The sequence below is a fragment of the Hylobates moloch genome, unplaced genomic scaffold (assembly GCF_009828535.3).
Source record: "Hylobates moloch isolate HMO894 unplaced genomic scaffold, HMol_V3 SCAFFOLD_10, whole genome shotgun sequence".
NCBI lineage: Eukaryota > Metazoa > Chordata > Mammalia > Primates > Hylobatidae > Hylobates > Hylobates moloch.
In genome coordinates this window covers 18,303,045-18,444,264 of record NW_026652285.1, presented here as the reverse complement: position 1 = coordinate 18,444,264, position 141,220 = coordinate 18,303,045, and the positions used below count along the sequence as shown (strand labels likewise).

At 49.7% G+C, this 141,220-nt stretch overlaps 2 protein-coding genes and 1 pseudogene across 8 annotated transcripts in view; 2 read left to right on the top strand and 1 right to left on the bottom strand.

Moving 5' to 3' along the window:
- Window positions 1–33,394: 33,394 nt before the first annotated feature.
- Window positions 33,395–34,242, bottom strand: LOC116474638 (myb/SANT-like DNA-binding domain-containing protein 3; annotated as a pseudogene).
- Window positions 34,243–57,565: 23,323 nt separating this feature from the next.
- Window positions 57,566–134,399, top strand: KSR1 (kinase suppressor of ras 1). 5 transcript variants are annotated; one of them, XM_058446176.1, is made up of 20 exons: window positions 57,566–57,706; window positions 84,769–84,916; window positions 90,183–90,642; window positions 90,823–90,827; window positions 96,077–96,137; window positions 98,419–98,502; window positions 99,955–100,016; window positions 100,118–100,224; window positions 104,877–105,045; window positions 108,989–109,030; window positions 111,439–111,493; window positions 112,286–112,334; window positions 113,041–113,420; window positions 115,536–115,632; window positions 116,822–116,955; window positions 117,698–117,829; window positions 119,123–119,258; window positions 125,235–125,368; window positions 129,134–129,214; window positions 131,243–134,399. In XM_058446176.1, the coding sequence occupies exons 2-20, from the start codon at window positions 84,808–84,810 to the stop codon at window positions 131,319–131,321; spliced, it is 2,376 nt and encodes a 791-aa protein (XP_058302159.1). In that variant the 5' UTR covers window positions 57,566–57,706; window positions 84,769–84,807; the 3' UTR covers window positions 131,322–134,399. The 5 variants fall into 5 exon arrangements, with proteins under 5 accessions (XP_058302159.1, XP_058302160.1, XP_058302161.1 ...); XM_058446177.1 differs by lacking the exon at window positions 129,134–129,214; XM_058446178.1 differs by lacking the exons at window positions 108,989–109,030; window positions 129,134–129,214.
- Window positions 134,400–139,120: 4,721 nt separating this feature from the next.
- LGALS9 (galectin 9) overlaps window positions 139,121–141,220 on the top strand; it is an 18,529-nt gene continuing 16,429 nt past the window's right edge. For 2 of the 3 annotated variants that reach the window (XM_032163245.2, XM_032163248.2), the window contains exon 1: window positions 139,121–139,237. In XM_032163245.2, the coding sequence (XP_032019136.1) occupies window positions 139,199–139,237 (39 nt within the window). In that variant the 5' untranslated portion in view covers window positions 139,121–139,198. The remainder of the gene's footprint in view (window positions 139,238–141,220) is intronic. The other variant, XM_032163247.2, reaches the window with a different exon arrangement.

Below are 141,220 nucleotides of genomic sequence, written 5' to 3'. Positions count from 1 at the left end.
ATATGGTTGAATTCCTGGCACATCGTAGGTGCTCATTAAATAGTGTTATACACTTAGTACTTGGCATTCCCAGCCTTGCTTTTTGTCTTTGCTGGAAATATATTCCATGCGGGGAGGGAAATGGGAATGATCTTACTTTATAGATGCCACTTCATAGAAAGCATTGGCACTGGGATTGCCAGCCTTTCCCAAAGCAGTGTGTGTTCCTTCATCATTCTGCTGATGATGATCATTTATGGAGCAATTTACTATGTGAGGTACATGATAACCCCAGTCTCCTTTAATCCTCGTGAAACCCTATGAAGCAATAAGGGACTATTATTATCCCCACTTTATACATATAAATGAAGAAAGTGAGGCTTTGTGAAGTTGAATGATGTGCCCAAGGTCACCCAGTTAGTAAATGCTAAAGCTGGAGTCCTCAGTCTTAGTTATTAATGTAAGCTTGCTTTTCAGGACCGAGAGGGCTTTGGACGACCAGGAAGGGCTCCAATTCTGAGGCAAAGGCTGTGAAACACCGGGGTCAGACAGGAAATCATGCCCTTGAATTCTTTAACGGGGCCGATTTTTAAAGTCAGAGACATTAACGATCAGCTCCGTGTAGTGTTTATGGCCTGTGTGACCCTGCCCCGTGGTTGGTGCTCGGTAGACCCCACTGCCCACGTGTGCCTGATGATTCCATTTCTGTCTTGCTTATTGCAAGTGACCTTGAATTACCTAAAACCCAGGGAAATGTGTTCTTAATCTGCCCTTTTAACAATGCTGATTTTACCCTTCTAACTCAGATTTAAATAACCTTTCCTTCTGTGTTGTCACGAGTGTAAAGAAGCAGCATCATGAAAAAGCCCAGCCCTAAAGTCTCTGTAATTATGGGGTACGGTGGAGAGGGAGGGGCACTGAATAGGAAATGATGGGGTCGTGAGACCATTGGAAATTGCACTGGTTATATTCAGTAGCAGAGCTGGAGATTTTTGCCTGCTGCTGGGAAAAACTTAAAAAGCAAAACAACCTCTGCCTCAGCCTTAGAGGTTTAGCTGTTGAATTTACTCCCTTTAATTTGAGGCATCTGAGGCTCCCATTTTGTGGTGTGATTGGCTGGGCTTTCCACCACTTCTTCCTCTCTCTGGCCAGAGAGAAACCTGGGGACGCTGAGGTGGTTTGTAGCAGCTGTCATCAATGTCCGCCTTTCATGTCCGCAGTGGTTTGGAGCAGAGGCCCAGAAATGCTTGGGGAGTTTCTGTGAATTCAGAAGAAGGCTCCTTCTCCCACTCCACTGTCTGACAGCAGGTTAAAAAAAAAATTACAAAGAGCTTCCAGGAACAAAAAGTGGAGATGATTTTTTTTTACGGCCCTTAAAGACTTGAAATTTGCAGGAGAAATGCTGTGTGGTTGCATAATTCTATACGTGGAGTATCTGGAATTATTCCTGGAGAGGCGGGCATGCACCCGGATTAGAGATGTGTAAAGTGCAGTTTTGTCTTGCAGTCCAAGCAGGTGAGCATTCAGGTCTGTGGGAAGGAAGGAAGGGAACAGCAGGTGGCAGTAACTGAGAAGCTTGCCTCTGAGTGAGATTAACTAGAATGCGTCTTTTCCGCTGCATTCAAAGAGCCAGTGAAAGGGGCAGATTTACCCAGGGTCACGTGCCTGGTCAGTGCCTTAAATGGACTCAGGGTGTGAGCCCCTGAGTCGTCATCAGCCCCCTCTGCCTCGACTTCAACAGAGTTAGTGTTTCCCCAGAGACTAATAGAGGGACCGATATTAGGGATTCCGGGGACAAGTACGAACAGGTCTTTCGATTTACATTTAAAAGCAGTAGAGAGCAGGAAGGAGATTTCTGGCATTTGTGCAGTTTAAAAACCAACTAGACAAAAAATCTTGATGGAGCTGTTTCCCAGTCAGCCTGGCAGTCCTCTCAGCATTGACGTCCTGAGAATGAAAGCTGCTCTGAGAGTGCCACTGGGCGGTGTCCCTTCCAAGTTCTCCAGGAAGCAAATTTTGGACCCTGGCCGCTGACTCCGTGTGGCCTGCTGGGTGGCTCCCTGCGCCTGGGAGGCAGCCCTGTCAGTGTCCCTGGGCTCAGCCCATAAGCAAGTGCCCCAGGTGATCCTGCTCACATTCAGTGACTGGAGAGGCAGAGGGAAGGGGCTCCCGGGCAGTGCGGGTTCCAGGTGGGCACAGCTGGTAAGCCGGGCGGCTGGGCAGGGGAGGGCGGGCGGAGGCTTCAGGTGTGCAGAGTGGGTGTGAGTTCTGCACAGCGCAGGAGGTGGTTTCTGCCCTTACCCATTGGGCAGGGAAGGAAGCTTGAGAAATCAGACTTGATTTGAGCAGGACAGGAGCTTGTGGGCTTCTGAAAGAATGTGTGCCTCAGCGGCACAGGGGTCGGGGGGTGTTTGCAGGGTGGGGAAGGAATCTTGAGAAGCCAAGCTTGATTTTAGCAGGACAGGAGCTTGTCGGCTTCTGAAAGAATGCACGCCTCAGTGGCACAGGGTTCTGGGGGTATATGCAGGGGCTGCTCCTTTCCTCCTCCCCTGAGCCCTCTAATACTGATCTCGCACTTTCCTGGCCTTGTCCAACATCTTGGGAGGCAGAAAAGCATAGTTTATATGTGTGCTTGTCTTTGTACAAGGCTCTGTGTGTGACTGTGACTGTGGGTGCTTATTTAACTCAAGAAAAGTCCAAGGGACCCCTCACACAGAGGAGGTGAGGTGCACTGGACAACCTGGGCCAGGACTTGGAGGACATGTCTGCCCCGATGATGACTTAGGCCCAGTCCCTTGGTCTCCCTGGGATATAGCCCCCTGATCTGCCCCAAAGGTGGAGTTGGGCGGCAGGAGGGAGGCTTGGAGATCATTTCTCATGTCCCTTCCAGCTCTGAAATCTGTGAGCAATGTTGTCCAGTGAGGCTGTCTCTACCAGGTAACACATGACTGCGAAGTGGGTATTTTAATCACTGTGATTTCAGAATAACAGGGCGAGCTCTCACAGAGCATTCATTGCTTCATCGATCATGCAGTCCCTGTGGAACCTGAGTTGATGGCGGGTCTACAGTCAGTTCAGTTTACTTGTAGCTGTCATTGATCAGGTGCAGACATTCTTTTCAAAGCCTGGAATCATTTTTTTTAAGTTGGATCATATTTGCTTATTATAATTAGTAAAATTTGAGTGTTGCCCCTGGGCTCTCAGAGGGAACAGTTTGGAAAGTGCTTCCTTCCAAGAAGAGACAAGATGGTACTGCGCATAAGCCTCCTTTAGGGTTGGGTCTTTATGCAGGCAGATAGTAAATGCTTCTGGAACGTTTTGAGTTCTGCCCCTACTCCATGAGCCGCCCCAGGATCTGGCTTGTTGGGACCTCATGGGCCAGTGGTCAGGCCCAGCATTATTAATCTCTTTTGGCCAAGTTCCTGGGATAGGCCTGTTTCTCCTTTAATAACTGCAGTGTGAACAAGTCTTATTTTGAGTAAGAGAGTGAGGCCCCGGGTGGCGTTTTTGTGTTTGCCTAAGGGAGATGCCTCATCTCCAGCCACCCAGTTGTGACTGGAGAGAGCCATGATGCTGCTTTTGTCTCCAATTACATTTAATAAGATGGGGGCAGGGGAGGAAGGCATAAGAGTACCATAGAAACCCCAATTTCCCCTAAAATTAGAAACCCTGAAACTCATGAGTTGAATAGAAAAACCTAGATAATTTGCCACCCCCTTTCTCTATTTTGTTCAGCCTGGTGGCTGATTCTGCCTGATTTTAAGTATTTGAAATATGTCTCAGCCAGATTTTCTGGCCCTCTTTCCTCACCTCTCCCCTCCCTTCCAACAGAGGGGAGGCCCCCATGTGGTCTTCTTGCCTAGCTGGGCCTCCTGTGCCCCAGAGCGAGAATCTGAGAATGCAGGAATTGGGTTGGGACTGTGGGGAATTTGCATGTGCCATGGTAACCAGCAAGGGGATCCTGGGGGATCTCAGGTTAATGATTAAGCCCTGAGCCTTCATTCAAGCCAGGCAGTGGCAGTGGCCCTCAGGATTTGCAGCCACCTGCCAAATGCAGGGCCTCTTCTGTTAGCTTCTCAGGCCGAGTGAAGATGGAAACTGTCTTGGAGGGGTACCGAGAGGCTGGCCGTGTGCTAGTGAATTTGCTAGTAGCCACAGCCGCCCTGCCGTGTGCTCCTCTGAGATGAGAGTGTGGGCCAGCAGGTTAGAACTCTGAGGTTCAGCTTTCATCAATTGCACACAGTTTTAAAAGCTCACATTTGTCTTTCTTTGCGTAAGCAGAAAGCATCCGACCCTACCTGCTCTGGTGTTTTCTAGGGGCAGCAGTAAGTGGGCTTTTCCTCCCTCCCTGTTGGGCAGGAGAATGCGGAGCTGCTCATTAAAGTCAGCAGATGAGTAGATATTTGGTCTTCAGCTCTTTCGTTTGCACCTCTTTGCGATACGAGACAGCAGACATTCCCAAAAAGGGCTTGCAGTTTATGTTATCGGCAACCCATTTCATTCTTCCAGATGGTGAAGGACCTTAAACTCCATACAGAGAAACAGAGGCTGAAGCTGGGGAAGATTGAATAACCAGTGCCAGGGTGGGCTTCATCCTCTTACCGTGGGACCAGCTGTCCCAGTGACTTTCACTTGTCAGTACTGCCGTCCTTTCTGGAAAATGTCCTGGGACAAGAATGGTGCCCAGATGTGGCTGCATTAATTACTGTAAACCCCATAATGAAGAAGACGTCTCCTTACAGCCCCCTTTCAGTCCTTGAATGGCCTCTAGGAGAAAGTCTGAATGTGACCTCCCTTTCTAAAAAGCAAGGAGTGGGACCAGGAGGAAACCGGCCTCAGGATCCTAGCCTTCTGCAGGCAGTGGGGCCCCAAATATATAATAATGTTGTTTTGTTTCAGTAATGCTTGTTTTTATGGAAATCTTCTGTATGGCACAGATACTAGTGTCTCCTTTATGGTAATGAGATAGTTTCTTTTTTAAAAAGTGAGTAGATTTAAGAGAAAATATTAAATAATAGTACTGGTGGCATATGCCAGACTTGATGAACAGCCCACGTTTGAGAAGCCCTGTTTGGCTGCAGCAACACATGTGCAGCAAGGAGGGCTGGCAGTATTGGTGAGGACGCTCCAGGAGTGACTGAGAAAGAGATCTTACCAGAAAGTCTGGCAGAGTCAGTGCATGCACAGCAAGACCGTCACGGTGGCAGTTTCTTTCTGGGATGGGCAGGCAGGTTTGTACAGGTTTTGCTGCAAAAATGAGGAGTGTGTGTGCGTGTACATACTGTTTTTTCCTTCAGTAGCAGCAATATTTTGCCCTTAAAAATGCCTCTTGAGGCTGGGAGCGGTGGCTCATTCCTGTAATTCCAGCACTTTGGGAGGCTGAGGCAGACGGATCACTTGAGGTCAGGAGTTCGAGACCAGCCTGGCCAACATGGTGAAACCCTGTCTCTACTAAAAATACAAAAATTAGCCGAGTGTGGTGGCGGGTGCCTGTAGTCCCAGCTACTCGGGAGGCTGAGGCAGGAGAATGGCGTGAACCCGGGAGGCAGAGGGTGCAGTGAGCCGAGATTGCACCACTGCACTCCAGCCTGGGCAATAGAGTGAGACTCAGTCTCAAAAAAAAAAAAAAGCCTCTTGACCAACCAACTCTACTTACACACAACTTGGTGTGACAATTCTATTTAGATAATTTCAACCACAGGGAAACAGCCCAGGAGTTTCCAAGTAAAAAGCCCAATGGGCAAAATCTCCTTTTCAAACTCTCCCACTTTCCAGACAGTCCAGTGGTTCTCAAACTTTTGTCATTGTCAGCATTGCTTGGGGAAGCTGATAGAAGATGGAGGACGCACCCTGCCGCACCCAGCCAGGCCTCTGTGCACTGTTTCTCCCAGGGTGATCCCGATAACACTAGTGTTTGAGATCGTGGCCCAGGTCGTGGGTCCCAGCCCTGGCTGCCATTAGAATCTCCTGGAGACTGTTAAAGCTGTTGAGGCCTGGATCCCACCCTAGCGAAGCCCCACTGGAATCTTGGGGTGGGGCCTGGGCATTGGAATTTTTAAAATGCTCCTCAGGTGATGCGGTTGTGTGGGCAGGTGGAGACTCAACTGTCCTTGATGGAGACTCTTAGGGAAACTTTAACGAACATGTGGGAATGCTTTGAGGAAGAAGCAAAGGGCGGCATGAGGCACTGAAAGAAGTGAGTGCGGCTGCAGAGGAACCCTCAGATCTGAGTTAGGTTTTAGAGGACTTCTATGAAAAAATGGAGTTAGAAGGCAAGTAAGCCAGGGTGAGTGGGAGAGCAGCACCAGCCTGTTGATATTAGAGCAGGGCCAGGAGGGTTAACAGCTTCAGGATATGCCAAGGGCATCAGAAGGGCTCTTGAAGATTTGTTCAGAGCAAGAGGAGCAAGGGTGTGATCAGCCTGAGGCAGAAGCCAAGCAATACACCATTAACTCAGGGAGGTGGAGGGAAGCAGTGCCTCTCTGTTTTCTGTTGGGCCCCTGGGCAACAAGTGTAACCCAACCAGGAGCAAGAGGGAACTGAGGCAGAGACCACAGTCTGCTTTAAATGAAGTCCACCCCTAGGACTTATTTTCCTGGGCACTTGGGAACCTGGTTATTACTATCACAGGATGGTTTATCAGTCAATTGAAGTAGCTAAGAAGGGAGATCAAGGCACTGGACAACCAGAGGGGGGCAAAAATTATCCCAGCTTCTGGGAAATTAGGAAAACGTGAATTCCAGAAACTATAGTCTGCTAAGGCTGGGCTTCATTTCTAAGAAATTTCCAGAAAGCATTATTAAAGCAGTTGCTTTATGAGCACATGTTGAGCCCAGTCTCGGTCAAAGTAATGGCCCCTTCCTACTTTCAGAGCAAGGCGTGCCAGGCTAGCCAGGCCTGTTCTGGTAGGTGGCAGACAGCCGGCCCTTGGCAAAGCTATTGGCAAGGCACTCATGATGTCATCTTCATGTGCTCCCCACAGTGAAGATGGGTCTGGCTCTCAGGTAAGCCTTCAATCATGTGTTAGGGAAAATCCTGTGGAGAGACGGGGACTGAATGAACTATTGCATGTCAGAGTTTAAAATTCATCAGCCACCACCAAAGCAGAGGGGGTGTACGAGGCCTTCTGTTTGGAAGGGTGTCAAAGGGAGTTTGTTGCAAAGTACTGACTGTGGCAAGCACACGGTTCATTTGAGTGCCTGTTATCTGAGGCTGGCCTGGGAGAACTGGCAGCGATTGTAGGGCGGAGTCACCTGCCACATCTGCACCAGTGCTGCTGTCATCTTGAGAGTAGACGCATCAGATGGGAGAAGGCACCTTCGGCCTCTGCCGTTCTGCATTATGGCATCACCTTGGATACAGGCACATTTGCTGGAGACCCAGGTCTGGGGGAGCTGAGCCAGGATGGATGACCAGCAAGCTTATAAAGAGTGCAGGGGTCAGTGGGACAAGGGAGGGTCCGTGCAATGCAATGAGTGTAAAGCTTTGCACCTGGTCAGAAGGCTCCTAGGAATGAAACCCTTGAAGCCTTCCCTTGAGCATTAGGGTCCAGCGTGGCCCTAGTGATCTTTAAGATGATGAAAGCTGATGTTAGAAGTGACGTTCCCAAGGCCACCCAGCTGCTAAGGGGTAGCTGTGCAAGTACTCATGGGATAGTGTAGGTTTGATGATGTGAAAAGACAGGTTTCAACTGCTGTCATGCTCCAGAAGGCTCTGTGGAAGTGTGGCAGCCAGCAAGGACAAGGACACCTTGGGCCATAGCAATAGAGGTTTGATGCATAGCCATGCACCTGGACCAACCAGGCCTCATTGAGATGTTCATGTTCTGTTCTGGGTACCATATTTTATTTTTAGCTTATTTGGTTAAATTAGAAACTAAAGTTGTTTTGGAAGAATATTTTAAAGTTCTAAAAGTAGTGTTACGACAACTGAAAATTTGGGAGAAAATTGAGGGGTACACATTGGAAGAGATGTTGACAAACTTGTGGGTCACTGGGGCGCAGAGGTATGAGAAATGGGAGGAGGTTTGTGGAGGAAGGATTGCGCTCACCACCTTCAGGGATTGGGGCCCTCTGCGAGTAGGGGGGGCAAAGGGTGCTGCCGGGTCCAGACCCTGACTCTGCCAGGCCTTGCACCAGCCTCTTTACAGGGTTTGACTCCAAATCCTTGGCTTTATCAGGAGATCAAGCTTATATGAAACTCCAGGATGCAGGATTCATGCCAAACAGTATGCAAGTTATGTGATAATGACAATGGCGGATGTTTTTCAAGCCCTCCCTATGTGCCAGGCATTATGCTAGATTGCATGAGCTCCAGGATACAGAATTCAGACCAAAGGCTGTGGGAGTCTGTAACAGTAATTGCTGATGTCTATCAAGCCCTGAGCCCTTCACTTTGTGCTAAACTCCTTTCATACATTGTTTCATTTAATCCTCATTGCAGCCCTATGATGCAGTATTTAGGCTTGTGGTTGCTTTAGAGTCAGAACCTTGACCAAGGTTATACATTAGGTCATCAGGAGTTGTCCTAATTTTCTTTTTTTTTTTTTTTTGAGCTGAAGTACAGTGGCCGTGATCTTGGCCGACTGCAATCTCTGCCTCTCTGGTTCAAGTGATTCTTCTGCGTTAGCCTCGCAAGTAGCTGGGATTACAGGCATGCGCCACCACGCCTGGCTAATTTTTGCATTTTTAGTAGAGATGGGGTTTCACCATGTTGGCCAGGTTGGTCTTGAGCTCCTGACCTCAAAAGATCCGCCCGCCTCGGCCTCCCAAAGTGCTGGGATTGCAGGCGTGAGCCGCCGCACCCAGCTTGTCATAATTTTCATCACAATGATTGCTGTTCCAGACACTGCTAAATACTTTCCATACGTTGTCATTAGTCCTCATAATAACTTGATGGAGATTTAGGAAACATTTTGAGGTGAAGGAATTGAGGGTCAGGTGGGCTGCTGTAGCAGAGCATGCAGACTTTGCACAAATTACTGAAAGTTGTCCCTCAGGTGGCCTGTACCAGCTGGGCTTAGTGGAGATTGTGTAGGCTGGATTGTGCTTCCACGCCTGCCTCCTTGACTGGTACCTTAGCCAAGGGCTCAGACTGCATGACAGCTGATGGCTCTGAAGGATGAGCAAGGGGCTGAGACCTGGGCAGAGCCTTTCAGCTAGGAAATGGCATAGCTGGAATTCCAAGCCAGGTCTGCTGATTCTGGAGCCGGTTGTCGTAAACCACTGTGGAGGGGAGAAAGCTGTATGCCTGTCAGAAGCGTCCGGTGTAGCCTCAACCATCCTGAGGCTTGTCTTTGGAAGTGGTCCTGCGACGACAAGGTGGCTGTCCGTCAACACCACAAGAGGAATCCCCCGATGGGTGGAGGGAGAGTGGGCTTGATGCCTCTGAAGTATCCCCTGCCTGATTCCGAGACCCTGTCTTACATCTGAGGCCATCTGTCAAAACTTAATGTCTTAAAATGTGACATTTTCCCTGTACAATCTTTTCCTTTTGCTAATTTAAAATCAACTCCATCCTCTCCTTCCACTCTCTAGCCTTTGGTGAAAAGGCAGAGGCCGGCCTCGAGCCACGTGCAGCCTCACAAGCGGTCATTGTAGGCTTGTGGGTGACCTAGTCTGTTGTCGGGAGCCCTCCTCGGGGGCAGGCTCTGGTTTTTCATCTTTCTGTGCTTGCCCACACTTGAGCGTCAGCACATTCCAGAACCTACCTCAACCGTAATCACGGCACAGATCTTGTTTGACTTCAGTTGGGGGCTGGGGTGCAAATGGCAAGAATTCTGCAGCAGCCTTCCAGCCTTGGATTCCTATCTGGGGCCGGGATGACCTTGGGCCAAGCGAGTGGCTCCCCTGGCTCTCTCAAAAAGAAATCTCTGCCTGGCTGTTCCCATCACTTCTCACGGACAGTAATGCTAGCAGCTGTGCTGATGGTAACAGTAACACAGTGAGCCCCAGTTACTGACAGGCAATGCCACTGCTGCCTCACCCTTACCATTTACCATGTGCCTGGGCTGAATGCTCTAAAGGCATTTGCCTGTTGAATCCTCACAACGACCCTTTGAGGTGGGTACCAGCATTCTTATATTGCAGATGAGAAAACTGTCTCTTAAGGGAGTTCTGAGTAAGATATTTTGAGGGAGGAGGATGATGTCATTATTTTCTTTGCTCTTTAATAAAGAGTATACTTCTTGTAAGTCTAAAGCAGAGGTTCTCAACTAGAGGTAATTTTTGTCCTCCAGGGACATTTGGCAATGTCTGGAGACATTTTTGGTTGTCACAGTTTGGAGAGAGAGTTTGTCACCAGCATCTCGTGGGTAGAGGCCAGGAATGCTGTTCAACACCTTGTGATGCACAGGACCTCCTGCAACAAAGAATTATCTGTCCCCAAATGTTAATAGTGCAAGGTTGAGATTCTCTGATCTAGGCCGGGTGGCTCCTGCCTCTAATCCCAGCACTTTGGGAGGCCGAGGTGGGCAAATCACTTGAGATCAGAAGTTCGAGATTCTCTGATCTAAAGAGAAGACAAAATCATATTCAGCCTTTTGTCCAGTTTGTTATCATTAACTCCTGCTCAAATCCTGCTTGTGGTCATTGGTGCAGTTCCCATCTATTTCTGGTTGTCTTTCTACTGAGCACGTGGGAGCATTGCACTCTCCTACCTTCTTCAGTTAGGTGTGGATGTGTGACTTGTTTTGACCAGTGAACTATGAGCAGGAAGAAACATGACATTAAAGTGGGGAAACCTTTAGTGCTCATGTGATTTGCCACACTCCTTCCTCCTACCCTCTCGTGCTCCTAGATGGTGGAGGTGCCATCAGCCTAGTCCTGGTGGAAGGAGGTGCGGGTCGGAGCTCCTAGTCAACTCACGATGAACATGTAGTATGAATGAGATGCAACCTCTGTTGCTTATATTACTGGGATTTGGGAGTTGTTTGTTACTATGGCATAGCCTATGCAATCCTGACAGATGTACTCTAAGAAGAACAAAATAAGAAGTTGACATTTGGATTAGGCAGGTGGATATCTGGCTACTGTGGATAAAAGCCCAAGCATCCAGTATTTTATGGGTTGTTTCCTATAGTGAAGATGTTGTGCTTGGCCCCTTGGGAAGTATAGAGACACTGGCAGGTTGCTTCATAGAAGAAATGGAAGGGAGTTTAAAAGATGAGTCTCTGAGGTCTGGAGAGGTTTAATGACTTACCCAAACATCTGTGAAGGCACCTGCTGGGATCCAGCAGCTGTGCCCAACCTGGCCCTGTGAGGCTGGGCCACAGTCAGCCGGCCATTCTTACCCACCTCAGTCAGTGGTTTCAACTCAGTTGCAGGTCTGTGAATATTTCCAGGGCAAAGTCTGTCTTTACCTTCCCAGGGCCTCTCGCAGGCTGTGGCACAGTCACGTTTGTTGAGTGAGTTGGGATATGGGGGAGAGAAGGCAGACAGTGAGCAGTGCCATGATGGGGTGCAGCTGTGGGGTTTGAGGGTTCCGGGGAAAGAGATGACCTGAGGAGGCCGGCAGAGACCCTGGAGCCTGCTTGAAGGGTGGGTACAGACGGGGATGGGGCCTGGGCAGGGAGAAGGGCTGGACATTTCTCACTTCTCTCTGAGTTTACATGGGCAGGAAGCACCGCAGTCCTGAGGGACTCCATGAGGGAGGAGCACTGGGGGGGGATGTCTTCCCTGAGAGGACATTCTCGCCGCCATCTGCCTGTGCAGATGCTGCCTTACCTGAGTAGCACGTGCCCTTGGAAAGGCTGCTGCTTTGCAGGAAGTGCACTGAAGGCTCATGAATTATGCTCATCTCCCTCAGTGGCTTGGAGAATAATCATTTAGTGCCAGGAGCCGGCTTATCCTGGCCCAGAGCCAGAGCTGTTCCCAGCAGCACAGAACAAAGTCAGCTTGACTTACACTCCCAGGCACCTCAGTGTTCCTGTCTTTGAAACGGGCATAATCTGGAAAGCTCTGCCTGTCTTCCACTAAGGTGAGCATGTGGGAGGGCTCTGTCCCACAAAGCCAGGGAAAGATGCTCTTATGGGTCAGAAAGGGATGGTTCAGATCTTCAGGGAACTCTTACCTAGAGAGGGATTTGGACGGGAGCCCTGGGACAGCTCTGATAGCACCTGTGGAATCAGTACTTGCTGGCTGTGGCCACGGGCTATGACACTTCAGGAGGATAGTCCGTTTGAATCCTCTGGGAGCTGGCCAGTGAGAGGGATCTGTTCTCTCACCTCCGGGTTCTGGGTGCTCCCAGAATGAGGGGTTGACCTGAACTCATTGTGGGTTCTACAGTGCAACCCGTTTGCCCCTGAGATAGCCATCCCCCAGTGTCCACAGGCCTGCACGTGCATGCTTCCTGTGACTCTGCCCCTTCTCTGTCCTCATTAACCCAGGAGGGATTAGTTCTCCATCCAAGAAGGTGCCTGCCTGCAGTCTCCACCTGAGCTGGGTGATTTGCTCAGATGCAGGCAGCAGAGGTTTGTTACTAGTGCTCTGAGAGAGGCAATACGGCAACCAGCCCTGCTCTGGAGCCAGACTGCTTGGGTTTGAATCCCAGCTTTGCCACTCCCTGGCTGTGTGGTCTTGAGCAAGCTGCTGGTCTCCCGGTTATTCAGTTGCTTTATCAGTAAAAGTATCTCCCTCAGGAGAGTTATCATGCATCTTAAATAAGTTCGTGTAATTACCATAGGCAGAATGCTTATACCAGTGCTGGCATATCATAAACATGTTTGCTGTTCATATTTTTTGTTGATGTTTCTTCCATTTTGTACCAGGTATTGGTGTCACCAAGGGGTTGCCATCAACCATGCTTCCAGTCGGTTCTTTGATAGAAACAGTGGATGTGTTTTCAATCTTACTTGAAGCACCGTGGTTCTAGTCTCAGCCCACCCACTATGGGGGAGCATGGGGCATCAGACCTCAGGGGTGACCAGGATGGCTTGTGCATAGTTGATGTTCTCGGTACTTTTCTCATTTTTTTCTTTTCCTAGAAGATAGCCTTTAAAAAATGATGCATTGCATACACAGCATAAGAATGTAAAAACAATTGGTTCAGGGCCACCACCTAACCAAACTTTTCATATTTCTATGCTCCCTCCTTGTCCTTGTCTGCAAGCGGATGTGTATCTAGTTCACCTCCTCTGCCCCAAAAACACCACGGGAAGGCAATAGTATAGTAATAAGGTCAGATTTGGGTTTTGGAGTCTGAGGGGCTTTGGCTCAGTATGGCCTTGGCCCCTTGCTGGCTGGGCCATCTTGCTAAGTGAACTTTACTTTGAGGAACCTCACTCTCACTTTTTCTCATAGCATGGGAATAATACTACCCTAACTCATGACTCCACTGCAATAATTACAAGAGGTAGTTTAGGTAAACATTCTAGCTCGATGTGGTTGTTTAACAAAGCATAGTTTTTATTATTAGTTGCAGATGTTCACTGTAGAGTTTTTAAGCACTGCCTGATACTCGATTATGTGGATATAGTTGGATTTGTCCAACCTGTGTCTGGGGTTGCAAGTTTCGATGATTTCCACCTCCCCTTCTTGGTCATCTCTGGAGAGAGCAGACTTGGGGGCCGGCAGCTGGGAGTCCCCTGGAATCTTCCCTTTGCAGTTGGTAACTTGGTGTTCTTGGGGGTTTGTCCAGCCTTTATGTCCCATCTCCCACTCCCACCCCCCTCCCCCCACCCCCAAGCTGCATTTTTCTGTGGCGTGAGTGTTGGTTGAGCTCCCTAGGGGATGCTTTGGGCTCCGCAGGTGTCATGGGTCATGGAAACCCCCAGCCCTGCCCAAGCCTGAGGAAGACGGAGGGGAAAGCTTTTTCATAGCCTGACAAACAGGTATTTCCTGTCAGCCCCCAGCTGTCAGAGAAGTTGGTCCCTCTGGTAATTCAGAGAGAAGAGCCGCACACATGCCAGCCTCCCACCCCTCAAGTCTCAGGATCTGATGAAAAAGGACAGCTGCACTGTCTAGAACTTTCTGCAATAATTGAAATGTTAATTCTGCTTTTTCCAATGCGGTAGCCGTCAGCCATGTGTGGCTCCTCAGCACTGAGGCTGTGGCTAGTCTGAGTCGGGGTGTGCAGTGTAAAAATACTTGGTGGATTCAGAAGACAATATGAAAAAAAGAATGTAAAAGATCTCTTTAGGCTGGGCAAGGTGGCTCATGCCTATAATTCCAGCACTTTGGGAGGCCAAGGCGGGCAGATTACGAGGTCAGGAGTTCGAGACCAGCCTGGCCAACACGGTGAAACCCTGTCTCTACTAAAAATACAAAAATTAGCCAGGCACAGTGGCAGGGGCCTGTAATCCCAGCTACTAAGGAGGCTGAGGCAGAAGAATTGCTTGAACCCAGGAGGTGGAGGTTGCAGTGAGCCAAGATCATGCCACTGCACTCTAGCCTGGGTGTCAGAGCAAGACTTTGTCTCGAAGGAAAAAAATATATATATTTTTAATGTTTTATATTTATTTTTGTATGTTTTGTGTGATTATGTGTTGAAGTGATATTTTGGGTATGTTTGGTTAAATAAAATAGATCATTAAAATCTTTTTTGTTTGGCTTTTTTTTTTTTTTTTTTTTTTTGGAGACAGAATTTCACTCCTGTTGCCCAGGCTAGAGTGCAATGGTGCGATCTCAGCTCACCATAACCTCCACCTCCCGGGTTCAAGTGATTCTCCTGCCTTAGCCTCCCCAGTAGCTGGGATTACAGGCATGAGCCACCACGCCTGGCTAATTTGTATTTTTAGTAGAGAAAGGGTTTCTCCATGCTGGTCAGGCTGATCTTGAACTCCCAACCTCAGGTGATTCACCTGCCTCAGCGTCCCAAAGTGCTGGGATTACAGGTGTAAGTTATCGTGCCTGGCCTTTGTTTGGCTTTGAATATGGCTACTAGAACATACCAAATACATCTCTTGGATAGTCTTGTTCTAGAGTGTGTAGCCTGGCAGCTGCTGTCCTGCCCTAGAAGGGGCTATCTTGGCTTCAGAGGGGAGAAGTGAAACCCATCTGAGTACCTCCCTAATCTCCCACGTGCCCCCAGTCTCCTGCTCCCCAACCTGCCACCTTGATTACAAAGGAGCAAGTGCCCTGGGCAGCGTTCACTGTGGCAGCCACCCTGTTAATACATTACTCTGGGGTCTTGGGTCAGCAAGTTAGGTTACTGAGGGAGCTTCTGTTGCGGGGGAGTGGCTGGTTAGGGTGGACTTTGGAGGCATGGACATGGGTTTGAATATATCTAACTGGACAGAGGAAGCCATGAGCCCTGTATGGAATTCTGGCTCTGAGCAGTTAGCATAATGGTTACCATTGACTGGGTGCCTATGGCCTGCCAAGCCCTATGCTGGGAACTTTTATCATCCCTCTGAGTTCTCCCACTGAGCTGGAAGGTGCTGTGATGTCCATTTTGCAGATGAGGATCATCAAGGGCCTAAGTTGTAACATACTAGCCTGGAGTCCTGCTATTTGTAAGTGGCAGGAGCTTGTAGTGAAGCCCCTCTCTGACTCAAGGTCATGCTCTTTGCCCCACATCACTCCTCTCTGGGCTTAGCCTCTTCTCTCCAACCCTCAGTTTCCTGATGAAAACAAAGGGGACTGGACACTTGCTCACAGGAGGTGCAGGAAGGGCAGGGACAAACATAGTCTTGAGATTCAGCCTGTCTTCACTGGGCCCTCTTTCCTAGGTTTGGGCCTGAATTTCATTTATTTATTTATTTATTTATTATTTATTTATTTATTTATTTATTTATTTATTTATTTATTGAGGTAGAGTCTTGCTCTGTTGCCCAGGCTGGAGTGCAGTGGCGTGATCTCGGCTCATTGTAACCTCCACCTCCTGGGTTCAAGTGATGCTCCTGCCTCAGCCACCCAAGTAGCTGGGATTACAGATGCCTGCCACCACGCCTGGCTAACTTTTTGTATTTTTAGTAGAGATAGGGTTTCACCATGTTGGCCAGGCTGGTTTCAAACTCTTGACCTCAGGTGATCCACCCACCTTGGCCTCCCAAAGTGCTGGGATTACAGGCATGAACCACCGTGCCCAGCCTGGGCCTGAATTTTGAACAGACCCAGGAGAGAAGCCAGGTGCAGAGGGGTTGGGCAGCCAGGCCTGATGCTCCAGTGGATCCTCTGCAGAGTGAGCAAGGAAAGAATGGTCTCCTACATTCCAAGCATTTTTCTGCAACCCTGCTTCCTAGGCCAAGTGGCTTTTAAATACCAAATAAATATTAAAGAAGCCAGAGCAGGCTGAGTGCAGTGGCTCATGCCTGTAATCCTAGCACTTTGGGAGGTTGAGTCAGGAGGATCTTTTTTTTGTTTTTGTTTTTTGGGACGGAGTTTCGCTTTGTTGCCCAGGCTGGGGTGCAGTGGTGCCATCTTGGCTCACTGCAAACTCCGCCTCCCGGGTTCACGCCATTCTCCTGCCTCAGCCTCCCGGGTAGCTGAGACTACAGGTGCCCGCCACCATGCCCGGCTATTTTTTGTATTTTTAGGAAAGACGGGGTTTCACCGTGTTACCCAGGATGGTCTCGATCTCCTGACCTCGTGATCTGCCCGCCTTGGCCTCCCAAAATGCTGGGATTACAGGCGTGAGCCACCGCGCCTGGCGAGTCAGGAGGATCTTTTGAACCCAGGAGTTTAAGGCCAGCCTGGGCAACATAGGGAGAGTTTGTCTCTATTTTAAAACAAACAACAACAAAAAACAAACAAAGTAGCTGGATGTGGTTGTGCATGCTTATAGTCCCAGCTACTCAGGAGGCTGAGGTTGGAGGATTGCCTGAGCCCAGGAACTTGAGGCTGCAGTGAGTTGTGTTTGTGGCATTGCACTCCAGCCTGGGCAACAGAACAAGACCCTGTCTCAATAAATAAAATAAAATAAAATAAAATAAAATAAAATAAAATAAAATAAAATAAAATAAAAGCCAGAGCCCTTCATTGTGCATGAAAGGCCATGTGGGGGTGCAGGGGCAATACCCAGCCTTGGCTTTAATCTCCTTACCTAGAGGTGGGCAGACTTGGCTCAAGAGGTAGTGGAGTTCATCATATAATCCTAGTTTTGGGGGCCTGAGGAGGGTAGTTACCCTCAGTGCCAGCACTTCACCTTGTCCCTCCTCTTGGCACTTGGAAACTGGGGAATCTCTCTCTTCACACAAGTTCACCTGGGCCACTGCCTCGAAGCTTGCTGCACCTTGCCTGGAGAGAACCTTTCTGGTTTTCCTTTTTTCCATGGACTTCTGATCCTTTCTTCTGAGGGCTGTGAGTTGTGGCAGAACCAAGACTCTGGAAAAACCATCCCTGATGAGCCTGGGAAGGTGGCAGGGCTGCCCCACCAGGGCTCTTCCGGACCATGGTTGTCCCAGTGACCTCTGGCACATCACTTCACCTCAACGAGCCTCAGTTTTCCTCATCTCTAAAAGGGGAGTGTTGGTGGTGATAAAACTTATTCGCTGAAGAGTTATAAGGACCGAGTGAGTAGATGTCAAAAGGCTTGGTTGCCAATAAAGCATGCGGTACCAGCATGAGTGGTCATTTTGTGTAGTTTAATGGATGGTTTTTAGACATGATGAAATTGGAAAGAGTGTGGGAGCTAGAGAGAAATCCAAGTCCTAACACCGAAGAGCTGAGTGGCCTTAGCGTAAGGTAATTTAGGTAACTTAACCTCCCCAAGCCTCAGTGCCGTCGTCTGTAAAACAGGGCATTTGAGAGGATTTGAGTGAGGCTGCAGTGCCATCCGTTCAGAGCAGATGCTCGCTTGCTGGTTCATTTTTCCAAATGCATAGGTTGGGGGTATGATGTGCTTGGCAGAAGGCTACCAAGAATGCTTATCTAATGTCTTTTAAAAGTGTACAGATAACCATTTCCTGGCTCAGTTCTCTGCAGCAAATGCACTTTGATCCTCCTGTGAGCATCCCGCATTGCCTGCCAGGCACACTTCGGAGCCAGAGTTACGTCGGTATGGAGCGCTGTACCACCCAGGAGCCATGTAGCATGTTTCCCATTCCTTGATTCTCACGACTGTCTTGAGAGCAGGGAGAAAGCTATTATCCCCATCTGAGAAGACAGAGTCTCAGAAGGTGGGGTTGAGCCTGCCTGTGCACACTGCACACAGCTCTTGGAAAAACAATCTAGAAGCTCTAAAAACACCTTTTCTGTCCACTTCCTCCGCTGTTTACTTCTTCCTTAGGAAAAAAGTGAGAAGGAGTTTCCTGGCTAGAGATTCTAGTGCATCTTGCTCCTGTTTGGCTGTGAAGAGGTAGGCCAAGAAACGTGGGGATGGCTGGCTGGGGCCGGAACACTGGCAGGCAGCTGACTGGACTGTCATGACATCTCAGAGCCAGAAGCCTCTTACCTTTCTTCCAGTTTGAGTGCTCTGGAGGTGCACTTGCTCACCGGTGTGGGGAGGTAGAAGGCTGGGAGAGTGTGGAGGGTGCATGCTGGGCATCGAGGGGAAGGCCAGGAGGGTGTGGAGGGTGCGGAGGGTGCATGCTGCTGCGCATTGAGGGCTGTCTGCACTTGGCTGGGAAGAAACTGAACAGTGCCAGAAGGTAGGGAGGGGGAGCATCGTTGGTCACTTGGAGTCTGGAACTGAGAAAGACAGGAAAACAGCCTGCTCTCTGGAGCAGTTAGACCCCACTCAGGAGGGGCCTGTGGAGCATTGGGCCAAGTTTCCTGCAGGACCTGGGGCGAGGTGGGAGTGGGATGCTTCTGGGCTGGCAGGGCTGGGCTGTGGCTCCTCAGTTGAGGTATCTCCATAGGGGGAATGTGTGATTTAGAGGCAGCTTGGTCAGCTTGGGAAATGGAGATTCCTGAGGCAAACCTTTTCAGTGCCCAAGCAGGGTTGCCCAGGTGAGAGGGCTCTCAGAGTCAGGCTCCTCTGCATCCCGTCTCACCGGCGAGACCGTTGCTGTGATGAGCTGCAAGCATCCAGGTTTGTTTGCTGCCTGCCACACATGTGGCAATTCTTAAAACTAGTTTTTGGTGTTAGGATAAGCACACCCGACAAACATCTGCTTAAGTGTAAGCTTGCTCACCAGGGAGAATACGCTGACTGATGTGGACTTTCTAGGATAGCAGAACCCAAGTGGCTTTGTGCAATTGATAGTAGTCATGTGTATGTTAAGTTAGCTTGAGCTGACTCTTCAGGGCTGCAGTAGACCAGATCCTGAACCCCTTATCCCCTCATCAAGGTCCTAATGTGTCTCTAGCCTTTGCTTTGATGACCCCAGCAAAATTCCCTGCTCTTTCTCCCTGTAGTGACTTCTTTGTTGCTTTCCGAGCTAGGTTAGGTTTCCATCACTAATCTGTGGAGAAAATGTGTATATCCCAAGCCATTTCCTTCTTCAGAGGAGCTTATGATTTTGGCTTGGAAAATAGAGATGAATATACTCGAAGCATCCAGGGAAGGATGAATTGCTGTACCCTTGCCAGTTTCCAGTGGAACATAAATGTGAGCATTTCTTCTCTGAAGAGGAGGATGCCAGGCATCCTGGAGAGGTGATAAAGTGGCATAGGATTCAGGTTCAATCAAGATGCATTGAGAATGGCCAGGTGCAGTGGCTTACGCCTATAATCCCAGCACTTTGGGAGGCCGAGGCAGGTGGATTACCTGAGGTCATAGGAGTTTGAGACCAGCCTGGCCAACATTGCGAAACCCCGTCTCTACTAAAAATACAAAAATTGGCTGGATGTGGTGGCGTATGCTTGTAATGCCAGCTACTCGGGAGGCTGAGGCAAGAGAATCGCTTGAACCTGGGAGGCGGAGGTTGCAGTGAGCTGAGATCATGCCACTGCACTCCAGCCTGGGCAACAGAGCGAGACTCCGTCTCCAAACAAACAAAAAGATGTATTGAGAACCTACGGTAGGCTGGGTTTGTTTGGATCTAGACATCATTCCTTTTCGTTTTTACTTTCTGTTTATATTGTAAAATATTATAGACTCAGAAAAGTACACAAAACATAAATGCACAGCTTGGTGAATTATCACAAAGTGAGCACCCTTGTAACCACCGCCCAAGAAAAGGAACCCTGCCAGCGCCCCCGGAGGCTCCCTGATCATAACCTCTTCTCTTACTGCCACACACAACATTAGCTTGACTTTAGTAGTAGTTGCCTCCCTGCTTCTTAAAATAATTATTTACCCAAAATATGAATCCCTAAACACTGTAATTTAGTTGTGCCTGTTTTTTGAACTTCCTACAAGGATAATCATGCTGTATATATTCTTTAGTATCTGGTTTCTTTCATGCAACATTGTTGTGAAATCCGTGCATTTTCGTTGCATGTAGCTGTCATTTGTGCATTTTCATTGCTGTGTGTTATTCGATTGACTGATTAGCACAATTTTTCTATCCATTCTCCTGTTGAACATTTTATTTGTTTACATTTTGAGGATATTCCTAAAAACTGCTGCAGGCTAGATGCGGTGGCTCATGTCTGTAATCCTGACACTTTGGGAGTCTGAGGCAGGAGGATCACCTGAGCCCAGGAGTTCAAGACCAGCCTGGGCAACATAGCAAGACTCCCTCTCTATAAAAAAAAAAATACTGCTGTGAGCATTGTTGGGCATGACTCTTGGTCAGCCTGTATTGTGTATGTGCAGGCACACACTTGTGTTGGGTGTACCTGGAGGTGGCATCACTGCATCTCATCCCATCTTCGTATTAACCTTGTAAGTCAATGGGGAGAGTGGCTAACCTTAGCAAGTGTGTGTCTGCTGGGACCCCAGGGAAGCTTTGCTTACTGTCCTATGTCTATACCCCTTGGGTTGTCTCTGAGCTTCTCTTGGGGACACATCGTTTTCCAGATGTTGTGAGGAATTAGAGCAGTAAAGCTTGCTTGCTGCTTACGTGTAACCCCTGCAATGCAGAAAATGGGAGTTGGATGTAGCCAGTGTCGGGGGCTGGTGAAGAAGGGTGTAGGGCTGTGTTGGGGCACAGCCTGCTCATCACACAGGTCCTCCAGAGTGGACCTGAACGCCCAACCCCTTTAATCTTTGGTGTCTGCCTGCAGTGTTTCCTCCCAAGTGGGTTTGGTGCCCTTCCAGCATATTGAGTGGAGAATGGTCAGAAAGGCTGAGGCTTCAGCCGAGTCTCCGGGCCACTGCTTGCGGTGCAGCAAAGCTCTTAATGTGTTTTCATAATCAAAGCAGAAAGGTCCCATTGTGGTGCTAACGCCTTTGCCATAAAGCACTTTTTGTTTCCTAACAAAATTCCAAGTCGCAAAAGCAAGTCAGCTTAGCAAAAACACAATACCAATGAATGGCCATTTGCCACTTGCAACAGCTAGGCAAGCTCCCAGTAAATAACACTCGGTCAGCCTGTGTTTTATTGGGGCACCCCAAAGACACGAAAATACTTTGCAGGCTACTTGGAGGAAAACAGTAAGATATTAGGAGTCATATTTATCACTGGGGAATTATAACCTGATATTAAGGTGCCAGTTAGGGTTTGTTTGGCTACATATTTCAGAAAATTAAGTAAGGCTGGGGACAGTAGCTCACGCCTGTAATCCCAGCACTTTGAGAGGCTGAGATAGGTGGGTCACCTGAGGTCAGGAGTTCAAGACCAGCCTGGCCAACATGGTGAAACCCTGTCTCTATTAAAAATACAAAAAACTAGCTGGGCGTGGTGGCGTATGCCTGTAATCCCAGCTACTCAGGAGGCTGAGGCAGGAGAATCCCTTGAACTCAGGAGGCAGAGGTTGCAGTGAGGCGAGATTGCGCCATTGCACTCCAACCTGGGCGACAGGAGCAAAACTCCATCTCAAAAAAAAAAAGAAAAGTAACACTGGAAGTAAGGGACTATTTTTCTTATGAAACAAAAAGCCCAGAGGCTGACAGTCTTACGGCTCCACATTGCTGCCTCCTCTCTTTTTGTTTTATCATCTTCAGCACAAAGCCTCATGCTCCCAAGATGGCTGCTATATCTCCAGGCTTCACATTTGCATTTCAGGTAGGAAGGTGGCTTTTGTCAACTGCCTCTTATCCATTTTAATGAGGAAAACTAACTTTCTGGAAGTACCAAGCAATAGGCTTTCGCTTACATTTCACTGGCTAGAACTGGATCACATGGCAACCACTGGTTGTCAGGGTGGCTGGGAGCTGAACACATTGTTATTTGAACAAAATCAGGGATTCCCGAGGTTAAGGAAGGAAAAGGAGGATGGACGTGGGAAGGCAGCTAACAGCAACTACCATGATTCACTGGATAAAATAGATAGGAAACAAGTTGTTTCATAGAAAGCTAATTTATATTCAGTAACTGAAACATTCCTGTAAGCACTAAAATTATTTTAATCATTTTAATTGCATTCGTGTGCCGCATTGTCAACAACAGACCACGTGTATGACAGTAATCCCATAAGATTATAGTACTGCATTTTTGCTGTACCTTTTCTGTGTTCTGATATGTTTAGATTTGTCTTACAAATGTATTACAGTCACCTACCATACTCATTACTGTGATGTTCACACAAAGCCAAAATCACCTAAGGACATGTTTCTCAGAATGTATTTCTGTCGTTACACTCCGCATGACTGTAGTTTGAGAAGACACATTTTCTTCTAAACAACTTAATGACTTTTTCGGTGTGGCTGGGAGTCTCAGTAGGCTCTACTGAGGTGTGGTTTGAACGTCCACTTTGCCTCTCATATAATGGTCCTAGAAAATTATGCTTTTTAAATCTTGGGTCTGTTTTGTAGTTTTTGTTTTGTTTTGTTTTTGTTTTTCACTTCTTCCATTATTGCTGTCAGGTCTTGTGGCCTCTGTGCATTTACCTCTGGAAACCTGGTTCTTTTCACCTTAAAATGTGCTGCTTTACTAGAATCTATGGATGGCAGAAAGCAGAGAACCCAGCATGGTAGAAATGCGGATTGAGGAAGGAGGCTCTGGGGAAACCGTGGACTCTCCTCTAGGTTAGGTAGGGCTTTCGTGAGCGGGCTTAGTCTGTTTTATCAGCTCTGATCTCTCCTGGCCTATCAGATAAAAGAACTTGCCTTTTTTGTTGTTGTTGTTAAGGGAAGGAGTTTGAAATCTCCAGTCAAGGCAATATTTAACAATTGGCTCTCCGTGGCTGACTTAATGCTAATTTTCTCATCACCATTCAACATAGCTTCCTCCTTACCTCATCTGTCTTTGTGAATGTAGCTCCCAATTTTATAAGCACAACCTCTAGAAAACCTGGTTTTATCTAATTAAGAGATCTGTCACGTCCAGGAAGTTGCCAAAGGAGAATATCGAGAAAAGGTAGTTGTGTGACGTGGGGCTAGTTACCTGATCTCTGTCTGTTTTCTCATCTGTGCAAGAGCAGTCGCAATGATTGCCTTATGGTCATCGTAAGAAATGAGGATGAGTTAAATGGAATAGTGCCTAGCATGTAGTAAATGCTCAAAAAAGCTATTATCATTAATATTATCATCATTATCACAGATGGGGTGTGTTCATTGTGGGATTGGGCCACCCTGGGAGGGTGTTTGGACGGAGGCCACTGTGAGCCATATTTACCTGATGAGAGAGATCGATCCATTGTTGGAACAGATGTCTTCATGTGCCTTTGTCCTCGCTCCCTTTCTGTGGTAGTGCAGAGTACAGTCTCCCTCCCCCTCCTCCTCCTCCCCCTTTCATCCTTTCTTCCATCATTTTCATATCTGATTACAAGAGTAATATATGTTCCTTGTGGAAAATTTGAAAAGCATAAAAGAAAATTGAAATACTCTTAAAAATGTATACATAGAGAGAACTTTTCAAAGCTGGGATCATCCTGTACTTTTTGCTCTATAGCCTGCTTTCATTTTTTATTTTCTTTCTTTCTTTTTTAATATTTAAAGAGATACATTCTGAGCCAAATGTGAAGACCATGACCCATGATAGCTTCAGGAGGTCCTGAGAGCATGTGCCCAAGGTGGTTGGGTTACAGCTTGGTTTTATACATTTTCATGAGACAGAATGACCAGTCTAAACATTAAAACAGAGATCTTAATACAAAAGAGACTCTTTGTGGGAATGAGATACCAAATTCCAACCTGACTCTAGTATAACATCACATGACAGATAGCAGGCCCTGAAAGAAAGAAACAAAAACAAAAGTGTTTTATTCTAAAATAGATTTCTTTGATATATTTTGAAATGGCCCTGCAAAGCTGTCTCTTGTGGGGGAAATTTACATTCTGTAGAGAATCCCCTGCCCTTTCTAGGTAATTTTCTGATCCCGAAAAGATAAACTGAGATCCTAGCACCTTTTAAAGGTCTGAATGGGAAACATTTGCCATCTATTGCCTTTAAGGGTGGCTACCTATGAGACTTCATCTACATAATAGGAACCTTGGGCTCCACAACCCCTTATCTTAACCCAGACACTCGTTTCTATTGATTCCAGGTCTTTAATAACTCTTTTTCTTTCTTTTTTTTTTTTTTTTTTTTTTTTTTTTTGAGCCAGAGTCTCACTCACTCTATGGCCCAGGCTGGAGTGCAATGGCGTGATCTCAGCTCACTGCAACATCCACCCCCTGGGCTGAAGTGCACACCATCATGCCTGGCTAATTTTATACTTTTAGTAGAGATGGGGTTTTGCTATGTTGCCCAGGCTGGTCTCGAACTCCTGATGCTGAGCTCAAGCAATCCGCCCACCTTGCCCTCCCAAAATGCTGGGATTACAGGCTTGGGCCACTGCGCCTAGCCAGTAATAATTCTGTCATTTTCATTGGACAATAAACTACGAGTGTTAGTGAATACCGCTCCTGTGTAGCATTTCATCAAATGGATTTCAACCTGGAGTTGGAAGAGACCACTGAGGATTAAAGATAGATTGGTTTTCCTGGGTGAGCTCAGAGAATCCACCCTTGGCCCACTTCTGTATTGTAAGACTTGCTTTTTTCTAACTGAGGGATGGAGTGCATTGCAGTTGGGTCCCTATGTTATGTAATCGTGGGAGTTTGTAAGCTTGGATTGTAAGTGGAAGATTTGGGGACCTGGGATGATTTCAGATACAGGCAAGAATGGAAGAAGAATGATTGTAAGCTAAAGCAGTAACACGATTCAAGCTATTTATTCATGTGGTCATTATTGAGGACCTGCTGTATGCCACCACAGGAGGCCAGATGCTCTTGATACAGAAATAAATAAGAAGACCTTCTAGTTTCAGACAGCATCTGTCTCAGTGAGTGAAGACTTAAAAAACCAATTCATGTGGTAGGCTGTTAGAGATGCTCTCATTGAAATCTATCCTGTCCCCAAAAGGAGTCTGAAGGAGGGGATTGGCAAGGGGGATGCTGGCAAAGGCTTTGCAGGGAGCAGGGCATTCTAGGTGGAGACAGCCTGTAAACAAGGCCCCAGAGGTGTGAAACAGCTCGGATGGATTAGCTTAGCAGCAATGAAGCAATAGCTACACCTTTTCATTTCTCAATCCATTTAATACTGGGTGGAGTAGCTGCACTTGTGAAATTTGGCGTGAACTTTAATATTCTTAAAGTGAAAGAAAAAGGCAGAAGGTATGTATTTCGAAAGCATCCTATAGTTTTCTTTCCGTCCTTTCTCTTGGAAAGTGTAGCTCTCCCCCGGAAAAGCATAGAAGTGGTTTCTGTTAACTCTGGTGTTTGCTGTCTGCCTGCCCACCCAGTGCCCATCCATCATCTGAGTGCCCCCTCTCTACAAGGCACTGTGCAGGGAAGCTCAGAGCCTGACCTTGCCAGGCTCCTGCAATCTGGGGCGGTGGACATCTATGTTGATAATTGATGTTCTGTGCTGACAAGTTCTGTGGGAAAGTGGAGGTAGGGGCAAGAACTGTGTTGGCAGGAGTCGGGAAAGCTTAAGGCTGCGATGCTCAAAGGAGAGGATAAGTGATGGACACTCCCTAGACCCTCCTCCCTCTCCACCAAAGGCATAGCCTTCATAGTGCTGGAAATGTTCCATATGCCTCCATTGCACTGTGGTGGGAAAAAGACAGGGAAGGAGCCCTCCAGGGAACTGGCATTTGTTGTGGCCTGCACTGGCTGGGTCCTGGAGTAGGATGTGTGCATCATTAGCCCTGCATAGCACAGTAGCTGTGAGAAAGTGACCGCTCAGGTGTTGGGTGATGTGTCTAGGGTCACATTGCCTAGAAGAGTGGCAGGGCTGCGCTTGCTGCAGGCTTGCTTGATCCTGACGCCCTGGTTCCTCTCACCATACCCTGGGCTGCAGAACTCACTTCTGGGCCTTCTAAGGCTGCTGGTGGGTAGTGGTGACAGTGGGAGGAGTAATACCTGAACAGAGGCTGCCCTAAATAATGGCTTGTGGTGGTCAGCGCCTGGAAGCCGTGGCTGTGGTTCCCTGCAGAAAGGAATTCTGAGGCCTCAGAAATGAGGTTTTTGTTTTGTTAAAATTGTCTTGGGCACCCACTCGCCAGTTGCAGGTCAGGGCCTGCCCTGTGGCTCAAGTGTGGGGCCACATGGAGGTTGAATCAACTGCTCCCTTAGGGCTCCCAGGGGTGGGAGGACAGGAAATCCCTCCAGGATTGTTTAGTTCAGCAATACTCCTCCCCACACCCGTGTTACAGCTGAGGAAAGGAGGCCCCTTCAACCCCAGGCATTTGGTGATTCTATCATGTCGGCATAGCTTCTTCTCTGACCTGGCCATGGTGCGTTTGATGCCAAGAATGGGCAGCCTGAGTGATGTTGGTCAGTCAGTGCCAATCTGTCAGTCCCAGGACCCCAGCTGTCCCTGTTCTCTGCATAGCCCAGCCTTGGATGCTTGCTTGTGGGGCCTGCAATGTGAGTGTTTAGAGCTGCCAGATTTGTGGGGGATTTCTGCCACTGTTAAAACCAAACAAAAAGCAAGGAGCTCTACTGAGCTGTGTGATTATTTAAGCTCCAAACTGGGACAGGTTGTGGTGAGGGACCTAGAGTCTAAGAGCACAGGAAAGTCCATGGCACAGGCTTTGAGTGTGGGCCCCACCACCTGAGAGCTGTGAGATTCGGGAGGAGCTCTTCATCCAGCCAGCCGGGAGTGGGGATAGTAAAACTGTTTCCCCAGCCGGGAGTGGGGATAGTAAAACTGTTTCCCCAGCCGGGAGTGGGGATAGTAAAACTGTTTCCCCAGTCGGGAGTGGGGATAGTAACACTGAACCTGGCAGGGCTGCTGTTAGACCATGGGTACTCGGTGGAGCAGAGTCTCTGTAAATGGCAGAGGTGGTGCTTTGCAGATGGGAGAAAGGAATAAACCTGTAGCTGATGTCAGGCCCTTTGCTGCACCCTTTATACCGAATTATTTCATTTCACTCCATAACACCTCTGAAATAGGCTACACTGTTCCCATTTGACAGACACCAAAATGAGTTTCGGAGAGTTTCTGAAACTTGTCCAAGTTCATGTAGCAAATGGAGTTTAACTTCCAAATTCTTTCCACCTTGCCATGAGAAAATTTCCATTCCTGCAGAAGATGGCCTTCTATAAACGGCACCAAAGGGATTTAAGTCACACCCTGGGACACATTCCTAGATCCAAGTGGTTTCTGTATGTTATAGGCCAGACAGTAGCAAATGCAATAGGTAAATTTATGTGCCTGTGGAGGGAGAGAATTAGTTTTTTCCCCTCCCTGGACTTTAACTCTGGAAAGCTTAATCTTCTAAAGCTTAATCTTTAGAAAGGGCTCAGAAACTCTGCTTGGTGCGCATAATAAGTGCTGTGTCCCCTAAGGCATTTGTTAGATAAAACGAAAATTAAATAAATAAATAAAATGCTAATCGTGCCACCAGCCCTGAAGTCTCCTTCTCTCTGCTGGCTTTTCCGTGCAGAACGGGCACAGTGGAGCTTTGTTCTTCTGCCCCTTTGTCCGGACGAGGCCTCTCAGTGGTGACTCACAGGCAGGGAGGCCAGGCTGTGCCCGCCCAGGTTTCCCAGGCCCCGCTGCCTCTAACTCTCACTGGCCTCCTTTTCCCGAGGGTGGGGCGGCCCCCTGCCAGTGGATGGGAGGGGTGCTGCCTTCCCCCTTACCCATTTCTCCCCGTGGCCAAAAGGGGCTGAGAGCAGGTAGCTGGAGGGGGCGGGAGACGTGTGAGTCCCTGTTTGCCAGTTGGCCTAACTGGAATCTTCCTGAAATCATTGTATCCCTGTGAGCAGACAGCAGGCACTATGGGCTGTTTGGCCTTCGGTTCGCTTCCTGCCTTGGGCAGTCTGTGGAATGGGAGCCCAGTCCTCAAGCACTGGTGGCTGTCGCCGGCAGGAAGTTTGTTCAGCACTGTGGTTCTGAATCCCATCCTCCTGTTTGAATCATGGGTGCTTTTAAAACACATCCATATCGGGAGCACAGCCCTGGGCCAGCTGACTTAGTACCTCTGGGGTGGGAATTGGCCCAGGCATCTCTGTATGTATACCCGCTCCAAGTGATGCTGATACACAGGGAGGGTGGGAAGCCCCTGGTTAGGATACCCGAGCTGAAAGGACTGCTCAGGAGTTGCTTGTTCCACCCGTCAGTCTACCCATGAGGGCAGTGAGTTGACAAAGGCCATTCCTTTTCTTTTTTTTTTTTTTTTGAAACAGGGTCTAGCTCCATTGCCCAAGTTGCAGTTCAGTAGCTCACTGGAGCCCCGACTTCCTGGGCTCAGGCAAGCCTCTTGCCTCAGCCTCTTGAGTAGCTAGGATCATAGACATGAGCCACCACACCTGGCTAGTTTTTGAATTTTTTTGTAGAGATGGGGTCTCACTGTGTTGCCCAGGCTGGTCTCAAACTCCCTAGGCTCAAGTGATCCACCTGCCTCAGGCTCTCAAAGTGTGGGGATTGCAGGTGTGAGCCACCACGCCTGCAAAGGCCTGCAAAGGCTACTCTGATGGAGGCAGGTGGGTTAGAACCAGGTCTCCTGACATCTGAGCTCCCAAAGCACTGCCTGTTGCCCTGTTAATCTACACTCTCATGGCTATGGGAAAGGCAGGCAGTTGGAATTATGATGTTGATGATAAAAATGTCTGCTCATCACCCCTGCTACTAGGGAGACCAGGCTTAGGTTTACTTTCTTTGTTCTTTCCTTTCTCTTGCACATATTTACCATCACATCTTTTCACATGACATCACAAGTATTTGTTTTCTAGGCCATGAGTTCTCAGAGGGTCGGTTCTGGGTAATGGCTGGGTTTTTGTTACAGCCATTCTTATACACTGGTGCCTGGCCAGAGCAAGCTTTCAATAAATGTTGTGGAGTGGAAAGGTGGATACCAGACCCCGAGCCTTGAGCTTGGTGGAGCGTCTCTCTGAGCCCCTGGGTTAAGTGGGTCAAGGCAACTACCCTTTGCACTTGGGGCAAGTTCACATGAAAAATCCATAGGCAGGCAGAGTCAGGAAAAACAGGACTGAGAAGGGGCTATGAACTCGATCCTAGGAATACTGGCTTACCTAAAACTAAACAACCACGTGATCCTCCACACAGCTTCGGCCCCGCTCCCCGTGGCCCTCCCGCCCAGCTCGCTTTTGCAGTGAGCAGATCCAGTATACATGTCACAGCTGGAATCTGGCTTGTGTTTAGAAATAAACAACTTGGCCCCTCTCTCTGCCTGGGATTTTCTTTTATCAGGAGATGCCCATGAGCCACCACCAGAGATGAGGTGTTCTTTCCAGCAGAGATGAGGTGTTCTTTCCACCAGAGATGAGGTGTTTCTTTCCACCAGAGATGAGGTGCAGAGATGAGGTGTTTCTTTCCACCAGAGATGAGGTGTTTCTTTCCAGCAGAGATGAGGTGTTTCTTTCCACCAGAGATGAGATGTTCTTTTCAGCAGAGATGAGGTGTTCTTTTCAGCAGCCTGCCTGAGAGCTCCAGGGTAAAGTGAGAGGGCTTTGTGGTGGGACAAACACCTTCACATTGTCCTTTTCTGGTTGGTATTGGAGAGGGCTTGAGTGAGTAGGCTGGATATGAAATAATTTGAGGGGTGGTGAATGCAGAGGACTAATCCACCAACCCCCCAGCAAGTTTGCAGTGAGGGAAAGTCTCTGTCTTGGAAGAGGAGACACCATAGTTAGTGAGCAATGGGTGCACCGCTCTGAATGCTGGCTGCCCAGCTAGGTTGCTTTTTGCAGGGTGGCCTGTCCTCAGGCAGCAGCCAGGCAACATTCTGGGGAGAGTAGCTCAGGGGATTCCTGTGTTTCTGCTGTAGCTAGTTCGGGGTACTAAGAAAGAAAAAAAGGATCCTGCTACCATCATGTTAGGTAGAAACTGGCAGTTTAGAAATACAGCATGGGGAGGGGCCTCCTCTCTCACACAGGGCCCTGGGGAGTGTAAATTGGTACAACTACTCTCAAGAGAACTGGACTAGATGTGGTGAAGTTAGGGATACACATACCCTATAGCCAAAAATTTTACTTCTAGTGTCTGTACTGGAAAAACCAACATGCAAGTGCTCAAGGAGAAATAGATGTATATTGTAGCATTTTTGGTGATGATGAAAAACTAGAAGGAAACCAAAAGCCTATTAGCCAGGAAATATATCAATAAATGATGGTTTACACAGTGTAGTAGTTTTCACCAGTTCCATCTGACACATGTTGCTGCCATCAAGTTGCTCGCAGTCTAATGGGGAAAGTTGGCAGATAAACAGCTGGGGCTTCCAGATAGTGAACGTTGATGTTATTGACCAAGTTCCTTGTCTTGCAAGACATGACCAATTTGGAGGGGATATTAGATAAAATGGAGTTCAAATAACAGTAACTCAAGCAAGTTAATTTTTCTCACACATAAAAGAAGTCTGGATATAGGTAACCCAATGTCGGTGTGGTGGGTCCACAAAGTCATTAGGAACTCAGGAACCTTCCAGCTCATCCTTCTGCCATTCCTTGTCCTTATGTTCCTAGATGGCTGCTGGAGCTCCAGCTTTCACATCCAGCTTTCCAGGGAGCAGGATGAATGAACTGAAGAAGGATGTGTCATGTATATATTCCTTTTGAAATTACCATGTGGCACTTCCATTTATGTGTCATTGGCCAGGTATTAGTCACACAGCTACACCTGCCTGCAAGGGAGGATGGAAATGAGCCAGCTAAAACCTCAGCATTCTGTTAGGAAGAAAGGAGAGTAGAAAGTGGGAGGCCACCACTAGATGATGAAAGATGAGATAATGAGTTTGGGTACCTCTGGCCCATGCAGGCTGGCCATCCATTTGGGGGTTAGATTGGGGCTGGAGCTTATGAGAGGAGTGGGGTTCAGAGTTTTCTAAATTGGGAGGCATCAGCATGTAGGTGATTGTCGGAGTCCTGGGAAGGAGGCTCCTGAGTTGTCAGAAAAGTAGGAGAACTGGGAAGCTAGAGGTGGGCATGTCTGGGAGGAGAGACCACCTGGCCAGATGCCCCAGTGAGGTCAAGCAGGATGAGGGTGGGAGTGAGAACACGGACTCTGGGGGCTTCTGCAAGAGCAGGTTTGGTGGAGTCAAGAGACTAAGATCAATGGAGGAGTAATATTGAACAGCTGAGGAAATGTGTCAAGATCTTTGAACTTGAAGGGAATGAGAGAGAAAAGGGGGAGCTGAAGAGAAAGTATTTATTAAGGCCAGAAAGATTTGAATGCAGGTTTGGAGGCTGAAGGACAGCCATCCCCTTCCCAAGGAGGGAGGTAATGATGGGAGGTGAGGATAGGCAAGTCCAGCAAGTACAGGCCAGTGGCCTCCAGTATCTCTGCAAAGGGGCTTGTAGAGCATGAAACTGGTGAGATGCTGCCCCAGGAATTGGGGAAGAGCAAGGAATTAGATAGGATCAAGTCAAAGAGCTGCCAAGCCAGAGGAAGTAGGTCAAAACCTAAAACTTTGGGTGTCCCCAACCCACCTGCACATTGAGTTTTCTCCAGTAGCAATTACAGGAGCAGAGAAAAAGAGATTACCCAGGATTAGAAGGCTGCAGGCAGAGCGGCAGGAAAAGGCAGGGAGGGGGCTCTGGGTTCCTGGAGTGGCAGTGGTAGTGTGGAGTTCAAGCAGGGTTATATTACATTATGCTGTAAGGTGGAAAAGGGTGGGGCACATTTTAGAAATATTCCCATTAGAAATGGTAAGAAAGAAAAAATCTTATGCCCATGAGGTTGTAAATGTCAGAGCATTGTCTCATCGTTACTGAAAATGTGATCATTCTAGACACACAAAATTGTGCTCTCAGTCACCCACATCAGTGCTTCTGTGTATTTTGAGTTGCATTAATTTGCAGGCCACTTATTTAATATGAAACTGTGCCTGCTTGTTACTTGGTAGCAGACCTGGGAGCCAGGTGGCCTGGGTTCAGATTCTAGCTCCACCCCTTACTTACTGTGTGAACTTGGACAGGGCTGTGTACAGTCAAGCAGGTTGTGCACTGCACAAGGGGATGAAGGGTTCCTGAAATCCAGACTGCCCCTATTGCCAGGAATATGCCTTTTGTGGGTCTGTGCTGTGTCTGTGCGGAGGATGGGATGCACTGTTTCACCTTGCACAAAGGCACTGCATGGGTTGGTTCTGGCTCTGGCTTTGGGCAAGTTGCCTCTGCGCATCAGTTTCGTTGGAGAGGATAAATGAGTTACCGCATGTAATGTGCTTGGAACAGGGCCTGACACATGGCAAAGAACCGTGGTAAGGATTAGATGCTGATTATATGTAGTACTGGAATGAGCTGAGCCTTCTGGGTCTCCTCTGAAGGCTTATCTTGAGTTTCCCAAAGCCTGGCATTTAGGAGAGGATACAGCTCTCCACCCCTTACAGTTTGGTCACTGAGTTTGCATTTTTTCCCAAAGGTTCCAAAGGTTTCCAAAGGTTCTCTCTAAACCTTAAGCTTTTCCAGGTTGCAGCTGCTTAATCTTAAGGCAGCTGACCTTGGTGTTCCTGGTGCCTTCTTCATCCGAAAGAGGATGAGGTAGTTGGGGCCAAGGACACCCCGGGTAGTCTAGCAAGATTTGCCCTTGCTAGATATTTGCGTAAATCTTCTCCCTAACATCAAACTGGAGAAATATAGGTGTGCTACAGGGAGAATGAAAACAGCCCTTTCCAATTTGGAACAGCTTGCATGGAAGGTGGGGCCTTGCCCCTATGGCATCCAGATCTGTTCAGTAACTGCAACTTTCTTTCTTTTTTTTCTTTTTCTCTTTCTTTCTTTCTTTCTTTCTTTCTTTCTTTCTTTCTTTCTTTCTTTCTTTCTTTCTTTCTTTCTTTCTTTCTTCTTTCTTTCTTCCTTTCCCTTTCTTTCTTTCTCTCTCTCTCTCTTTCTCATGGTTCTTGTATGAATTCTAATTAAGAGACATTACATTCAGAATTATAGCAGTCATAGTGATAATTTTCAGAAGACTGTAACAGCTTCTTTGCCACTTGAGGGGTACAAAGGGTGCAGCTGTTTCACTGAAGGAATTCTTAAATAAGTGACTACTACCACTGGAATTTTCCTCGTTGTCGCTCTGTTACAGGTTACTGACCGCAAGTCCATGTTCCAGACATTTTTTGCCAACACAATTAATTACAAGAGAGCCACCCCCAAAGTCTTAGGGTGAATTGGGAAAGGGCCAGTTAAATGAGGAAACAGGCCATTCCTTGGTAAAAGTTTGTAGTTTTCTTTCCCGGTACATCTTCTCTTTATTGAGAACTTCGTTTTTATCCTGTGTTCCCCTTCTGCCATCTCACACTCTCGCTCTGTCTGCTGGATTTTGGCCACAATGCACCTCATTCATTTGTATCAGTTGCAGTTGTAAGATGGACATTCGTTGATCGTGTTCAGTCCTCATGCATCTTTTTTAAAGCACCTTCCTGAGAGATTTTGCTCCTGTAGTTTTTATTGGCTGTTATTCTGACAGCTGAACACGAGGGTTCAGGTTGAGAGGTCCTCTCACGTGTTGGAAAACGTATGAACTCTTTCTCATCATCGCACAGTTCTCTATTTGAAACAGCAAATGATTCTTGGGCCGTGGCCTCGGAGTGGTATTTGGGCTTCTCCTCCAGGGGGAGGGGTGGAGGGAGTGCTCTGCAGGAAGTAGAGCTGCTCCAGCAGCATGCTGGTGGTCTCCTTCCCTAGGACGTGGCTACTCAGGAGGGGGCTGACGCTCCCTTTCACCTTCTCTCTCCTTTCATGGGCCATAATTGTTTTAGTCTGAGCTTTGATGTTCTCCCAGCACTTCTTCCGCTGTTTGAAATCCGGCAGGGACAGCTCGGCTGAGAGTTGCATTCGTGGGTCGGCGCCTGCAGGTACATTGATTGCTTAAGGGCAATAGTTCACTAGCACATCACTTTTCTTACATTCCAGCACGTATTTATACTTTTCTACTAAAATCAGCAGGATGCTCTTTTCTAGTTCTGAGAAGTATTTGGCAGGTTTTATAATTTCATTGTTTTGCATTTTCCACTATATTTCTCCTGGCCGCTAGCTATCCTGTAATCCCAGCTACTTGGGAGGCTGAGGTAGGAGGACTGCTTGAGCCCAAGAGGTCAAGGCTACAGTGAGCCATGTTTGCACCACCGCACTCCAGCCTGAATGACAAAAGGAGACACTGCAGTGGCGTACCCCCCCCCCCTTTTTTTTTTCTTTTTTGAGACAGAGTCTTGCTCTGTCACCTAGGCTAGAGTGCAATGGCGTGATCTTGGCTCACTGCAACCTCCACCTCCTGGGTTAAAGCGATTCTCCTGCCTCAGCCTCCCGAGTAGCTGGGACTACAGGCGCCAGCCACCACGCCTGGCTAATTTTTGTATTTTTAGTAGAGATGGGGTTTCACCATGTTGGCCAGGCTGGCCTTGAACTCCCGACCTCAAGTGATCCACCCACCTTGGCCTCGCAAAGTGCTGGGATTACAGGCGTGAGCCATGCCCGGCCTGACTTCTTGTTTGGGGCACAAATCAGACTGTATAAGAATCATGAGAAAAACAGTAATATCTTGGGCTTTCACCAGATGTTTTATCCTGGTCAGCAGTATCTTTAGAAGACATAAATTTTCATAGTTTCTTGATTTTAGGATATATTTCATAGTTTAATATTTCTGAAATTGGGAGGCTTTGTACGATGTCTTTAATGTAGTACTTCTCTGCTCTCCCCAAATGCTGTTATTACATTGATTATGTGTCTCATAAATGAACATCCCTACCTCTTGTGGGTCATCCAGGATGGAATTTGTTTTATTGGTCAGCAGAAAGGGCTGTGACCTAATTAATGTATTGAGTAGGTATTCTGTGTAAGTTAATGCATTTATTTTGTTTTTTATTATTTTTGAGATGGAGTCTCACTCCGTTGCCGAGGCTGGAGTGCAGTGGCGCCATCACGGCTCACTGCGACCTCTGCCTACTGGGGTTCAAGCGATTCTTGTTCCTTAGAGCCTCCTGAGTAGCTGAGATTACAGGTGCGTGCCACCATGCCCGGCTAATTTTTGTATTTTTAGTAGAGAGAGGGTGTCACCATGTTGGCCAGGCTGGTCTCAAAGTCCTGAGCTCAGGTGATCTGCCCACCTCAACCTCCCAAAGTGCTGGGATTATGGGCATGAACCACTGTGCCTGGCCAAGTTAACACATTTAGTCTTTAACAGATTTAGTCTTTGGAAGAAACTGAAGCTCAGGAATGGGTCAGTAATTTGTTAAAGGTCACACCGCTAGAAAAGAGTGGATCCAGTATGTGAGCCCAGCTCTGTCTAACCATGATGTTCAGTTCTTTCTCCTTCCCAGGAGAGACCTGTACTTCTTCACTTCTGGCTCCTGCTGTTTTTTTAAGCCGAGGATGCCCTCTTATCTTCCTATTGAAACTCTATTTATGGGCCAGGCACAGTGGTTCACGTCTGTAATCCCAGTGCTTTGGGAGGCTGAGAAAGGAGGATCTCTTGAGCCCAGGAGTTTGAGACCAGCCTGGGCAAGATGGTGAGACTCTGCCTCTACAAAAATTAAAAAATAAATAAAGTTAGCTGGGTGTAGTGGTGTTCACCTGTAACCCCAGCTACTCAGGAGGCTGAGGTGGGAGGATTGCTTGAGCCTGGGAGTGCGAGGCTGCAGTGAGCTATGGTCACGCCACTGCATTTCACCCTGGGTGACAAGAGACCCTGTCTCTACTGGAAAAAAAAACCACAAAAATCCCAAAACAAAACTTATACCACCTGTTCCCCAAAAACCTATTGGAAAAAAAAACTCCATTTATTATTCTTTCAGTTTGGATAACATTTTATGATTATAAAAATGACACCTGTTCTTTGAAGATACAAAAAAGTAAAAAATAAAACTTTCTAGTGTTTACATTTTGAGATGTTAATTTTGCTATAAAAATAGAAATTGACCTCAAAGTTGAAAAAAGAAAATTAATGCCTTAAATTAAAATAAAAAAGATATGTGAAGATCATACTGCAAATATAGTTTTCTTATCTTGAGCTGTTAACTTTCTAGAAGATTATGGACATTGCCTCATATCATTAAGTACACTGTTAAAAGGGACTTAAAAAAAAATGTTGCCTCATAGTTTTCTGTGATTGACACACCAGAATGTAGTTACCTACTTCCCCATGTTTGGCTATTTTAAGTTACACTTCCGTGAATAGGCTTATGCTTACACTTAATTGTTCGTTTAGGATAAATTCCTAGAAGTGGAGTCTGGCTCAAGGGGTGAGGGCCGCCTGGTGAGGCTTCTGTTGCATCATCCTGTTTCTCTGCTGCCCTCCCGGGGGGCGATGCCGCTCCACGCTTCTGCCATGCTCCTGCCACAGCCACACTGGGGAGTCCCTCTGCCAGTGTTGCCAAACATCTGCCCATATGTTTCCATCTTGTATTTCCTTGCGTATTATTAAGGTGGGAGGTTTGTTATGGTTGCCAGCAGAGGTAACTTTCCTTTGAGATAAACATGTATATTTCCTTGGCCTGTTTAACTGACTTCTTTGTGCAACCCCAGTCATTCTTCAAGACCCAATTCAAAGCTCATCTTTTCCATGAACTCTTTCCTGACACCCATCTTTTCTCAGAAGCTGGAAGCTTTAATTTTCGTATCTGAATTCTCACAGCCTATGTGTATCTGAAAACCCTTGTCAAAGACACTTTTGCATTGTAACTTGATATCTTTGGCCCCCACTTGAATCTGAGGTCTTTAGGGTAGGAGATGGGTCATTCATTTCTGTATGGTTTGCAGGGCCTTGGCACCATACTGGGTAACTAGTGGGTACTCGATACTCTTGAATGGATGGATAGATGGACACACACTGTTCTTAACAAACCAACCAACCCACCCCACACCCGTCAGTAAAATGAGTTTAATGCCACCTTGTGAAACTGCTCTCTTCCTTTCCGCATCTTTCCCTTTGGAATCAATGAGGTTTTGCTCCATCTAAAGACCCAGCAGGGGCTGAGTGCAGTCCTAGCACTTTGGGTGGCTGATGTGAGTGGATCGCTGGAGCCCAGGAGTTTGAGACCAACCTGGGCAACATGGTGAAACCCCGTCTGTACCAAAAATACAAAAATTATTTGGGTGTAGTTGTGTGTGGCGGTGGTCCTGGGTACTCAGGAGGCTGAGGTGGGAGGATCGTTTGAGCCTGGGAGGTCGAGGCTACTCTGAGCTGTGATTACACCACCACACTCCAGCCTAAGTAGCAGAGTGAGACGCTGTCTCAAAAGAAAAGAAAAGACCCAGCAGGGCAGATGGAGTAACCAGGAAAGCCACCTTAGTGGTGAGGCTGGGCATGGCGGCCTGAGCAGGGATCTGCTCCAAATAGCACGTCTACCATGGGTTCCTGGGCCTTTCTCCCTTTGCTAGAAGAGAAGCACCAGCACCCTCCCTTTTCCTCTTGTGACATTTTAAAATGTATTATTACCATTCATAGCCTTATAAAATCAGTACACAGTAATTAGAGAACATTTGGAAAACAGAAAAGTAGAAGGAAGAAAATGATTACCTATAGCCTTCCCACTCAGATCAGCCCATTCATAGATGACATTTCTGCTGTGTTTTCTCTCGGTTGTGTTTTCCAGGCAAAGACTTTGTGTGCGAGGTTTTGCTTACGTAGTTCTTGCCATCCATCATGTAGGTTTTTTTGTCCTGCCTGTCGCTCAGTAAAATAACACAAAAAGCTTCCTATGTTTTTGTAAGCCTGCTCAGTGGCTCTGTCATAGTTTAGTAAGTGGTTTTACCGTCACCTCCTTAGCTGTGCTTCTATTGTTGGGTCTGTGGGTTGTTTGCACTGTGTCCCTCTTGTAAACAATGTCGGGATGGACAAGTTTGTGCTGGGCGTTCCCTTGTCCCTTTGGCTGGTTACCTCAGGCAGACTGGCCCATACCAGCCCTTCCCCGCTTCATTCTCCTCCCTTGGGGCCAGTGCCCTATTTGCCTCTCGGTTTGTGTTTCTCAGTCTCCGTGTGTAGCAATATGTTGAGAAACGGCTTCCTTTTTCAGGAAGAAAGCTCAAGATGTTGAGCCTCGAGGAGGCTGTGCACAAAGGTGCAGAGTCCTGCCTGCTGGGTCATGGCCTTGGCACTGCGGGGCGGCCCCCTTCTGCCTCACAGGCCCAGGGTTACAGAAGGTGCAGGTGACGGGGAGGCCACGCCTTTGGAGGGGCTGCCTGGCAAACCTTTTCCCCTGACAGTAAGTGGAGGGGGTGGCCCTGGTCACATGTTGCAGGTCTCTGGAGGGGGTGTAGTGAATACCTGAGTCCATTTTCTGCCTGGTCCCAGACTCAGATCCGTCATGGCCTATCTGGCCCCTGTGTTCTGTGGGCGAGTGTTGGAGGAGAACCCTTCCTGTGGGGCTGCTGAGATGTGTGCTGTGCTGGAGGTGGCTTCAGCCCTGTTCCTCTGAGCAGCTGCTTGGGGCATGCTGTTGAGCTCCAGAGAGCACTTCGGCGCCTTGAGGAGCTGCAGTGACAAAGGCCACTGTGGCACTCAAGGCTCAGGTTTGGACAGTGGAGTAACGTTGCCTGGGTTCACCTCCCACCGTGGACAGTTACTTTATCTCTCTGTGTTTCATCTCCACGTGGGGATAGTAATAACACCCACCTCCCCAGATGAAATGAGTTAGCATTTTATACACTTCTTAAAACAGTCCCTGTTTGTTAAATAAAAATAGGGAACCAGCGTTACCAGCTAGACCACTCGCTCACAGCAGGTTGAACCCAGGACTTCTGCCATCCAGTATGGGAGAAAGAGTGCTGGACCAGAACCAGGAGACCTGGAGACCGTCTTGGCACTGCCTTCTACTTTGTGTGACATTGACTAAGTCGTTGTCCCTCTCTGGGCCTCAGTTTCCTCATCAGTTTTTCATCTATTTCTGTGAGATGACCTTAGGCCCTTCTTATCTTAGAACATCCAAGGATTTTGTAATTTAAAGGCATTTCAGACATCTCAAGACGGGTCTGGTCCTGCTAATAATCCCCACTGGTTGACGTGGTCCTTAGATGGGGCTGATTGCAAAGGCCAGAGGGCAGGAGATGCACAGCCCTGTGGGGTTTGCTCGGTTTTTCTCGGTGCGGGTGAGCTCTCCTCCACCTGGAGGGTTATGGTAGCTGGGTCACCTGGGAACAGGCTGTGGGAGAACTGGCCTCCTTGGGAATGTGCTGTCCTGTGCGGCAGAGCACTTTCAGGTACGGGCTGCTCTGTGAGGCCACCCTGTGCTCCAGCCCACAGCACTTGAGACTGACTTGCCCTGAGGTTTGGGTGAGCGAAATCGGGTCTTATGCAAGAGTGTGTGCGTGCATCTCCACTTTGAGCTGTTACATCAGAAGCTAAACACAGAGAGCCCTTGCGACTGGAGAACTAGCAGGAGGCCCTCGCTCTGGTTCTTTGTCAGCGGGTGGGACGGGGTAGGATGTGGCGTATAGGCCACTGTGGAGGAGAGGACTGTGCTAGGAAAGAGGTTGGTGCTGGTAGACTCTCTTCCAGGCGCTGCTTTTCCCACAGGCTTTCTGGAAGGTTCTGGCCTCCTCCTGATCAGGTGGCAGAGCATCCCTGGGGCTCCTCACCAGGATTCGTGTGCTCTGCGTCAGTGATGTCTCCATCTGCATCACTGCTGGTGAAGCATAGTAGGAAAGGTCAGCCTTCAAACTGTGGAAGGTCAGACCCAGCGCCTCAAGCCTGGAGGGGCAGCATGGGGCATCAGCCTCTTATGAGTTTAAGTTGGCTCTGACACATACCAGCTGGGTGATGTTGGGTTGGCTTCCTGACCCTCTGAGTCCTTTTTTATAAATGAGAACATTTGTACCAAGATGCCCAGCATTGGCCTGATGGACAGTAGGCACCCCAAAAGTCTCAGTCATTCAAGGAAGTAGTGTAGCCCATGGTTAAGAGCATGAGCTGAGCAGCTGAACTTCCTGGGTTCAGTTTCTTGCTCTGCCACTTACTAGCCGCATGACGTGGGACTGTTGCTCATCCTCAGTTTACACCTCTGTACAGTGGGAATAGTTATGTTAGGGCGTCTCTCACAGGTTTGTTGCAAAGATTAAGTGAGTTAATTCAGTTGTCCCTTGGTATCCACAGGGGACTGGTCCCAGGAACCCCTGAGGATACCAAAATCCACAGATTCTCAAGTCACCTTAGTACAGATGCAACCATTTTTTTTTTTTTAGACGGAGTATCACTCTGTCACCAGGCTGGAGTGCAGTGGCATAATCTTGGCTCACTGCAATCTCTGCCTCCCGGGTTCATGCGATTCTCCTGCCTCAGCCTCCCGAGTAGCTGGGACTACAGATGCACACCACCATGCCCAGCTAATTGTTGTATTTTTAGTAGAGACGGGGTTTCACCATGTTGGCCAGGATGGTCTCGATCTCTTGACCTCGTGGTCTGCCCGCCTCGGCCTCCCAAGGTGTCCGGATTACAGGTGTGAGCCACCGTGCCCAGCCGCAACCACTCTTTTTAAAAAAAGATTTCTGATCTGCCATTGACTCTATGGATGCAGAACCCACAGATCCTAAGGGCTGACTGTACGCATAAAGCACTTAAGGCAGTGTCTAGCGCATGATAGTCACCCTTGTTGGAGTTAGCGGTCATTGTCTAATTTCTTCAATAAGGGTGGTCAGTTGATTTCTTGGGAGCTTGGCAGCATACCGCCTCTCTTTATTTTGAGGTACATCCCCACTCTGTTCAGCTACAGCTTGTCCAGGGTGACAGGTGCATGTGCGCACACGTGTGTGTGTGTGTGTGTATCTTTTTCAGCCATGTCACCGCTATCCAGGTCTGGAGAGTAGCTCCCCTTGCAGCCTGGGGGCCAGACCTCTCCTCGGCTTGCTTCTTCAGGCTGTGTGCATCTTGTTACCCATCCTGGTTTGCCTTCCTCTTCTGCACAGACTGTGCTCAGAGGTTCATGTTGCACAGTTTGGCTCGGGTGTGCCCAGCTCTTGACCTCCTGAGAATAAAATAAGGGCCAGGAAAGCCATCCTTTCAGTGTGAGTGTGTTCCAGCCACACCTGGCCTTGTCTGCGTTTGCCCATTTTCAAGAAATACACCAGGGTAGCTTGGGACATGCCATGTAGATGGAGTCATCCAGGAATGTGTTTAAGAATCTTAAAGCAATAAACAAGTCAGACTAACTGCTTTCAAAGAGTACAAGAGACTGGAATTTTCATGATAGAGATGGCTGACAATGAGTGTTAATCTATTATAGAAGGCCTCATGTGAAGCAGTAGACATCCCCCTCTTCCGCCATTTTACAGATAAGGAAACTGAGGCAGAGAGTGGTTAAATAATCTGAGTTAAAGCAGCTAGTCAGTGGCCGAGCTGGGATTTGAACCCTGGTCTGTTGGCCTCTAGGCCCCAGCACCTGACTATCCATCACTATACTGCCCCTGGCCGGCATTCCTGGGATTATATAGCAGCAGCATCCTGTCCCCTGAGCCCTTTCTCATCCCCCACTAATGATAGTGCTGGTGATGTGAGTCCAGTTACAGCTGTGTTGCCTGAGGTACACAGGGCCTAGGGGGATAACTGCGTTGTCTTTAGCCATTGCTTGTTAGAGAGGGTGGTCTTGCCTTCTTTCTCCCTCCCAGAGCTGATGTCACCTAAACCCTGCTGCAATTTTATTCCTGGGTTTCAGGTCTGATTTTTATGTCCCCTACATCCCATATATCCTTCCTCTGACCAGATATGGTCCCTCAGGAAAAGAGCTTTGAAGATTATATAGTGGAGATGGCTGTGGCTAATCAGTGACCTTCTCAGATCGCTTAGGAAAAGCGTATGGATATCCTTGTCAGGCCTTTCTTCCCTGAGAGGCATCTGAGAGGTCCCTGGGGTCACAGCTGGGAGTGACCCTGGGTAGGACTCAGTGTTTCAGGGGTGCTTGGTTTTAATCTATGAATTTAAAATCATGCTTTCCTGGGTGGGAGTTGGGGTGGGCAGTGGTTGTGAAGCTGGCGCCACAACATAGGATGGTGTGTAGCCTTGGCCATGTGCCTTTACCTCTGAGCCTTGGTTTGCAGTGAGGATCAGATGAGGTGCTGTCTTGCCAGAGCGCTCTGTAAACTCTGCAATGCTGTGACTGAGTGTGAGGTGCTGCGACCAAGTATCCATAAGGTACACAATCATCACATTGGTGTGCACCACAGAAAGAATGCACAGTCATGTCACTAGGAGTAATTCTGGTCTCATCTGAAACTCAGCATGGTGGTTTGGTGCCAGAGGTGTTCCTTGGGCCTCTGGTACAAGTGAATTGTTAAAAGGGTGTGGGTGCTGATCTGCCCTCATGCATAGAGCTTCCTTTCACAGCCAGTTGCTCTCCTTGTTCCATGGGAAGCTTGCAGATTCATTAACAGATCAACAATCGTGATCCTTCATCTGGACGCTTGCCTTCTGCACTCTTCCTCAGTCATCCGTCCTGGTTTTCCTATCAGCTGCCAAAGGCACAGCTTTGATGTTAAGATTAAGATTGCAGCGAAGGAAGATGGGAAGGAATCTTTGCTGGGAGCTCGCAGTCAGCCAGCTGCTGTGTCATATTGTTTTGTCTTCACAGTGATCTTCTGAGGCTGATCTTTGCCCCTCATTTATAGCAGAGGAAGTGAAGGCTCAGACATTCAATTGCCCATGGGCCCTTAGCTGGTAGGAGTCAGGGCTGAGTTTCAAATGAGACCAGAATTACCCCTAGTGACATGACTGTCCATTCTTTCTGTGGCGCACACCAATGTGAGAGGGCCCTGTGGGGTCTGGCCACGATGGCAGACACTGCCCCTCTCCCATTGCTTTCTGTCTGACCCACCTCCACGGGTGTGGGGAAGAGTTGGAGATGGTACTGTTGGAGCAGTGGCTTGTGCTGTTGGCAAGCATAGGTTTCCCCTCTGTCTGGGAGACAGGGCAGGCACAGCGCTGAAGTGAGAGACAGCTGGGCTTGGGCTGCCCGTGGGCTGAGTGCCCTTTGAGGGTGGAATCTCCAGCCGAAGCGCCCCTCCCCGAGAAGCACCAAGTCCTAGTAAATCAAACAACAAACAGGGCTCTGCTTGGGCGGCTCATTTGCTGGGGAAACTCAGTGCTTCAGCTTCCTGCTAAAGTATGCTGGTATGCCAGAAATTCCCTGGACAAGCAAGAAGGGAAGTCATGTCTTTATAGTAAAAACACTAATAAAACAGCTCTAGAATCTTCTCCTTCCTTTATACCCACACTGCCACTAACTAAATTACCTTTTGTTCTCATCATTTGCTGAATTGCAGTGCTTCTCAATTGATTTTCCTGTCTTCGGTTTCTCCACACCCACTTCAATCTGTCCCCCTTATGGTTTCCAGAATGAGGATCATTCAGAAATGCAAATCTGATCACGTTTTTTCCTTTGCTTCCCGCCCCATGCCTGCAAGATTGAGTGCAGATGCCTGAGTGTGGCATTCCAGGACCTTCTGGAACTTTGTAGGACCTGCATGAACTGGTGCTGGTCCCTGACTGAAACAAAAAAAAAGTGGCACCAGCCATTGATCTGGAGGGTCTAAGAAGGCCCTGCTCATGCACCTGGCCCTGGGTGGGGACCATTCCATCAGGGGCAGGTCCAGGGCCACTCATTGTGGTCTCTTCATCACAGTAGTCAGGACTCTAGGAGACTCTGTACTCTGTTGGACAAAGTAGCCACAGACCAACCCAGGTTCAAGGGGAGAGGAAATAGACCTCTAGATTGGAGGAGTGTCATATACTTTGTGGCCATCTTCAATCTGCTGTGGTCGTCTACACTCATATGGTAGACTCAGATGATCCTGTGACTACCCAATGGGGAAGAAGAACCCTCACCACTCACTGCCAGGAGCGGGGGCTCCCCCACCTATTCTTTTTCTCTAGCAAATGCAAGATCCTACATAGCCTGCTTCACCTCCACCCTTACCTTGTGCACTCTGGGAAACTGAGTCATCATGTGTCTTCCTAAGTGCAGGGGTGCAGCTGGGGGTTGTATTCCCAAACACTCAGCATCAACTGAATCAGGGTAGAACAACAAGGATTCCATATCTCTAGCTCGTGGCAAATGTTTGTCTGTACTCCAGGTCTTACATAATAGACTTGAAGGTACTCTAAGGTACTGCATGTGGTTTACAGTATGCTAGGGTCCTTTTTCAAGGATATATAACTCTCAGCCTCAGTTTCCTCAGCTGTAAAATGAGATTAATAATAGTACCTGGCTGGGCGCAGTGGCTCACACCTGTAATCCCAGCACTTTGGAAGGCCGAGGCAGCAGATCGCCTGAGGTCAGGAGTTCGAGACCAGCCTGGCCAACATGGTGAAACACCGTCTCTACTAAAAATATAAAAAATTAGCTGAGCATGGTGGTGGGCACCTGTAATCGCAGCTACTTGGGAGGCTGAGGCGGGAGAATCGCTTGAACCTGGGAGGCGGAGGTTGCAATGAGCCGAGATCAGGCTGCTGCACCCCAGCCTGGGCAACAAGAACGAAACTCCATCTCAAATAAATAAATAAACAAACAATAAAATAAAAATACCTATCGGGATTCATGTAGGTATTAGGTGAGATAATATAGAATGTATAGCATGATGCCTAGTACATAGGAATGCCCAGTTAAAAAGAATATATCCAGTTGTGGTTAAAACAGTCCTGGAATACAAAAAATAACTCAACGTGGATCAAAAACCTAAATAAAAAAGATACAACAATAAAACTTCTAGAACCCAGGAGAACATGTTTGTGAATGTGGGCTTGACAAATATCTCCTAGATAGGAAATAAAAAGCACAAACAAACAAAAAAAAAGATTAAGTTGGACTTTATAAAAATTAGCTGCTCTTCGAGATTTAAGGACTTTTGGAAGAATGCTTTTGGATGGCATGTGGTTCGAAGAAGAATGAGGGATACCTTCTTTTTACTGTTGTAGGTTTTCTGGAAGCCAGCAGGAAGCCTCAGCCTTAGAAACATTAGCGGTAGAAGGAGGTTTGGAATAGTGCGGACTTAATAGAACTACTTTTGGTTGCAAGTAACAGAAAATATGACTGGAATAGGCCATTATGTTTCTCCTACAATGAGTCTGGAGTTAGGTGGCACACATGTGCTGGTTTTGCAGCTGAACAGCGATACTGTCTCTGGTTTTCCAGGCAGCCTTGCCATCCTTGTGGTTGTGAGATGGCCACTGCAGCCTGTCCATCTTCAAAATGGGCAGGAGGTGTTGGGCAGCCCCAAGATCTGTCCCATGCTTTCCCAGCAGGTCCCCTAGCAAGCAAGTCCTCATGCCTCATTAGCCAAAACTGTCACAGGTAACCAGCTTCGAGGGAAGCTGAAAGTGGGGACTTTCATGATGGCCGTGCAGGGACCCCATTCCGGATCAATTATGTCACACTCACTGAATTTGAGGCTCGTGGGCTGTGATGTGAAGACTGGGCTGCGAACCACTGACTGAGACCAGTTCATCACTGGGCACAGTGCTACCCTGAACACAGTGCTACCCTGAACAAAACTGGGTCCTGCGGGCAAGGGAGAAGCTGGGAGCTGATATTAGGTGGAGATGAGCAGTCTGAGCATGGTGCTCCACAGGGCGTGGCGGTTCGGGCGCCCCTCATCCTTCTGGGGGAGTTCACACTGCATTCATTGATCCCTGGTGTCCGGGGCACTCATCTGTCATTACCCCTTGCCCCTGTCCAGCCCTTTGTCCTTTTCTGTGATGGCCTGAGTTGCTAAGCCAACAGTCACGTCCCTGGAAAGAAAGCCCTCTATCTTTCCAGCGTCGGGCACAGTCTCCTCATAGTTGGTGCATATAGGTCAGAGTTTAAGGTGCCTTGCCTTCCCCATCCCTCCCTTCTGGTGGCTCCCCAGGGAACAGGCCTTAAGGATAGGTAAGGGGTTTGGCCCATTGGCAGAAATCTACCTTTGCCATTAGGTGCAGCCTCTGCCTTTTTCCCTAGGCCCCTGCTTGGTAATTCACACCCAGGTCCCTTTCAGTTTGCAATGTCAGGAATACTCCAGGATTACCTGTTGTGATTGAGGGGTTGAGCTGAGGGGATAAACTAGTTCGTGGCTGTGCCCTGTGGGCCTGGTGACCTTCAGACAAACACATGGAGTGTGTGTTTGAACTGGGACACAGGCCGTGTTGATGAAGTGTCTGGTCTGTGAGCAACACCACATCTGTGGCTCCTGACACCTGGGCCAGCACTCCCCTCAGCCTCCAGCAGAAGCACCAAGCAGCGGGGTTGCTGTGTCACGGACGCTCAGACCTGCTATCTGTTGCTTTGCCTTTCCTAGCCCTTGGTCAGGTGTCTGTGCGGACACATCTGTTCCCCCAACTTGTGTGGGTTCCTGAAAATTATGGACCCCTGCCGCTTACAACCGTTGTCCTTAGAGTCCAACAGTGCCTGGCATCGGGAAGAGGTTTGGTTGTTGAATGACTGGATGATGGGCAGAAGTTCTTTGTTGCCCTTATTCAATTACTTCAGGCACACGGGAGTTAAGGGGTAAAGTGGGTGTCTTTCTTTCTCATGATTTAGTCCTGTTGGTCCCCACAGCCCCTAAGGACTACTGGTACTAACAGCACTTGAGATACCGGGGGGTTGTATCAATTGAGGCAGGAAGGAAAACTTGAAAGGCAGATCAAGACAGATCGTTTACTGACTTTTCAAATAATTGCTTTCTGAAGAGCAGTGTTTTGACTCACCTTGGCTTTATAGGTGGAAGCTGTATTAGGCTGTTAGGTCAGGGAAATGCCTTCCTCTTCGGTTCTGCTGCATCTCACAACCTCCGTGGCGCATGAAATGGCCTAGCAGTTGTTGCTGAGAAAACTCGGGCCCTTGGCCATCATTCACCTTGGCCCAGCTCAAGCTCTGCATTTCCCAGGAAGCATCATGGGTGCTTTTAACCCATATTTGACCACATAGTCTTCTTTCCCTGACTGCTCGTGCTTAGTACTGGAGCAGTGGGAACAGGTGATTTATGTGATTTATCTAAGGTGGGTGCTTAGTTGCACAGAGGAGCTAACTCATCAGTGTTTCCATACGGGGGGTCTCCTGCGCCCACTGCTGCACCAGCCAAAGGCAGTCAGTCATACTCTTAGACAAGTGAGCTCGTTTTGTCTCAGCCTGGGGTTGAATCTCCCATCTACAGTCTGTTGTCAGGTCCTCAGACTGCATTCCCAGTGGAGCTTAGGGAAGGGCAGGAGGCTCTGAGTTCCCAGCCGTGGCCGTTCTCACCCCTGGCCTCCTTGGGAACGTCTCCACTTGTGGTCTGGGTTAGACTTGTTTGTTTGTGTTTGAAGTTCCCCGACTCCGAGTTTGACGTCAAGGCAGGATTGCTGGTGGGAGGCTTGGCGGGGAGGTTGTCTCTACACAAATGTAAAATCCTGGCAGCTTGCCCAGGAGAGTGCGGGTACGGGCCGGGCCGGGAGAGGGCTGCTGTTGCGAAATGCCCAGCTCAAGGATTCAGGTCACTTGTACCTTCTCCTCTCCTTGCCCCACTTTCCCTGTGTGCCTCTCCTGCTCTGCCCTGTGCCCATGAATGTCAGCGCCCGTGGGTGCCCTTGAGGGCTGGGCAGTGCCGGGAGCCAAGGGCTGCCTCTGGTGCCCTCGGAGCTGGGTGCTATGGTCACTGCGTGCCTGTGCGTGGAACTGTCAGCTGCATCACAATCTCCAGAGGCCTCCTTACATTCTCAGAAATCATTTTGCAACAAGTTGGCCATGGCAGCCAGGCTAGACTACTTAGCTGGCTGGGTTGGCAGGAAGGCCCCAGAAATGCGCTCTAGCTTTGGGAAGGAAGTGGAAGATGTAAGGGGAGCTTCCCTGAGGCATGGACAGAACAGGTCAATAGTGGAGGAGGAGCAGCAGCTTCAGGGACCACTGGAGTGAAGGCTGGAGTAAGTTGCCAGGGCTTTGGTGGCATCGTGAAGTTTGGGATGGTGTAGTCAGGGACTTGGCAGGAGCAAAGACTGCTGTGGGCACCATGTAAGAGTCTGGTGCTGCCTACTGAGGAGGAAGGAGTCAGGGTCTTGTGGGTGCTGGTGAGCTGGAAGCTGATCCACAACTGCACCTGCCACAGGAGGACTAAATAAAACAAGAGGCAAGTGATGGATGAGTGGAGTGGCTGTCCAGTTGCTTCCTGTCACTCTGTAAAGCATGCTAGGATCTTCTTAAAAGGGGTGGCCTCAGGTTATAGGCAGGATGATGGCTAGTTTTAATGAATTTAATGCTGGCTTAGAGCCAGGGGTGGGGTACAGCCCAGAGGGTAGGTTATTGCAAGTCAGGACCAGAGGTGGTGGCCCAGTTGGGTGGCTGGATACATTTAGAGGGTGTGGGCAAGCCTGTGGCTCTTATTCACAGGATTCACTGCCTGGAACAGTCTAGGCGTGGCTGGATTTTGGGCTTTGGATCGCAAAAGAGGTAGACCCTGCCCACTGCCATCCTGCTTGTACCAGTCAAGACAGCTCAGGGTGTGGGTTGCAGGAGTCATTATTTTGAGAGGTGCATAGAGAGCATTAGATTGAGGTTGGAATCCCTTCTTTATACAAAGGCTGGTGCCTTGGTTTCTTCATTGTAAGATGGGAATGATGAAGTATACCTTTAAGTCTTGTGGGTTTCACATGCGTGGTTTCATGATTTGTGAGTGACGGTAAAGGATGAGCAGTGACTTGTCATTTGGCTGAGGCTGGACTCGATGGCAGGCATGCAGGTGAGCATCCCTGAGCCAGTGAGTGAGCCCAGTGTGCTGCCCAGCACCCACATCCCAATGTAGCTTTGTTTTTCTTTACTAAATGTTGAATACACAGTACATCCCATCCGAAGTCTGGAAGGGTCTGTAGTGTTTTCAGTTGCACATGACTGTATTTTGTGGAGGGAATGATGTGCTTTAGGGGTATTGCCAGCTTTGGGGTTGTGTGTGAAGATTGGGACATCAGTCACCCTTGTGCTATCAAGGATCTACTCTAATTCCTAGCCTCTGGAATTTTCATTGGCAATCCAGGTAGAGGAAGTGATATGGCACCATACATAAGGAAAAGATTGTTAACACTACTAGGTTGACAAATGAGTATTGACATGATTCTGTAACTGAGGGAGCCTGCTACTATACATGGGAAACTGGTGTCCGTGTTAGCCTGTGCCTCGGATTCATTTGCTCATTTATATGTTAACATCTGTGACATCTGTCACAACAGATTTAACCCCCTGCCCTGCTTCTGAGACATGAAGACCTGGGCCACTGAGAGGGTCCTGTGGCAGCCAACGACCAAAGTCAGGGTTAGGGTGACAACCTGTAATAGGCCTTGGCATCTGGCTGCTAACATAGCCAAGATCATGGGTTTGAGAGTTGCCCACAGAAGAGCCCTCCCCATCTCAGGCCCTGCAATTTTAGGGTGGAGCTGACTTTGTTTGCAAAGTCAGTTGTCTGGAAAGAGGTGTTTTTTGCAAAGGTGCAAAAAAGCCTGGGTGGGGTATAATCCAAACGGCACCTGCCAAAAGTCTTCATGTTCCTCCTTTTCGAGGTCATTCTGCAGGCTGCGCAGGAGTAACACTAACAGAGTTCTATTTAGTGAGCACTTTATATATTCCGGACATTGGACTAAACACTTTGCATACATGAGTCTGCAGCAAATTCTCAGCAGTGCTATGGGACATGTATTATATTTTCTCTGCTTTACAGAGAAGGAGACTAAGATGATGTGATCTAGATCCTGCCACACAGCTGATGTGTGATGGTGCGAGGGGTAGAGCCTCCTGGCTGCTAAACCCAAGCTTCTCGCAGGGGCGATGGGACCACTAACTAATGGTAGGCATGGCCTCTGACCAGTCAGAACAGTTGCTGGTGGTAAACAGGAGACATGGGTCATCTGCCTGTCACTGCTGCACTTCCAGCCAGTCCAGCACAATGGCTGGCCCGTCCCTGTCCACACACCCTGTGGAAGCCCGTGGGAGCTTTCTGTCTAGACTACCATTTTAGCTGGTGCTAAATGGTCTCGCTTTTAGAGTCAAGGCAGCTATTGCTCCAGCTCCACTGTGGCAGCCTCCAAGGGATGGTTGGTTCTGTGGCCACAGAGGAACCCAGCCTCCCAAATCAGACTGGCCCACGGGTGGGTTGCCTGGGACAGCCATGACACACCATGGAGGATGGGTCCAGGACCCGTGCTATGGGGCACCAGCTATGGAGAGGCAGGTTGGGGCGCAGTGTAAAGGAAGGATGACAAGGAAAGGACCTGCAGGGTAGGGGTGTGATGCCTCCATGTTTCTGGGGGTCCCTGCAGTTCTGGGGGCTGTGTCCTTTACCTGAAGAAGTCTCTTTCCTCAGTGGCACGTGCTTCTCCTTGGCACAGTATCTGCTCAACCAGGCCCACTCTCTCCAGGGATGTCTGACGAGCCTCACCACCATCCAAGTGATACTCGTGGAGCCTCCATTTGGGAGGCCTGTGCCAGAGTCATACCAGAGCAGCTGGGGTGGCAGATGACACTGAGGCTGATCAGGATGCCAGGTTACGGGTGCAGATGTTCCTTTGGGCAAGTGGAGCCGATGTCATTTCATTCCCGTCACATCCTCTGGTGCTGAGGTTGGAGGTGAGCACTCAAAGGAGGATAGGATTGGGTTCCCTGGAGTCAGCTGGGTGGGTACAGGTCTTGGCCCTCTAGCCTTTAGAAGAAATATATCTGATTCTCAGGTTCCTCCAGCATTGTCCTGAAGTCAAGACCAGATTTCAGGGTCTTCCTTAGTCCCATCTCTGACAGGGGCAGATTCCCACCCATATCTTCTGTATTGCCTAGGGAGGCAATAAGAGAGAACCTGAGGGCTTCGCCTGAGAGGAACACCACCCATGTCCGCCGCCGCCGCAAGAGTGTTCTCTGTGTTCCACACGTTTTGCTGAGCATTTTGCATTCATCTTTTTCTCATGTAAGCCTTCACAACAGCCTTTTGAGGTAGATCAACCCCATTTTACAGGTAGGGAAAGTGAGGCCCACAGGTTAGATCCCATGGCTATGTTCACCCAAGGGAGTGGTGTCAAGGGACTTTAGGGCTAGAGATGTCCTTCATGGAGCCGCACCGACTCCTAGGTATGGCTGGAATAACCAGTGGTAGAATAATAGGACCCGTGGTTTGTTTTTTGCTTGTTCCAAGCACTTTGTATACAGCAACTCACTTGGCCTCAACCTCCATAAAATGATACTCTTTTTATAGGTGGTAAGACTGAAGCTGAGCCAAGGGGGATTTCCCCAATCTTTGATTTTTAGATGTTAGAGCTGGGGTTAGAGCTGAGCTCCTTCAGCCCCAGATACTTAGTGAGCGCCTGCTGTAGTATCGGTAGCACCCACCAACTGTTTGTGGCTGACCTGATACTGTTCTCTTTCTGTAAGTCAGACTCTGGTCTGGGCTGGGGTGGGCCCATAGTACATTCTTGAAGCAAAAGAATATTGGAGCGCGAGAGATGTTGGTTCCAGCCCAGGGCCTCGCCTGTGGCCAGAGACCTAATGACTCTTTCCTTCTTGCTGCTGGTCCCATCCCTGAAACCCCAGGTGCTTGTCTATTCCGGCAAATTTATATCTTGCGGTTTTGTGGTTAAGAGAAAATGACGCTACCAATGAAAGGTCCCCTTTTAGGCCCCCAGGGCTGGGCTGGCAGGCCCCACTGTGGTTTGTCTGGGAAAGTAGCCCCTTGGCGCTTCTGTGACTGCAACCAACTTTCCAAGAAGTGAGAGCAGCTTCATTTCACTCTGACGAGAGTGGCTGCCTGCAGGCCACCTCCATCCTTTGTCAACCAGAGAAGTTTTGCTCCATCAGCAGAACCCAAATCTGCAGAGGTTGTTTCTTGACAAGTTCTGGGAGATAGCAGCTGCAGGACACCAGACCTGCCAGTAGCTGGGTCGTGTTGCACTGCATGTCTTCCCTTTTCCTTGTCTCAGGCACAGCTAGCCAGGTTTATGGGTTATCTGGGTGCAGGGAAGAATCACTTCAAGTTCTGCGCAGTCCTACCCATGGGCCTGCTTTGGGCTGTCTAGCGGGGATCTCTACCGGCCTTTAAAAAAAGAAACCACTTGCTCCTCTTCTAGGGAAGCTGCCCTGGCTTTTGAGATGTTCAGACCCCTGTCTCATCACTTGCCCAGTTGGTGTTTGTTTTTCGCTGCCATTTGATAAACTTTGTGTGCAATGTGTTGTGTGTTTGTGTGTTCATCCTTTCAACAAAGGTTTTAAAATAGCAAACCAGGCCAGGTGTGGTGGCTCATGCCTTTAATCCCAGCACTTTGGGGAGCTAACACAAGAGGATCACTTGAGCCTAGGAGTTAGAGACCAGCCTGGGCAGCATGACAAGACCCCATCTCTATTATGAAAAAAGAAAAAAAGCAGCCCATGTGCTGGATGCTGTGCTGGCTCCTGAGGTCTGTTGGTGACCAAGAATACCAGCTGGACCCCACCTCCCAGAGTTTCCAGCCTGAAGAGGGAAGCGGACAAGCGTGAAAAATCAGAACTGCGATATGTGATCTGGGCAGGGGGCTGGAGGGCTTGAAGAAGGCTTCCCGGAGGAAGTGGTGTCTGAGCTGATCCTTGTAGGCGGAGAGTCACTGGGAAGAGCTTGCTTAGCAGGGGACCCAGTGCCTCAAAGCTGAAAAGGGCAGGTAGGTTGTGGGGAGGCTGGACTGGGGAAGGCCCAAACGCTGGCTCAGGCTAAGGCCAGGTGTGCTCATCTTGATGTTGGCCTGTGGTGGCCAAAGTCTTGTGCAAATGGCATATGTTATGAATCACTCCCAGACGCGGGACCCTTGAAGGCCATGTGCCAATGACAGAAGGGCTCTAGTGCTGCTGCCTTTAGCGCCAGCAGCCCGACCTCTCCAGTTAATGTGGAAAAGAGTGGTTTTGAGTTTGCACAGCTGTTTGATTTATAGTCCTGTCTCTGGTTAGCCCTTTGAACTGGTGGTTTCAGAGCCGCGTGGAATGGAGGGAAGGGCTGGCTGTGAGAAACATAGAGATAAGAACCCCACATTTTCTTCCTCTGGCACTCCTGAGCACATGTTATATGCCAGGTGCTGTAGTAGGAACTGGGGATATGAGGGAAATACGGTCCCTGCCCTGATGTGTAATTATAGGGGGATCTAACCTAGTCTTTTGGAGGTCTCCATGCTGTAGTTGAATATGAGCTAGGTATCATCATTCCTGTTTACAGGTGGGTGAACTGAGACTCAGAAAAATTAATTATCTTCCTTGGGGCAGTGCAGCCTAGTATATGGTGGATTTGAACCCAGATGTATTCAACTCAGAAGCCTGGGAGCTCATGTCTATTGGGGGAGACCAAGGCAGAAGCTGTTAACTGTAATATGATAGTAACTCCATGATCGGGGCTCTGAAAGAGTCACACACGACACACCAGGAAGGGGAGAGGCGGACTCTGACTTGGCCTGGGTAGGAAACTCCAACAGGTATTGGAGGAATAGCTGCTGGGTGAGTGTGTGCCTGGTGGGCAGGGCCAGGGGCTATGGAATGGAGCTGGGGAGCTGGGGGAAGTTGGGGCCCCGGTTTTGGAATTTGCCTCTGGTCTCACTGGGCGGGATGGATCAGAGTGGGGTAAGCCAGGAGAGGGCACATGAGTGCCTCCACTTAGACCTGTAGGATCAAAGCTCACTTGTGTGTCTACGGTTGTGAGCTTCATGCTCTGTAAGTGCTCCCCAGGGCTTAGGTTCCATAATAGGACAGCAAGTAGACTCAGAGTCCTGAGCCTCAGCAGTGTGTTTGATTAGCAGGGTCTGCTCTGGGTGCCTGAGGGGCATGGGGTGCAGGAATGTCAGGGGATCAGCCTCTGGGTCTGTGGTTTCACCAGACATCAAAACTGTGCAGTTGAGAGTGTGGAATTATTTTGATTCTGACTCAGTGCTCCCTCTCCAGCAGTTGTCTGCACTTGCCACTGAGCCCCTAGCACCCTGAAGGGAGCAGGGGCCATGGGAGAGGGGTAAGTAACCCCAAGGGGGTTGAATCTGGCTCTGTCAGATTGTTGGTGAGCCTGAGGCCAAACTAGTTTTCTGGGGGAAATTTCAAAAACGCTGATGTGGCAGCAGTGGTTTCATTATTATGGGTCTCATTTTCATGCTCACATCTCTCTAGCCACAGGAGTTCTTGACCTGGGGTCTGTGGATAGAATTCAGGGTGTCCACCCATAAATGTAGATGGGGAAGAAAATTGCACTTTTATTTTTATTAACCTTAACTGGAATTTAGCGTGTCGTTCCACTTGGTTGTAGGCAATGAGGCACAGTTATCTTAGCAAACACCTGTGACTCGGTCACCAGTAGGAATCACAGTTGTGGAGCGATCTGAAAAAGCAGTTTACACTTGTCACAACTTTAAAGTTATGGCAGTTATTAGATGCACTGTTGGATGTTTAATACTTTAATAAAGAAGCTTTTATGATTCTATCACAGGTTTGTTTTTTTTTTGAGACAGAGTCTTGCTCTGTCACCCAGGCTGAAGTGCAATCAGACAAGGGATACTCAGCCTGTATCTCAATATATTTTTCTTTTTTTTCTTTTTATTTGAGGCGATCACCAAGGCTGGCAGGCTGGAGTGCAGTGGCACGATCTTCACTTACTGCAACCTCTGCCTCCTGGGTTCAAGTGATTCTCCTGCCTCAGCCTCCCAAGTAGCTGGGATTACAGGCGTGTGCCACCATGCCTGGCTAATTTTTGTATTTTTAGTAGAGACAGCATTTCACCATATTGGCCGGGCTGGTCTCGAACCTCTGACTTTAGGTGATCCACCTGCCTTGGCGTCCCAAAGTGCTGGGATTACAGGCGTGAGCCACCATGACTGGCCGTCTATCACAGTTTTCAGTAATTTGATAAATGTGTTTAAATAGAATTGATTTCCTTTGTAATTCTAAGTGTGTCGTTTTATACATTTCAAAGCATTGTTCTGTCCAGGTGCGATGGCTCACGCCTGTAATCCCAGGACTTTGGGAAGCTGAGATGGGAGGATTGCTTGAGCCCAGGAGTTCAAGACCAGCCTAGGCAACACAGCGAGACCCCATCTCAAAAAAAAAAAAAAAAAAAAAAGATAAAAAAAGAAATAAATGAAAGTATTGTTCTTTGAAAGAGATCATGGGCCTCCCTAGACTTCCAAAAGGGTCTATGGCCCCAAACTGGTTATAAGCTTTTATTCTAATTGGAAATTTGGAGCCTTTCTAGATATATGAAATTAAAAATTATTAATTCATCATTTTTTTTTCTTTGTAAAATATTGTGACTGTTAACAAGAGTCCTTGCTCTTTAGAAAAATGTACTAAGGTCCTGGTGCAGTGATCCTAAGTGTTTTGTTTTATACTCAGATCAAGTGATCTGCCCACCTTAGCATCCCAAAGTGCTGGCTCACGCCTGTAATCTCAACACTTTGGGAGGCGGAAGTGGGCAGATCATCTGAGGTCAGAAGTTGGAGACCAGCCTGGCCAACATGGCGAAAACTCGTCTCTACTAAAAATACTAAAATTAGCCCTTTATGGTGGCATGCGCCTATAGTTCCAACTACTTGGGAGGCTGAGGCACAAGAATCACTTGAACCCAGGAGGCGGAGGTTGCAGTGAGCCAAGATCATGCCACTGCACTGCAGCCTGCCAGCCTTGGTGACCATCTCAAAAAAAAGAAAAAAAAGAAAAATATACTGAGATACAGGCTGAGTATCCCTTGTTTGAAATGCTTGAGGTCCAAAGTGTTTTGGATTTTTGATTTTTTAGAATTCTAGAATATTCGAATTATACTTAATGGCTAAGCATCCCAAACCCAAAAGTTCAAAATCCAAAATGCTCCAGTGAGCATTTCTTTGGAGCATCATGTCAGTGCTCAAATTGTTTTAGATTTTGGAGAGGTTCAGATTCTGGGTCTTTGGAAGTGTTTCGGATTTTGGGTTTTTGGATTCAAAATGCACAACCTATATTTACAGATGAAAGGAAAAGGAATGAATTAACACCAAAACCATGAGGGACAGCAGGGTTGAGAAGTGTCTCCGGAAGGCAGGTTCCTGTAAGAGACTCTGAAGGTGGTACTTATTTTGGGGGGACACTTGGAAGTCACCATCAGGAGGACACCAGAGTCTTAGCAACATTTCAGGAGCTCTCCCTGGGACCCTGGGTCACTTTGCCTTAGCCAAGCCAGGCAGCTCCCTGGTCTTCTGGCGGTGAGCTCGTTTCCATCTGTCGAGCCTAACTGGCCTCTGTTTGGAATGCGAGTCCCTTATTTTTCATCAGACCTGGGCCATGCCCTCCTTGTGCTTCTCTGCATCCCATGTTCCCCAGTCCAGTGCTGGGCACCCAGTCAGAGCCGAGTGTTTGTCAGGTTGACCCAAGTCAGGCTGTCCTTGTGTAAGCTTATCTTATTTGAAGTTTTAGCCATTTTCGAGTCTTTTGAAAGCTTTGGACAATAACTCTAGAAAATACACAGACTTGCATATCTGAAATTTGCATACATTTCAGGGTGTGGATCCCTGAAAGCTTATGGGAATCTGAGTCCAGGACCCTGGCCAATATTGCTGCTGCTCAGTGGTCATGGCTACACTTGCGGTACTCACCGTGTGCCAAACGCGTCATTTCTTCTGTCTCTCTGAGAGTCAGCATCTATTATCCCCATTTTTCTGGAGGACAAGATGGAGGCCTTTGACAAGATGGAGACTTTTATAGGGGGTTAAGTAACTTGTCCAAGGTCACAGAGCTAGGGTGTGACTGAGCCCTTGGATCCCAACCCAGGCAGTTGGATTCTTCCCTGGAAGCATCCTAGGCGGGAGGTTACCCATTCTCCTCAAACCAGCAGGTCTTCCATATTAGCAATTACCAACTCCCTGACCCCACCCTGGCAGGAAAGCCTTCTTTTTTTCCCGAGACAGGGTCTTGTTCTGTCACCCAGGCTGGGGTTCGCCGGTGTGATGATGGCTCACTGCAGCCTTGACCTCCTGGGCTCAAGCAATCCTCCCACCTTAGCCTCCCAAGTAGCTAGGACTACAGGCATGTGCCACCATACTCGGCTAATTATTGTATTTCTGGTAGAGACAGGGTTTTGCCATGTTAGCCTGGCTGGTAGGAAGGCTGCCTTATATTTAACCCAGCTGTCTGTTCTGACCAGTGTTGCCCATGATGCTCATGTCCTGAGGTGGGCAGTGTCAGCCGCCTTGGGTAGGGCAGGGGCCTCATGGGTGGCCACCAGCCTCTGCCTGTTCTCCTAGACCCTTCTCCACCCTTTCCCCTCCCCTGCAAACAGCAGAGAGGAGAGCCAGCCCCTTCCCTCATCACATTGCTTGTGTCTGCCTGAGCTCCTCTGTAGTGTGCTTGGGCCTGCCATATGGTTGGGCCACAGATGAACACAGGCTTTTCTTTTTCGGACTTTTCTGCAGGCGAAGCTGGTCCGTTACATTTGTAAGCAGAGGCAGTGCAAGCTGAGCGTGGCTCCCGGTGAGAGGACCCCAGAGCTCAACAGCTACCCCCGCTTCAGCGACTGGCTGTACACTTTCAACGTGAGGCCGGAGGTGGTGCAGGTATGCAAGCTGGGGCTCAGCACAGGGATAGGCATGAGGGGCCAAGCAGAGGGAACACACACAAACCCGAGGGCTAGCTTCCCCGTGGCTAAGACTAAGGGTTGATGCTCTCTACTCTTGAGAAGGAGGATGGGGAGGGACAGCAGCAGCCAGGAGGGATCCAGGGTACATATGGCTCCAACGAGTGCCCTGGATGCTATTGCCTGATGAACTATTGCAGCCCCACGCTGGGCATTGATTTGTTCATCATACTTACAACAGCCAACATATCTGGAAGCATTGGCTGTGTGGCAGACACTGTGTTAAACGTTTCTGTGTTTTGTAAGACAGATAATCTCACTTCTCATGATCTCCTATAAGGAAATTACTATCATTGTTGCCATTTTATACTTGAAATTAAAGCACAGAATGGTTAAGTTGTTTAAAATCACACAGCTAGTAAATGATAGCTTGGAATTTGGAAATAAGAGTCTGAATTTAGTTTAGTCTTCTGACTGCTACAATATGCTGTCTTCCTTCCATTGTTCTCTCTTCCTGCCTGTGCAACCTACCCACCTGCCAGCCAGCCAACTAACCAACCAGCATACCCGGAGTGTGTACTGTGCCAGGTGCCAGGGGTGCAGGTCAGCTCTCATGGAGTGCAGATTAGTCCTACTTGGCAGGCATGGTTCACCCAGTCAGATCTCATAAATCCCCTACTTCTATCCTAAAATTAAAAATATTGGCTTTTGCTGCTGTGTAGAAAGTAGCATGAATTCATTATATATAGATACTTTGGAAACAGAGAAGGAAAGAAATCACATACATACTCCTAACACTCAGAAAATCTAGGATCATTAAGGTCTTTTTTTTTTTCCTTCCTCTCCCCAATATGGAGATCTTTTAAAAATTTCTATCTGGACTGTCCTGTAAGGTAGTCACAAGCCTCATGATTATCAAGCACTTAGAACATGGCTAGTCCAAATTAAAATGTGCTGTAACTTCTTTCCTTGCTCTTACCTGTGTGGGCAAGGCCCTGTAGCTCTCCCCCAAGGCACACTGCAGACCCGCCTGCCTCTCTCCCTCCCTACCTCCAGCACCATGGTCCAGGCCGCTGTCACCTCCTGCAGAATCTCTGCAGCGGCACCTCGCCCCTTGCATTCCATTTTCCACCCAGCAGCCAGAGTGCTCACCTAGAAAGGTGACTTAGATCCCATCCTTTTTCAGTGCTTCCTGTTTCCTTCAGGATAAACGCCAGATGCCTTCCTTGATCTGGCCTCTCTTGCCTCTGCTTGCTCACCTTCTCCTTTGCTCAGTAGACTCTAACCTTTGCACTCGCTCCCCCCTTCCCTGGAGTGCTCTGCCCATGACTCATCCCGTGAATATTTTTCTGGTGTTGAGTGTTGTCACCACCTCCAGGCAGTCGTCCCTGGTGATGTGATCTAAAGATCACCCCCTGCCCATCATTCTCGCCTGCGCACCTGAGTTTATTTTCTCAATGACACCGACCACTTTCTGGAGTGACCTAACTGATTTGTTGTCTGTGGTCTGTCTGCTCCCCCTGGGATGCGAGCACCATGAGACACGGCCTTGCTGTTTGGGTTTGTTTGCCACAAAATCCCCATTGAGTATTGGGCCCAATATGGCAGTTGCTTGGTTGCAACAGATATAAAAATAAATACCTATTTATTTACTGAATAAGTAGATTTCATCATGACATGGTAGATGTCTCCAATAGCCCAGGGTTTGGCCCCAAGTGGGTGGTGACACAGGTTACTCTTAGCTCTGGCTTTCAGTTAAGCCCTGCAAGAGAGGCCAGTGTAGGGATCATAGCCCCAAAGAACCCCCTTCCCAGCTATGCCTGCTGCCATGAGTCACCTCCGTGAGTCACCTGCCATGAGCCCTGGGAGAGTTGGTGCCCCCAGGGGAGATGGCCCTCTCCAGGAAGGCTAAGGCAAGTGCCCCAAAGATTTCTTGGATGCAGTAGCACTCACCTCTTCCCATGCCAACGTCCTTTTCATTCATGAAGGGCTTGTGCTGCCAGGAGCCCAAGCAGCCCTTTCCTGGGAGGCCTCTGCTGTCTGGTTATTGAGCTGCACTGGTGGCCACAGTGGGGTCCTGGGGCCCCTGAGAGCCTCTGGGTTCTTTTGCCTCAAAGTTGACACAGAGCACATCTGGCGTGTCATGGTGGGTACACTGATGTGTTACTTAATTAACCCAACACCCTACTTAATAGAGACCATTTTCCCCATCTCACAGTTGAGGAAGCTGGCACTCAATGGGTATAGAAACTCACCAGGGTCCTAGAGCCACAGAGGAGCAGAGCCGGGTGCCCCTCCACACCTGACTGTGAGTCCTCGGTCTCAACCACTTCTCTCTCCTTCTTCTTGGAATGCCTGGATTCAGGCACCTGGCCAAGCCCTTTCACCTTCCAAAGCTTCAGTCTCCTCCTTTTGTGAAATGGGAATAACCCATGTGCTGCTTGCTGGCACAGGCAGTTGTGAAAGTCAAGTGTGGAGGTGGAGGAGGAAAAATTAACAATTTCCCACCTCTCTCTTACCCTCAGCTGCTGTTAATCCCAGGTGAGAGCCAGACCCAGCAGAGGCAGCTAGAGAGGCCTGCACACAGGGCAGCTCTCAACAGCCTCCTGGGGAGTGAAGGAAGGCTGGGAACGGCTGACTAGAGGCAGTTTTCTGAATCAAGAGAGACAGCGGGAGTCAGCCCAGAGCTTAGGACAGAGAGGGCGGCACACCAGCCTTACAGAGCTGGGCCAAGTGTCCTCCTTCCGTCCCCCCAATTGGTACCAAGGGTGTCCTCACCAGCAGGGCCGAGAGGAAGTGAGGCTGGAGTGGATGGGGAGCAGAAGGAGGGCGGACTGGGCTGCAGGAGCTTGCTGGAGGTACCTGGGCCTGGCAGCTTTCTTCCTGGGATTTAAGAACCACAAGGAACCATTAGCTGCTGTCATTCCATCTTCCCTAGACTCTCCAGAAATCCCTTCTCAGGATTTCTCTTTTTCTTCCTCCCAAATCTCATGTCAGTTCCTGGGCTGTAGCCAGAGTATTCTAAAGCCTAGAAAGAAAAGGCTATTTCCTTTAGTAAACCCAGCTTCAGCTCCTACAGACTGGGGAGAGGGCTACCTTGGTTCAGTTCTACCTCTGGGAGTTTCTCCTTGTACATGTGTGGAAGCCTAGTGATGGGGGAACCCTGAGTTAGAGCAGCTTTCCAGGGCTTTGGCTGCAAGGGCTGGCCCCAGGGGTGTGGGTCTATTTTATTCTGTTTCTTAACCCAGACAGTTCTTTGGACTCTGACTGGATACCCATTGCTGCCCCTGACCCCTGCCCTGGCCCTGATGGATTCTGTGTGCTTTCAGTGGGAATTGGCTCTATAAGTTCTGCCCGTCAAAAATAGGTGCAGTATTCAGAAGCCAAAGTTCCAAACAGCATTAAAAACCCATGTCTGTCAGAGAATCTTTTGACTTCTTAACCCATTTATGCTGGAGGTTGCAGTTTCTGGAATTTTTGCAGTCAGACCTTGGCAATGACCTTGAGCAGTAGGATATAAATAACTCCCATGTGCTTAGCATTCCAACAATGGAACGCTAGGCATAAGTGGGTTGTCATCTAAAACAGGGGACCCATCCTCCAGGCCACTGACAGGTACCGGTCCACTTGGCCTCTTAGGAACTGGGCCACCCAGCAGGAGGATCGTGTTTACAGCTGCTCCCCATTGCTCCCATTACCGCCTGAGCTCCGCCAGCTGTCAGATCAGCAGCGGCATTCGATTCTCACAGGAGCACAAACCCTGTTGTGAACTGCACACGTGAGGGATCTAGGTTATGTGCTCCTTGTGAGAATCTAATGCCTGAAGATCTGTCACTGTCTCCCATCATCCCCAGATTGGACTGTCTAGTTGTAGGAAAACAAGCTGAGGGCTCTCACTGATTCTACATTATGGTGAGTTGTATAATTATTTCATTATATATTATAATGTTATAGAAATAAAGTACATGATAAATGTAATGCACTTTAATCCTCTGGAAACCATCCCCCGCTCCCTGTCCCTGGAAAAATTATCTTCCATGAAACCAGTTCCTGGTGCCAAAAAGTTTGGGACCACTGTTCTAAACCATTGTTTATTTTCTTAAATAAACTTTTTACTTCGGAATAATTTTAGATTTACAGAAAAGTTCCAGGGATGTACAGAGAGTTCTCGTATGTACCCCTCACCCAGTTTCCCCATCATTAACGTTGTTGTGACCACGGTGCCTTTGTCAAAACTGAGGAAAGACACTGGTATATTACTATGAACGCAACTGCAGACTATTTAGGTTTCACCAGTTTTTCCTTTACTGTCCTCTCTCTTCTCTAGGATCAATCCAGGGCATCACATGGTTTACATTATTTTGATTTATCATGTCTCCCCAGTTTCCTCTGCTCTGTGACAGTTTCTCAGTCTTTCCTTATTTTTCATGACCTTGACACTACTTTGTTTTTTGGAAGTGAGCCCTCCCTTAGGATTGGGGGTATAGGGGGTAGGTGGGTTAAGTTCCATTTCCTCTGGCAGTATATCTACACAGATTATTTGGAACTTTTCTGTAGGAAAGAATTGTCTTTTCTCCTCCCTTTATTTATTTATTCAGTCATTTATATCAGTGTAGGCTCATGTCTTTTTCTTTTACACTTTGGGTTCTAATCCAATACTACATGATTTATTTTGTTTCTCAAGTTCTTCCAGCTTTGGCCATTGGGAGTTCTTGCAGGTTTGTTCCTGCATCCTGTGACATGCCCCATCCTTCAGTTTTGTTTGGGGTGTGTGTGTGTGTGTGTGTGTGTGTGTGTGTAGCACTTCCTTTGCTTTCTGACACTACAGTATGCTTCAGCTCCCTCTGTTTTTTACTAACCCCACTTCTAAGAAGAATCAGTTATTTCCCCAGGGAGCCTGGTGAGTCATTCGCTCTGCTTTGTTTTGATTTTATTATTTTTATTTTTTAAAACTGCGGTGAAATACATATAACATAATTTACCATTTTAATCATTTCTAAGTTTACAGTTCAGTGACATTAAACACATTCACATTGTTTTGTGACTGTCACCACTGGAACGTTTTCATCTTCTCAAAGGAACCATTGGTTTTATTAGGAGAGAGATGTTTATTGTAGGGGGTAAAATGAAACAAAGGAGATAAAGTGAAAGAAAATTGCTGCATCCCATTTCCCTGAAGCCTGCTCATCTTTCTGGACATTTTCTAGCCCTCGCATTCCTTTGCGTGTTGTCTCTTTTGTACACATGAGATCAGGCCAGACATTTGGTTCAGGAACCTGCTCTTTCCCCTTAATGACCTATATTTCCATGGTTACAAACACTGCTACCAAGAACATCTTTGTGCACCTGTGTATTTCTACAGGGAAAAAACCCTAGAAGTGAACTTGCTAGGCTGAATTTTAATGAATGTTGCCAAAGTGTCTTTTAAAATACAATAAAAGCAGTCTTTTTCTTCAACGGTTATTTATTTATTTATATATTTTGAGACAGGGTCTCGCTCTGTTGCCCAGGCTGGAGTGCAGTGGTGCAATCCTGGCTCATTGCAGCCTCAATGTCCTGGGCTCAAGCGATCCTCCCGCCTTACCTCCCAAGTAGCTGGGACTGCAGATGTGTGCACCACCACACCTGGAGATATATATATATATATATAAATTTATATATATAAATTTATAATATATATAAATTATATATATAATTTATATATTTTATAATATATATAAATATATATATAATTTATATATATTATAATATATATAAATTATATATATAATTAAATTATATATATAATTTATATATATTATAATATATATAAATTATATATATAATTTATATATTTTATAATATATATAAATTTTATATATTTAAATTAAACATATATATTTAATTTTTTTGTAGACACAGGATCTCTCTGTGTAGCCCCAGGCTGATCTTGAACTCCTGGGCTCAAGTGATGCTCCTGCCTCAGCCTCCCAAAGTCTTGGGATTAGAGACGTGAGCCACCGTGCCTGGCCTGCTCAACTTTTTAATGAGACTGTGTACCTGGACCAGACAGTAAACTGCACATATACCTTTTCTAAACTTGTACTTGGCTGGGCGGTAGTTAAGACCCCCAGCTCATCCCTGTTCCTCTCCCTGTATGTTTCCTAAGAAATTGCGTAGGGCCATGCCCACAGAAGAAGACTCAGAGTCAGAGGAGGGAGCAGGGTCCCTGGGTGTGTTGAATGGTCAGTGTGGTGCAGGGCCCAGATTCCAGCCTGCCCTAGTCCTGCCTCAGGAATCCCTCTGGGGTGCCCAGGTCTTTGTGGGTCGGTGTGGCCTCTGCTTTGTCCAGATTGGCCTGGTGCCTTGCAGGCTAGAAGCAAAGTTGTATTTTCTCCCTGGCTGTCCTGACTTAGTGCCTTAGCCCTCCTGTTGTTTAGGAAGCTAGAGAGCCCCCAAAGGGCCAACAGGACAACTTGGCTCACACGAAGGGGGAGGAGTGCCAAGGTCCTGCCAGTGCCCCCATGGGACAGCCCGATCCAGGTCTGCAGGGAAAGGGACTTCCCTTTGTCAAGCTTCAGGAGGGACCTAAAACCCAGCAAGATCTCCAGAAACCTGGCCCAGGGGGTGGGGATAGGTCCTTGGGGGTTTCTTTGGGGCAGCTGGTCTGGCTTGGAGGATATTAGAGCTGGACCCCTCTCTGCCTGACCCTGAAGTTTGGCCTGGAGAGAAGTCTCCTCCAGGTAGCTCAGACTGCAGAGATTGGCACCCTGAAGGAATAGTTCCCCATACGTGTGAGAGAGGTTGGACCAAAAGACACCACCAGCATCAGGAGGGGTCCTGAGGGGGATAGAGGAGGCCAGGAAGTCATGGCATCTGTCCCCTCTTTCCAGGCAGGAATTAGACATAGCACGCTCACTTGGCTGCAGGTGTCCACTGTGGTGGGCACTGCAGGGAGGTAACCCTGCCTCCCAGAACCACTATCCAGTGGAAGCAGGATGGACCTGCATCGCCGTGGCCATGGTTGACCCAGGCAGGACCTGAGATCCTATGGGTGTCTAGAATGGGCCTATCTGCCTTTTACACAATGTGAGATCTTGGGCAAGTGACTTCATCTCTCTGGGCCTCAGTTTATCCATACGAGAAATGACAGATTAAGTGACCTTTTAAGTCCTTTCCTCAGATGGCTGCTGCTTCTGGACAGTAAAGGAGCCTAGAGTAGGAGGAGTTCTGTCAGGTGAGGTTGTTCGGAGAGACCATGTGGAGCGGCACCTTCCCCTGAACCCTCCAGATGGTGGCTTTGCTTTGCCTCTCAGACGTGTCTGCTCTCCCGTAAGTTGTATACCATGCTCTTTCCGAGGTATTTCATCATGTGCTTTTCCTACTGGCTGCTATGTAATGTTTGTGTGCAGCAGTCAGAGCTCTGCCGCACAGATCTTGGGGCGATGTTTTTACTCCTGTACTCTGTGCCCCCGAGTCAGGCTTTTCTCCCATGGATTTTGGGCAAAGCTTCCTTGTGTGTCTTCACCCATTTTTTTTTCCTTTAGCCCACACAAGATGTGATCAGCTATCCATTGTTACTGAGAGATGGGAGTTTTAAATTTTTCAACACCAAACAAGTACAGAAGTGTTAGAAAGCAAGCAAAGGCCCTCCTCCTCTTCCACTTTGCGAGGGTAACACCTTGTTAACAGGTTGGTGGGTGCACCTGCCAGACCTCTTCATGCATTTTACAGTCACTTAAAATGATGTGCAAATGTACTCCCTTCTCTCTTTTTTTTTGTTTGCTGAAATGGGATCATATGATAGATATCATTTTGCAGGTTTTCAGTCTTAACGTCATCTGTGTTATCCATAAAAATTCATGTTATCCTTCTTTAACAGTAGAGTAGTAAGAGATACAGTTTCTTCAAGGTATGATATGAATGCCTGTGTCTGAGGGATACCCACGTGCTCACATACACGTGCACACAGTGACATCAGGCAACTTGGTGGTTCAGGTGACTCAGCACCTGAACGAAGATGAGAGCCCGTGCCCAGAAGAGGCCGGGTGTCCAGCTGTAACGCCTGGCACATGGGAGGCCCTGGCAAATACTTATTGGGTGAAGGAATGTACCAAAGCCACTGCAGGATAGAGGTCAGGGATGCCAGACTTGAAAACAGGACTCTTTCAATATTTGTCTGTCTGTCTGTCTTTCTGTCTTTTTTTTTTTGCTTTGGAAGGGAACAAAATCCGTGAAGCCTGTCTGTTTCCTTTTGCTAACCTGGTAGTGCTGAAGGACCCCAGCATCTGTGCAGTCAGTGCCTGAAGATGATCTGCCCAGGGCTGCCCCCGAGGCCTCCTGGGGGAACTTTGTGTGGTGGGATTTGTCCCTTCAGTCGCCTCGAATTCTCTGCTGACCTTGACTCTTCATGGCTTCATGACTAGGACTTTGATTTTTCCCTTAGGAAAACACATACATGGATCGTTTATGTGTGCAGCCGTGTGTGTGTGTAATCTCCTCCTTCCTTTCCATATTACTTTCCTAGGGGCCATCCCTGCAGGGTTATCTAAATACCATTTCAGCTTTTGTCTTTTGGTTGGATAGTGTTTGTGGTCTTAAAGTTTCCAGCAAATAATGCCTTTTCTACTAGAGGAAGAGAGGGAATAGACGTGGATGTGGTCACACAGCATGGCAGCTGCATTTCCAGGTTCCTGGTGTGGCTGAGGTGGCCCTGTGTGGGTTTCTTTCTGTTCCCACCTGAGTCAGATGCTAGCCCTCTGTGGCTCCGAGCCTGCTGCGGCGCTGCATGCCTCACCTTTGGTTCCTCGTCTCTTCCCTGTCTGTAGATGTTGGAGACAGAACTTGGGCAATGCCTCCATATGTTTGCCCAACCATTAGACCTTCATCTAGAGCAGTGCTGTTCAAAACGTTCTGTATTGTCCATTCAGTGTGGCAGCCCTTAGCCATATGTGGCTCGGGGACACTTGAAATGTGTGTAGTGCAACTGAGAAACTGAAATTCACGTTTTATTTTATTGTAATGAATTTTAATTTGAATAGACATCTGGCTATGACTGCATTGACCAGGGCCCTGTGGTGAGAGCTGGGCTGCTGAAGACACCTTCCTCTGCCCAGGAGTGCACAGACTGGGGTGAAACAGGAAGTAAGAGCCCCAGATGCCCTGATGGCTCCGGGATGGGATCTGTTGGAACCAGTGGGCCGACTCGTCCTGGGTAGTCAGGGAAAGATGGTGTCCGGGAAGACAAGAGCACACCAGGTGAAGGGAAGAATATCTGCAGAGACCCTGAGGATGAGGAAATCAGAGCGCTCATGAAGTGCGTGAGGAGGAGTCTGTGAGGAGGCTGGCGGGAGCCAGGGTGGATTCCTGCAGCTCTCGCTGTGTGCAGTGTAGGGGTTGGGGCTCCTCTTGGGGGATATTGGAAGCGTGTGTGAGAGAGGGGGAGCGATTCCAAATGAACATTAGAATTGTTTAAAGGAAAATAAAACTCCTAGCGAGAAGGCTGCATTCACATGGGGATGGGCTGAGAGTGACGGGGTGAGGAGCACTGCCTCCCACGTGGCTGGAGGGTGGAAGGGCGGGGATAGGAAATGAGATGGGAGGGAGCTGAGAGGCAGGGCCCCGCCCCGCTCCCGGTCGTTTGGATTTGCACACTAGGGCTGTTTCCAGCTGCCCCCTGTCCCGCAGGTTACATCTAAAAGTCACAGCTTCATGTTCTGGCTGCAGCTGGGGAAATGATTTCAGAGCCTGCTGGCATGGAGCCATTTTTTTTTTTCTTTAGCAATTTCCCGGTTGGAAGTTGTTGAAAGGAAGTGGCAAGCGCTGCCTGAGCAGTTCTAGCTGGGAGCGGTGGGTGCTGCAGAGTCTGGGATTCCAGGGTGAAAGCCACAGGTTCCCCTGAATAAGCTCTTACTGCTGGTGGTTCCTGAACTGAAGATGCAGGCGGATCTGGTAAGGGGATTTTTGTTGTGATCCTAACTGGACATGTTTCTCTTTCCCCTCTCCTCTATCCTTGCGTTCCTGTGTTTAAGATGAGGCCTTCTCCCAGAGATGGGGGAGAAAGCTACCTGATTCCTGCTACCATTTTGGTTTCCCAGTGGCTGGAGGTGGCCGGAGCTCTGTGTGGACACCAGGAATGTAGGCTGTATGAGGCAGTAGGATGTGTGAGACCTAACCAGGAAAGCGAACCCGTGTTTGGCTCCTGGGGTGCAGCTCGAGTCGGCATGACTGTGGCCCTCATTCCTACCCTCTGCTTCCCACCCCTCCTCCTGTCGGCCCCGTACTGTCTTTGAGAGCCAGAGGCCCAGCTGTTCTTACAACCTTGCTCTTTGGCAACTGGGAGCCTCCCCAGGAAGCAGCACACACCCTAACCCAGCCTCCTGGAGGGATCTGTGCCGATGTGTCAGCCCAGCAGCACGGGGCTGCCTTGGTACCAGCCCAGTGGGGGCTGGGCCACACAGCTCTCCACTTAGGATGGGGAAATGGCGGCAAGTGGTGGACTGGCATGCCTGTATCACCCAGCCAGTCAGGAGAGGAGCTGAAGTTGGAGCATGGAAGGAAGGGGCAAGCTACAAGGCCAGCATTGTATAGATGTCATCCTGTTTCATCCTTATCCCTGGGACAGGAGAGAGGGAGATCTGATGATCCCTTGCAAGCTGATGGCAGGATGAAGATTCAAACCCAGGTCCTTGTACTTCCTTCTCATACCCAATTTTGTCATCTAATATCTTACCAGAATAGCACAGTCTGGGGCTACTGTATGATATGTAGTTGTGTAAATGAATTGACTGCCTGCCTTTGTGTGTGTGCGTATGTGTGCATGTGTGTCTCTCTCTTCCCCCCTCATTTCTTCTTTCCTTCACATTCACTCGTTACTCATATGCACCCATTGATCACTTACCTTTTGCCTGGTACCTTGATTAATTATCACAGAGGATTAATTGATGAGCAAAATAGTCTGTCCTGGATACTTACAGCTAGTGTGATGCACACGTCTGCAAATAACTAGGGTGCATAGCTGACTGGTGGCCCCAAGGAGGGGGGAAGGGATGAAGCGTGGTCAGGTACAGAGCTGAGGTCCTGCTTCCATTCAGTTATTTATTCACTCACTGAGTGTGCATTTAGCACTTGTTGCGTGCTTGGCACTGTTCTAGCCACTGAACGTGAGTTCCTGTCCTTCTGGAACTGGCAGACATTACTTTCTCCAACAGATGAAGTCATTAATTTTTCTGATCTTGAGCCAAAGGTACCCACTTTTCAGGGTGGGGGTTCCCCTGGTTTCATGAAATCTGAAAAATCATAGCATGAATGTCCTGCTTAGTCCTGTACTGCTTGGTGTGTGTTTGTTTGTCTGTTGTTTGTTTGGCAGGGTCTCGCTCTGTCACCCAGGCTGGGGTACAGTGATGCAATCTTGGCTCACTGTAACCTCCACTTCCCAGGTTCAAGTGATTCTCGTGCCTCAGCCTCCTGAGTAGCTGAGATCACAGGCACATGCCACCACACCCGGCTAGTTTTTGTATTTTTAGTAGAGAAGGGTTTTTTCCATGTTGGCCAGGCTAGTCTTGAACTCCAGTCCTCAACTGATCTGCCCGCCATGGCCTCCCAAAGTGCTGGGATTACAGGCATGAGCCACCAGGCCCGGCCTTGCTTGGTGTTTTTGATCAATCCTTTGGATTTCTGGGCTGCCCAGTCCAGTGAAAACTGACTAGACTAGAAGCACCCTGTTGGCAGGGACCTGGCTATTTCGTTCACAGCTCTATCCCCAGTGCCTGGCATGTGGTGGGTGTTCTTGTTGAATGATTGGATTCAAATAACATTATCCAAAGAATTTTGGTCTCTTGGGCCAAGGCATCTCAGGAGCTCTCACCTGGGCCAGTGAAGCTTGCATTACAAGGATCTCTGGGGAGGATGAGGACGAGGTGGCTGCTGGTGGCCTGCTGAATCCCAGAGCTCCCAAGCTGCCTTGGGCTTCTGTTGGCCACAGAACTTGAGCAGGACTGTGTGTTTGTAGCCCTGCCATGAGATGGCTTTGGTGTAGTGTGTGCCTGAGCCCCCTCTGGGGACTACCTGGCTCCTGAGTGGTCAGCTTGTGTGTTCCCTCCTCCTCCTAGGACCACCTCAAAGGCCAGATTGCTCTAGAACGGATCTGACTATGGCCAGATATCATTGGGAAACATTTATGTCAACACTGCACTGTTTTAAATATTATAAAGCAGCAATCTCGTATTACCCTTCTTTAAAAAAAAATAGCACATAAATTTCAGTGGCCCCTGCTCCTAGCTATGTACCTTTGGGGGAGGCCACAGGATTGGGAAACAAAATTGTTTGAATGTCACCTCTGGAAGTAAATGGCCTTGGAGGCAGACAACATTTTGACAAAATCCTTCCTTTGCCACTTGCCAGCATTGTGACCTTGGACAGGTCCCTCGACTTCTCTGAGCTTGCTTACTGTCTTAGCTGCTCTTGCTGGAAACCCGGGAGTCATTTCCGACTCATTCTGCTCCCTCAATGCCCACGTGGAATCAGCTAGCAAATCCTACTGGCTCTGTGTCCAAGTATGGGTCTCAAGTCCTTCTGCATCTCTTTTCATCACTGCCACCTCCCTGGTCCTGACTAGTCCTCGGACTGTTGCAGTTTCCCCTGTCGCTCCCTATATCCACTCTTTACCCTCTTGATTTCATTCTTCATGAGCTAAGAGTGGTTTTAGCAAATCTGGTTATCTCACTTTCTTACTTTTTCTTTTTCCTTTCTCCTTTCTTGTTTCCTTTCCTTTCCATTTTCCTTTTCTTTCCTTTTCTTTTTCTTGCTGCCTGGGCTGGAGTGCAGTGGTGCAATCATGGCCGCAGCCTTCAACTCCTGGACTCAAGCTATTCTCCTGCTCCCCAGTAGCTAGGACTACAGGTGTGCACCACTGTGCCCAGCTATGTTTTTATTTTTTAGTTGAGATAGGGTCTCGCTCTGTTGCCCCAAGCTGGTCTCAAACTCCTGGCTTCAAGTGATCCTCCCACTTGGCCTCCCAAAGTGTGGGGATTACAGGCACGAGCCACCGAGCCTGGCTAGATAGTTCTGAGTTAAATATTCTGTCAGTGTCTTGTTACGCTTAGCACAAAATCCAAACCCTTCACCTACCTTTGAGGCCCCTTAAGTATTCAGTATCTGCCACCTTCTTCCACGTCATCTCCTGCCTTTCCTTACTCTGCCATCAGCAGGAGAATGCATCATATGGTTTCCTGTCTTAGCCCAGGGCCTTTTTATGTTCTGTTTCCTCTGCCTGGAAGTTGCTGTACCCCCTTGTGGCTAGTGCCATCTCATCCTCTGACCGGGACTTAGAGGTCAGCTCTTCAGAGAGGCCACCTTGTCTAAGCTTAGAGGCCTCCTATACCTGCTGCTTTATCTCAGCATGCTCTTTCCTTTTAGCACTTATTCACAAGCTTCAATTACGTATTTTAGCTATTTTTTTATTTGTACAGTTGGTATTTGGTAGCCTTTTTTTTTTTTTTTTTTTTTTTTGAAAAGGAGTTTTACCTTGTTGCCCAGGCTGGAGTGCAATGGCGCAATCTCGGCTCACTGCAACCTCTGCCTCCCAGGTGCAAGCTATTCTCCTGCCTCAGTCTCCCAAGTAGCTGAGATTACAGACACCCGCCACCACACCTGGCTAATTTTTTTGTATTTTTTAATAAAGACAGGGTTTCACCATGTTGGCCAGGCTGGTCTTGAACCCCTGACCTCAGGTGATCTGCCTGCCTCGGCCTCCCAAAGCGTTGGGATTATAGGCGTGAGACCCCGCACCCGGCCTTCAGTAGCTATTTGTTGACTGGATGGGATGGATAGATGGACAAATGGAAGAATGACATGGCACCAGGCCTCATAGTAAGTACTTACTTAATCGAAGTTATATTCCTCTATTCCTAGTTAGAACTTTTTTCAAAGCAAGTTCAGATACCTGTTGGCTTAAAACAGAGACTTACCAGTTTAGGCAATACAAATCCAAGGAAGTCTGGATGCAGAGGCTCAGTTGATGCCATTAGGATGTGCCTGTGGGACAGGCTTGTTCCATGTGGCAGGTATGAAGAGCACAGGCAGCTAAGCCTCACTACCTTCTACTGTAGTCATGCTTGTCCATGAAGGGCTGTTTCCCTTGGCTGAAAAATAGCTGAAAAATCCCAGAGAAGGCTCTGATTGGCTTGGCTTTGACCACATGTTCATACTATAACCAATCACTGGGCTAAGAAGATGGAAGACCCCCCAACCCCCCAATACCCAATAGGCTCAGGAAATGGGTTCTTGGAGGAAAGACAGCCCTGATAACAGAAGGCAGGGACCTGCAGAAACTTTTCCTCCCTCAGAGATGATTTGTCAAGAGGTTTTGCAGCTCCGCAGGAAGGCTCTGCAGAGATCATGTTTCTAGAAAACAATAGGTGAGCCCACCCTCCAGTTTTTGTTTTTAGTAACATTTCTTATTTCTCTCACTATGAAATCAATGTTTATTTTAGAAAATAATAGAAAGGCAGAGAAAACCCTACTCAGAGACAACCATTGGCTCTTAGCTTTTTAGATGTTTTCTTAATATCCAGTAATTTACATACATGTTTATTTTCAAAGTGTGTAAAGTATAGAAATTATAGAAAACAGTAACAGCTACCATTTATTTTGGTTTGCACTGTAATCTTACCACTCAAAGGAAACACTGTAAACCATTTGATGCCTTTCCTTCCAGTCAACCACCTTTGCTAGGCTTCTCTTTTTCTTTTTCTATTTCTTTGTAGTATATTTATGAATTTATGCTGTAATTCTTTAGCAGGCACTCCCATTGTGCCTGGGACTGAGCTGTGAGCTTTCTGTGGAATCTCATTCACTCCTCCCAGTAACTGTATGAGGAGGCAATGCTTTTATCCTCAGTATAAAATAGAGATGGAGAAACTACGTGAAATTATATTTATTTAGTCTTGAGAATGGCATCTCACCCTGTCACCCAGGCTGGAGTGCATTGGCACAATCTTGGCTCACTGCATCCTCCATCTTTTGGCCTCAAGCAATCCCCCTACCTTAGTCTCCCGAGTAGCTGGGACTACACGCGCGCCACCACAGCAGGCTAATTTTTTTGTATTTTTGGTAGAGATAGGCTTTTGCCATGTTGCCCAGACTGGTCTCAAACTCCTGAACTCAAGCAGTCCGCCTGCCTCAGCCTCTCGAAGTGTTGGAATTACAGCTGTGAGCCACCGCACCTGGCCACTAATTATTATTTTAAAACAGCATTCTGTAAATCTAATTATGAACATCCATTGTAGGAAAATTTAAAAATACAGAAAAGTTTAAAAATAAAATAAAACCCCCACATAACTCTGCCAGCCACTGACAGCCAGCACTTAACTGTTTTCTACATTTATTTTTTTCATTTGCATGGAGTCAAGTTCACGGTCTCTGGTGTAGACCTCTAGGAGTTTTGACAGCCGAGCATCCTTTTGAAGGTTGTCCCATGAGCCATCCCAGGCATCTGCTGCAGTTCATAGGATTCTTCCTGTTGGTCTCTACACCACCTACCTGAAGCATGCGAGAAGCTGCAGGGGCTTGGGGGCAGCTGGAGTTCATGTGGGGGTGGGGGTTCCCCAGATGATTCACTGGAAGGAGGAAGATGACAGTGTTCTTATTGACTCAGGTCCTACCTTTTGGAGGGAGGTGGCAAGGCAGGGAAAACCTCTTGGTGGCCTCGCATCCTGGACATCCTGGGTCCCGGTCCCCAGCCCCTGCTGCAGGGCCTGCTGGAGCCTGCACATCTCCCACCCAGCACCTGCCCCGGGAAGTATGTGCTGACTCCCCAGCTCCCAGGCACAAACTATTTTTGGCTGCAGTGACTGTTCACTACAGTCATGAAAACAGAAACCCCTCTCCCTGCCTCCTTCTTCCCTGGGACACTGCACTGGGGGCCAGGGCTGCTGGGGAACCTGGGCTCGGGCCCCCTCGTCATGAATCGCCTGTGGAGCTGGGTGACAGCCAAGGTGTCCAGGGGCACAGGGCCCCCACCTCTGGGGATGCCAAGAGAAGCCCGAGGCGTGAGCCCACCTGGGCTGGAGGATTATGAGGTAGGCACGGGGGTCTGGGCGCAGGAGGCCATTCCACAGCTCCCTGGAGTTGAGTCTGTTTGCTAGACTCTGAGTCCCTGCTTTGCGAACTGGCTGTAGAACACGTGTGGAGAAATCGCATGTTGGGGCAGAAGGTGCTTCTGTTTCATGACTTCATTAGCTGTCTTCTGTGTGATAAAGTCACTAGGGATCAGTTAGAATCTTCCTGAAATAGATCCTCCCCATCCTTTTAGTGAATAGTGTTTGGTCATTTCCTGCTTTTGAGTAGGAAACACGCTTGTTCTGAGCATGCTGCTTTTTTACAGGGAGCTTAAGAACGTGGAGCTGTATGGCCTGATCCAGCCCTACCTCTCCATGCTTCTGGTTGACCAGGCCAGGGAGGCTGATGGTTATAGAGACTATAAGTGCTGACTTTGGGGTTACACAGACCAAGGTCCAAATCCAGGCCCTGTTACTCAGGGCTTGCTGTGTCTTAAGGTGTATAACTTAATCTCTATGAAGCTCAGTTCCTTAGCTACCAAGCAGTTGTGCCCAGGCTACTTACAGAGTGGTGATAATACCAATGATTGTTATTTGTATGATTAGACTGATTGTGAAAAGGGGAAATATGTCAAGAAGCTTTGTAAGAATCCATGTGCCATGGCCCTGAGTGGGTCTCAGGACCTGGGCATTAGGGTGTCGCTGGTGATGTGGAATCTGTTTCTTCTTTCAAGAAGAAGAAAAGTGCATTGTCACCAACGTGGGAGTGGGGCTCACATCTGTAATCCCAGCACTTTGGGAGGCCGAGGCAGGAGGATTGCTTGAAGCCAGGAGTTCGAGACCAGCCAGACTGACAGTGAAACCTCATCTCTTTTTTAAAAAAAAGTGGTAGTGGGTAGGAGTGGGCAAGAACATGGACTTGAGGAGTTCCGCCCATCTGCCACCTTCTAAGCCACTGAGGCCTAGGACCTGGCTAGGCTTCAGGTGAGGCCACGAGCCCAGAGCCGCATTGCTTCTGGATTGCACAGGGCTCTGGGCCCATGAGGCACTCATGTGGCTTGGCGTCCCTTAGGCAGAGGGAGGTGATTTTCAGGGCAGACCTCAGGGAGATCTTGACCTTGGCTCCCTTCTTGGACTAGCGCAGAAAACCTGGAAGGAATGAAACCTTTGCACTTGGGCAGGGAATGCATGCTGGAAACTGGCGCGCCCTCCTGGGGGCAGGGTATATCTTGGCGTTGGTTACTGGCAAGTGTGTCTGGACACCTGGATCCTGGTCCTGGCACCATCGTTTGGGGTGACCCAGGCAGGTTTTCTCCTCTGCAAAATGAGTGCTGACTAGATTGTCCCTAAGTTCCCTTTGGAGCCTGCCTTTGATCTCGGCAGCGAAGGGGTTTCTTCCTGACCCCTTGAAGATCCGTTGGCCCCTTTCGTGCCCCTAGAGCCTGGTAGCTGTGGCATTGGTCTCCCCAGCTTCTCCTCGGCCATCTGGTCAGGGTCTCTGTTGAGCTCCCATAGCTTTGATGCCTGTTGCTGCTGTGGGGCAGAAGTTGTTTTCAAGGTTTTTGGAAAACCACAGAGGGGCTGCCTGAGGGGAGCAGGAGCTCCTGAGACACCTGTCTCCTAGTTGTTCCGAAGCGCCGAACCCGATGGGAGATGCCCCACGGGGGCAGCTCCGAAACCTGACAGCTCTTGTTCCTAGGCGGAGGAGCCTGATTCTTCTGTCTCCGGCTCTGGGCTCACTTGCTGTGGCCTGGCTCATCACTCATCTGAACGGACAGACCACCCCGAAGGACACACCTCACGTGCTAAACACTGGGGCATGTCCCTCTGGTGGAGGGCATCTGTGATTTGGCTCCTGGCCCCACAAGGGACCCACCAGACTCCAAGGCTGGCGCCCGAGGCCTATTTGACAGTCTGGACGCCCTCTGGCGCCAGGGCCCTCACTGGCTGAATTCTGAGCTCTCGCCCTGTGCATGTGGAGGAGGAGGGGACTCATCTGACCATTCTCTTTTTCAATGGTGTGTCCTGGCAGGGGAGAATGGGGAGGGGGAGCAGTAAAGATGCCGGGGACATGGCATCCACACCCAGGAACCCCTGTTTAGTTCTGTCAGTGCCTTGACCCCCAGGAGAGCTGGGGTCCCCCATGGGGAGTTAACATCTCTAGCCACACCTAGCACCCTGCACCCTCCTCATAGGATTACCACATCCCAGTTTGCCAGCAACAGTCCCAGCCGAGGCCTGCTGTCAGGGCTCTGCCTTCTGTAGAGGAAAAGTGTCCCTGTTGGGGGCACGTCCTGTGCCTACCCTCTTCTGTAGCACCATCCTCAGCCAGCTGCCATCCCAGAAGGGGCCTCTGATCCCAGGCCCTCAGCTTTAGACCCTGCACATAGCCCTATTTTGTGCAGGGAGGGACTTTCTCATTTGCCAGTCCCCTAGAAGTCAAGTGTCACCCAAGGTTAACGCAGCTCTTTGGCTGTGGCTCACCCTCCCACGTTCCATCCTGACCCCACTTTTCCTTTTGAATGTTCTTTAAACATTTAAAAAAATTAATGTATTCATTTTGACTCAAGTTCTAGAGTGGGATCTTGTGGATAATACTGTTTCTTTTTTTAAAAAAATTAAAATTTTACAATCACGCATTTTTTAAAATGTTACAAAACATCCTGGGTGTAGGGAAACCCACTCTGTAGAAGCCTTCCCATCTCCTCTCTACATTTTGGGAGTAATTGGGGGACACACCAGTGCCCAAAGCTGGAGTAGCTGTGTGTGTTTCTCTAATGCAGGACACATCTGGCGTGTGAGCCTGGTTTTAGAAATGTGTGTTGATGATGCAGAGAAAGGTGACAAGATGTGGGTGTGCCGGCAAGCCTGTCCTGCTGACTGTGTGCTGGGGGTTAGGTGGGGAGGTGGGAAAGGAGGAGGAGCCAGGCCCAGGGCCACCAGGAGGTGGAGCCCAACAGCATTGCTATGTGTTTGGGGGTTGCCAAACTGGCCCACGGGCCAAATCTAGCCCAGCACTATTTTTTGTAGAGCCTTGTAAACTAAGAATGGTTTTTTTACATTTTGAACTGGCAGGAGGAATTAAAAACAACAGAATGTTTCGTGACCCGTAAAAGTTACATGAAATTTGTTTCAGTATCCATAGTTAAATTTTATGGGAACACAGCCACACCCATTTGTGTACGTGTTGTCTGTGGCTTTGGTGGTGCCACAGCGGCAGAGTGGGGCAGTTTCGACAGAGACCATGTGGCCCACAAAGCTGAAGAGACTTTGTGTGGCTTTCAGAAAAAGTTTGCCTTTTCTCACACTATGTATTATACCTCTGGATTTATAGAAGGAGGAATGGGGCCTTCCCAACGCTGATAGGGAGAGCAAGGAGGCAGCCACAGGACAAGCTTTCCAGGAAGGTGGGCTGGCCTGGAGAGAAAGTGGTGGCTGTGGTGACAGCGGGTGCAGCTGGAAGCTAGATATCTGGTCCCAGGCAGAGTTGAATAGTGTCAGCCTCCTCCAAAGGACTGGAGTGGAGGCTAAGTGGGATTAAAAGGGAACATGGAGAGACCTCCTTGGAGGAGCCTCCTGCAGCTGCTTTAAACCCCACTGCCAGAGCTCACCCTAGCTGGGCCCAGGGATAGAGCAGTGTGGGGTCTGGAAAGTCAGATGTGACCTGTGATGCCAGTGGTGGCAAATAAACGCTGCCCTGGGAAAAAGGGCTCACTTCATAATGCAAGGCAGTGGACACAAGGGCTGGCTGGTGGTGGGTTGAGATGGCCTCGTTCTGTGTGGCCTTGAGCAAGCTACCCGCCCTCTCTTCGCCTTATCTCCCATCTCAGGCTGTTAGGAGGATTGCATGTGCTGACCTCTGTGGTTCATCTCACAGAGTGCCTGGCATGCAGGACATGTGTAATAAATGCTTATCGCCCTTTCTTGAACCCCTCTCATCTCCTTCTCCCCTTTGACCTGTATTCTTCCACACCCACCACCGTACCTTCTTTCTAAACAAGCTTTCAATCCCAGGCTTACCAATGCATACGTGAGAAAAAGCCAATCCTGAAGGTTCCAGTTCAAGCCCACCTCCCCACTGTGAGCCCCTACTTGCTTTGTGGAGAGGGAGGCAGGGACCTGGGCACAGGAGAGGACGTCTCCTGGGACAGCTGTGAGCTTGGGCTGGGCTCGAGTTCAGTGGAATGAATGTGGCCTCCTGAGCACAGCCGTGCTATGGCCGCATCTGCCCTCCGGTCTGGACGTCCCCAGACCTGTTCTGTCCTGGGCTGCTTTGGCCAGACTTTGGGCCCCAAGGCCTGTCTGCCCTCATGGTCCCCACCTCCAGAAATTCTGATTTGGCTGGTCTGAAGTGGGGCCCAAGCATTGCTATTCATTTTTAAAGACCCTGGAAAATTCCAGGGCACAACCCGGATTGAGAGCCATTGATTTGTTCTAGGCAGAGCCACTCATTTTATAAATGGGAAATCCGAAGCGCAAAGAGGGGCGAGGACTTGTCCGAGGTCAGGGGCATTGCAGGGACCCAGTCTGGCTCTTTGCTTCCCTGTGCTGGCCTCCAGGGAATGGTGTTGAGAGGGGGGTTTGCCCTCGAGGAACCAACTGACTCTCCCGGGAGGGGGCTTTGTTCACCTTGCTTCCCAGGGGTGGGCTAGTGAGGAGGCTGGGCCCAGAACTGGCCACAAGCAAAGCCAGCATCCCCAGGCTTTCTGCTGATTTCTGTGGAAGCCCCTGGAGGCTGCCTGACCTGGGCTCTTGCCTCAGCCCTTCCTGTGCCTCCCAGAATATCTGACTGTTGCTATCCAAGTCTCACTCCTCCCTCTCCATGATCCCCAATGGTGGGTGCAGGTAGGAGGAACACCTGTCAGGTGCCCCCTTGCCAATTTGAGACATGTGGCTCCCAGCCTGGGCTGCCACAGAAACCTTCTCCACTTGCTCCTCTCTCTCTCTCTCCTTCCAGCCCCGCTGGGCTCTGGCCTCAGAGGGATGTGCAGGGTCCTATGTCACCACCCACAAGGCTTTAGGAGCCCACCTTTGGCCTCTCTGGTCTGACCAGTTCCTGGGGAAAGGTCTGGGGTTAAGGATCTCTTTCATCACAGCCAGGGAGGCTGGGGGATGCACCTTCCCGTACACACCAGTGATGCAGGTTCCACAGATGGACCTATGTTCCAGCAGCACTGCCTGAGGCATGTTCTAGGGGTGCAAAGCTGAACAGAAACACAGAGCCTGGGTTTGCTTCTTGATCTTCCTTCAACCCAGCTTTCACCTGTGTTCTTGCATGAAGTGCAATGTGTTTGTATGCACGGCCGGCACAGCAGCGGTGCCGCCCCTGGCATTTTCCTGGTCCACCTGACTGACCACAGGGAGTGTGGCACCTCTCAGTGTCAGCAGGCCCAGGTTTCTAAGTATAGACCCCAGGCAGCCCCGTGGCTGCTAGTAAATCCCTGGATACCATTTGATACCTAACTGGCCCTGAGCTGCCGGCTTACCCAGCATGGCCTGTGACGCCAGCCTCTGCCAGCTGCTGGGGGAGGGGGCAGCACATTGCCCAAACCCATCCTCACCCTCTACTGGAGAGAATGGAGACCAGCAGTCTCCTGCTAATGACATGACTGGATTGTCACAGACTGGGAGTGACCTCAGTGCTCAACTGGCCCTGTTCTCCAATTAATATCAGAAAGAATAACTTAATCCCACCTACTGGAAAACATATCTCCTGGTTTGAGGGAGACAGGCAGAGGCGGGGAGCCAGTGATCTCTGACGCTGTCACTCTGCTCCTCATTCCTGCCTCCCCACCTGTGTGCACCCATGCTAACCCTGAGACTCGTCAGAGCTGGGACTGGGCATCTCCTATGATGGTCTGGGCATTCATGTCTTCCGTTCTTGGTTTGTAGTTCCATATTTTCTTCTTTAGACAGAAGCTGGGGTGGGCAGTAATTCTCCTGGAAGCAGTATGGACTCCCAGCCGGGTTCTCCAGAACTTTGGGGTATGGGCAGAGAGAGGGGCCTTTTGCCCTTGGCTTTGAGACAACTTAGCATCTTCTGGGCACCTCCTGGCAGATGGGATGCCCTCCTGGGGTGCTGGAGCCTCTCAGACCTGAGAAGGTTTCAGAGTGGCTTCACCTGCGAGTTCACCTTCAGCAGGTGGCAAAACTGATTCTGTAATTTGTTTTTGGTTTAGAGATGATCCAGGAAAGTTGTGAGTTACTCTGCTTTGAAACATCTTCCTAAATCAGACTTGGCTGTGCCTGTCACTGTGCGTGGGCGAGTCACATCCATGTGTGAGGTTTTCGGAGTGCTGAGTTGCTTTGGGGCACTGTTGAGTCATGATACTGGGAGATATCAGGGCCCCTCGCACGGGCCTTCACAGCCACGAGACCTTCCTGGTGGCTTTCCTTTCTTGATTAAGTTAACTTTGCGTCTCAGAGTCAGTTGTAGAGTTGGGAGGCGGGGCACTTTGTTTCCAGGGTGGGTCCCTCACTGAGAAAGCCTGGTCCTCTGGAGCACTTGCTACTGGGCCTGCATCCTTCCCCATTTGCCTACAGAAATAAAGTTTTAGACGTCACTCACTGATCAGATTAACCTTGGAAGGCATCGGATTCTTCCCATGGGGTCTCCGCACGCAGGCCTGGAAGCCCCATGTTCTTCATGGACATAATTTGTTTTGTTTGCACAGATTTGAATTAGTTATCACCATGTAAAAGCCAACCATTTAAAAATAAAAATTCAGATTTCTTTAAAACCAGAAGGTCTGGTGCCCCTCCATTGCCTGCCCCTTTCCCCAACACCAAGGGAGGAAGGGCGGGGGGGGAGGTTCTCTTTAGCATTGCCATTGCTACCATTGGGTTTCTTGTTCAGTAAAAAGGCACAGAAGTGTGTTAAATCAAGTTTAGCCTAGAGCTGCCTCCTTAGATATTTTAAGTTCAGCCTAAAGGTTTTTCTGTATATCATGAACTATAACAAGTGGAGGTATAAAAACACTGTAGACTACACTTGTGCCAATCAAATGTAGCCAACTGTTCGAATCTTGTTCAAATAAGGCAAAGGAGTTGTAACCAATCCAGCTGTTTCTGTACCTCACTTCTATTTTCTGAAAGTAGGTAGAAATTAATTTACTTTGAAAAAAATAATTTCCCCTGAAAGGTAGCTGCTGTATCCCAAGGCTCTGCCAGGTCAACAAGTGACAGCATGGAATATTTGGAGGAGGTTTGGAATCGTGCACACGTGGGTTTCAATTCTGCCCAGCCACTTGTTAAGCTGTGAAGTCTCCGAGCTTCAATAAGATGGACTTAGCTCCATCTACTTGCTGAGTTGATTAAAGATAAAATAATGTATACAAAGCCCTAGGCATATTGTTCTGGCAAATAGTTTGTAATAACAAATGTAGTTACTTTGTTTGAGAACTTGAAACTTGGTATGGGTGAGGAGGAGAGGAATAAAAAGAAAGAAAAAGAATCCCTATTTGCATTATAGTCAGGTTGAAGATTGGGTTTGCTCGGCCTGGCTCCCTCCCCAGCCCTGTTAAACATCTCTATCATCTTCTGGGGAAACTGCTGAGTCATCACAGCCTTGGAGTATGTGGTGGAGAGACAAATGGAGGACACCCTTCCAGAGAAGTAGAGGATTGCTTTGTTCAGATAAGGTGAAGGTCGCTTTTGTGCTTGCCCTGACGGTATCGCCAAGGTGCTCTTAACAGTCAAATGAGGGCAAAGATATCCAAACCTCATTTCAATGGAAGACAGGCTAAGGGAAAGAAAGCAAGACATGTTGATTGAATAGAAGCTTCTGCATGGCACCATTTGTCTAATCTGCCTCCCCTGCTGGTGCCGTTCTCATCAGTGGTTTCCTGTGACACTTTAGTTTTATCTTCTGGAAGGCAACCAGGGTTTTGGCCAACCAGTGATGAGCTTCTTGGTACAGTTATGTGTCTGGCTTTATTTTGGTGTGAATCCTTCTAAGCACTGATGTGATTCTTGCCTACAGCCCTGAAGATTGAAGAATATACTGAAAAGCTACAAAAGCATCTGCCGTCAGCGGGTACAGTAAAAAACAAACAAAAACAAAAAGGCAGGCATCTAGCTCCAGCTGTGCTATGGGAGAGAGGGGTATGGGTTGGGCCTCATACCCCCAGGACTCAGCCAGTATCTTCATCAGGGTTAGTTTTGACCCTTGAGGCAAAGAATTACAGCATGTAAATAGAATGACAATGAAATTAGTCCTTAAAAGTAAAATTAGACATAACTTGATAAAAATCATTGTAAATTGGCTTAGATTCTCAAGAACTGTGAGCTTTATAGCAGTCCTTTGATGTGGAATGTCTGGCCTTCTCTGTTATAGAAAATCTGGAAAATATAGAAAGGGTTAAAGACAAAAAAAAAGTCTGATCTGGTCCCATAGCACTTTGAACTCTCTCTGCTCTAGTGCTCATCTTATTGCATTGTAGTTACCTGTTTAAATGTCTGTCACCCCTCCCACTGGGCTACAGGCCACTTGAGACCAGAGGCATGTCCCATTGGTTTTTTATATTTGTCCCAGGCTTGGTATTGTTGCTGGATATAGGGGTCCCATTCCAGATCCCAAAAGAGGGTTCTTGAGTCTTGCACAAAAAAGAATCCTGGGGGAGTCCACAGGATAAAATGAAGGCAAGTTTATTAGAGAAGTGGAGAAACAAAAGAATGGCGACCCCGTAGGCACAGCAGCCCTGAGGGCTGCTAGTTGGCTATTTCCATGGTTATTCCTTGACCATATGCTAAACTGGGATAGATTATTTGTGAATTTTCTGGGAAAGGGGCAGGCAGTTCCTGGAACTGAGGGCCCCTCCCCCTTTTTAGACCATATAGGGTAACTTCTGGGCATTGCCATGGCATTTGTAAACTGTCATGGCGCCGGTGGGAGTGTCTCTTAGCATGCTAATGCATTATAATTAGCATGTAATGAGCAGTGAGGAAGACCAGAGGTCACTTTGGTCACCATCTTGATTTTGGTGGGTTTTGGCTGGCTTCTTTAGCTCATCCTGTTTTATCATGGGGTCTTTGTGACCGTATCTTGTGACCTCCTGTCTCACCCTGTGATTAAGAATGCCTGACCTCCTGGGGATGCAGCACAGCAGGTCTCACCCTCATTTTACCCAGCCCCTATTCAAGATGGAATGGCTCTGGTTCCAATACCTCTGACAGTGCCATGTGGCTCAAAGTAGTCAGAGCTGGAGAGGTTTCCTCCCTCCTTGATGAGAGGAAAGGGCACAAGTTTTGAAGTCCACTGGGCCTTGATTCAAACAATTCACTGTTTGTATTTTCCATTGCTTCATAACAAATTTAGCAGTTTAACACACCACCTGCTTATCAGCTCATGGTTCTCTAGGTGGAGGAATCCAGGCAGGCTCTGCTTACATCCCTACTTAGGATCTCACAAGGCTGAGGTCAAGGTATAGGCCAGGCCTTCCTCTTACCTGGAAGTTCTGCGGAAGAATCCACTTCACGTTCATTCAGGTTATTGGCAGAATCCATTTCCTTGTGACTGGAGGTCTGAGGTCCTCATTCCCTCAATGGCTATCAGCCAGGGGCTACTTTTTTTCCCAGAGGCCACCCCCATTCCCCTCCTCCTTCAAAGTCTGCTGAGTCCTTTTCACCCTTCAGGTCTCTGACTTCTGTGTTACCAGCTCAAGAGAACCCTTTGCTTTTAAAGGGCTCTCGTGATTGGATGAAGCCTACTTGGATAATTTCCCTTTTGCTGTATATAGTAATCCTCCCTTTTCTGTAGGGGATATGTTCCAGGACCCTCAGTGGATGCCTGAAACCATGGATAGTACTGAACATATATATATATATATATATATATATATGATATATACTGTGTTTTTTCCTATACATACATACCTCTGATAAAGTTAGTAAGTTGGGCACAGTAAGAGATTAATAATCAACAATAACAAAATAGAGCAATTATAACAATACACTATAATGAAAGTTAAAGGAATGTGGTCTCTCTTCTCTCTCTCAAAATATCTTACTGTACTGTTCTCACCCCTCATCTTGTGATGCTGTGAGAGGATAAAGTGCCTACGTGGGGAGAGGTTGTGGCAGTTGATCTGATAAGCAAGACTGTTAGCCACTAAGTGACAAACAGGCCGGGAGTAGAGACAGTGTGGAGACGCTGGACAAAGGGACAGTTCACGTCTCCGGTGGGACGGAGCTGGATGGCGCAAGATTTCATCACATTACTCAGAATGGTGCATAGTTTAAAACTATAAATTGTTTATTTCTGGAATGTTTCTGGCATTTTCCATTTAATAGTTTTAGGCCATGGTTGGCTGCTGGTAACTGAAACTGCAGATAAGAGGGAGATTGCTGTAATGTAACAAGATCAGGAGCAACACCAGGGGACGAAGGTCACAGGACCACCTTAAAATTCTGCCTGCCGCTTTCTTCACCGTATGGCCTAGTGACCTCGTGCAGGTGACATAATCTTTCTGAGCCTCTTTCTTCAGCTGTCAGGTGGGCCCAGTGAAAAGTTTTGACAGAAATCAGGTGAGGCAGTAAGTGCCTCTGCAGTGTTTGGCGAGGTTTTATTTTTTTTTCAATCTTTCCTTTCTTGAGCCAGTTTGATTTGAAATCTCTCTTATCTGATTCAGATACAACAAAATTGTGACGGGCCATCTTTGTCTGAAGTACTCGTCATTCTAAAAAGTTGTTATGACTCGCTGGTTTTTTTCTGTACAGAGGAGTAAGAAGAAACAAGCTGGGCAACATGCCCTCATCCAGACCTTTCTGGTCTTTACTTCCTCCCCTCACCCCGCACCGAGTCTGCTTCAGCTGCTGTCGTTGGGAGCCTGGAGGGTGGGGGCCAGGGAGCTCTGCCTGTGTCCCCAAGCACGTGGTGGCTCTGGTCAGAGGCCGGCCCAGCCAGCAGCTGGCCCCTGCCACTCAGCAGGAGGCCAGCCTGAGGCTGAGGGGCTCCCAGCCCAGCCGACTGCTCACAGCCTCTCTGCCTGTCCCTCTGTCCCCCCAGGAGATCCCCCGCGACCTCACGCTGGATGCCCTGCTGGAGATGAACGAGGCCAAGGTGAAGGAGACGCTGCGGCGCTGCGGGGCCAGCGGGGATGAGTGTGGCCGTCTGCAGTACGCCCTCACCTGCCTGCGGAAGGTGACAGGCCTGGGTACGTGGGGCCTGCCACCCTCTCCCTTGCTTGGCCTGGTGCCCTGGGGGCTGTGGCCTTCACCATGGTGGGTGATGGAGCGGGGCAAGCGTGGCCCAGGGTTTCTGGGGCAGCCTGGAAAGGCCAGGGTTGGATGTTCACAGCCTCCTGAGAAGCTCTCCCAGGGTCCTCGGGGCTCTGGATCCTGGTGGGTCTGGCCAGGCCGAATCTGAGGGGGCTTCAGCCAGGGTTAGAAATCCCAGGCCTGTCTGCTGGGCTGGCCTGGCATGATTTCCTCTCCATGGAGGGCTCTGTGTACCCTCTGCCAGCTTCCCACATTCCAGCCCCCAGCCCTCTCCCCGCCTTCTCCTGTCTCCATTGCTGGCTGGGTTCTGTGCTCAGAAGGCACCCGCTGATGTGGGCCTGAGCCAAGGGTGATTAGGGAAACTCTATGGCTCTTTAGCTGGGAGTATATACGTGGCTGTCCCAGGCAAAGTGTGTAATCCTGGCCTTGCCACAAGGTCCTTGGGAATTATTCACAGGCTTTCTAAATCTTGCCTCGGAAACAGCTTCAAATGCACTTAATTGTCCCACCACCACATAGATAAGGCATTAAAATAAGCCTCATGAATGGAATCGGGCCTGGTTTTTAATTATCTGAGGCCTCTGTCTTATCTCCGTCTGCCTGAGGCTTAAGGAAGGCACTGAGGTTTATATTCTGCCTGGTTTTTTTCTTCCCAGAGAGGATGGGGCTTAATTTCCTCTCTGCCCTCATTGTATCAAGTCCTCTGAACACGGCACAGTGTAGAAAGTTGCACTCAGTTCAGAAAATCTTGACCTGCCAGGTCTCCTGGCAGATGCTGAAAATAAACACAACAGAGGTGTGGCTGGTGTTCTTGTTCTCACATATTAACAGGAGGAGACTGAGCTCAGAGAGGGAAGGGGCTTGGGTAAGGGCACACAGCAGTTGGTGGCTGAGTCAGAATTTGAACCTTGGGCCGTGATGGCGATTGGTTTGTCCCCATGCTTGCCACCCAAGCTGAGATCTTTGGGGTAATTTGTCAGCCCTTCTTTCCTTCCTCCTTATGCCTGGATTTTAAAGAATTGTGGAAGAGTCAGCTTTTAAGTGGTAGTGACCCATTTGTGTCATGCAGGCTGCTGTCCACTTGTCCTAGATGCCAAGAGAGGGAGATCACTAATTTATGCACCTACTGTGTGCCAGGCATGTGACACACATATTGTGGCCACACCGTTGTAAGAGGTAGTGTTGAGCTCGCTTTGTAGCTGAGGCCTCTCTGACCACTGGAGGCGCTGGATGAGTCATCTGGGGCCCCACACCTGGCATGGAGCAGAGCTGGGCTTTGAACTCAGGTTTCTTGTTCAGAGGGGGCTTTTTCCAGCATGCCTTAGAGGAGGCCCCTGAAGAAGAAGCATTTTCTGGGTTTCTTCTCTCTCATTTAGTCTCAGCTTGTGGTGCCTCTGCATCCCCAGCAGAATCCTAGCCCCATCACAGTCCAGGACACAGGCCTTTCGTCTGCCCAGTGCTGGCTTTACTTCACAGGCACCTGCTGGGATCCACTGGGTACCAGTGATCCCATCAGATCATGCATCACAGCATCTTCATTGCATCCTCATGGGGCTTGGTGAGAGCAGTCTAGTCACAGTACGGGTGGGCTATGGAATCAGACCGCCTGGGCCCTGCCTGGGCCCAGCACTCTGCTCGGCCACTTAGAACCTGTGGGACCTTGGTGAGTTACTTCACCTCACTGTGCCTCAGTTTCCTCATCTGTAAAATGGCAGTGATAACAACACCTCTCTCAGGGTTGTTGTGAAGAGGAAATGAGTTAATGTAAAGTCCTTAGATCAGAGCCTGGCATGTATTAGATGTTCTTTTCAGTGTGAGGCCTACGAGGTGATAGAAAGTGTTGAAGTCATTTCCTTTGCAATCTCTGGTCTAAAGAAAGGTGAGTGAACAGCTGGGCATGGTGGCCCAGGCCTGTAATCCCAGCATTTGGGAGGCTGAGGCAGTCTGATTGCTTGAGCTCAGGAGTTCAAGACCACCCTGGGCAACATGGCAAAACCCCGTCTCTACAAAAAATACAAAAATTAGCCAAGAGTGGTTGTACGTGCCTGTAATCCCAGCTACTCAGGAAGCTGAGGTGGGAGCATGGCTTGAGCCTGGGAGATAGGGATTGCAGTGAGCCAAGATCGTACCACTGCACTCCAGCCTTGGTAACAGAGCCAGACCCTGTCTCACCAAAAAAAAAAAAAAAAAAAAAAAAGTGAGTGAAGGATGGTTGTCTGTGCTGGTGAATAGGAGATGAACATTCCTGCTGATCCTCCTAGTCCTTCACCCGAGGCAGATACCACTAACCCACAGATGCTTCTGAGTGACTCTAGTGTCATTCTCAAGCAGCCACTGCCAATCAGCTGGTGTCGGTGCACACATCAAGACCCATTGGCCGTCCTCAAGTGGGCCCAGAGCAGTGGTGATTAAACAGGCAACTTGCAACTTTGGGGCTTGTTTCCTTTGGTGGCAGGCTTGCTCATAGATTCATGAAATTCATTCTTTCATCTGCTCAACAAGAAACTCGTTTGGTGCCTCTAGTAGGCCAGTCTATGAGCTACAGTGTCAGTCATGGCTGCAGCTCATAAGGAGCAAGCAGTATGGGAGCACAGGGACTGAGCAGCTCCTGTCCAGTCAGTTCCTGAATAGAAAGTCACTGCAGTCAGGTGGGAGGAAGAGTGTTTGAAGAGGGGATGGGATGTACAAAGAAACTTATGAATTGGGAAGGCTAATTCATCCCCCCTATTCTTGATAAGTGGCTTGACCACCTCTGATGGAGCTTGTTACCTCCCACAGCTGTTCCGCTCTAGGTTATTCAGAATCAGTAGCATCGTTGGGGGCACGGTGGGGAGCATGGAGCTGAGATCAAAGTTTTCAATTCCCATCCCACCACTTTCTTAGCTCTCTGGCCTTGGGCAGTGTCTGTGGCCTCCCTGAGTCTCAGTGACCTCCACTGTACACTGGGGAGAAGAACAGGCATTGCCGGAGGGAAGAGGAGGCAGGGCTTGTGCAACACAGGTGCATCAGTCCCTTCTCACAGGCTGTAAAGAAATACCTGAAACTGAGTTGGTTATTTATTTATTTATGAGACGACCTGGAGTTCAGTGGCGTGATCTTGGCTCACTGCAACCTCTGCCTCCCTGGTTCAAGCGATTCTTGTGCCTCAGCCTCCCAAGTAGCTGGGACTACCAGTATGCACCACCACACCTGGTTAATTTTTGTATTTTTAGTAGAGACATTTTGCCATGTTGGCCAGGTTGGTCTTGAACTCCTGACCTGGTGATCTGCAGGACTGGATAATTTATTTAAAAAAGAGGTTTACTTGGCTCATGGTTCTGTAGGTTCTCCAGGAAGCATAGCAGCTTCTGGTTCTGGAGAGGCATTGGGAAGCTTCCAGGCATGGCGGAAGGCAAGGGGGAGTGAGGCGTCTCACAGTGTAGGAGCAGGAGCAAGAGCAAGAACGAGAAGGGGCAGAGAGGTGCCACACACTTTTAAACTCACTCTCACAAGAACAGCACCAAGAGGATGGTGCCAAAACAGTCATGAGAAACCACACCCATGATCCAGTCACCTCCTACCAGCCCCCACCTCCAACTTTGGGATTACAATTCAATATGAGATTTAAAGTTCTTAGCAAGACATTCAAGGCCCTTCCTGATCTGGCCCCACTGGGCGGACCCCTCCAACTTCATCCTTTGCCTCTCCCTAGCTTGTCCTTACCTCTGACAGCACACAGAACTCTTTGTAGTGACCAGAAGGCGCCATATGCCCTTACCTTCCCATTACGCTGTTCCCTCTGCCTGGTGCTCCTTCTCCACCTTCTTCCATAGCTGGCTCAGCCAGGTGCCACCTCCTCTGGGAAACCTTCCCTGGCACACTCCCTCTCTCCACCCCCACAGCTGATTTAGGGTCTGCTCCTCTGCAGAGCCCCCTGCATGTCCCTGTCCTGGCACAGAGCATACATAGTGTGTTATATGCCTGTCATGTGCATTCGACTCTACAAGCACAAGGATGGATCTTTTTAGGCCTTTCCACCCAGCATCCAGCATGTGCTTGAATGGCTGGAGCTCAAGCACTGCAGAGCCACACAAGCCTCGGGGGCCTCAGGCACAGGGTCATGGTAGGGGCAGCCCACAGTCACTCGAAGGCTGGCGTAGAAGGAAGTGGCTGTTGATCCCTTTCTTCTGGATCTTTTTTCACAAGCCCCGGGGCACTTTGCTGTTGGATGCTCAGAACAGCCCCTTGCCCCAATGTTTGAATTTTCTTTTTTTTTTTTTTTTTTTTTTTGAGACGGAGTCTTGCTCTGTTGCCCAGGCTGGAGTGCAGTGGCGCAATCTCAGCTCACTGCAAGCTCCGCCTCCCGGGTTCACGCCATTCTCCTGCCTCAGCCTCTCCGAGTAGCTGGGACTACAGGCGCCCGCCACCACGCCCGGCTAATTTTTTGTATTTTTAGTAGAGACGGGGTTTCACCGTGGTCTCACCGTGGTCTCGATCTCCTGACCTCGTGACCCACCCGCCTCGGCCTCCCAAAGTGCTGGGATTACAAGCGTGAGCCACTGCGCCCGGCCTGAATTTTCTTAAAGTGGAGTTTTTCCTTCCTTCACACACCCAGCTTCCCTTTTCTAACTCTTAAAGATTGGTCACCCCTTCGGTTTCTGAGGTCACCCACTTTTGGGGTGGGTTTCCTGGATTGCTCCCCCAAGACCTGCCTATAAGAGCCCTGCACAAGCCAGTTCCTCTCTGGGCTGTGCTTCCTCCTCTATAAAACAGAGATACAGGTTGAGTATCCCCTATTCGAAATGCTTAGGACAAGAAGCGTTTTAGAGTCTGGATTTTTTAACATTTTGGAGCATTTGCAGTATGTCTACTTGTTCAGCATTCCCCATCCCCAAATCCAGAATGCTCCCATGAGCATTTCCTATGAGTGCCATGTCGGTGCTCAGAAACTCCCAAGTTTTGGAGCATTTTGGATTTTGGATTTTCAGATTAGGGATGCTCAACCTGTGGTAGTATCTGCACCGAGGGTCTCATGGTTGGCTAGATAATGTGTGCACATGAGTGAGCAGCCTTTATAAACCAGGTAAAGGTTGGTAGTTGAAGCCTTCCCTTAAGAAACAGGGCAGCCTCACACCAGGTGTGGAACATCTCTGGCCCCTAGCCATCTCCCCTGTGAATGCCTTCCAGCCCTGACCATCTGTGACTCCATGTCTTGGTCCACAGGAGGGGAACACAAGGAGGACTCCAGTTGGAGTTCGTTGGATGCGCGGCGGGAAAGTGGCTCAGGGCCTTCCACGGACACCCTCTCACCAGCCAGCTTGCCCTGGCCCCCGGGGAGCTCCCAGCTTGGCAGAGCAGGCAACAGCGCCCAGGGCCCACGCTCCATCTCCGTGTCAGCTCTGCCCGCCTTAGACTCCCCCACCCCCAGCTTCAGTGAGGGCCTCTCGGACACCTGTATTCCCCTGCACGCCAGCGGCCGGCTGACCCCCCGTGCCCTGCACAGCTTCATCACCCCGCCCACCACACCCCAGCTGCGACGGCACACCAAGCTGAAGCCACCACGGACACCTCCCCCACCCAGCCGCAAGGTTTTCCAGCTGCTGCCTAGCTTCCCCACGCTCACCCGGAGCAAGTCCCACGAGTCTCAGCTGGGGAACCGCATTGACGACGTCTCCTCGATGAGGTGAGTGCTCCTTCTGGGCAGCTACCAAAAGTGCCCTCTGTGTTTTCTAAATATAAAGATATATGGAAGGACCAATAAAATCAACCCCTATAGAAGCATGTAAAGTCGAAAGTAAAAGGTGCCCCCATCTTCCAGTCCATTCTTCAGACTATTTTAGTGGTGTGGGCTCAATCCTTCCAGATTTGGTTCTGTACGTACACGTACGTGCACATGACGTGATGCCACGTATGGGTCAGGGTAGGCCAGGTTACACGGAAATAACAGATATCCCCAAATCACCAGGTCTTAAAGGAACAAAGGTTTGTTTTTTGCTCATGCCGCCTTGTCCATCTTGTCCATCGTGGGTCAGCCTCCTTCCGGGCCCAGACTATCTGAACATTGCTGGCCATGGTGGCAGAGGGAGAAGTGAGTTCCAGATGCCATGCCCTGGCAGTTGAGTACTCCTTCTTGGAAGTTCCACTCACCATTCCTGGCCCAACCTGAACAGGAGAGTGAAACAGTGCTCTTCACCCACACGCCCGGGAGGGGAGAACTGGAATATTTGGCGGAAACCACTAGTGACTGTCAGATGCCATACCATCTACTCTTTTCCATGACTTGTTTTTTCAGCTTCCCTTGGTATCTCTGAGAACATCATGTCAGTACATCTTGGAATATTTTTACTCTTTTGTTTAGTTTTTGACTTAAAAATTTTTCTATCTATATATTTTGAACAAGTGAGACAGTCACACGGTCCAAAGCGCAGCAGCTCTGTGGCTTCTCAGGGTACACGGTGAAAACTCTACCCCACCATTTTTATTCAGGGTACACGGTGAAAACTCTACCCCACCATTTTTATTCAGGGTACACGGTGAAAACTCTACCCCACCATTTTTATTCAGTCACGTGGTTCCCCTTTCAGGAGGCAACCAGGCTAGCAGTTTTGTGTATGTCTTTAATTATTTAAACCCCATTTGTTTGACTTGTTCATATCATTTCATTGTATAGTTTATCTTGTCCCTTCTTGATGGGCATTAGATCACTGTCTTTTTTGTTACAAAGATTGCCCTTGTCAATATAGCCTCGTGGGCAGCACAGAAAGAAAGGGAGTGTTTTCCTTGGGTGCCTCTTACCTTCTTGTACCCCGAGGATTGGGGCACCTGGTTTCTCTCCTCGGCGTGGGCACCCCTTTTCTACACTTGATCTTAGCCAAAAGGCCGAGAAGCGATAAGGGCACCCCTTTTCTAGGGGGCTCCTTGGGCCCTGGAGTATCTTGGGCCTTGGAGTCATCTTTGGAACGGGCCTTATCCCCTCTCCCAGTGCATGCTGTTTGGGTCCTTTATGGGATGGAGTCTGGACAGCTCCGATGGGTTTGAGTGTGCTGCCCAAGGAGGAGAGATCCAGGTGTCACCGACCCTGCTGCTCCCACTCGGGCTGTCCTGCTGGGGCCTGGGTCCCACCCAGAAGGGGCTGTAGAATGCAGTGGTGATGGCCACACGAGCATGGGTCAGTCAGAGGAGGCCTCACAGCGGGCTCAACCCAGTCCCTCTGTTTCTCTCTTCTCCCAAGAAGAGCATTAGGAAAGCTCTGGTCTCATTCCCATGCTGGAAGGTGGCAGGGGCACAGCTTCAGGCAGATGACACAACTAGCCTCAAACTCCAGCCAGTGACTGAGCCTCAGACCCTGGGATTCTGAGTCCAGTCCCTGCAGAGCTACCAGAACCAGCACTGACGTGATGCTCAGGACACCTCACTGTTCTGGTGACCCCTGAGTGCTCTGCTTCCTCCAGCTCCATGTGTTCTTGGGGGCAGTGGCAGGCGCCTGGGGAGGCTCAGGGTGTGTCCCTGCCTGACTCTCCTTCCGGGGGCTACCTCTGCTCTGCACAGCTGTTATCTCTGCCCTCTTGTCCAGCCACACCCTTGCCAACTGGTAGTTCTTTCTTCTTTTTCTGAGAAGGAGTCTCGCTCTGCTCCCCAGGCTGGAGTGCAGTGGCGCAATCTCGGCTCACTGCAACCTCCGCCTCCTGGGTTCAAGCGATTCTTCTGCCTCAGCCTCCCGAGTAGCTGGGATTACAGGCATGCGCCACCACACTGGCTAATTTTTGTATTTTTAATACACACAAGGTTTCATCACCTTGGCCAGGCTGGTCTTGAATTCCTGACCTAGGTGATCCACTCACGTCAGTCTCTCAAAGTGCTGGGATTACAGGCATGAGCCACCAGGCCTGGTCTCTCCAGCTGACTGACCCCTTTTCCTGCCTGGCTCTGGGCCAGGCTCTCCCACTGTGAGCCATGTGACCTACTGAGCCTCCTGAGGCTCAGTTTTCTTGACTGTGAAATGGGCTGAACTCTAATTACCATGCTTGGTTGCTGGCGAGGCTTACGTAAGCTGATGTATTAAAGTGCACAGCACTGAGTTTCGATGTCCCCTGGGGAGGCCTGGGGAATGCCCTTCTAGTCCTTTCCATTGAGGAAATGTCCCCACAGAGATTGCAGGGATTCCCACAGTCAATCAGCCAGTCTGGCCTCAAGCCAGGCCTCAGAGTCCTGTGTCTCAGCCCCTTGCCCGCTCCCGCCCAAGGGTAATGTTCTAGGAACACGCCGAGCCAGCATGGTGACGTAATCCCCCTCTCTGCTTTTTGTCTCCTCCAGGTTTGGTAAGAGAGATTCATTTCCATCCCCTCTACCACCTGGGAGTCGTGTGTGCGTTGCTGTCCCCATCGGGGGAGGACCTCTTTGACCCCCCTCTTAGCCCATTCAACCTCTCCATAGTCCAGAAGCAGAGGTGCTGGTGACCGCCTCAGGAAATAGCCCTAAGACAGGTGGCCTTAAAGTGACTGGCTGGCTTCAGCCCAGCTGGTGGCTGCTCTCTGAGAAGCAGAGACCTTGAGCACATCTCGGCCCACAGGCAGCCCCATGAAGAGCCCTGTCTCCACCTTGCCCCTCCCCACCGAGACTCTCCAGCAGGGACTCTGGCCTGCTGGGCTGCCACGGTAAAGCAGTGCCCCTGGGAAGGCGGTGCCATCTGCCTGATTTCGCTGGACTTTAGCCATCTCCAGAACCCCACCTGATGTCCCGAGACCCCACTCTTCAGGAAAGGGACATTCCTGGAGGCAGAAATGTAGCGCAGCTCTGAATGAGGCCCCAAAAGATGGGAGATGCAGGAGCCCCTTTGGGAGGAGAGGACACCTGGGCAACCCTTGACCCCCTTTCCCACCCCCACCTCCAGGTTGGGAGCACGTTCCTGCACGTGGCTATGCTGTGGGGCCTCTCTCATGAGTCAGAGCGGAGGGAGACAGCTGTGCCTCTGGAGTCTGCTTTTAATTGTCTGGAAATGCAGAGATGTCTGGTTTTTGCCTGAGCAAAATAGGAGTTTATTTTTGTACTATCCCGAGCTGGCTAAGGAGAGTCACGTAGCTGTGGGCGGGGTCTTGGGGATGAGGAGGGGTGCAGCAGGCAGGGACTATGCTGAAGTGGAGCTGGCTGTAGGAACCCCAGGGAGGCACAGGGGGAGCGTGGAGAGGAGCTACGCTTCCCTCCCTTAGTGCCCAGTCAGAAACTCCCAGGGCGCTTCACAGAACCTTGGAGGAACATTCAACACCCGCATCTCTAGGACAGCCCCAGCCCTGTCATCCTCCAATTGCTATGGTAACACGGGCACTGGAGCAGTGAGATTGTTAGGCCTTCAGGGCCAGTGTCTCCATGCAGGTCAGATGGAGGCGGTGCCTGGCACATATACCACCTTACTGCCCATGCCCACAGAAGATGGTGCAGATCATAGGTGGCTTTTGGGGCTAACTGATTGAAGTTCCAGCATAGTCTGTTTCTCCTAGGCTGGCAGCTGGCGCCTTTAGCCCCATGTGTTTTTTAATTATTTTTTCTTTTGAGACGGAATCTCGCTCTGTCACCCAGGCTGAAGTGCAGTAGTGCAATCTCAGCTCACTGCAGCCTCTGCCTCCCGGGTTCAAGCGATTCTCCTGCCTCAGCCTCCCGAGTAGCCAGGATTAAAGGTGCCTGCCACCACACCTGGCTAATTTTTGTATTTTTAATAGAGACGGGGTTTCACCATGTTAGCCAGGCTGGTCTCAAACTCCTGACCTCAGGTGATCTTCCTGTCTCGGCCTCCCAAAGTGCTGGGATTACAGGTGTGAGCCACTGCGCCCGGTCATCCCCATGTGTTTGGGTGGCCTTGGCTGCTGATGGGTGGGATGAGCCCCAGGAGGAAGTTGGGACAAGTCAACCTCATGGCAGATGTGCCAGGGAGAGCTGCAGGTGAGACAGATTGTTCTTATCCAGCTCTCCTTGATGTGGGAGGACTCAGTACCTCCAGCACACCCTTCTCACAGAGGTTGGTTATGTGGTACTTGGCCTTAAGTGAACCAGCACTTCGTGAGTCCAGCTTTGTACTAGACCAGCACTTAGGATTGAAGGGGGCAGCGGCCACCCTCGGGGGCCCTTCTGACTCAGAGGACATGAGATGGCCACACTCAAGCACTGTGTTCCTGACCTTTCTGGGTCACAGGTCACCTTGATGATTGGATGAAAGTCTTAGATCTTCTTTCCAGAGAAAAGCCTACAACATTCTACTGAACCAATCCAGAGGGTTCCTGGACCCCCGAAGCCCACCCACGGGCTGGCTCTGGGAGGCAATGGCGCTGAGTATGGGGGCGTGAGTTGAATGTGCGGGCTGCCAGTGGGTGGAGAGAGTGCTTCCAGCAGCTTGTCTGCTGCACTAGGGATGCCTGTTCTTACGGGGAATCCCAGGCTGGGAGAGGGAGCGCCCTGCGGGAAGGCCAGCAGGAGGGGCATCTCAAAGCGTATGGCCCTTATCTCAGCAGAGAAGGAGGGTGCCCACGAAGTCCCCAGAGGCTCAGGCTCATACCTGGGTGGGGCTGGCCCACGCGAGAATGCGGTAAAGCCTCGCCTTGTCCTCGTTCTGTCTGCCCATATCTGGCAGTGGCTTCTCCCAGAGGAATATCCTCCAGGGGCTTTTGCCTGGAAAGGCACTGGATGGGCTGACTAGCCTCAGCCTCCAGCTGAGGTAAACAGCTTCAGCCATTGACCAAGAAACACCCAGAATTGAGCCCCTGCATACTGGGGGCCTGTGGTGTGTCGGTGAGAGGTTGCAAGAGGTTGGGCTGTGTAGAAGCTTTTGCCCTCACTCTGGCTTTGCCTTCTGCCTTGCTCCTCATCTGGAAACATCACAGGAGCAGCTGACTGAGCCATCCTCAGAGGCTAGGAACAAGCCAGAGGACCAAGCGAGGCGAGGGGAACCACGCCATGCCACTGGGCTAGCCTGGCCTGCTCCTGTGTTGATGGACATAGATCAGGGAGACGCTTATATAATAAACCATTGCGCCCCCCTCTAGCCTGTGGTCTCTGAACTAGGAAGCCACAGGCATGAGCTGTCGCCTGCGGAGTTCCTCAGCCTGCCCATCCGGCCTCTTTCCCTGCAGATCTCTCGCATGGCTCCCCACAGATGGTACGGAGGGATATCGGGCTGTCGGTGACGCACAGGTAGGCACAGCGGGCCTGGAGGGGGAGCAGGGCACAGAGCCGGGCTGGAACCCACATGGGGCCAGGAGTTCTGGTCACTTTCTCAGCGAGCTCTTTGCCTCTGACGGGTCTGTCCATTTCACCTGTGGGACATGGCCCTGCACTTACCTGGAGCCCTCACCTTGCCAGGGTGGCCACATGGACTTGCAGCTCCCTCATCTGCACCTCCTCGGGTCTCTTCCTCATTCTGCTTAGGGAAAACACTTTCCTTCTTTCCCAGGACACAAGTCCCAGGAGGAATAGGGTCAGGATCATGGGAAGGAGTCGCAGGACCTTCCCCTGCATCCAGTGCGGTGTCACGTGAGTCCTGAAACTGGCCGCACATCAGAGTCCACTGTAGAGCTTGTTGAAAATCCAGATTCCCGGGCCCCACCCCCAAGGTTCTTGCTCCCCTCACCCCCAGTGTTGATGTGAGAAGTAATTAAAACCCAGTGAGGGAGACAGAGAGCACGTGTGCATGTGCGAGCCTCCACAGACCTGGTTGCATCTCGGGGAGGCCGGATCGCAACTCCGTAAAAGGCACTCCATGCAGTTGGGTGTCCCCTGCCACCGGAAGCTCCCATCTTTGTTGGGTGGAGAGAGTAACATTTATGGATCTCTGCTACATTCCATTTACATGGCGTATCTGTGATCCTTCCCAAATCCTGTGAGGCTTAGCATTAACCCTACTTGCAGAGGCGTCTGAGGCATCTTACAGCCGGTAGTAGGCAGAAGGCAGAGTTCAAACCTAGCTGTTTGCCCCCAGAGCCTGTTCTCTTTCCCTTGTGCTCAAGGCCTTTCTTGGCCTCTGTTGGACCACTGGAATCTCTTACAGAGAGGCTCTGTAACTCTTAAGTTCAGAGAGCTGGGATTCAGACCCTGCTACACAGCATCCCAACTGTGGCACCTTGGGAACATCACCTGACCTCTCTGAGCTGGTTTCCTTGGCTGCACATTAAGAATCCTGGACCTGCCTCACTCCCTGGCATGGGCATAAGAATCAAATGAGCTAGTGTTGGTGGATGCATTACAAACTACTTCCCAAATACTGTTGGCATTCATTCTGTTGTTACTGTGATATACAATACATTAAAAAAAAATCTGTGTTTCCAAAAATATGAGTCATTTCTGCTCTTAGGCCTCCCCACCCTGTGGACCAGCCTTGCGCTTTTTTTCTGGAGGACACCACCCACTCAGCCCCCATCCTTCCTTCAAATCTATCTTTCGTGTTTTCTTTAATGTTCTACATTTTGGATTGAAAATACACTGATACGTTGAAACGTCAACGGAAAATTGTCCTCTTATTCCTGTCCCCAACTCCTCAGCCCCCTCTGTAAAGAGGTCTTAGCTGTGTGTTGTCTTCTAGAGATATTTTATACAAACAAATATGTATATATGTTTTCTCCTTTATTTTTTACTCAAATACTGCATATGTTATACACAATCCTATACTTTGTTTTTTCAAAAATGGAGATACAATTTATATAGAGCAAAATGCACAAGTGTGTGTGTGTATGTGTATGTATGTATTCATACACACACACCTGTGTATACCATCCAGATGAAGAACATTCCAGCACTCAGAAAGTTACCTTTAGTTCTCCCTAGTTGACAGTGCTACCATCCAGTGGTTACTATTTACTTCTATCATCATAGCTTAGTTTTTTTCCTGTACTTGAACTTCATGTGAATGGGATCATATCTTATTGTACCTTACTTTTTTAACTTGACAGTGTGACTTGGAGATCATTCCATATTTGCACAGAAAGAGCGTCCTTGTTTTAGTTTCTTGATGCATAGTGTTCCATTGTATGGAAAGACCGTACTTTACTCAGCCCCTATCGATGGACACGTAGGTTATTTTCCGTCTTTACGTTGCTAACATGCTGCAGGCATACCTTGTCCATGTATCTTGCACCACTTGTGGGCCTATGTGTTGGATAAATTCCTAAGAATTCCTAAGAACTGTGGGGTCAAAGGGTATACGCACTTGTACTCTTGATTGCTGCTGCCAAATTGGTACTGCCAGATGACCACACCAACTTCAGCATATTGACAGTGATGACTTTGCATCTGGGAAATTTAAATGCGAGGGGAGAAGCGGTGGCCCCTGGGTATCTCTGTCCTCTCTGGGAGAGGGCCCATGGGGCTCTGGGATGGAGCCAAGACTCCCAGTTGCCCTGGAGCTCCATGGGAAACCTTCTGTGGCTGGGTCTTGGCCTCCCAGCCGGTGCAAGCATGTGCCTGTGTCCGCCCTCTGCAGGTTCTCCACCAAGTCCTGGCTGTCACAGGTCTGCCACGTGTGCCAGAAGACCATGATATTTGGAGTGAAGTGCAAGCATTGCAGGTGATGGGAAGAGGAGTGGGGGTGGGGGGAGCAGACACTTTTAGTTTAGTAAATCAGAGTTCAAACGCGCTTCCCTATACTTGCTATTCATAGTCCTATTCAGCACACCAGAGAGTGATGAGGCCTCTTCAGGGAGATTAAGCAGGTTACTCCTAGAAGAAGGGAATACTTGAGGTGGGCTTTGAAGGATGAATAGAAGTTTACAAAGTAGACCAAGGGGAAAAGAGAATTCTAGGCCGTGGGTGCGTCTTGTACTAAGGCTCGGAGGAATATGAGGACTATTCTGGGACCTGTAAGGAGTTCTGAAGTTTAGCCTTACATTTTGTAGCCCTCGAGAGGTGGCAGACAGGCGATGGTAAAAATAGGGAGTTGGCTTGCAGAAGGGGACTGTGAGCAGAGGGTCTAGATTCTGTACAAGTCTAACTTTATTTCTCATGCCTTGTGGTTTCTGGTGGGAAGGAAGGTCAAGGATAGGGAACACTGTGGGCTGGGCAGAGTGTGCCCCCTGCTGTCCGGCTGCCCTCACATAATGCAGGGAGGCCTTGGAGGCTCGGTGCCCAGCCCACTCTGCCCCTGCATTGCTGTGTGACCTGGGGCAAGGCACTTGTCCTTTCTGGGCCTGATTTTTAATGTATACATCAACCATGGGGATGGCTCTGAGAACCTGAGCTAGTATGTGTGATTGCATCTGGGCTCCAGTCAGACTGTAGATGGTGGGTCTTGTGCATATCAGCCAGACCCATTACTTTCCCAGCGACTCTCCTGACCTCCAGGGAGTTGCTGAGTTTTCTCTCTAGTCTGGGTCTCCTGTGGCTCCTGCCTACTTGGCTTACATTAGGGACCTCTAGCTCCCATCATGTGGAGAGCACAGGATGACCTCTGAGCCCAGGGCTGTCCTGCGATGTAGTATGAGGTTGATAGGACACCCTCAGCCCATTAGCGAGAAATCTAAGACTCAGTGCAGAAGGCAGGACCACAGTGAGAATCCAGTTCTTTCCAATCCTGGCTCGGGGCTGACCCTCAGACTGCATGGTCCATTGCACAAATATAGCCAGAGGGGCTGCCCTTTGAGTCCCTGGGATTCTTTGGTAAAGCAAACATTGTCTGTCTAATTCTTCTTTTTTTGTAAGTTCAGATTTGTCTTGAGCTTTTTCAATATGGGTAGAAAAATAGGTGGGCGACCTGGGGCAAGTCAAAGTGGGCATCATGAGACCTGCTTTGCTGTGAGGATGGGTAGATGACAGCGGAACGTGGTAAATGCTCAGCATAGCGGCTCAGTGTAGCAGCTGCTATTACTATTAATATCATGATGTTCTCTACTTTCAAGCTAACATTTGTTGAGAAGTGTGTGAAAATGGAGACAGTCCTGAGTGAATGCTACGCAGGGCTACCCCTGTGTGCCCAAGCCCCCCCATGTGGCGCTCCGCACGCCAACCTCCCCTTCTTTACCAGGTTGAAATGTCACAACAAATGTACCAAAGAAGCCCCTGCCTGTAGAATATCCTTCCTGCCACGTGAGTTTTTTGCCTTCCTCTCCTCTGCCCTCTGGATTTGGGTGAATCTTTCTTTAGCTCGACCTGTTCCCTGGTGATGGGTTTTCCCTCTTTTCAAACAGTAACTCGGCTTCGGAGGACAGAATCTGTCCCCTCAGACATCAACAACCCGGTGGACAGAGCAGCCGAACCCCATTTTGGAACCCTCCCCAAAGCACTGACAAAGAAGGTACGCTGGGTAATGCTGGGGAGGACCCCCTTCTGCCACTGGCCTTCCTTCCTATAAAGCACCCTTGCCTCAGAGGCTCAGTGGGGAAGTGGGGTGTGACACCACAGTCTCAGATTTGTGGCCAGAGGGTGGCCTTGGGGATCATATCTTGAGCCACTAGGAGGCTTTACATTTAAGTTGTGGTGGTATGCCGTGATTCCCAGTCCCTTCTCCTTTGAGCTAACGCTTCCTGTGTGCTTAGTGTGTACCGGGAACTTCTTCCATTGCCGTTTCATTTGAGCCCCACAATAGTTCTGAAGGGTACATACGGATCCATTTCACAGGTGAGAAAACAGCACAGCATCCCCTGAGAGCAAGAGACAAACCCAGAGTGGTAGCCTCGGCAGCCACCCAGCCCCAAAACCTGGGCCCTTAGTCACAGTGCAGCAGATACACCTTCAGTTGTTCATTAAAGCAATTGCCATGGCAGCCACCGAGCAAGGCTTTGCTGCCCTCACAAGAATGCACCCAAAAGTAATACAAAGAGTGCATTTCCATCCATAGCCAGGTCAGGCTTCTCTGCTGAGGCAGACAGGTGTCCTCTGCAGCTAGACGGAGTCTGCAAAGCCTGTGTCCCCCAGGAGGGTTGGCACACCTGTCATGGGCCCCTTTGCACAGGTATGCCTGGCATCTGGGAGGTGCCAGTGCTGATGGCTTCTGACAGCAGCTCCCATCCTGGCTGGCTGCTGGCTGCAGGCTGCTGGCTGCTGTGGTTTTGGCTGTGTATTTTTAAGTGTGTTTTACCTGCAGCCCCCAACCAGGGGCTTAGCGTGTGTCCCCCCCGATGAGGAGCATGTGCCCAGTTGCCCCGTGGCTGTGGCTGGCCATGTGGCTCAGGCCGGAAGAGAAAGACAGGCAATGTGGCCAATTCATACTGGGAACCCTGAAGGTACAGCTTCAGGGGCTGCTCTGGGAGAGCCAGGGCCACCTCTTACTGTCAGACAAGAAGGCCAGCTGCCCCAGGCCTGACTGTCTGCCATGGGCCTGCACCTGTCCTCTCTCCTGCCTCTTGTTTCCCTCTGGTGGTAGCTGCTCACCCGGAATGGGGAGGCAGAGGGGTAAGATGATAGGATCCTGTCTTAGTGTGTTCACGCTACCATAACAAAATATCATAGACTGGGTAGCTTAAAAACAACCGAAATTAGTTTCTCACGGTTCTGGAGGCTGGGAAGATCAAGGTGCCAGCAGACTCGATGTCTTGGGAAGGTCCACCTTCTCACAGATGTCACTCGTGCCACATCCTCCCGTGGTGGAGGGGCCCAGCAAGCTCCCTCGAGCTCTTTCATAAGGGCTCCAGTCCCGTTCCTGAGGGCTCTGCCCTGATGACCCAGTTACCTCCCAGAGGCTCCAGCTCCCAGTACCACCTCCTTGGGTGCTAGGGTTTCAGCATGTGAGCTGTGGGAGTTCACAGTCATTCAGACCACAGCAGCTGCCCAGCCCTGGCTTTGACTCCCAACTCCTCTCTTGCTTCCATGACCTTGAGTGAGCCACTTGACCTCTCTGGGCCTCACTTTCTGCTTTGTAAGTTGGGGTTACTAATGCTTCATTCACAGGGTTTTTGAAGGGTAAAGAGAGAATGTTCATGAACTTGTAGGGAGCAGTACCATACCATCAACTAGTAATTCTTTTCCCAGCCCGTCACAGATAGGATCAATTCCTCAGCAGGAATGCAGTGCCCCCTGCCCCCATTGCCAACAATGTCATCATTGCCCCTGCCTCTCCTCTCCAGCTACACCAAGCACACCCCCCATGCCTGTGGGTCCTGCACGACCCCCTGCCCATCATGTTCAGTCCTGCATCTCCACCGACCTGGACACCACCCCTCAGCCCTCCTCACAGCACTCTCTCTCTGTCCCACCTCCCCCATGAGCCCCTCCTGCGTGCACCTGCTCGGCCTCTAAGTCCGTACAGCGGTGGTGCCAGAGGCCTCTCATCTCTGAGAGCGGTGGCCCTCCAGGATCCCACTGAAGGTCGCTATGATAACATGAGCTAACCGTTACTGAGTTCTCACTAGGGGCCACACATGGTGCTGAGAGGTGTTTATCCTGTTCCCCTTTGACCTCTTCAGTCCTACCACCTGCCCCTCCACCCCTGCCTGCCCCATATTCCCCTTCAGCACAGATGCTCCCTGAGGGCCCAGTGATGCTGTCTTGCTCTCATTGGCACCAAGCACAAAATAGGCAGTCAGGAAACCAGCATATCGATTGTTGAATGATTGAACAACCTTATGACCTGGCAGCTGTTACCCCCATATTACACAGTGGCTCTGAAAGGTTGGGTCATTTGTCCAGGGTCACAGAGGGACTGATGGAGGGTCCTGAGCCTTGGAGCATGAGTGAGAAGAGGGAGGGCTCAGTGGATCCAGCTCCCACTTCTAGCTTGGCACCACATGATGTCAACTATCCCTGGCCAGTAGATTCCAGAGGTCACTGTGTACCCCAGAGCCTTCACAGCCTGCAGCAAATAAACCTGTTGAACTTAACATTTGACCCAACTTGGCCTCAACTTCTTTAACCAAGGAATTCCTCTCCCACCCCCAGGGGAATTGATGTTTGCTTTCAGGAAGCACTGGTCAGATCCAGGGTCCTGCCTAATGTAGAATCCCCCTGGAGCCCTCTCTCTGTTGGTCTTTTGGCCTTGCTGGGGCCCAAACTTCTGGGTGCTCCCAGCTAGCAGGTCTGCAAAAGAATGTGGGACAAGCATGTATTAGTCACCTGCTATGTACCACACACTCCCACCTTTGTGATGCTACTGATCAGCACAGTAACCCTCTGGCATAGGTGTTGATGTTTTATTTTTGTGGTTGAGGAAATGGAAGCTCAGAGAGGTGGAGGAAGTTGCCTAGAGTCACCCAGCTAAGTGGTGGTGGAAGCTGGCTGAGAATTCCAGTCTGTCTGCCTCCAAACCCATTGCTCTTTCTTTTTGGCCACAGGGAGAAGCTGGAGCTTAGGCCTCTCTCCCTGCCCCCCACTTTCTCCCTTTACCCCCCTTTTCTCATTTCTAGTGCAGCAGCCCTCCCTTCCCAGGGCTCCCTGCCCCCCACTTTCTGCCATCGCCCCCCCTTTTCCATTTCTAGCGCAGCAGCCCTGCCTTCCCAGGGCTGTCTGGTGGTGCTTTGCTCCCACAGGCTCTTGCTCAGAGCTGTGAGATGCTGGTGCCGTTCTCAGGGGTCTCCTCTGTGCTGTGGCTGGAGAGCCATGGCCACAAGGCATCCTGGAGCCAGGATCATGCCAGGCCCATCTCCCATGACCGTGGGCAAAGCCCTTGGCTTCCTTGGGCCCTTCTCCCCTGAGCTCTGCAGTGGGGCCGTGGTGGCACGTAGCGTGGATTGGGTTGATAATCAGTGCCGCCCAAACTTTATCAAAGCTGAAAACCATCTTTGTGGTTTCTGTCTTAACCAGGTACCACCTGGGCTAATACTTACTTGTAACACTTCATTTTTATGTAATCATCACTATCATAATTGGAAAAACCATGATCCCTACAGATAGAAGGTAATCATTAAAACAAGCACAGTTAAAACCAAGAAGTTATTAAGCTTCATCTGGTTATCGCACTTGCTCAAGGCTTGGAGCTTGAAGCCCTCACTCTGTTGAATGGATAATGAGCCAGTGTTGGAGAGGCATTAAAGACATAGCAACTCAGGCCAAGGCCTTCTCTCAGGCAGAACAAGACAGGAAACAGAGCACCCCTCCTCCCTGGCACTGCGTCCTCTGTGTTGTGTCCAAGGGCCTCCTAAAGGTGTCTCACTGGCCACCAAACGTGTTTCCCATGGCAAGCACTGGTTGATGTGATCCATTAGCAGGGGGAGCATGCTTGCTTTGAGTGTGGAAGGGATGACATTAACATTTAAGTTGGGACAGCATGAGTGAACCAGGCCTGTCCTGACAAACCAACTCCTGTGGTCATCTTCTAGAAAGTTCTTTCTAGCTCCAGAATTCTTACCCTTCCAAAATGGCAGACCACACCAGCCCAAGCCATCACCTCTTTCAGGGTTTTGTAGTTTGACTCTAAGACTTCACAGTGCCTTTGATTCAGCCAGGTTTCCAAAGAAAAGGACTGTACGCCTCTCAATTATCATTGGTCTCCCTACTTCTGGCAGAGTGCCTGGTGCCTAGCAGACATGATATAACATTTATCAGAGCCTGAACTTAATTCATTATAAAATGCCAATGTGTGCCCAGCTCAGAGCCAGTCACTGAGTATGTGACGATCACCCTGGCCTCATGGAACACACAAGGCAGTGGGAGAGACTTTTGTCAGGAAAGTGCCCGTGGACGTCTGCAGTAGACACGGTGCCCTGATGAAGAACTGCTGGGAGCTGTGCCAGGATGGAGAGGAGGAGCGTGGTCCCAGCCAGGGTGCAGGAAAGGCTTCTGGGAAGAGTGTGCTTGAGCTGAAATCAGAAAGCTGAGCAGGAGCCCCCCGGGGAGTGAGCACTGAGGCGAGGGCCTCTGTGCACTGCCCTTCCTCAATGTATATGTATAAAATGTCAGACCCTGAGGATTCCCTGGGCTGACCGCTCCTTTCCAGATGGGGAAGGGAGGGTGTGGCTGGTGGAGGCAGGTGGGGCAGGGACAGCCCTGCGACTCCCAGCATCTCTGGTCCTGCAGGAGCACCCTCCGGCCATGAATCACCTGGACTCCAGCAGCAACCCGTCCTCCACCACCTCCTCCACACCCTCCTCGCCGGCGCCCTTCCCGACATCATCCAACCCATCCAGCGCCACCACGCCCCCCAACCCCTCACCTGGCCAGCGGGACAGCAGGTTCAACTTCCCAGGTACCACATCTCCAGGCTTTTCTGGGTTCTTAGGGGTGCGGCCAGATCCCCTTGTCAGCAGACCCAAGGCCAGCAGATTCAAGGTCAGACATGGCCACAGCTAAGAGCTGATGTTTATGGAGCACTTGCCAGGTGCCCCAAGCACAATAGCTCTGAGGTTGATGCTGTTGTTTTACAGATGGGAATACTGAGGTTCAGAGAGAGGGAGGGGCTTGCCATGAGTTGTACAGCCTGTAAGTGGCAGAATGGAGATCAAATCCAAGTCCGTCTGACATAACATAATCCCCACGCTGCCCTCCTCTTCGTGGGGTGGCCTCTCCTGGGCAGTGCTCGCTTTCTCGGGACTGGCTTCTGAGCTCCCAGGAGACATGGCCAGCAACGCAGGGAGCTAGAAGTCCTCAAAGAGGGAATCTGGGGTCCTGCTGCTTCCCACTCGTGATCTGGGTAAGCTCCTTCAAGGAGACCTCTCATTCCCTTTCCATAAGATAGGTGACCATGTAAAGTTGGAATTAGGTCGTTCCCATTGTGTGGATGAAGACACTGAGTCCCACAGGAGTTTAGAGCAGAGTAGACCTGAGCCAGAGCTGAACGCCAGCTCCACCCCAGCCCACTGCCTGGTGTCTGTGGGGAGAGGTCAGGATTCCAGCCTCTCCTGCCCTCAGCTGCTGGCCTGGGGGTGTCTGCCTCTCTAAGCAGTAGAGTGAAGCCCACTTGCCCATTTTGGGACTGAGCTGCTGCCTCGGCCTCCCTGGCAGCTCCTCAGAGTCAGTCTCAGCCTTCAGTTTATTACAGTTTGCAGTCCCAGAGGAAGGAAGGTGGCTGTGACACTCCTGTTTGGTCTGGACCCAGCCACAGGCCATCTCCAGCCCATAGAGTCCAGGTCAGGCCCCTGTCTCTGGCCTCTGGAGCGCAGGTCCGTGAGGACAGGCACAGCTCTCCCTGCCAGGAGAGCCCCAGCTGGAGCCGAACCCAGCCAGCAGGAGGCCAGGGAGCTTCTCCTGGGACTTCTTTTGGGGACGGTGGAGACAGAGATCTTGTAGGCATCTCTCTCTTTGCCTTCACCTCAGTATGCACGTGGCTGGATATCTCCTGACATTCATGCGTTGTCCTGAGCACGCCCCTCCCCTCCCTGCATTGAGCGATGGCCCATTTGATTAACCTCCTCTCCCATTCTGCTCTGTCTTTATTATGCTCTGAAACTGTGCCTTTTGCTAAACCTCCCAGTTTGGGTTTTTGTAAAAGGAAAGGGTGTGTTTGAAACACGGCAGCCACAGAAAAATTCTTTTTGCACAATCAGCCAGACCCTTGCTGCTTTCCCTGATGTCCCCAGGTTGGGCTTTCATTGTCCCCTGCACAGAGGCCTCACTCTCTCCAAGATCCTATCTCTTTGGTCATGGCAGCACCAATGGGTCAACCCTCCCCACCAACCCCCACTGCCCGCCCCGCTGGCCCGGTGGTTCAGCTGGAGAAGGCACGCCTCCTATGGTCCCTCTGCCCTGTGCTGTGCAGGGGCATTGCACTTGAACTTCAGGGGAAACCTGGGAAAAGATGATAGTCACGTGCTGCTTCACAATGGGGAAATGTTCTGAGAGATGCATTCCGCGATTTCATTGTTATGTGGGCATCATAGAGTGTCCTTACGTAAACCCAGATGGTATAGTCCTCCATATGCCTCGGCTGTGGTGTAGCCTGTTGTTTCTAGGCTGCAAACCTATGCAGCATGTGACTGTACTGTACTGAATATTGTAGGCAATTGTAGCACAATGCTAAATATTTGTGTATCTAAACATCTGAACAGAGAAAAGCTACAGTAAGTATACAGCATAAAATATTAAAAATAGGGCTGGGCACAGTGGCCCATGCCTGTAATTCCAGCATTTTGGGAGGCCGAGGTAGGTAGATCACTTGAGGCCCCGAGTTCAAGACCAGCCTGGCCAACATGGTGAAACCCCATCTCTACTAAAAATACAAAATTAGCCAAGTGTGGTGGCGCACAGCTGTAGTCCCAGCTACTCAGGAGGCTGAGGCACGAGAATCACTTGAACCTAGGAGGTGGAGGTTGCAGTGAGCTGAGATTGCGCCACTGCACTCCAGCCCGGGTGACAGAGCAAGACTCTGTCTCTAAATAAATAAATCAATAAATAAAATGTTATTTATTTGTAGGGGACTGGAAGCTGCTCTGGGTGAATCAGTGAGTGAATGGTGTGTTTATGAAGTCTACAGTAGTGTACAGGAATTCCAGTACACTTTGTAGACTTTATAAACACTAAACAGGCTACACTAAATTTATTTAAAAATGTTCTCCTCAATAATAAATTAACCTTAGCTTACAACTTTTTTACATTATAATCTTTAAAAAATTTTTTTAACTTGGACTCTTTTGTAATAACACTTAGCCCAAAACACCAACGTATTGTATAGCTGTACAAAAACATTTTTCTTTGAATTTTTATAAGCTTTTTTCTATTTTTAAAATTCTTATTTTTTCTTTTACTTTTTAAACTTTTTTGTTAACTAAGACACACACACTAGCCGAGGCCTGTGCAGCCTCAGGATCATCAGTATGATTGTCTTCCACCTCCTCATCTTGTCCCACCGGAAGGTCTTCGGGGCGGTGACATACGTGGAGCTGGCATCTCCTGTGATAACAGTGCCACCTTCTGGATGCCTGAGGCTAGTTTACAGATAACTTTTTTTTTTTTTTTTTGTAAGTAGGACAAGTATACTCTAATATCATGATTAAAAGGCCAGGTGTGGTGGCTCACGCCTGTAATCCCAGCACTTTGGGAGGCTGAGGTGGGCGGGTCACCTGAGATCAGGAGTTCAAGACCAGCCTGGCCAACATAGTGAAACCCCGTCTCTACTAAAAATACAAAAATTAGCCAGGCATGGTGGTGGGCGCCTGTAATCCCAGCTATTTGGGAGGCTGAGGCAGGAGAATCGCTTGAACCCTGGAAGCGGAGGTTGCAGTGAGCTGAGATTGTGCCATTGCATTCCAGCCTGGACAACAGAGCAGGACTCTGTGTCAAAAAATAAATATACAAATAAAAAAATTTTTTTAAAGTGATTAAAAGTACAATATAGTAAATACATAACCAGTAATAAAGTTGTTTAGTCTCATTATCAAGTAAGATGCTACCGTGCATAATCGTGCGTGCCATCATTTTATACAGCTTGTAGTTCCGTGGATTATTTCCCGCCAGCGTCACCACAGACACGTGAGGAATGCACGGCGCTGCCCTGTTACCACAGCTAGCACATCACTAGGCGAGAGGAATTTTTCCACTCCATTATAGTCAGGGCCACCGTTGTGTATGTGGTCCCTTGTTGACCAAAACAACGTTCTGTGGCGCATGAATGTATTTACACCTCCATTTGACGTAGAGCTGGAGAGGTTAGCCAACTCCCTAAGGTCCCAGCGCCTAGTTATGTGGCAGAATTGAGGTTCGAACATGCTGTCAGCTTCCAGAACCCCAGTGTGTCCTTTTCAGTCGCCTGTGAGAGAGAGAGAAAAAAATGTGGGTAGGGAGTGGTAAGATTGAGACACTCTGGAGGCACAGGTGGCGCTCAGCAGGAGGAGGCCATTCTTCCGCACATAACACTGTTAAACTTTTCAGAATCACTGTTTCTCTCCCATTGTATCTTGCCCTTCTGGGCTCACATGCATTTCACAGAGCGCTGGTGACCAGAGACGGGGTCTTGGAATGCCCAATCCTCCAGTGCGAGCCCCTTTAGTCCTGCGGGCTCCTGCCAGGACCCATTTTCTCCCAGCTCTTTTCCTCCTTCCTGCATGGTTTGGCCTGTCCTTGCCAGCTCCACCTGGGGTAGGGCTGTCCCAGCCCAGTAACAAGTCCCTGTCTCCCAAGCCGGTACCTGCAATTCCGCTCCTCCCTCCTGCGTTGGCCGTTCTGTGTGTGTGACTCACCTCCTCTTCTGTTTAAAGCTGCCTACTTCATTCATCATAGACAGCAGTTTATCTTTCCAGGTGAGTCCTTTGCATGGTTCCATTAACTGCCCTTTGCTGTGACCCCTTCTGTCCTGCCCACCTGGGCACCATCTCCCTGGGTACCTTTGAAGGTACTTGAGTCTCCCTCCACCTGTTCTGAGAGCTGACTGCCCATAGAGGATGGGAAGGGGGCAGGGCAAGTGCCCTGGCGGTAGGCCTCTTATGTGAGAAGTTCTTGCTGGGAGGGACCCTGGAATCCATCCCGTCCAGCCTCTTGAAACAGAGACTGCAGGCGACCTTTTCAAGGTCACACTGCTAGGAGATGGCAGAAGCAGGACTAGAATCTGGGTTTATAGAATGGGGAGAGGACTTTTTGCTAATGCCTTATGAGCATCTGTCACTGTATCCTCCCTTGCGCGATGATGGGAGGATATCTTACGCACAGTCTTAGAGAAGTAGAAACGCATTTGGGAAGGTCTGCGGGCGTCTCTTAGTGGGCTTCACCTTTCTTTGCCTTACCACACAGTGCCATCTGCTGGCCATTGCTGGAAATGCCTCATTGCAGAAAGTTTAAAGGAAAACACTTTCAATAAGTCAGTGCATTGAGTCCCTTCTGCAAAAATTGTTTTCTACACTTACTGTGTACCAACCTTTTCGTTCCTGCCCCTGAAGTGTTTGAGATCAGTGCTTTGTACTGTAACCGAAGGTGATGAACATAATGGTGTTTAAAACAAAGACGGTAGCTGTTTTTTTTCTTGGGTTGAACAGGACTGTCTTGAAGTCATAGTATTTTGGTTACGCCAGGCTTTTCTGTTCCCTAAGCCAGCTCCATTAGGGGGCTGACTTGGAGCATCTGTGAGTCCTTAGAGGACCGTCCATATAGCATTGCTCAGGTGTGTGCAGGGCAGCGGTCAGGGCCCTGAGAACCCGCCTCCCGGAGGCTCGCTCTGAACAGCTGAGCAGCCTCTGCAGTTTCACATCCGTTTTTTGTTGTGGTTCCCCTGGTTACTAGCTCTAGGATGCACACAGGGGACTACCCCAAAACGTTGGGAAGACATGGCTCTTCTCCCAGAAGGGTCCATTTTCCCCCGAAGATATGTCACAGGCAGGGCAAGGAAATACATTTTTGTTAAAGCAAATGTGGACACGTTTTGGAGCAGAATGCATGATACACTCTTAACTTTTAAGGAAAAGCATGAGGATTCAGAGAGGCATTTTGCCTTCCCACTTGGAGTTTGGGGAGAAACCACACCCCAACTCTTACTACTTCCCTCATGCTTTAGGCGTGTGTTTGCCTTCTGTGGAACATTTGAGCAGTGTGGGATGGGTGGAAATGCCAGGCCCCTGCTGCTAGTCTGCAGACACACTGTCCAGGGGAGGCCTTACCAGTAGAAGCTTCTAAGGTTCTGATCCCCCAGAAATTGTGCACAAGATGTTGGGCACATGTGTGCATTTCCCTGATAAGAAGGCCCACGGCCTCTATCCGATTCTCCAAGTCTGTGAGGTCCCAGAGATGTTGACAGCCTGTGGTTCAGATGACCTTCAAAGGCAGAAGAAAGCCCTAGAAGAAGGTCGAGGGAGGTCTTTTGGCCGAGCTGGGGGAGTCTTTGTCCACACAGGCGGGAGAGAGGCCTTTGATAGCTTCAGCCACTGCCACTTCCTGTCTCTCTTTTTGCAGAAAAGAGCGGGGAGTGAGCCGCCCATGGCGACCCTGGGGCCACCAATCTCCCTGTAGCACTTTGGTTCCATGCTGGAGAAACCTTTGGTTCTGGTCTCCCTGGATGTGGGACTTTTAGCGCCAAAACTGGGAACACCCCAGGCTCAGGGGTCAGCCCCAGCTGCCCACTCTTGGGCCCCTGATATGTAGTGTTTCTTCCTCTCCCCTGAGAGCTGCTCCACCAGTGACCCATACCTGAAGCTGAGGGGTCGGGGCCTCTGTGCTGGAAATCCCCAGCAGCTGTACCAGGCACCAGGTGTCGATAATGAGCCACCTGCACGTCCTGCCACCGGCCTTGCTGGCCAAAGTGAGGGAATCTCATTACTTTCAAGGGTTGTTGCAAGCAGCCCCTGCTTCCAAACAGCAGCTTTAGCCAGCCTGTCCAGTAAATGAGAGCCCAGTTTGCTTTTACCACTTGCTTGTAGGGGGCAGTTTGGCCACAGGGATGTGGTGGTAATGAGAAGTCTCACCCTCCCCACCTGCCCAGAGCCCCTGCCCAGAGCCCCTTCCCGAGACAGAGCTCTGTATGCAGAAGCAGGTGCTGTGGAGGCTGTGTCCTTGCAAAATTTATGGAAAGGCCCGGGCTGGTCCTTGTGGAAGTGCCTGGGGAACATGTGGCAGTCCACTCAGGGGAAAATCAACCTCTCTGGGGGTGCTGGGTTGCAAGCACGGTGTCTCTGGGGAGGGGAAAGCGATCTCATGCTTTGTGTTTGGTTTTTGTTTCCTCCAGACATTTCGGCCTTTGCACAGGCAGCCCCGCTCCCTGAAGCTGCCGACGGTACCCGGTAGGCATCCCTAGGTGGTGACCCCTTCCCTTCTTTGGGGAATTATTAAGGCTGGATCCACATCCCTGGCCACCTCCCACTCCACCTTTCCATCTCCAGCCAGCCAGATGCAGAACTCCCTGGGCTCATTCGCCCTCTGGGCAAGTGAACTCCACAGAGGGTTTTATTTGCCTCCTATCAGTGCGATCAACATTGGGTGGGGCCGCATGTGAAACTGGAGCAGTCTTGGGACCCGGGAGGGGTGGATAGAGGGTACTTGGAGTTAGAGAAGCCTAAGAATAGCTCCTGTGCAGAGAGCCCATTCTCTACCAGGTCATGCTGAGCACGACTCACATTCCCGCATCTCACCCTCAGTGCGGTGGTAGGTATCAAAGTAGGTGTCATTCTTAACATACAGCCAGCCCAGAGAGGTTAAGAAATTACCTAAGGTCACACAGCTAGGAAGTGATAGAGCTGGTGTTCCAAGTCAAGGCCGTCAGATTCCGAGTCCTGTGGGTGTGCTCTGAGACCCTGTGTAGCAGTGTCACATCTGGAAAGGGGCTTTGGGGATCAGTGCCCACCTCTCAGCCCCCACCACCCTCAAGTTAGCCTAGGGAAGGCTGAGGCTGCACAAGGGGCAGGCCTGGCCCTCAGCCTCCTGCCTGTCGCCGTGGTATCCACATGGCCTTTCCCTTAGCCAGGTGTGAGTCAGAGTAAGTACCTTTGTCTCAGATCTCTCCCGGGAGTCCCCGCCAGCTGACAGCAGAGCAGCCTCCCTGAAGGTCTCCTTGACAAACCATGTTTTACTCTTAGGCTCGATGACCAGCCGAAAGCAAATGTGTTGGAGGCTCACGAAGCGGAGGTGAGGGTGACACACACGCGTCCACAGATGGCCCCTCCCTCTTTTCTCCCTTCCCCATCTGAGAATGTGCAGGGGGCTTGAGGGTGAGTGGGTGCTGGACTTTGGCAAGGGCTGTCCCAGGTACCCGTTGCAGAGGTGCATGGCAGGGAAGAACGATGAGGAATGTAATGGAGCAAGCTTGTCCAAGCTCTGTCTTCCCCACACTCCCCAGGTGATTGTAGCCAGGGTCAAGAACCACTACCTTGACCCTTGGACAAAAGTGTCAGCCGAGGCTGGATCCCTCCATTGCATTATGGCTTGGAGAATGTTAACAGACTGATTTACTCCTGCCCAGGGGAGAGTCAGAAACTCTGTGTTTAAACGAGAGTTCCAGAAGGTGGATGCAGTGAAATTCTTCTATGCCAGGGATGCTCTTGCTCTTCCCTAGACAATTAGATGTTGCTCACAGGTAGGTATTGGAGTATTAGCATGACGGAGGGCCTCAGGTCACTGGGGCCAGCCGCCACATATTGTGGATGAGGACGTTGAGGTCCAGTGGTGCTAAGTGAGCTGCACAGCAGGCCAGTGCAGAGCTGCAACTACAACCTGGGTCCCCTGGCGGGATGCCTCTCTCTCCTGTTACCTGGTTAGGGCTCCAGGAGAAGGAGGAGACATCGCAGAGCCCAGATCTGCTGTCCATCCCTGTTCCTGCCTGCTCTCCTTTCAGGCTGAGGAGCCAGAGGCTGGCAAGTCAGAGGCAGAAGACGACGAGGACGAGGTGGACGACTTGCCCAGCTCTCGCCGGCCCTGGCGGGGCCCCATCTCTCGCAAGGCCAGCCAGACCAGCGTGTACCTGCAGGAGTGGGACATCCCCTTCGAGCAGGTAGAGCTGGGCGAGCCCATCGGGCAGGGCCGCTGGGGCCGGGTGCACCGCGGCCGCTGGCATGGCGAGGTGGCCATTCGCCTGCTGGAGATGGATGGCCACAACCAGGACCACCTGAAGCTCTTCAAGAAAGAGGTGATGAACTACCGGCAGACGCGGCATGAGAATGTGGTGCTCTTCATGGGGGCCTGCATGAACCCGCCCCACCTGGCCATTATCACCAGGTAACCAAGCCCTAGGACCTCTTGCTGGATGGCCAGCTCAGCCTCCCACTTCCCAGGGAGCCCTGTTTGTGTGGATGCCCTAGAGGGTGTGGAAGTTCTAATAGAGGCATAAAGGAGAAAACCAAAAATGGGGTATAACTTCCTACTCACATAACCCCATTGACACTAAAAAATAAATAAATATGGGCTGGCGCAGTGGCCCATGTCTGTAATCCCAACACTTTGGGAGGCCAAGGTGGAAGGATTGCTTGAGCCCAGGAGCTTGAGACCAGCCTGGGCAACATAGTGAGTGAGACGCTGTCTCTACAAAAAAATACAAAAAAATTAGCTAGGTCTGGTGGCAGGTGCCTGTGCCTGTGGTCTCAGCTACTTGGGAGGCTGAGGCAGGAGGATCGCTTGAGCCCAGGAGGTGAAGGCTGCAGTGAGCCAAGATCATGCCACTGCACTACAGCCTGGGTGACAGAGTGAGACCTTTCTAAGTTTAGAGAAAATCAAATGTCCATAAAAGGTACGGAGTGAAAGCCAGTCTTCTCGCACTGCAAGTGAGCGCTTCTCCCCAAAGTCAGAGACACTATAAACAGTTAACATTCCTTCTGTTAAAGTGAAGACATTTGCCTATACTCACGTTTTTAAACTGTTTATTCCTTTTTGTAAAAATACAAAAGAGAGATCATGCTGGCTCACACCTTGCCTCCTGCACTCGATTGTGGGTCTGAGGTCTACTCTCTTCTAACACCTGCACAATATCCCCGTCACGTAGGCTGAACCCAGTGGTGTGCTGGTAAATGTGTAACAACCAGTTTTGAGGCAGTATGGAGGGAAGCCCTAATTTATAACATCCATCACTTCCTGTGGTGTAAATACTCTCACCATGGTCAATTTCAGACTACCAGTGTTAACTCCCTGGAGTGGAGTAGAGTTGGGAAGAGTTGTATAATCATGAGCTGATCGCTGGTGGTCCCGTAATTTATTTACAGAACAAGACTCCATCTCAAAAAAAAAAGTTAGTTAATGAAAAACAAAACAGGTAATTAATTAATGATAAACTAGACAGGGTCTTGCTCTGTCACCCAGGCTGGAGTGCAGTGGCGTGGTCTTGGCTCACTGCAACCTCTGCCTCCCAGGCTCAAGCAATTTTCGTGCCTCAGCCCCCCCAAGTAGCTGGGATTACAGGCGTGCGCCACCACACCTTGCTAATTTTTATATTTTCAGTAAAGATGAGGTTTCACCATGTTGGCCAGGCTGGTCTCAAACTCCTGACCTGAGGTGATCCGCCCACCTCAGCCTCCAAAAGCGCTGAGATTACAGGCGTGAGCCACTGTGGCCTGCCTGAAACAGGAAAACATTCATTAACAAAAAAAATCTTACTTTGTTTAGAATATGCTGAAGAAAAGTGGGACACAGATAAGGAAATCACCAACCAATATTCTCTACCCCTCGCCCGGTTTTCAAACGCTCTGAGACTCCAAGAATATTTTCCTAAAAACATAGTCCCTTCCTAAGATAGCTCCCTTGGACCCACATTCTCTCTGGGTCCCTCCTCACCCGGGGTTTTAGGGGTTGTTGCAGGTGGAGACCCCAGAACTCAGGGTCCTTTTCCAGTAGTCACTCTGATGCCCCTAACATCTACCCCACCCCCTTTCCCTCGTTGCACACTCCTTTATTGTAATAAAAACCCTGTGATCAAGAAAAAACGAAAACTGTAATGAGACTCTTGACAGTGAGCCCCAGAGCCTTGATGTTGCCTATTGACGGCCTTAAATTAGCCGAGTTCTTCCCCATCAAGGTGGTCCTGCCTTGAACCCATCAAGCATGGCTACTCTGAGTTCCTGAGAGCTTTGACGCACTGTTTCCTGTTGTAGGATGAGCAGGCACTGGCTCTCAGGGAATGGGGGTTTGTGTGTGTGTGTACGTGCGTGGTGTCATGTGTTTCTGCACGTTCAGGCCAGGCCCCAGCAGGAATGGGCTGGGTTAAAGAAGATTTGGCTCACAGTCGAGGGGCTGGAGAGAGTCCTTGCAGGCAGACGGGCACAGTTCTTCCCATGGGCTCCACCAGGGATAGGGTCAGGCTGCACCAGCCCCAGACTCATGCTTGACCCCCACCACCCTCGACAGCTTCTGCAAGGGGCGGACGTTGCACTCCTTTGTGAGGGACCCCAAGACGTCTCTGGACATCAACAAGACGAGGCAAATCGCTCAGGAGATCATCAAGGTGGGGGGGTGCCCAGCTGCTGGGGGTGGGTTTCTGGCCGGTTCCAGGGCTCTCGGCTGTTCCTCTCTCCCTGTTACTCCCTGTTAGGGTGGTTTGGGCAGCTTTGCCTCTCCCTCTAGCTCAGGCTCCTCAAGGGTGGGACCCCATCTCTTCCTCCCTGTCTCTGTCTCATTCATTCAGAGCTGGGAGCTGACTGTCCACATGATTAGACTTGATGGAATTGACTTGGTTGGGAAGGAACTTGGCAGGCTTTAGAGGCCAGTTTCAATCCTGGTCACGCCCTTTGTGTAACCTTGGGTAGGTTTAGCCTCTCTAAGCCTCAGTTTTCTCCCCTGTAAAATGGGGATCTTCGTATATCCTCCCTCTGTGGATTGGTGTGAGGTTAAAAATGCAATAGTCCATGCTGTGGGGTACACAGGAGCCCTGGGTCTGGTGTTTGAAGACAGCTTGACCTTGGATGAGATCATGCCTGTGTCAGGTCACGCACATTCCACGCACCTGACTCATCAGTGTTCAGTTCAAATAGAGCATTGGTTAGAAATCACCCACTGCCACCTTTTCACTTGATAGACGAGGAAACCAGTCTTCAGAGAAGTTGAGCACTATGTCCAAGGCCACAGAGTGAGTGAGAATCTGAGCTGAGATGGAGTTCAAACTCCAGATTTCTTAGTCCAGGGCTCCTTCTACTACAGCTCAGATATTAGGAGCACTCAAAGTTGGGGACCCCACTGTGGGAATGCGTCTCTGTTCCCCCCCCTTGAGCCCTTGCCCTGCCTGAGAGCACAGACCAGCTGTGCATATCCTGACAGAAAACCCCAGCTCATTTAGGCCCTTGATGACTGAATACTAATAATCTCACTGTCCCTGACCCCCCGGCTCCCTGCCCATCACCCTGTTCACACCTCCTACCTTAGCCAAGGTTAGAAGCATAGTAACATTAAAAGCATAGTAACATTAAAAGAGCATAGACCGGTCTGGGATCAGATCTCAGCTCTGCTCCTTCACTGCTGTGTGGCTTGGGGCAAGTGACTTTCCCTCTCTGAACCTCGATTTCTTCTTCTGTAAAATGGGGACAATATACTGCATGGAATTGTGAAGATCAAACGTGGGGATTTAGGTAAAGCATCCAGCCCAGGGTGGCACCTCTGTCATCGTCGCACGTCTTCACTCCTCTTGCTGTGTCCTCCAGGGCATGGGATATCTTCATGCCAAGGGTATCGTACACAAAGATCTCAAATCTAAGAACGTCTTCTATGACAACGGCAAAGTGGTCATCACAGACTTCGGGCTGTTTGGGATCTCAGGCGTGGTCCGAGAGGGACGGTGAGTTGGGCTTGAGTGTCTGGGTGGGATGTGGGTGCTGGATGGGGAAGGAGCGGGGCTAAGGTCTGGGCACTTTCACTGTTTGTTGCTGAGCTGCAGCCCTCCCTGCAGGGAAGCCCAGGTCGCTTTGGTCCTGCCCTTGTAGTTCTGGTTCAGAATCAGATTTGGGTCGCGTTTGGATTCTCAGGCTGACTTCCACGGAAACCAGGTCCCCACACTCACATTTGCCCTGGCTGTTCACCCACTTGGCCAAGGAACCAGGATTCATTTCCCCACGATGAGGAAGAGTGTCAAATTTCATTTCCCCAAATCTTGAAGGGATTGGCATAGGAAGAAAGGCCCCTCCCCCTCGCATCTGGGGGAACCCCAAAAGGGAGCATGGCAGCGAGGCTGCAAGGCCAGCCCCAGGCAAGTTTGAGATCCATGGGCAGATCAGGGTTCCTGGTTAGAGAGGCGCCTCATTCTCTAGCAGAGGGAACTGGGCACCTTCACCAGCAGCTCCCTGTCAATATTTATCCATGCTTGCCCTGCTTTTCTAGAAACACCCGGTCATGACTCCTTTGTAGAATTCCTCAAAAGCACCGGTGCCTTTCCCAAGTGCAGGATCAGCGTTCTGGGTCTGGGTGTGTTTTCTAAGCTGTGTGTGGGTGTTCTGCCAGCCCTGGGGCAGACCTGTGCCAGGCACGCCTCTTTGCTGCCTGCTGAAAGGCCTGTGTCCTTGTCCCGGCTTCCTGGTCTCCAGGCGTGAGAACCAGCTAAAGCTGTCCCACGACTGGCTGTGCTATCTGGCCCCTGAGATTGTACGCGAGATGACCCCTGGGAAGGACGAGGATCAGCTGCCATTCTCCAAAGCTGCTGATGTCTATGCATTTGGGTGAGTAGGCCCCTGGTGCCCTGAGGCTAAGTGTGGCCAAAACAGAGGGCCCTGGTGGCCACTGGGGGCAGAGGGAGGCATGCTTCTAGGTGTTGAAACCCAGGCTCTGGAGTAAAAAATCAACCTTGAGTCCTGGCTCTGCCACTTGTTGAGTGTGTGGTCTTGAGTCCTGGCTCTGCTGCTTGTTGAGTGCGTGACTATATCCTTGACCTTCTGGAATAGCTCCTCCCAACAAGGTCATTTCATGAGGACTAAATCAGGTAATTGTGGGCAGTGCTTAACACTGGCTGTCAGCCCCACCCAGCTGATCTGGGAGGATGCTCACCAGAGCTGACCGAGAACTGCCCCTCCCAGTCTAGGGGAGCTGGATGTCCTGCCGGCTCTGCTACCCCGCAAAGACCTGGGTGCTGACCAGTAGCAATATAACGTGAGCCCGGTATAGAAAATAAAGTTTTCTAATAGCCACATTAAAAAAGAAATGGGTAAAATCAGTTTCCCCTGTTTATGTTTTATATATTATAAAATGATGTATTTTATTTAACTCAATATATCCAAAATATTATTTCAACATGTAATCAATATACAAATTAATAAGATATTTTATATTCTTTTTTCTTACTAAGTCTTTAAAATCTGGCATGTTTTCTGCCTAGAGCACCCCTCCATTCAACTGTGCTCATTTCAGTCACTCGGTAGCCCCCCTGTGGCAAGAGGCTCCCACATTGGACAGTGTGGGCCTGATGAAAGTCCCATCCCAAGTCAAGAAAGCCAAGGGGACGTAGAGAGGCCAAGGAGGGCTCACCAGCCTGGTCACCTGTGCTCTCCTGGGTATCCTTCCCAGTGGGGTGGCCTTGGCGCCGTCCTTCCTCCCTGACCTTTAACTGTATCCTTTCCTGAGTACCCATGTGTGCCAGGTGCTGGGCTTGGCACTTTAGTACTCCTCAAACAACCCTGTGACAAGAGACATTAGCCCCACTGAGGTGACGCAGTTTTACTGGGATCTTGCAGCTAGAAGGTGGCGGAGCTGGATTTGTCCTGAGGTCAGAATGACCACCAGTGCTCCGGTCAAACCTGCACTGTCTCAGACTTCCTACCCCACGACGGCACAGGGCCCAGGTCCTCTAGGGTTGGGAGGAGCCTCCAGGAGCCCATCGTAGCATCCCCTGAAGCCAAGTGGGTGAGGAAGGCTGGAGAAGGGTCCTGATCCTCTGGCCGAGCTATGGCTCGAGGGCCCCTGGGTGTGAGCTGGGCAGAGCGGCCCAGGAGCTCACAGACATGGCTGGGTCTCTGCAGGACTGTTTGGTATGAGCTGCAAGCAAGAGACTGGCCCTTGAAGAACCAGGCTGCGGAGGCATCCATCTGGCAGATTGGAAGCGGGGAAGGAATGAAGCGTGTCCTGACTTCTGTCACCCTGGGGAAGGAAGTCAGTGTAAGTAGCACCTGCCCTGGGTGGGGCAGTAGGGCTGGAGGTGGGGTGGGGCACGTGGCACAGCCGCCCTTCACTCACCCACCTGAGAAATGGGATGGGTGAGGAGCTCTGCCACCTGCAGCTGTCTAGCTAGAGATGAAAATGATATGCATTGCCCGGGAATGGGGAAGGAACATGGAGGCATAAATAAGAAAATATCCATCCTCACCCCACTGCTCACCTTTTTTCATTCCTTTCAGTCTTTTTCTTTTTTTCTTAAAGATAATGGTTTTCACTGATTTATGAGATGAAAAGAAAGTAAAGCCCCATGTTATTTACATGAAAGAAGATAATTTTTTTTAAAAATCACTGCTCAAAATACAAATAGTCGTGTTATGCTGTAGTATTAAATCTTTCCCCATAATGTTTTTCTTGACTATTAAGAACAAATCAAAGTTTCCACAGCAAACTTGTCTTCAAAAAACCAAGTCTTAATTATAGTGGCTGACTTCTCGTTTCTGCATGGTTTCTCCTTAATGGTTTCTCTGTGTTTGTAAGTTTTGTCAGGCTAAATAAGAGAGAGAGGCTCTCAAAAGATGTTTATTTGGAAATAGAGCGTTGCACTGGGAGTATGCATGCCATGGTGAAAGGCTTGCTAATTCAGGGAGGTAAAGGAAAAAATGAAGAGGATTAGGCAATTATTTTGAAATATTTAATAGTTTTCCCTGGCTACAAAGATCAGTAACAAGAGTGATGTCAGTCCAAGGTTAGACAGGTTGTTTGGGGCAGATGTCCTTGTAGGAGTATTTTTGTATAAGGTTGACATAGCCTTCGTACAAGGTTGCAGTTTTTGCAGTCTTTAGTGGTAGTTTTTGTTATCAGACATACAAGCCCAAGAAGCCTCTCTTCACGGCTTTCCCAGGCCAGATTTGTCAGAGTTCTCTTCACATTAGCGACTCTCTTTTGATTCTGACAGCTTCCAGTTTCCTTTATCACAGCACAGTGATACATAGAGAAATTCCAGGGCTCGGTGTTTTCAGTGCCATCAGTGACAGCCATGTGTCCATGAATCAGATAGGATTGGGACAAAACAGCCTTGATGTTAATAAGCAAATCCAGTCAGTATTTGGGCAGCATAACAATTGAAGTCTTCAGAGGGACCACCCAGCACTTGTCCAGGCTAAAATACAAACAGGCTGTGAGCTTCTTGTTAAGGTCATGAACATTGTTGGCAGGATCACCGTCTGCAGACTCTGTCTGCAAATTCGCAGTGATGAATTCGACCTCATCTTCCTCCAAGGTCTTAATAGATGGTAATGTTTTTCTCAATCGACTGGAGGCAGGCCGCTAGGGCGTCTTCAGAAGGCTCACTCAAGATGACATTATATTTGATCTACTTTATTCCACAGTAGTATATGTCATCTTGTTGAAGTGCAAAATATTTGTACGGGGATGCCCCTCCAAAGATGACACCAAAATGCTAGTTAACAACACTAGCAGCAGGCTCCTCTTTGGCCAGTTGATACCATTTCATCTGGAGTGCTGGGCAAGGACCATGGGTGATGAGCACCTCTCTGACACTCTCAGGCCCGTCCTTCTTGGCCTCCTTCTGGGCCAGGGCCAGTTAAACACCACCTTCACCTTGGTGCATCCTCGGGCGCCTTAGGAGCGTGTGGTGGTGATGCAGAATTTTTTGCTCCTTAGCTCAGCTAAAATCCAGGTTCTTGTCTCATGACCAGGAGAAATTAGGCATGCGGACACATTGAAAGGTGAGGAGAGCGGAATTCATTAAAAGAAAGCTCTCAGCAAAAAAGAGGGGGTCCTCCCAACAGGCTCCCATCTCACAGATTGAATATCAGGCCACCACACATGAGCTGCAGAGGCCAGGCTCCTCCCCTGCATAAGGCGCGAATTCCTGGTGGCTCCACCCTATTCCCCCGGTGCATGTGGGTCTCCAGTCCATTATGGGTGTACCCAGGCAAGACCCTGTGCAGGTTCCCTTATCTGCACAAAAACGTCTGGTGTAAACACTTGTGGGGCAGGACGGAGGTTCTCCAGGGACCTTTCTTTATCTGCCTCCTGCAACTGTCAGTGGGCTCAAGATGCAGGTTTTGGGCTCCTGGCTGTGGCTGCAGCCTCCTTGGCTGGGCTCTGGGGCAGCTCAGATGGTAGCTGAAGTAACCACTGCCTTCCAGTCTTTTTAAATTTTTTTTGAGGCAGTTTTGCTCTTGTCGCCCAGGCTGAAGTGCAGTGGTAAGATCTTGGCTCACTGCAACCTCTACTTCCCAGGTTTGAGTGATCTCCCGCCTCAGCCTCCAAGTAGCTGGGATTACAAGCGTACACCAAAATATCCAGCTAATTTTTGTATTTTTAGTAGAGACGGGGTTTCACCATGTTGGCCAGGCTGGTCCTAAACTCCTGGCCTCAAGGGATCCATCTGCCTCAGGCTCCCAAAGTGCTGGGATTACAGGCATGAGCCACCATGCCCAGCATAGTTTTCTAAAAAAATATTTAAGACATACATATCATAAAACCTAGCAGATTTTTCTGTTGTGACTTTTTCCACAGACATTTTATTATGCTCGTTACCACAAATCATGAACAAATCCTTATTGTTAAGAATGTCTGCCCTTATGTCCTGTGGCCGCACCATAATCTAACTACTTCTGTCACTGGACCTGGGGATTCTTTCCAGTTTTCTTTTTTTTTTTTTTTTTTTTTTTTTTTGAGACGGAGTCTCGCTCTGTCACCCAGGCTGGAGTGCAGTGGCGCAATCTTGGCTCACTGCAAGCTCCGCCTCCCGGGTTCACGCCATTCTCTGCCTCAGCCTCTCCGAGTAGCTGGGACTACAGGCGCCCGCCACCACGCCCGGCTAATTTTTTGTATTTTTAGTAGAGACGGGGTTTCACCGTGGTCTCGATCTCCTGACCTCGTGATCCTCCCGCCTCGGCCTCCCAAAGTGCTGGGATTACAAGCGTGAGCCACCGCGCCCGGCCTTCTTTCCAGTTTTCACCTCTCTTTACAATAGAGTTAGCAAGGACATCTTTGTATAAACCAGAGTATTATGTGTGTTTGTTGCATCTGAGAGAAAGGATATTCTTCGTTTTGCCCTCCTGGCAACAGTTTGTTTCCTTTCTGCATACTTAGCATCTTGGAGCAGAGAATGGTAAGTGCCGTCTTCAGGGAAGCAAAGGCTGGAGCAGAGCTGAGCAAAGGGCTGCAAGGGAGTCAGGGCTCAGCACTGGCTGCAAGTTGGAATCATCTGGGAGCTTTATAAAAGTGCCAGGGTTAAGGCCTCCCCCACAGAGGTACCAATTTAATTGGCCTGGGATGGGAATAAGATCACAGTTTTTTTATTTTTTATTTTTAAATAAAGCTCCTCAGATCATTCTAGAGCACAGCCAGAGTTCTGAACTAATTGGAAGGATTTCTTTTAGTGTGGGGTGATGCTTGTTTTGAGACCAGTTTGGGGTCAGGGCGTGGGGAGTGGGGACAGAGCAGATGCTCTGGCAGCAGCCTGTGGCTCACAGGAGTTCCCTGGCTTTTGTCCGGTCTTGCCTTCCCTTTTTAACACATTGCTGTTAGGGGTAGGGGAACATTGGTCAGCGCAATAAAATTATTTTCTGTCATGGACAAAAGCTGGGAGTGCCCTCTGAGTGGTGCCTTTCTCTGTCTCTCCAGCCACACTGCTGTATAGTTTACCACCGGGCACTGCTTTATGTGCTGAGGCAGCCAGTGAGTTATTAGTCATTATATCTAAGGGTCCATGCACATGGGAAGACATCAAAAGACCAGAGGGTTCTTAATGAAAACCAGCAGTCCCTCACCCTAGATCATTCTCCAAAGGCATCACCTGGGTCTATCAGCTTTTCACTCTGGCACTCTGTTCTTTCTGCTGCACCACTTTGATCAGCTCTCCCATTACTTATTGTTAAGGTTACCATGATTAAATCTTCCATGCTGTGCCTGTTGATGGAGGCTAAAAGTGAGAAGATGATGAACAGTGTATACACCACTATAGTAGACTGTAAGTGGTATTAGCCACTGGTCAGGTAATTCACTGGGATTACATTTTCTTCTTTGTGGGTCCATCTCTTCCACTTCATCAATTACTCAAAGGCTCACAATTTTATTGGCTTCACATTTGGACCATGGCTTTCTTGTGCAGTTTAGGTTTTTCCTGTAGTTTCTAATTGCCTTCATTTTTCCTTCTTGCCTTTTCTTATTGCTGAGAGAAGAAACAAACACCTTTCTCATATTCCTGAGGTCTTTCAGCTTCTGCATTCTGCTTCCTAAATGGAATTTGTTCCATTCTTTTCGGAGCCCACTGGTTTCTTGTCATTGGAATCAATGGCATGTTAGGCCTGCTGCACAGCTGTTACCCTTCTGTTTTCATTCACTCCTGGGTCAGTTGCACTGTTCCTTATGTCTCATACCTTGCCCTCTCTTTATTTGCACTCCAGCAAACAAACTGCGAGTGAAACCTGAAGAAACTGCCTCCCAGTGGAAGAATGGGAGATAATCTTTGAATCCTTGCACGCCTAAAAAAGTTATTATTTCGTCCTCATATCAGGAGTAGAATTCCAGGTTCATAATAATTTTCCCTGAGAACACAGGGATTTTGCCCTGCTGTCTATTAAGTGTCCAGTGCCTTGTTGAGAAGTCTGGTGTTGCTCTGATTCTCAGCCATTTGTGGATGCCTATCTTACTCTTTCTGGAAGCATCTAGGATTTTCTGTTTATCCCTGCTATAGTGAAATTTCATAAACATATCTCTGAGGGTAGAGTTTTTTGTGTGTGTGTGTTTGTTTGTTTTTTAACTGTTTTTAGTGAGGTCCCTTTATTGGACCTTTTCAGCTGAAGACAGCTGCTACCTTTGAAAGCTTCTGGTAAATTTTCTTTTATTATTTCTTTGATAATTTCCTGCCCAGTAGTCTGTTTACTTTTGTGGAAATCCCCATTAGACAGAATTTGGTTCCTCTTAGTGAGCCTACATTTCTCTTACCTTCTTTTGTATTTTCCATCCCTTTTTAGAATTGAGCCTACAGTCTGGGGAATTTCCTTGATTTTTATCTTCCAGCACTTTTAATGTTTCAGTTCAGACATTATATTTTCATTTCAAGCACTTTCTTATTTGTTGATTTCTTTTTTATTGCAGCCTGGTCTTGTTTTACGGATAGAGTAGCTGCTTTACACAAATGTACACACACACGTACACCCCATATCCTCCAGAGACAGTGTCTTGATCTGCTTATCTTTGATCTCTCTTTGGTTTTCCTGATACGGCAGGCAACCCCATGGGGTCCAGTTGTATTTAAGAGCAAAAGCCTGAGTTGCTGAATCTGTGTGGGTGTATGTGTTCTGCCTGGTCGTATGTGCAAGAAATAGGCCTTTCCTCACAGGCAGCTCTGAATCAGAAGGCTGCAGGGCTGTGCTGGTACACACGTGGATCCTGAGAGGAGGCAGCAAAATGCCACAGCGAGAAGGGCTTTGCTCTGGGGGCAGTCGGGACAGCTGTTCTGCTGACTCTTAGCTGCTGCCCCTATATCGAGTCTTCCTTGTCACTCCAGCCGCCGTTCTAGTAATGCTGAGGCTCCCTCCGCCGCCGCAGCCCTGCCTTGCGCATATTCCAAGCATCTTGCATTTCACCTGTGAACATTGTACCTTGCACTTTGCATCTTCAAAAAACCAACAGCCCCATTTCTCATCTCTTTCCCATTGCTGGCGTGTTCATCATGGTTACTCTTATTTTGGGGTGAGCGTGGATCTAAGAAGGAAGGAGATGAGGTAATCTCGTGCATTCCATGTTGAACCAGAAGCGTGAGTGGTTCTCTGAAACCCAGTTACTTCTCACCCCTTCACATCGGCAGGGTGTTCAGGGGGCCGCCAGCTAGAGGGCACTTGAGAACATCGAAGGGACCCTTTGTGGAGTGTCCCTACTGTGTGCCCCCTCCCTCCCAGCCAGCTCACACACCACTGATGGCAGCTCCATTTGCAGGAGATCCTGTCGGCCTGCTGGGCTTTCGACCTGCAGGAGAGACCCAGCTTCAGCCTGCTGATGGACATGCTGGAGAAACTTCCCAAGCTGAACCGGCGGCTCTCCCATCCTGGACACTTCTGGAAGTCAGCTGAGTAAGTGCCTCTTCCATGAGCCAGACTGCCAGCCAGGCCCTCGCAGCCTCACCTGGGGTCTTAGAGGGCACCTTCTGCTCTTTCTGCCCAAGACTTTGTTTTTGGGGGGTTTTTTTTTTTTTGGAGACAGAGTCTCGTTCTTGTCATCTGGGCTGGAGTGCAGTGGCACGATCTCAGCTCACTGCAACCTCCACCTCCTGGGTTCAAGCAATTCTCCTGCCTCAGCCTACCCAGTAGCTGGGACTATAGGCACCTGCCGCCACACTTGGCTAATTATTGTATTTTTAGTAGAGACGGGGTTTCATCATATTCGCCAGGCTGGTCTTGAACTCCTGACCTCAAGTGATCCTCCCGCCTCAGCCTCCCAAAGTGCTGGGATTACGGGCATGATTCACCACGCCTGGCCTCTGCCCAGGACTTTGATGTGAGGAATACACACAGTAGGTCACCCAGAGGTGACTAATCCCCTTGCCCAAGTGATACCAGGATTTCGTTTACCACGTTTATTTTGGAGACTCCCTTTGACAGGTGAGCACCTCCAGTTTGCAGCTCTGAAAAACTACATCATCACTGTTAGCAGACCAGCACTGATGCCAGGCCAGGCCAGGACTAGAAGGCTCTGCCGAGGGAGGGGCAAGATGGGGCCAGTTAGAAGTCAGAGTGACGTGGTATTATAAGCTTCACTGAAATAAGCAGAGCCAATATTGCTTACAGTGGCACCCACTGAAACACAAGAAGCCAGCCACCTCTTATGGGGACCACTGTCACTTGGGTTTAGGAGCTGTCTCCCTCCTGGTTTAATACACAGCCCTTTGCACCCCTTGGTGCGGGGGTGATGTCCACCAGGTCGCAGGCCACTGTCGTCTCTCCTGCATTCTATCTCGTTCCCGTTTTCCTTTGTCTTCTGGCTGCCTCTGCTAGAACACTCAGAAGAGACCTCTGCCCTGTCACGAATGCTCTGTGAGAACCTGGGAAGTTTTGTTCTGGGCCTCAGTTTCCACGGCATTAAAAAGTCTCTGGGCTAGGGGTTGGGCCAGGTCTAGGGCAGGTGAACTTGCTGTAAGGGGCCAGGTGAATATTGGAGGCATTGCAGGCCAAGAGGGCAACTCAAGTCCTCACTCTGGGGTTGATTTCGGCAGTGTGCGGAGCACCGTCTCTGTCACAGCATCTCAGCTCTGCCATCGCAACACAGGAGCAGCCATGGACAGCGTAAACCAGGGAGCTGGCTGCGTGCCAGTAAGACTTAACGCTGGAAATTGGGATTTCACATGTCATGAAATAGTCTTCTTGTGGTATTTTTGCCCCCAACCGTGTAGAAAGTAAATCGCTTCATCTCACCCAGGAGTCCAGCCTGTAGGTCAAGTGTGGCCTGTCACCTGTGTCTGTACAATCTGCAAACTAAGAATAGTTTTACCTTTCTGAAAAACTTTTCAAAAAGAATTCTTGTATACGTAGAGATGAGGTCTCACTATGTTGCCCAGGCTGGTTTCAAACTCCTGAGCTCAAGTGATGCTCTTGCCTCGGCCTCCCAAAGTGCTAGGATTATAGGCGTGAGCCACTGCGCCCAGCCAGTTATAAACTTTAAGGAAAAGGACACTTTCTAAAAGTGAAATCTCCCACACAGTCCCGCTATATAAAACCCATAAAGTGGAGCTGCTCTTGATGAGAGTGAGGGGAAGAGCCTGTCTGCCACCACTGCCAAGAAAGCCCCTGAGGCCCCCCGTCCCTGTGTATGTGTGTCACTGAGTGCCTGGAGAAGCTGCATCCCCAACTCCCATACCTGGCGCCGGTGTGGTGATGGCAGCATTCCTTATCCTAGGAAGGGTCAGGTAGTAAATATTTTGGGCTTGCAGGTGACACAGTCTCTGTTAAATGTTCTTTGTTACTGTTTTTTAACCCATTAAAGTAGTCAGAACCTTTCTTAGTGTGTGGCCAGATTTGGCTCGCACATCGTTTTCCAGGCTGTATCTTTTTTTTTTTTTTAAGGCAGAGTCTTGTTCTGTCACTCAGGCTGGAATGCAGTGGCACAATCTCAGCTCACTGCAACCTCCACCTCCTGGGTTCAAGCGATTCTCCTGCCTCAGCCTCCTGAGTAGCTGGGACTACAGTCACACGCTACCACACTCGGCTAATTTTTGTATTTTTAGTAGAGATGGGGTTTCACCATATTGGTCAGGCTGGTCTCGAACTCCTGACCTCAGGTGATCACTCACCTCAGCCTCCCAAAGTGCTGGGATTACAGGTGTGAGCCACCGCACCCAGCCTCCAGGCCGTGTCTTTTATTTTTTTTGTTTTTTCTGAGACAGAGTCTCGCTCTGTCACCCAGGCTGGAGTACAGTGGTGCAATCTCAACTCACTGCAACCTCCACCTCCCGGGTTCAAGCGATTCTCATGCCTCAGCCTCCCAAGTTGCGGGGATTATAGGTGCCTGCCACCACGCCTGGCTAATTTTTGTGTTTTTTTTGGTAGAGACGGGGTTTCATCATGTTGGCCAGGGTGGTCTCAAACTCCTGACCTCAAATGATCTGCCCGCCTTGGCCTCCCACAGTGCTGGGATTACAGGCATGAGCCACTGCGCCCGGCCTTCAGGCCCTGTCTTGATAAAGAACCAAAGTGGGCCTCCAGCTGCAGTTGAGGAGAGACTCAGCATGAGTTTCTCTCCTGCAGAAGTCACTAAAGAAATGCTTGGTGCTTCACTGATTCAGGCCAGTTAGAGGGATGGTCTGGAGGAATGACAGTGTGGGGTTAGGGAATACCACATCTCATGCAATACTGGGTTCAGTATTTTGCTCTTAGGATGGGTCGGAGTCCAGTACAAATGTGGGGTAATGGATCGTAGCCATACACGTGTGCATTTTAGGCAGCCATTGCTGCACACCTGCCGCACACCTGGGGAAACACAGATGGCCGAAGCCAGGGCTCCACCAGCAAGGAGGTTCCAGCGTCATAAAGATAAACAGACACACTGTAATGAAACCTGCACACATCAGGACTCTTTCTTGTCACCTTTGTATTCCTGGCTCCTAGTACAGTCCCAGGAACATTATAGTTGTGCACTAAATATTTGATGTGCATGAATGAATGTGGGCAAAGGGTGATACCATGCCAAGTGCTGTGATAAAGCCCAGGTGGGGGCCTCTGCATCCACCTGGGGGACGCGAGGAAGAGTCTCTAGAAGAAGGTCATCAGGGCTGGGCTTTGAGCCAGAACTATCCCAGCAGAGACCAGGAGCATGGGGCTCTTAGCAGTTCAAGGAGGGTGATGTGAGGTGGCGAGGCCAAACTCCAGTCAGACCTTGGGCAACTTGCTTAACAAGCTGGGCCCTGGTTTTCTCCGTGATGAAAGAAAAGGCTCCACTAGGTGGACACTGGCATTCAGAACATCATTCCAGATTCCCCAAAAACCATATAGTCCCACCTTCTTATTTCACAGGCAGGAAACTGAGTCACAGATGGGGCTGTTCCCTGCCCAGCCCCTTCGAGGAAAGCATGTGGACTTTCCTTTCCTGAATGAGTCTGTGTCAAAGCTTCTTGTTCACAGTGTTGACTTTCTATACGCTTACCTCCTAATTCTCACTTCCTCTTTCTTTCCCATTGATCTTGTCACTTTTTTATTTTCGGGGGGTGGTGGATGTGCTGTTCGGTCATCTCCCGCTTTCCCATCACCTGATTCCTCCACCTGTCCACACGCGCCTGACTCCATCACCTGCCGGGGCCGGACTGCGTTCTTCCCACGCCTGGCGGAATGGTCGCTGGGCACTCCCAGTCGCTGGAGGAGCCGCTACTATGGAAAAGGACGCTACGGCCACCCCGACTTTAAGAGCTCCTGTCCGGTTCTGGAGGAATAGTGTGTTCCTGTTACTTCCTTCGCTGGCTGCCTGTCTCTGGTTTTCCTGACGCAAACCCCGCTTCCTTTCTGTCGCTGCTTCCCAGCTTCTCCCATCTTTGTGTCATTTATTCTCGCAAACCAAAGTGAGGTTTCTGCAGCCGAAATGGCTACCAGCAAGGGTCACACAGGCTTGCATTTTTCGCTGGGTGAGAGAAGAGCCACAGCATGTGGCGGGGCCTTTGTCCACACCACGAGTGAACGGGTGGCTTGTCCCTGGGTCGGAGAAAATTCTGGTCATTGATTGGAGCCCCCAGGATCCCAGTCCCCCGGCCAGAGCTCAAGAGAAGAGAATCCAGTTGAGCAGAAATACTCCTGGAATTAGACTTTACTCGTCAAGGGCTAAGGAGCCTCTTTATAAACGTGCTGCAACCGTGCCCTATGGGAGCTTAGAGAGGGTTCTTTGTGCCCAGGCTTCCTTCTGAGCGTGCAGTGCAGCCAAGCCTGAGGGATGGAGTCCAGAATGACCCTTTCTCTCTGGAAGGGAAAGGGAGTCCCCTGCCCAGCTGCTCTGGCCAACCTCTAGCTCCCAACAGGCTCTGCATGGGGCTGTGATTCTGACGCTGTTCTTTGCTTTCTTCTCTCCCTCTGTAGGTTGTAGGCCTGGCTGCCTTGCATGCACCAGGGGCTTTCTTCCTCCTAATCAACAACTCAGCACCGTGACTTCTGCTAAAATGCAAAATGAGATGCGGGCACTAACCCAGGGGATGCCACCTCTGCTGCTCCAGTCGTCTCTCTCGAGGCTACTTCTTTTGCTTTGTTTTAAAAACTGGCCCTCTGCCCTCTCCACGTGGCCTGCATTTGCCCGAGTAACTGCTCTCAGAGGATCCCACTAACTGAGCTCCCTCCAAGGCGGTCTGGGCAGCTTCTAACCACCTTCCTGGACGTGACTGATTGCTCCCGTGTTCTTCTGAGGGCTGGTCTTGTTTTTGTTTGGGTGGCTCTATCTCACTGCTAACACCTTAGTGAGATGCCTTCCACCCTCCTGAGCACACCAGCCTCCCACTGGGTGTTTGCCTAGTGCGGGGCGGGCTGAGGTTGGGAGGGTGTTGGCTTGGCTTTTAACCTGTGGGGATTTTGTCCACCAAGGAGTGGAATGATTTCAGAGCTGCCCTGAGGCTGGCACCCTGGTCACAGAAACCCTCTGCGCTGGCTCCTGTCTCTCAGTCCCCTCTGTAGAGTTAGATCAGAAGACACAGAAAGTTCTGTGGCCATGAAAGATACCAGCTTGGAAGGGTTGTGTCTTCAGTGGCACCCTCAGAAAAGTTGTCTTAAAGCAAAGAGTTACCTGGCTCCAGACAATTTTTCTGATGAAAACAAAGTCTCTGCCCCGTCCCCACCCTGCCACCCTGGCAAAGTTACTTCCTTTACAGCTGCCCAGTGTGCCATAGACCAGACCCCAGGTCAGCATTTGTCAAGAGCATGGCTGCTGGGTCCCCTGCGGCAGTCACTGCACTGTTTACTAAATGCAGGTTTCTGTTCTCCCTCCCCAGCAAGACCTGCTGATCTGGTTCACCCAGATCTCTGGAACAGGGCTCTAGGAATCTGTATTTCAGCCTGCTTCCCAGGTGGCCCTGATGCACCCCAGTATTAGAGTTTATTGCTAAGAGGAACATGCCCTGTCACTCCTGGTATCCTGGGGGTCATGTTTCTCTTCTCTCTCAGTTCTACTTGGAGCAAGAGCTTTCCTGGGCTGCAAATGAGAAAACAATTCCGAGGACCCCACAGCAGTACTGAGCACGCTGGGAGCTTGGGACATGGAGACGAATGAGCCACTGTTGGTGCTCCAAGTACAACTACTTGGAGTGTAGCTGAGACCTTGGACGCAGTATGACCAGGGGCAGCTCTGCCAGGGCTGTTGGCCAATCAATCATTTTCATTTCTTGTTGGAGGCCAGGTCCTCTGCTGAGCTCATTTCCTAGCTAGTGTTACCCTAATTCTGATGAAGACCAACGGGGCTATAATTCTTGTTTTTGTTCCTCTTTGCAGCATTAACAGCAGCAAAGTTGTACCCCGGTTTGAAAGGTTTGGCTTGGGTGTCCTGGAGTCCAGTAATCCAAAGATGTAGCCAGCCGTGTGGTTTTTCGCTGCTGATCTCTTTCTTTTTAAAATGTGTTTCTGAAACATCCAAACAACCACCACGACAAAAAAACACTGCCTGCCCAGCGCTGCAAACCAGGAGCACGCGTCCTAGATTCAGACTGTTCGCCATAAACCCCACTCGGGAGATGGAGCTGCACCTGCTATTTCTTAAAATGACACCACCAACAACCAAACCTGTCATGACAGACAGCAAATGTTTACACGTATATTTCTCCTGAGTGAGCCTGATGTTTTACAGTAGGTAATAATAAAAACAGTCCATGCATAGATGCACTGGCACTGACGGCCAGGATGGCGGAAATGGCCGTGCCCTCTAGAGGACCTTGTAGGCGGTGAGGGACCCATGCTGGGCCAGAAGGAAGACAAACATGGTGATTGCAGCTGTTCTTGGGGTAGAGCGGGGAGCCCAGAAGGTCTGACCTGGCCTCTGCTTTTTGGCCCAAGACGCCATCAGGGGAATCTCTATCTAGGGCTCTCCCCTTGTCCTTTCAAAGGGATACTGCCCCTTCCTCATCTTGCAGAGGAAACCCTGGCTAGGAACTGAGCTAGTTTATGGAGTCTGGAGTTCCTGGAGAGCTTGGGTTCACCTTCTCACCCCTGTAATCCAGGCTGCTCCTGCCAGAAAAGTAGAAACAGAATCCAAAAAAGGTCTGGACTCACCCGGTGGTTCCCAGCCAGGGTTTCTGCTACAAGGTGAGGAAACATCCATGGCTTGTACAGATGTGAGTCTTTGATGAAGCCCCCAGGCAGGCACCAAGGTGATGGGACTCAGGGCCTTGGCTTTTAGATACATCCCAGTCCCTGACTGACATCTGACCGTGAGGGCTGGATGGGTGGGAACAAGGAGGATGGAGGAAGGAGGAGGAGTAGATGACAAAGGTACCTAAGCCGCCTTCCTAGCCACAGGGTGACCCTGGCACTGTAAAAACCCTTAGTCATGCCAGAAGGTTCTAGAACTGCCCACCTCTTCCATTTCAGTCCTGCTGAAACCCCTTAGCCCATTTCCGACTCCTGTGTCCGTGCTCTGAGCTCAGCTGGGCAGTGTGTGGCCTATCACCCCTTTCATTTAGACCTACCTGGCTGGCCCCCATCTGCACAGCCTTCCTTAGCACCATTAGGCCTTCTACTTGTGTCCATTTGAAGCAGGTGGGGCTGGATTTGGAAAAGTCTTTGACGTGAGAGCACCACGCTTGTCTTCGTTAGAAACTCTCACCTGCAGAGAAAAGTTCCAGATGGCAAGGGAGCCCTTAAGTGGAGATTAGGTTGCATTAGACTCCAAAACCAGAAAGGAAAAAGGGTGATGGGAGTGGAGACGTGATTGGATTCAGGCCCAGAACCTGTGACCATGCTCTGAGCTCAGACTTGGGGAGGGAGGGGTGTGGCTCCCACCCCTTCCAGTGAAGACCTGCCTAGCAGAGCCCCAGTCTCCAGCCCTTTCCCTAGCACCAGAGTCTGGTCAAAATGCCACAGAAAATGAGCTGCTCTGCCAGCAAGCTGTGGAGCTGCCTCCTATCCAGGCCTGGCATCCCTTGGTCAGCCCCTCCTTGGAGGGCACAGCCGTATTACAGTGCCAGTGTGCCTGGCCATCAGCATCTTCACCCTTCCCAGTCCGTGTGGGGAGGCTGTAAACCACGTGGATTCAGCTCTGCGTGGAGTTTCTGTGCTGTGGTGGGACTGCTCATTTTGCCCCATCATCCCTTTGGCCTCCCACACACCTGCCCCTTCCCAGGGTTCACGTGTGTCTCCAGCCTTTCACCTTTCTATTGCAACGGTGGTCTTTGTCCAGGCAAGAGCAGGCCCGATGGATGTACTGGTGAGCCCCACAGTTGGACGTCAGCTCAGCCGTCCAACTGGGAGGAACAGTAGGCTCAGTTCCTCCCCGACCCCTGACACCAGGCCGCAGTGGGCATGCACAGGCCCACAGAAAGTCAGTCTGGGTTTTGCTTTTTCTCGTGAGCATCACAGTTAAAGAAGCACTCATTGAGCAACTACAGTGCACTTGGTCTTCTGCAAGTGCCGGGCATCTAGAGATAGGAACAGTCATGGTCCCTGCTCTTAAGGAACTGATGACCTCGTAGGGCCCTGTTATCTTCAAGGAACCCAGAAGGCACTGGGCCCCAAAGGTGGAACTGAAGGACTGGGGGCAGCTGGCTCTCAGCCTGCCACCTCTGCACTGCCTGTCTTTAAAGAACCCCACCCCACCCCATGATGGTCCCCTCTGTTCCCCTTGTATTTCAGTGACTGTGAATTGAGGTTAGGAAGGCACACCTGCCCTTCCGTGTGCTCTCTCCATCTGCTTTGGAAACACACGAAGGACGACAGATACTGTGAATTCAGCCCTCACGACCAACTGTGAAGGGGATGGAGAAGGCTGGGAGGGCTCGGGGAGAGCTCTTAGGGGCTGCGGAAGTCCCCACTGGGGTCTAAGAGTGGAGCCCAAGCTTTGGCCCTCCAGGCGTCCCCAGTTTCCAGCCTCACCTCTGAAGCCCTGCTGCCTTTAACCACCAGAGCCGCAGCCCCCTGGGTTTCTGTCTAACTCGAAGTCTTGAATCCTAGCTAGTTTGGGGTTGTGAGCAGTGTGTAGCAAAGTTGATCTCTCCATGTCACCAAATCAAAACACCCTCTGTCATCCTACGGCATTTCCTCTTGAGGTCACAGAGAGGAATGGCAAGCCCTGGAAACCTGTGTTATTCTGTGTTGATTTGGTGTGGGGGGAGGGTGGAGATGTAAATGTGAAGCCAGTTGGAGTTTGTGCTATGCAGCAGTGTTAGCCAGGATCTCATCAGCGTGCAAACCTAGCATCTTCTGTGGCCACAAGCCACACACTTGCTTTTTTTGAATGTGATGTAAAATTTGTACAGTAAAGTTTTTATATTTTCTATCAACTGCATTTGTCTTCCAGACATGCTATTAATTTAAATTAAAATGGTTAGTATTAACAAACATGCTGTATCAGGTTTTTTTGCCACTGGCAAGAACATGCCCTCTGTGCTAAGCCAGGCCTGGGTGTCTGGAGTTTGTGAATAAAGTTATACCAAGGTGTTCTGGGGCTTGTGTTTGCTTTGATCAGTTCCAGCTGAGTCCTGGGGACCATTTGGATGGGTGGCACGGGAATGGATAGGTCTGGGGTGACTCAACCCCTGGTCTATAGATTAAGGAGCTCCTTCCAAAGCAAGAAGTTATGCCAGGACCTCAGCAGCAGGTGTTTCTAAACAGATTGAGGAATGGAGAAGGCACAGCGTCAATGGCCCCACAATACGCAGAGGAAGATCATCCAGGCCCCAGCAGCAACAAAGCCATGAGCAGGCCCAGCATCTCCTGAGCTGGAGATGCCTTAGCCTTATGGAAGCCTTGGAGGGATGAGGTGGTGTTCATCTGAATCCAGTATCTAGGAGCCCCTCATTGCCAGTTATATATACAGAGGTACTTTCTAAACACCATCTCACTTAAATCCTCCCAAGGCCGTGAGGTAAGAATTGTGATGTTTCAGCTGAGGAAAATGAGAAACAGAGAGGTTAAGGTAGTCACCCAAGATCACACAGCTGCAGGGTGGCTAATCCAGGACTCGGGCCACAGCTTTCACTCCAGAACCTCTCCAGAAGTCTAGGAATTTGCTGGGCAGACATTTACTGAGCACCTACTGTGTTCATAAGATAGTGCTAAGTTGTGGAACATTTTCCAGGATAGGCCACATGGTAGGCCACACATTAAGTCTCAATAGATTTAAACAGATAACATACAAAGCATCTTCTCCAACCACAATAGGATGAAGTTAGGCAGCGGCACTAGATTCTCATAGGGGCACAAACCCTATTGTGAACTACGCATGTGAAGGATCTAGGTTGTGCGCTGCTTAGGAGAATCTGAGTCTAATGCCTGATGATCTGAGATGGAAAAGTTTCATCCTGAAACCATCATATATCCCCCTCCATCCGTGAAAAATTGCCCTCCATGAAATTGGTCCCTGGTGCCTTCAACTACTACTGGATTTACTGGGTGAGGCAAACGAAGTACTGTTTTGTCATAGTCTGTTTGCGGGAGGGAGGTGCACTGTCAATTAGCCCATTAGGAATCAGTTAGAACCATATATCTGACTTCATGGAGGTGGAATACGCTCAAAGAGAATGTTTGTTCTCAGCGGGAGGGATGTGCATGCATGTTTTAGTGATTAATGTGGTTCAATACGGCTGTACCAATACAACGAGGTTTCCAAAGGGAACTGGATGAGACGACCCAGGGCCCCCTGCATTGTACGACAGGACTCAGGTGTCTACGGGCATCACTGACTGCCCTGCCGAGGCCCTCTGTGCTGGAGGTGTCACTGCAGATGGAAGGATTCCTTCTCGAGGAACTCTACTACTGGCGAAGGTGAACGGGTCTGGGCACAGGATCAGTGCAGCCCAGGAGTGCTGGTGTGTGGGCACTACGTGCGGAGCTCAGCCCCAAGTCCTTTTTATGCATTAGCCCATTTAATCCCCATAGCATCTCTCTAAGGTTCCCATTCATTTGCCTCATTTTATGGGTGAGGAAAGGAAGCTTGGAGAAATTAAGGAACTTATCAAAGATCACACAAGAATTAAATGACAGGGTCACGATTCAAATGTGGGCTATTCGTACTATGTATAGAATTGTATGTCTAGCCCACAGTTTGTTGACCACTTATCCATTGATGGACATGTGTTGCTTTCACCTCTTGGCTTTTGTGAATGATGCTCCTACAAACATGGGTGTTCACGTGTCTCTTTGAGTTCCCGCTTTTGGTTATTTGGGGGATATACCCAGAAGCGGAATTGCTGGATCATATAGTAATTCTATGTTGAGGTTTTTGAGGAACAGCCATGCTGTTTTCACAGAGTTCCAGTTTACCCACAATCTAGCCAACAGTTGTTATTTTCTGGATTTTTTTTTTTAATCATAGCCATCCTAATGAGTGGGAGGTGGCAGACTCACATTTTGAAAAGATCCCTCAGTCTACAGGGCAGAGAACAGACAGCCTCCGAGATGGGTCTGCGACTTTGAATACTAGAGCTCTGAGAAGCAATATTCACGAGGGCTGCTTCTCATCTCCTGAAGACCAGAGTTAACCACTGGGAATGGATTGTGGTGACTGAAGGGTGCCGGCACTGTGCCTCAAAGTGTCTCCCTACTGTGTTGATTAGTCTAAAAACACATCAGCCTTTGGGTATGACTGGGGCCCCTCCAGGCAGGGTGTGGAGCAGAGGACTCTCCTTTATGGACTGGACTCAATAGCGAGGCTGCTTACCTGTGACTCGCCTCCAAGGCTCAAGGTGATGCTAAGGTGCTGATTTGCTAGAACTCTGAGCTGTGCCTGTGTCTCCTTGGGCTCTGGGAGATTTTGTCTTTTAGCAGTATTTTATGGAGATATTGTCTAGGTGGAGTAAAATGTACAGATCCTGGTTTTCTGTTTGAGTTTTGTTTTGTTTTGAGACAGGGTCCTGCTCTGTCACCCAAGCTGGAGTGCAGCGGCACGATCATAGTTCACTGTGGCCTCAACCACCCAGGCTCAAGCAGTCCTCCTGCCTCAGCCTTCCTGTAGCCAGGACTACAAGTTTGCACCACAATGCTCCACTAATTTTTTTGATTTTTAGTAGAGACAAGGTCTCGCCATGCTGTCCAGGCTGGTCTCGAACTCCTGGGCTCAAGCAATCCTCCCGCCTCAGCCTCCCAATGTGCTGAATTACAGGTGTCAGCCACTGCACCCAGCCTCAGCCTGTTGTTAATGGATGTGAATACCTGTGTGACCACCACCCAGAACCAGATCCAGAACATTTCCAGCCTCTCGAAGACTCCTTCCTGCCCCTCCCTCCTTCCTGCCCCCTCAGAGACCCCCAAGGGTGATGCCATTCTGGCCTGTTGTTCAACTTGACTTGAATGGAATTTCCACAGCATGTGTGTTTGGATCTGGCTTCTTCTGCTCAGTTGCGAGGCCCGTTGATGTTTCCTGTGGCCTAGCTCCTTTTTATTGCCGAGGGCTACTTTGTTGTATGAAAACCACAATTCATTTCTCCCTTCTCCTTTGGTGAACATTTGCATTGTTTCCAGCCTGGGGCAATGATGAGTAAAGCTGTTAAAAACAGACAAATATGTTTTCCTTTCTTTTGGGTAATTTTTTAGAAGTAGAAAAGCCAGAACATAGAAGTAGATATTTGACTGTATTACAACTCACTAAGCAGTTTTTCTTTTTATTTTTTATTTTTCAATTTTTTGAGACAGAGTCTTGCTCTATTACCCCGGCTGGAGTGCAGTGGCGTGATGAGGGTTCACTACAGCCTTGACCTCCTGGGGTCAAGTGAGCCTCCCACCTCAGCCTCCCACGTAGCTGAGACCACAGGTGTATGTGCACCACCACACCTGGCTAATTTGTTTGTTAAATTATATGTAGGGACAGGGTCTTCCTACCTTTCCCGAGCTGGTCTCAAGCTCCTTGGCTGAAGTGATCCTCCTGCCTCAGCCTCTCAAAGTGCTGGTATTATAGGCATAAGCCACCACGCCCTGCCCAATTTTTCTAAGTTGGATTATTTTACACTCCAGTCTGCTGTGAATGAGAGTTCCAGTTTTTCCGTATCCCAATCAATCTGTGATTGCCTACAAATGATGTGCCATGATGAAATTGTCCCTGGTGTCCGAGAGGATCGCAAAGAATTTCCCTTCCTTTCTTTCCTTTCTGCTCCCCTTGTACTGTCTACTTCTTAAACTGGTACTCGATCCAGGAACATAACAGGGATGGACAGTGCAGATGGCACACATGGCCTCAGTCTATTGGAGCATCTCAAAGGAATTAGTCTGCAAATTCTAGTGCATCTAGGTTGAGCACAGGAAGGAAGAGAGGTACAGACTCACGTATGGCCCTGGGGCACCTGCCATCCTCTCGCGCCCATACAGCCCTTACCTGCCAGCCCTTACCTTACCCAGCTTGCGTTCTGGGCCTTCTCACGAGCACATCGCTGGGACCTGGTCGACTTCAGGTAAGTTTATTTCATGGCTCTCTCCCACCCCCCTGCACATGCCATATGTTCCTTCCCAGCCCCATGTCACTTGAAATGTTCTATTATGTCCAAGACTTCTCTCCTCATCCTAAACCGCAGAAAATAAGAATAGAGAAGAGAAGGAGAAGACAAGAAAGAGAGATTCATTGAGAGGGAGGATCAGAAGCTCCTGGGCACCCCATACTGTAGAATAAAAATCTTCATTGTGGTGTTTTTCTTGCAAAATATTCCCCTCTACATAATTATGTTTCTACATTAATAATATAAATTTAAAGAGGAGAAATACTTTTTGAAGAGTCTGAGAATCTTCATATAGCTCAGGCGGCCACGCATTAGCTGTGTGACCCAGGGCATGCCCCTTAGACTCTGAGCCTCAGCTTCTCTATATGTAAAATGGGTTGAAGCCCCACCAGCACCCTGTGCACAGGGGATGCCCAGCCCCATTATTTTCTGGACTCCATGGCCAAGCGTGCTTAGGACACATAGCCACATACTTCTGGGCAGTGTCATCTGGTAACTCGCTGTCATGTCAGTGTGGTCAAGCATTGTAGACCTCTGTGAACCAAATATGCTTCAGGCTGGGGTTGAGCACAGGAGAGGGAGGAGGGAAAGGTCACTGGGGCTGGGAGTGCCTACTTCCCTCTGTGAGTGTTACCCCAGTTCACCCAGTACCATACCTTTCTCTCTCTGGACCCACTTCCTCTTGCTGCTGGCTCCTCCCCATTGAATAACAGCCAAGTTGCTTTGGTTTCTATTTCTTTGTTAAGTTATTCCTTCTGCAAAGGACTTCCTAGCGGGTGTGAAAGGCAGCGGTGGCCACAGAGGCAGTGGAGAGATGGCCTTCAGCAGTTCCCAGGCTCCCTACCTGAGCCCAGTGAGTTCCGGGGCCATGGGTGCAGGGCTGCCTCAGCCAGAGGGACACAGCTCTGGGGCTCTGAGGAAGCAACTCCTGGGTGGCAGGGGATAGGGGTGGGGGCATCCCAAAGAGAACACAGGCAGGGCAGAAATGTCAGCGGGGGTCATCCTGGCACACCTGTGCCATGCTGAGCTCACTCATGCCTGGAGGGATGCTCCTTCCCACAAGTCATGGGTTTGACAGTGTTAACTGAGCTGTCCTGTCCTGTCCTGTGCGCTCAGAGGAAGAGGTGTAGAGTGGGATGGTTTGTGTAAAGAGGGAGCAAGCACGCTTCTGGGACGGTAAGGACGCTACCCGGCATGGTAGTTAAGGGTGCGTACTGCGGAGATGGCCTCCCTGGGTCCAGCTATTTACTGGCTGGTGGTCTCTGTGGCTCAGTTTCCATATCTGTAAAGTGGGAATAATACTTGAGCCCTCCACTCCCAGGGTTGGGATATGGATTAAGGAGGTAGTGTATCTAGTGTGTTTGAACAGTGCCTGCCACACTGCAGGTGCTTTGGGAGTGTTTCATGTTATTGGGAGTCTGAGGGCAGCAAGGAAGCCCTCCCGAGGAGGTGTCTGTGCTCTGAAGGTTGGGCGTGGGCATGTTCAGGGCATCTGCGGAGGGGCAGTCTCAGAGGTGAGAGGGAGGTGAGGACTGTCCCTGCAGTGTGGGGTCAGACGGCGGCAGGTGCCTTGCTGAAACCCTGTGAGGTTTATGAGTCCCCTTCATACACGGAAAATCTGAGGCTCAGGGAGGTGGAGGCCAGTTGCCAAATGCCTCCAGATGGGAGTGGCAGCCCCAGGAGCCCAGGAGCCTTCCGGGGTCACGGTGTCCTGGGCCGGGTCCTGTCATAGGATCTCACCCCGCCTTGGCAAAGAGCTTACCGAGGAGCTGGAGAGGGTGGGCTGATAGGCCCTTCCTGGGTGGGGAGGGTGGGCAGAGGCAGGGTGCTGAGGGCAGGGAAGCTGCCACGGCCCACCTCAGCAGAAGCCAGGATCGGGCTTGGGTGCCCCTTGGTGACACTGAGTCCAGAATGAGGCTGCCTACGTTCTGCTCTGCAGAGCTCGGCTCTGCTTTCTAAACTCCAGAGAGAAAGAGTGGGGAAAGGAGGCCGGTTTCCTCCTGGCTGTCACCAATGACACCTCAGCCACCCTGTGGAGGCCCCTGAGGTAGCACCTGCACAGAGGGGGCTGGGGGAAGCTGGAACAGGCCGCTGGTGGGGGCCTTAGGGTCAGCAGGTGCTGCCTGGGGCATGTCACCCTGTCTCTGGTTTTCTGTCAGAGAGGGGATCCCAGCGCTTCTTCCAGGTTCTGACATATGATTATTCTGGTGACTGGTTTTTACTTTCTAATCTTTGGATTCAGAAGGAAAAAATCTCCTGTGGACATCAGAGAGTTCAAACAGGGCCTTGGAGTCCAGACAAGAAAGACGATCAGTGCAGCCCCCATGGGTGTCCAGAGCACCCCTCTACCCCACGGGGGCTTCCCTGGGTTGGGACACTTAAACTTCACTCGGTGACCCATCTGGCAGTTGGAGCCATGCTTCCTCCACATGCCAACAGTGGGGGAAGGTCACGCGGTTCGCTGTCCTGCTGAGGAGGGCTGAGTGTCATGAGGGCCTGGCTTGGAAACCTCACTCCCACTTCTCGTCTGGCCTCATCTAGCCCAGCCTCTTTGGAGGGCCTGGGGGAAGCTGGAACCACGTGCTGTGTGACCCAGGAAGCACCGGGAGAGCCAGGAATAAGGACGTTCTCAGCTTCCTCGTGAGAGGAAGCCTGTGTGGTGGTTAGAAGCGAGGGTGCTGGGGTTCAAATCCCAGCTCTGTTGCTGACCAGCTGTGTAACTTTGTGCAAGTGACTGAACTTTTCTGTGCCTCAGTTTTCTCATCTGTAAAAGTGGCCGGGGTTGCTGTGAGGATAAATGTTCCTGGTCGTGCCCGGAGCCCTCATGGACACACAT

Excerpts from the sequence above, each read along its gene's own strand:
- KSR1 (XM_058446176.1), top strand. The coding sequence starts at position 84,808 with ATGAACGAGGCCAAGGTGAAGGAGACGCTGCGGCGCTGCGGGGCCAGC. Across the intron at positions 98,503-99,954 it reads GTGAAGTGCAAGCATTGCAG|GTTGAAATGTCACAACAAAT; the intron begins GTGATGGGAAGA and ends CTTCTTTACCAG. Across the intron at positions 111,494-112,285 it reads GAAGCTGCCGACGGTACCCG|GCTCGATGACCAGCCGAAAG; the intron begins GTAGGCATCCCT and ends TTTTACTCTTAG.